General features: G+C 45.5%; 2 protein-coding genes across 3 annotated transcripts in view; one reads left to right on the top strand and one right to left on the bottom strand.

Annotated features, from left to right (window-relative positions):
• Nucleotides 1-35,522, top strand: part of cos (kinesin-like protein costa) — a gene marked incomplete in the record, with an annotated part of 235,189 nt that extends 199,667 nt beyond the window's left edge. The window contains 6 exon segments of the mRNA XM_069302674.1: nucleotides 22,209-22,346; nucleotides 27,546-27,698; nucleotides 31,464-31,595; nucleotides 32,056-32,209; nucleotides 34,079-34,219; nucleotides 34,417-35,522. Of these exon segments, the coding sequence (XP_069158775.1) occupies nucleotides 22,209-22,346; nucleotides 27,546-27,698; nucleotides 31,464-31,595; nucleotides 32,056-32,209; nucleotides 34,079-34,219; nucleotides 34,417-34,670 (972 nt within the window).
• Nucleotides 35,523-43,859: 8,337 nt separating this feature from the next.
• LOC123764820 (uncharacterized protein F13E9.13, mitochondrial) lies at nucleotides 43,860-118,722 on the bottom strand. Of its 2 annotated transcripts, none has more exons than XM_045753005.2 (8): nucleotides 118,625-118,722; nucleotides 99,066-99,153; nucleotides 96,022-96,104; nucleotides 78,577-78,717; nucleotides 73,686-73,885; nucleotides 58,306-58,433; nucleotides 49,727-49,847; nucleotides 43,860-46,056 (listed from the first exon to the last, which is right to left on the bottom strand). In XM_045753005.2, exons 2-8 carry the CDS (start codon nucleotides 99,145-99,147, stop codon nucleotides 45,984-45,986), a joined length of 828 nt encoding a protein of 275 aa, XP_045608961.2. In that variant the 5' UTR covers nucleotides 99,148-99,153; nucleotides 118,625-118,722; the 3' UTR covers nucleotides 43,860-45,983. The 2 variants fall into 2 exon arrangements, with proteins under 2 accessions (XP_045608961.2, XP_045608960.2); XM_045753004.2 differs by lacking the exon at nucleotides 118,625-118,722 and adding an exon at nucleotides 115,604-115,768.
• Nucleotides 118,723-144,179: the final 25,457 nt, after the last annotated feature.

Raw genomic sequence — 144,179 nt, 5'->3', positions numbered from 1 at the left:
GTCGCTGGGAGGACGTTGAACAACCGAGGACCTGTGATGTTTATACATTGCTCTCTGATTGTGCCTATGGCACCTCTGCTCTTCACGGGTTCAATCTTGCATTTTCTTCCATATCGTTCACTCCAGTACGTTGTTATTTTACTGTGTAGATTTTGGACCTGGCCCTCCAGTATTTTCCATATGTATATTATTTGGTATCTTTCTCGTCTCCTTGCTAGAGAGTACATTTGGAGAGCTTTGAGACGATCCCAATAATTTAAGTGTTTTATCTCGTCTATGCATGCCGTATCTGTTCTCTTTATTTCCTCTATTTCGGCAATCTCTCCTGCTCTGAAGGGGGAAGTGAGTACTGAGCAGTACTCGAGACGGGACAACACAAGTGACTTGAAGAGTACAACCATTGTGATGAGATCCCTGGATTTGAAAGTTCTCGTAATCCATCTGATCATTTTTCTGGCTGACGCGATATTTGCTTAGTTATGCTCCCTAAACGTTAGATCATCGGACTTCATTATTCCCAGATCCTTGACATGCTGTTTTTCTACTATGGGAAGATTCGATTGTGTTTTGTACCCTGTATTATGTTTCAGATCCTCATTTTTGCCGTACCAGAGTACCTGAAATTTATCACTGTTAAACATCATGTTATTTTCTGCTGCCCAATCGAAAACTTTGTTGACATCTGCTTGTAGTTTTTCAATGTCTTCAGCAGAGGTAATTTTCATGCTGATTTTTGAGTCATCTGCAAAGGACGACACGGAGCTGTGACGTGTATTTTTGTCTATATCAGATATGAGAATAATAAACAGCAGTGGTGCAAGGACTGTACCTTGAGGTACAGAGCTTTTAACATCGCTTGGACTCGATTTTATCTGATTGACTGTTACTCTTTGTGTTCTCTTCGACAGGAAATTGAGTATCCAGCGTCCTATTTTTCCAGTTATTCCCATTGACCTCATTTTGTGAGCTATCACCCCATGGTCACATTTGTCAAACACCTTTGCAAAGTCTGTGTATACAACATCTGCATTTTGCTTTTCTTCTAGGGCTTCTGTGATTTTGTCATAGTGGTTGAGTAACTGTGACAGACAGGATCTTCCTGCTCTAAATCCATGTTGTCCTGGATTGTGCAATTCATTGTTTTCCACAAAACTAGAAATTTGATTCCTAATCACTCTTTCAAACACTTTTATTATGTGTGATGTTAGTGCAACTGGCCTATAATTTTTTGCCAGTGCTTTACTCCCCCCTTGTGCAACGGAGCTATATCTGCAGATTTAAGTGCTGCTGGTATCTCCCCTGTATCCAGGCTCTTTCTCCATATTACGCTGAGTTCTCTCGCTACTGGTACTTTACATTTCTTTATGAATATTGAATTCCATGAGTCAGGCCCAGGAGCTGAGTGCATAGACATATTGCCAATTTCTCTTTCAAAGTCTTCCGAGTTTGTGGTAATATCCGTTATATTATCTGCAGCTTGAATGTCATTCATAAAAAAAGCTGTCTGGGTCATCAACTTTCATGTTGTTTATTGGTCACAGAATCTCAAAAGTTCTCTGACCTGTGGTTGGTTATTTCCCGGGTCATTCCCTGCTATGATATTTGTGTTTGCCATTCTCCATCTTAGACTCGGTAAATTGAAATCTCCAAGGAAGATAATATCTGGAGCTGGGTTTGCTAGGTTATCAAGTATGTTTTCTATTTTGTGCATCTGCTCTGTGAATTCCTCAACAGTTGTATCAGGCGGTTTATATATTAGAATAATAATTAGGTTTAGTTTCTCTACCTTAATTCCAAGTACCTCTACCACCTCATTAGTTGAGTTTAGTAGTTCTGTGCATACCAGGTCCTCTTTAATATACAGACCTACTCCTCCATTTGACCTAGTTTTTCTATCACATCTACATAAATTATAATTTGGAATTCAGATTTCACCATCCATGTAATCTTTTGTATGAGTTTCCGTGAATGCCCCAAATATTGAGTTTGACTCTAATAGGAGGCCATTTATGAACTTAACTTTATTCCTTGACTTTGGCTTTAAACCTTGAATGTTTGCAAATGTGAATGATTGTCCATATTGTGTGTCACTTCTGGAAGGTTTTGGTAGTTCTCCCTCCTCTCTACCCTGACCAAGGGTGTGTTGTTGTGGCAATGGTTTGTCCAGTTTTGGAAGTGATACTGGGGAGTGTGGTAGTCTCTGTGTAGTTGGGGGGTGTAGTATGTGTGGGCTTGATGACGAACCGTAGTCCAGTCTTGGGCATTTCCCCCTCTCCATCCGTACTCATGCCACGTTTCTGCCTGTCTGTTTCTCCCTCTGTTTCTGCCTGCCTCTAAAAAATTTTCAGGGCTATTATATTGGACTTCCTCTCTTATATAGCGCTGTGTACCTCTGACGTGGAAATTGGGGCAATGAAGATCGTAGCATTTCCTCTCATTAACTGATAGTTTGCATAGCTTAGGGTGAAAATATCTACACTCTGTATCAAAACGGCATCTGCCTTTCCCTAACCATTTTCGGCATTTCTGTGGGTGCATGAATGAGCATTCCGTGCCTCTGGGCCCATATCTGCACTGTCCTTTTGCATAATACCTGCAAATATTTTCATCTGTGATTGTATTATTCTTGTTTGTACCCATGCACAACTTGGCTACCTCTGTGTTTTTTGTTCCAACTTTCTCGTTTCTGCATTCATTCTCGATATTGCCCTTATCTTTATCCTTGTTGCTTTCATCTTTCTCATTTGTGTTCTCATTCGTCTCATTTTTTCTCTCCTTATTCATATCACCAGTTTGCTCTACAATAGTGCCTTCATTTTTGTGTACCTCGACGCTATGTCCTTCTACCTTGCTACTTTGACTCTCTAAATTCTCAGTCCCTGGGCTGTGCTCAGAGTTCGTTGCTGTCTTTATATACTCTGCATATATTTCTGGTAGTTTTTGTGTGAATTGTAGCCTGTGTACTTCAGGAATGTTATTCATTAGTTTGGTAATGTTTTCCCACATCTGTCTGTCGCTTTGACAGATCCAGTAGTTACCTTCCCGGTTTGCATATTGTGTAGGTAATCCTGTACAACTCAGGTGAAATCTTATGTTACAAATGTTACATACAATGCCTAGAACACTCCTCCGAAGTGACTTACGGCAGCCTCCACACACCTCCATGTTGGGTTTGTGATGTTATAATATTATATGAATATATATTTATAATATTATTTGAATGTATATATAATATGTATACAGTAGTATATTTATAATATTACATATGTTTATTTGTTCAAGTTTATGTGGGGTACTTATCGCCTTGTGGAGAAAATATGGTCCTCTTGGGACCGTACAGTTGACCGTTGTTTGTCCCAGGTCGGGGGCAGGATGCCACCGGTTGCCACTTACTTGATTTATACACTGATTATTCGCCTGTAATATCCTAAGGGAATTTCTGCTTTCTTCCGGCTTGCAATGTTATTCACTTACTCTATTACTAGTTCCTAGATCCACTTGCCCATATTACAGTATATATTGCCAGTATATTATCATTGAGGGAGTATACTATCACTGAGGGACGTCCTCTACACTGTGTAGGCCTTGTGGCTGTGGTGTAAACAGCCTAGTGTGATGCCTCCTCCACAGCTTTACATTTATACTTTTTCTATGTACAATTCTCTAACACTATCTACTAATTTATATGTTATGTTACACGTTCCACTTCACTGTTCAACGTGTCACTGCTCGCTATATTTGATATATATCTCTTATGCCTGTACACGAGCCTGGTGGCACTGGCTCACCACGTGGTCCCACGTTTATTCTGTATTTAACTCTAAGTTCCATTGTTAATTTCTGTATTCAACTTTCCTACGGGTCACTATGCACTTGTGACCGGCTTGTGACAGTACATCTGGTGGTACCACAGTACATCTGGTGGTACCACAGTACATCTGGTGGTACCACAGTACATCTGGTGGTACCACAGTACATCTGGTGGTACCACAGTACATCTGGTGGTACCACAGTACATCTGGTGGTACCACAGTACATCTGGTGGTACCACAGTACATCTGGTGGTACCACAGTACATCTGGTGGTACCACAGTACATCTGGTGGTACCACAGTACATCTGGTGGTACCACAGTACATCTGGTGGTACCACAGTACATCTGGTGGTACCACAGTACATCTGGTGGTACCACAGTACATCTGGTGGTACCACAGTACATCTGGTGGTACCACAGTACATCTGGTGGTACCAGAGTACAGCTGGTGGTACCAGAGTACAGCTGATGGTACCACAGTACACCTAGTGGTACCACAGTACACCTGGTGGTACCACAGTACACCTGGTGGTACCACAGTACACCTGGTGGTACCACAGTACATCTGGTGGTACCACAGTACATCTGGTGGTACGACCTTACCTTGAGGTGCTTCCGGGGCTTAGTGTCCCCGCGGCCCGGTCGTCGACCAGGCCTCCTGGTTGCCGGACTGATCAACCAGGCTGTTAGACGCGGCTGCTCGCAGCCTGACGTATGAGTCACAGCCTGGTTGATCAGGTATCCTTTGGAGGTGCTTATCCAGTTCTTTCTTGAACACTGTGAGGGGTCTGCCAGTTATGCCCCTTATGTGCAGCGGAAGTGTGTTGAACATTCTCGGGCCTCTGATGTTGATAGAGTTCTCTCTCAGAGTACCTGTTGCACCTCTGCTTTTCAACGGGGGTATTCTGCACATCCTGCCATGTCTTCTGGTCTCATGTGATGTTATTTCTGTGTGCAGGTTTGGGACCAGCCCCTCAATTATTTTCTACGTATAGATTATTATTATCTGCCCCGCCTGCGTTCAAGGGAATACAGATTTAGGCTCTTTAGTCGGTCCCAGTAGTTTAGATGTTTTGCTGAGTGGATTCTAGCAGTAAAGGATCTCTGCACGCTCTCCAGGTCAGCAATTTCTCCAGCTTTGAAAGGGGCTGTCATTGTGCAGCAGTACTCCACTCTAGAGAGCACAAGCGTTTTGAAAAGTATCATCGTCGGTACAGCATCTCTAGTGTGAAAAGTTCTTGTTATCCACCCTGTCATTTTTCTTGCAGTTCTGACGGTTACTTTATTGTGTTCTTTAACCCTTTAACTGCGCGACCTATAAATATGACATCCCCCCAGTGCGCAGGAAATGAAACCTTGGGAAAAAATCTTTTTTCTTCTGAAAGTGTCAAAAACCCCTGTCTGTATATGGGTATAGCAACGGAAGTTCGAAATTGTACTTACTTTGGCTGCTATGGGGTCTGAAAGGTGGGGCGTGACGTCATCATTCCCCGTGAGCCAGAGCAGTATGCTCTCGGGGCCGGTGAGGCGCCCGGGGCAGGGTGCCCCATTGTTCATTTTTTTTGTTCATTTTTTGCGCACAGTTCCAAATACATTTTATTTGTTTTTATGCACTAATCCTATGTATAATGAACATGTACACTATATTATGGCAGTAAAACATCCATACTGTCCAAGGACACTGTGTTACGTGCATGACACTTGTGTACACATATGTTGCACATATTTACCATGTATCATGCTAATTTATGTATATATACAATCTATTTACAGACTATACACTGTCACACACTATATACATTTACCATCAACACATTCAGAACACTGCGAGTGTGAGCAGCCACACCCAGCCAGCCCTCCCTCACTCCTCCAACATTGCCCCTCCCATTATACAGTTATTCACACCAATGTTTCATGTTCATTTATGTATATTTACAACATATGTACACACTATACACTGTCAAACACTATATACATTCACCATCAACACATTCAGAACACCGCGAGTGTGAGCAGCCACGCCCAGCCAGCCCTCCCTCACTTCGCCAACATTGCCCCTCCCATCATACAGTTATTCACACCAATGTTTCATGTCCATTTATGTATATTTACAACATATGTACACACTATACACTGTCACACACTATATACATTTACCATCAACACATTCAGAACATTGCGAGTGTGAGCAGCCACACCCACACAAGCCTTCTTTCACTCCAACATCTTACTCGCCAACTTAGCTCCTCCCACCATACTGTCATTGTTTTTATTACACTATTTACACATGTTATATATACTTATCTACATGTTTTATTTACTAGAACTATGCAAGTAAGCCGGTATTGTGTCCAAACAGTACAGTGGCCATCATACACTGCATGAGAAATCACACAGCAGACGACGCTACAATTACGACATCACATCCCTCACCAAAATAGCTCGTATGGGCCAATAGCAGGTGCCTCGTATGGGCCAATAGGAGCTGCCTCATATGGACCAATAGGAGCTGCCTCGTATGGGCCAATAGCAGCAGCCTCCTATGGGCCAATAGCAGCTGCCTCCTATGGGCCAATAGGAGCTGCCTCGTATAGGCCAATAGGAGCTGCCTCGTATGGGCCAATAGCAGCTGCCTCGTATGGCCCAATAGCTGCTGCCTCGTATGGGCCAATCCTGGTCACTAATTTATGTAAATGAATAATTGACCACAAGTTTATTTTGAAAAGGAACCTAAGAAGTTGTTTGAAGATTCCTAGATGGACAAAATAATGCTGTGGCTAGCGCTGTGAACATCGTGAACAGCACTGAATCACTGATATTTGAACATTGTACCCAGTCATTATCCCACTCAGTATTTCTATAATACTATCACGGCTAAATAATACAGGTTATATATATATTTTGACATTATTAGGCGATGCTGTGGTCCACGCAGCAATGTGGACCATGATTTTTTTTAAAGATGGCGTATGTTTACATGAGCCCTGAGGAAGCTGATGTGAACCCCATGTATCCGCGGGAGTTTTGAATGGAACGTGAAAAATAAAAACACCTGGAGGCGCGTTGCACACCCGAAGCCTGGGCCTGCAGGTGCGTTGCGCAATTAAAGGGTTAAAGGTAAGGTCTTCTGACATGAGTACACGCAGATCCTTTACATTGTCTTTTCGTTCTATGTTATGATTTGCCTGAGTTTTGTATGTGGTTTTCGTTTTTAGATTTTCATTTTTTCCGTAGCACATGAGCTGGAACTTATCTTCGTTAAACACCATATTATTTTCTGTAGCCCATAGAAAGACCTGATCTACATCTGATTGGAGGTTTGCCGTGTCCTCTATGTTGCCTACTCTCATGAAGATCCTAGTGTCATCTGCAAAGGATGATACAGTGCTATAGATTGTGTTCTTGTCTATGTCCGACATGAGGATGAGAAAAAGTACTGGAGCAAGCACAGTACCTTGGGGGATTGAGCTCTTCACAGTTGATGGGCTGGATTTTATTTTGCTGACTATTACACATTGGGTTCTGTTAGTCAGGAAATTGTAGATCCATCTGCCTATTTTTCCGGTAATTCCTTTTGAACACATTTTATGTGCAATAACACCATGGTGACATTTATCAAAAGCTTTTGCGAAATCTGTGTAAATTACATCAGCGTTTTGTTTGTCTTCCATAGCATCTGATGCCATATCATAGTACCTGCTTGATACCTGCTTGATGGGGTTCTGGGAGTTCTTCTACTCCCCAAGCCCGGCCCAAGGCCAGGCTCGACTTGTGAGAGTTTGGTCCACCAGGCTGTTGCTGGGAGTGGCTCGCAGGCCCACATACCCACCACAGCCCGGCTGATCGGAACTTCTCTTAGAAAACAGTCCAGTTTTCAGAGAACAGTCCAGAAAACAATTTAAATAGTGGTCCATCAACTGCGACAGGCAAGAGCGCCCTCTTCTGAAACCGTGTTGTCCGGGGTTATGGAGATGCTGTGATCCCATGTATTTTGTGATCTTACTCCTTAGCACTCTCTCAAAATTTTTTATGTTGTGCGATGTTAGTGCTATTGCTCTGTAATTTTTTTGCCTCTGCCTTATTACCTCCTTTATGAAGTGGTGCTATCTCTGCTGTTTTTAGTATGTCAGGGATAACAACAGTATCAAGGCTTTGTCTCCACAGAATGTGAAGGGCCTACGATAGTGTTTTTTTACAGTTCTTGATGAATATGGAGTTCCAAGAATCCTGGCCTGGTGCAGAGTGCATAGGCATACTGTTTATGGCTTCTTCAAAATCCAGTGGGGATAGGGTAATGTCTGATATATAATTTGATGTTGGTATCATATCCATGAAAAATTCATTTGGGTTATCAATCTTTAGTGCGTTTAGTGACTCGCTGAAAACAGAGTCGTACTGCTTCCTCAGTAACTCGCTCATTTCTTTGTTGTCATCGGTGAAAGTTCCATCTCCCTTTCGCAGGGGTCCGATACTAGATGTGGTTTTTGATCTTGATTTTGCATAGGAGAAAAAATATTTCGGATTTCTCTCTATTTCACTGATGGCCTTTTGCTCTCTTTGCCTCTCCTGGGTTTTGTATGATTCTTGTAGCTTGAGTTCAATTGTTTCTATTTCTCTACCTAACCTTCTTCGCCGTTCTTGAGATAGGGTGCGACTCTCAAGTTGTTCCGCGATTCGTTTTTTTCGTCTATATAGGGAACGACGTTCCCGTTCCAATCTGCATCTCTTTCTCTTTTTTCTTAGGGGTATGCAGTTTGAACATATTTCTAGTGCTACTGAGCTTATTTTTTTCCAGGCACTGGTTCAGGTTTGCATTTTCTAGCTGTTCTTCCCAGTTTATTTCTGTAAAGTCCTGGTTTATTTGCTCCCAGTTTATCCGTTTATTATTGAAGTTGAATTTGCTGAAATGAAATGAAATCATACTTACATGTTCCATTTGTTCTTCCTGATATCCAATGTTTACAGGTAGCCCATTTGTAATACCAACAGATTTTGGGGCCTTGTTTTGTTTGTTTCCCTTTGCCAGGGACTGCACTCTGCTGCGGCATCCCCGACACTGTGCTCTGCTCCGGGGCCTGTGACACCGCGCTCTGCTCAGGCATCCCCGACTCTGCACTGTGCTCAGGGGTCCCCGACTCCGCGCTCTGCTCAGGCGTCCCCGACTCCGCGCTCTGCTCAGGGGTCCCCGACTCCGCGCTCTGCTCAGGCGTCCCCAACCCCGCGCGCATTGCTCAGGCATCCCCGACTCCACACTCTGCTCAGGCATCCCCGACTCCGCGCTCTACTCAGGGGTCCCCGACTCTGCGCTCTGCTCAGGCGTCCCCAACCCCGCGCATTGCTCAGGCATCCCCAACTCCGTGCTCTGCTCAGGCGTCCCCGACTCCGCGCTCTACTCAGGCGTCCCCGACTCCGCGCTCTGCTCAGGCGTCCCCGACTCCGCGCTCTGCTCAGGCGTCCCCGACTCCGCACTCTGCTCAGGCTCTGCTGCCACCGAGCTCTGTGCTGCATCTGGTTGTACCTTGGTGTCATGTACAGTTTGTTTGAAGACATTAGAAATTGCTATGCAGGCATTTATTAGTGATTCTCTGTTTTCGGTGGGAGTTTTATCCAGGATTTCCATCATCTTCAAAAAACTTACATCATCCTCTCTGTGGGGAGCCCCTACGGATTCCTGGAGCTTATCGGGCTAATGTATGTTATGTTAGACTGGGACATTAGCTATGGAGTTCAGACCTACCAGGGACCAGCGCCAGAACCTGGCCCCTTCAGAGAGGTTTCAGGGAGGAATGGCCCTGGAAAACCCCATATGGTTGGGGTTTTTCCTTATCTGCCATTAACCAGGGTTAGGCACCCAGAAAAGTAGGCGTAACAAAACAAACCCCACATGGTAAGAAACTACAACAAAAACCGAACAGAGAGGTAGAAAACTCCCTACAATCCCAAGGAAAACAATCAAACAATCAATTTACTGCCGCGCCGGTCGTCTGCGCAGCCTGCCCCTCCCCTGGTGGGGGAGGGGGCGCCCCGGACCTCACCACGCCAGCTGCCTTCAGTTCGCAAGCTATTGTCAACCGGGATAGACACTTCTCTGGCCTCAAATTCCTTGGCGGTGTTTGCCTCGTGTAGCGTTCTCTGCTGTTTTTGTGTGGTGTGCGGTGGCCAGGAGTACTTCATCAGTGCTGGGGCTGCATGCGCTTAGGGGCTTCCTTCCCTAGGCGCCCTGTGAGTACTGCCCTTGCGTGACAGGGTTATCTTCCCTGGGGCGTTCGGGAACCGCTCCTGTAGAGGTTCTTGCTGCTCGGCATTTGCCTCGCCCTTGGGGTCAGCTGGGGCTTGGGGCCCTTGTTTGGCCTTGGGTAGGGAGTGGTATTGTGCTGGTTAGGGCGTCAAGGTGTTGCGCGGCCTGCCACCTAAGCGGCGACCGATTCCTGTTGCCTCTGGTGACGGTGTACTTTTGCGGGGTTTTTCTTTTGTTTTGTTTTTGTTTGCCTGGTGGAGGTGCTGCCTCGTGGGCCCATAGTTCCCCTGGTATTGTTTTGGTGGCCCTCTGCTAGGCCCCCGTGCTTGTACACGTCCCAGGGGTTTTCAGTATTATCATTTACCCGTGTTTTGTTTGGGTTTCTTAACCAGTTAACAACACCTTGCCCGGGCTTCCCGTAGTTGCTAACCTACGGGCCCTGGAAACCCCTGTCAGGGTTCGGGGACCCATGGATGCATCTCCCGAGTTCCAGCCTGCCTTGTGCGGGTTTGAAGGTTGCAGTGTGCCCTTGTCTCAGGGTGACAGTCACCTGTTTTGCCTCCGTCATGCTGCCTGTTGGGTCAATGACACCTTTGACCCGGAGTCTTGCGAGTCATCTCCTCTTATTGTGCTCCAGTTTTACTCTGAGGATGTTCCTATTAGGGTACAGGCAGCATCAGTCTTGCATGTTAGGTTTAGGTTATTGCAACGCGCTAGGTTGGTTTCCCACCCGGATGCCCCGAGGCTGCCCCGTTTTGGCTTTAGGGACCCCGACCTGGGGGCGTTGGTCGCTATGGCTTTGGCTCCAGCCGCGCCCCCTGGTCCTTCCCCTGTGGTTCTTCCTGCACCTCCTCCCCTGTGTCCGGCTCCGAAACATATGCGGGTTTCAGCCTCGGCACAGGATTTAGTTGGTAGTGAGACTCGGGCTGCTTCGGGGGCTGCCCCATCCGGGTCGGGGACGGAGGCATTTGAGCCGGTTCCTCCTGCCGAGGCTTCTAGGTCCCGCCAGCAGACCCCCTTCTTGTCTGCCTTTCCCTTGGACTCTACCTTTTCTTCAGGGGTAGAGGGTTTGGAAGACGGCTCTGCCCCGGGTCCCGATGTGGGGGATCCTGGGGCTGGGGAGGAGTCAACCTGGGGGCCTTGGGGCCCCCTGTGACCCTGCTTGGGCGCTTTTCCCTTCCCCGCAGGGATTATTGTTGCAGGGGGAGGGGTTTTCTTACCCCCCTTCCCTGTATGAATATGATTTGGGTTTGGCTCCACCCCGGGTTCGATTCCGGGCGCCTTTGGGTACCTCGGCTCCGTCTTTCCAGGGGCTTGCTACTTCCCGTATCTCCGCGAAGGTGGCTCGGGAGGCTCTTGCTGCATACCTCTTGCGAGACCCGGGTTATTCCTACCCCAATGGATCTGTCCTCGTTTGAGTTCGGTTCTTCTTCCCGTTTTTGGGTGCATTTGGAGGTTCCGGAGTCTTCCTGGCTGGCAGACTGCCCTTTCTTTTCGGACCCGCACGCTTGATTGGCGGGAAACTGCTACTTTTATGCAGGTTTACCTGGGGGGGCGAGTTTGAGCACCTTAATGCTTGCTTATTTGCTCCCGTGCTTTCTCGGGATGTTGGCCTTTTCCAGCTTCACGTGCAGGTTCCTCAGCTTTCGGCTTCGTTGGTTGCGGAGGAATTGCGCTACCGTGTTCATTTGGCTTCGGTCTTGCATTTCTTTTTCCTTCTCTGTTTTTTGCTTCTCGCCTCGCGTGCAGTCAGGCTGTGCTCGCCCTCTCTTTGGAATCCGCTTGGGCCCTGGCTCTTAGGTTTTCATCTCCTTTTTGTCCGTTGCTGTTTGCAGAGTCTGCAGTGTCCCAGTTTCTGCATGCGGCTTCGGCTAGTTGTCGTCCTATGGCGGACTTGTTGATTCTCCGGAGCAGTCGTTCTCGGCAGTTTCGGAGGGGTCGTGCCAGGGTTTCGGGTTCCGCTGGTCGAGGTGAGCCATTGGTGCCAGTTTCTGAGCCGTTGTTCCCTTCGGGGCCAGCGTCGTCTGGGCGGCGCAGTGATCGCCCTGTTCGACGGTTGGGTTCTCGTAAGGGGCGTCGGCCCTTTAGCGGTTTGCCCCGTTGACGGGGCGATGGGGGGGAGGCTCGCTCTGTTTGCCCACGCTTGGTCCCACGATTTGTGGGCCTTTTCAGTCATGTCATCCTGTCTGAGGTGGCGTTGGGCGACTCGTCCTCCTTTAGGGGGTTCGGGGCTAATAGGGCAGGTTTCTTCTCCTGCGCTTCGTCAAGTCGTCTTGGAGTGGGTGCGCTTGGGCGGGGTCGAAACGACTATGTCCCTCAGGTGGGTTTCCCGTCTATTTCCAGTGCCGAAACGGGACTGTGCGGATCTGAGGTTCATTCTGGACTTGTCCCGTCTGAACCCCTGGATTCCTTGCCCCTCCTTTCGGATGACTACTCTGTCTCAGGTCCGGCTTCTGTTGGAGCCGGGTGCCTGGATGGTGTCCCTGGACCTCAAGGACGCGTATTGGCACGTTCCTATTCATCCGGGGTTCAGGGACTGGTTAGGCTTCGTGGTAGGGCGTCACGCTTACCGTTTTCGATGCCTACCTTTTGGCCTGAATCTGGCACCTCGCGTTTTCACGCGTCTGACCCGAGTTGTGGTGACCCGTCTGCGTCTTCTAGGGATTCGGGTTTTGGCCTACCTCGACGACTGGCTGGTGTGGGCTCCCAGTCGGTCAGCTTGTCTGCTCGCCAGGGATTTGGTTCTTTCCCAGCTCGCCAGGTTCGGGTTCCTGGTGAACTGGAGGAAGTCCCATCTGGTTCCGTCCCAGGTTCGGACCTGGCTGGGTCTTGTTTGGGATTCTCGGACCGCTTCCTTGTCTCTCCCTCCCGTGGCGTTGCGGCGGCCGCGGGACCGCCGTTTGCTGTTTCTGAGGGGGTCCCGGGTCACTCGGCGGTTGCTCGAGCGGTTGTGCGGGAGTCTGAACTTCGCCATGCTAGTCTACCCGCCGGGTCGGGTTTGGCTTCGGTGTCTGTTTTGGTTCCTTCGGGGACGTCCTTTCCGCGTCTCTCGCGATCGTTGGGTTTGCCCTCCAGGGGTCTTATGTCGGTTGCTGCGTCACCGTCTTCCTCTTCGGATTTTTCGGGGTTCGGTGCATTGGCGCCTTCCCGAGCTCTCGCTCGATGTGTTCACGGACGCGTCGTCTCTCGGCTGGGGCTTTGTGACCAGTGCTCACCAGGCGCAGGCCAGGGACGGTGGGGTCCGTCCTTCCATCGGGCTCACAGCACGGTTCGGGAGTTCGCGGCTGTCTGGTTCGCGCTTCGGAGGATTCGGGTCGCTCGGGGATCGACCATTCGCCTCCATTCGGACTGTTCTCCGGTGGTTCATTGCCTGAACCGCGGGGGTTCTCTTCGGTCCTTGGCTCTTTGGGGTTGGTCCCTTCGAGTGGTTCGTCTGCTAGATTCTTGGGGTTTGGCTCTCCGTGCGGTTCACGTCCGGGGAGTGTCAAACGTTCTGGCGGACGGTCTGTCTCGCTTCCTTCCCCTGTCCACGGAATGGACGGTCGACGACGACTCGTTTCGTTGGCTCTGCCAGACGTACGGTCTCCCAGATGTGGACCTCTTCACGTCGGCGTGGTCCCGGCGTCTCCCTATATATGTGACGCCCTTCCCCGACTGCGAGGCGTTCGCGGTGGATGCCTTTCGGCAGGATTGGTCGAGGTGGGGTTACCTCTACCTCTTTCCTCCGGTCCAGCTGTTGCTTCGGGTTCTGGTTCGGTTAGAGACATTCCCGGGGAGAGTAGTCCTCGTGGCCCCTTGGTGGCCGGCCCAGCCTTGGTTTCCGGTGCTTTTGGCTCGGTGCCCGAACCCGGGACGTTTCCCGCGGCTCCGCCTCTTTCAGCAGGTCGGCCCGATCCGGTACGGGGCTGGTTCGACCTTCTCCTCTGCTCTTCGCGTCTGGTCTTTTTGACGCGGGTGTATCACCATTTCTATGGTGATCAGGTGGCTTCTTTGATGGTGTCCCACTTGAGAGCTTCGTCTAGGCGACAGTATGAAGTTTCCAGGCGTTCCTTTCGCCATTTTCTGGCTCTTCGTAGGTTGTCTTTTCTTTCGGATCGGGTTGTTTTGTCCTTTCTTACTTGGCTTTTTCAGGACCGTCATTTGATGCCTAATACTGTCGCCTCGTATCGTGCGGCGCTGGCGGAGCCGCTCAAGCTCGCTTTCGGGGTGGACGTCACATCCGCCCCGTTTCGTAAGCTTTCCCGTGCTATGTTTCACCTCCGGCCTGCTCATGCGCCGCCTGAGCCGTCCTGGTCCTTGGACAGGGTGCTTTCCTATCTTTCCTCTCCTCGGTTTGTGGTGGCCCCTTCGGTTCCTGATTGTTTTTCCAAGGCTTTGTTTTTGTTGGCATTGGCCTCTGGGGGCCGGGTAGGGGAGCTTCATGCTCTCCTCCGGCGCAGGGGTTTCTGCTCTTTTGGTCCTGGGGGTAGGTTTGTCCGTTTGCAGCCTTCTCCGTCCTTTCTGGCGAAGAACGAGACGGCTGCTTTCCGGAGGGGTCCGTGGGTCATTGATGCTTGGTTGGTTGGTTCGGCCGGGGGTGCATCATGTGTTGTGTCCTGTTGCTGCACTTCGCCGTTACCTGCGCGCTTCAGCCGGAGTGGCTGGGGATGCGCTTTGGGTTGATCCGGTTTCCCTCGTTCCCTGTTCCAGGGCTCGGGTCTCCCAGGTTGTCCGCAGGGTTATTAAATCTAGCCAGCCTGCGGTCTATCCTCGCGCCCATGACATTAGGAAGTTTGCGGCTTTGGCTGCCGTGTTTGGTAATATGTCTTGGGCTCATATTCGGGCGCGTGGATTTTGGAAGTCGAACAGGGTCCTGGCCGCCCGTTATTTGGTGGACGTCCCTGCTCCTCGTTGTTCTTGTGTTGCTTTGGGTCGCAAGTTGCAGCCAGTTGTCTCGACTTTGAGTTGAGGAGTTTGTGGCCGCCGCCTCCCGGGTAAGTCCCATTTTTCCTTCTCTTTGGGTATGTAGCTCCAGGGAGCCGTAGGGGCTCCCCCCAGAAAACCAGCGTTGAATGTAATGAAACGCCATTTTCTGGGTGAGCCCCGGAGGCTCCCTGGTTACCCTCCCTCCCATCCGGTCGGCGGGATTTTTCGCGTTGGTTGAAGCCTAGTTTCCGAACTGACGGCAGCCGGCGTGGTGAAGTCCGGGGCTCCCCCCCTCCCCCTCCCGGGGAGGGGAGGGCTTCGCGGACGACCGGCGCGGCAGTAAATTGATTGTTTGATTGTTTTCCTTGGGATTGTAGGGAGTTTTCTACCTCTCTGTTCGGTTTTTGTTGTAGTTTCTTACCATGTGGGGTTTGTTTTGTTACGCCTACCTTTCTGGGTGGCTAACCCCGGTCGATGGCAGATAAGGAAAACCCCCAACCATATGGGGTTTTCCAGGGCCATTGCTCCCTGAAACCTCTCTGAAGGGGCCAGGTTCTGGCGCTGGTCCCTGGTAGGTCTGAACTCCATAGCTAATGTCCCGGTCTAACATAACATACATTAGCCCGATAAGCTCCAGGGAGCCTCCGGGGCTCACCCAGAAAATGGCATTTCATTACATTCAACGCTGGTTTTCTGGGGGAGCCCCTACGGCTCCCTGGAGCTTATCGGGCTAATGTGTGTTATGTTAGACCGGGACATTAGCTATGGAGTTCAGACCTACCAGGGACTAGCGCCAGAACCTGGCCCCTTCAGAGAGGTTTCAGGGAGCAATGGCCCTGGAAAACCCCATATGGTTGGGGGTTTTCCTTATCTGCCATCGACCGGGGTTAGCCACCCAGAAAGGTAGGCGTAACAAAACAAACCCCACATGGTAAGAAACTACAACAAAAACCAAACAGAGAGGTAGAAAACTCCCTACAATCCCAAGGAAAACAATCAAACAATCAATTTACTGCCGCGCCGGTCGTCCGCGCAGCCCTCCCTTCCCCGGGAGGGGGAGGGGGGGGGGCCCCGGACCTCACCGCGCCGGCTGCCGTCAGTTCGCAAGCTAGTGTCAACCGGGATAGACGCTTCTCTGGCCTCAAATTCCTTGGCGGTGTTTGCCTCGTGTGGCGTTCTCTGCTGTTGTTGTGGTGTGCGGTGGCCAGGAGTACTTCATCAGTACCGGGGCTGCATGCGTCTAGGGCTTCCTTCCCTAGGCGCCCTGTGAGTACTGCCCTTGCGTGTCAGGGTTATCTTCTCTGGGGCGTTCGGGAACCGCTCCCGTAGAGGTTTTTGCTGCTCGGCATTTGCCTCGCCCTTGGGGTCAGCTGGGGCTTGGGGCCCTTGTTTGGCCTTGGGTAGGGAGTGGTTTTGTGCTGGTTAGGGCGTCAAGGTATTGCGCGGCCTGCCACCTAAGCGGCGACCGGTTCCTGTTGCTCTGGGGACGGTGTACTTTTGCGGGGTTTTTCTTTTGTTTTGTTTTTGGTTGCCTGGTGGAAGTGCTGCCTCGTGGGCCCATAGTTCCCCTGGTATTGTTTTGGTGGCCCTCTGCTAGGCCCCCGTGCTTGTACACGTCCCAGGGGTTTTCAGTATTATCATTTACCCGTGTTTTGTTTGGGTTTCTTAACCGGTTAGCAACACCTTGCCCGTGCTTCCCGTAGTTGCTACCCTACGGGCCCTGGAAACCCCTGTCGGGGCTCGGGGACCCATGGAGGCGTCTCTCGAGTTCCAGCCTGCCTTGTGCGGGTTTGAAGGTTGCAGTGTGCCCTTGTCTCAGGGTGACAGTCACCTGTTTTGCCTCCGTCATGCTGCCTGTTGGGTCAATGACACCTTTGACCCGGAGTCTTGCGAGTCCTGTTCTCTGCTTGTGCTCAGGTTTTACTCTGAGGATGTTCCTATTAGAGTACAGGCAGCATCAGCGTTGCATGTTAGATTTAGGTTATTGCAACGCGCTAGGTCGGTTTCCCGCCTGGATGCCCCGAGGCTGCCCCGTTTTGGCTTTAGGGACCCTGACCTGGGGGCGTTGATTGCTATGGCTTTGACTCCTACGCCCTCTGGTCCTTCCCCTGTGGTTCTTCCTGCACCACCCCCCCTGTGTCCGGCTCCGAAACGTATGCGGCTTTCGGCCTTGGCACAGGATTTAGTTGGTGGAGAGACTCGGGCTGCTTCGGGGGCTGCCCCATCCGGGTCGGGGACGGAGGCATTTGAGCCGGTTCCTCCTGCTGAGGCTTCTGGGTCCCACCAGCAGGCCCCCTTGTCTGCCTTTCCCTTGGACTCTACCTTTTCTTCAGGGGTAGAGGGTTTGGAGGACGGCTCTGCCCCGGGTCCCGACGTAAGGGATCCTGGGGCTGGGGAGGAGTCGGCCTGGGGGCCTTGAGCCCCCTGTGACCCCGCTTGGGTGCTTTTGCCTTCCCCACGGGGTTTATTGTTGCAGGGGGAGGGGTTTTCTTATCCTCCCTCCCTGTATGAGTATGATTTGGGTTCGGCTCCTCCCCGTGTTCGGTTCCGGGCGCCTTTGGGTACCTCGGCTCCGTCTTTACAGGGGTTTGCTACTTCCCGTCTCTCCGCGAAGGTGGCTCGGGAAGCTCTTGCTGCATACCTCTTGCGAGACCCGGGTTATGCCTCCCCAATGGATCCGTCCTCGTTTGAGTTCGGTTCGTCTTCCCGTTTTTGGGTACGTTTGGAGGTTCCGGGGTCTTCCTGGCTAGCAGACTGCCCTTTCTTTTCGTTGGGGGCGTGGCATGGGTTCTGTCGACCCGCACGCTTGATTGGCGCGAGACTGCTACTTTTATGCAGGTTTACCTGGGGGGCGAGTTTGAGCACCTTAATGCGTGCTTATTCGCTCCTGTGCTTTCTCGGGATGTTGGCCTTTTCCAGCTTCACGTGCAGGTTCCTCAGCTTTCGGCTTCATTGGTTGCGGAGGAGTTGCGCTCCCGTGGGCATTTGGCTTCGGTCTTGCGTTTCTTTTCCCTTCTCGAGCTCTCTTCTGCTTGGCTCGAGGAGGATGTGGGAGCGTTGAGTGAAGGGCCTTCGTCCGGGGTGCTTTCTTCGGCAGCTAGGGCGTCGGCTGCACTGTTGAAGCTCTTTGCGCCCATCCTGAAGGAAGCGGTGTCTCTGTTTTTTGCTTCTCGCCTCGCGTTCCGTCAGGCTGTGCTCGCCCTCTCTTTGGATTCCGCTTGGGCCCTGGCTCTTAGGTTTTCGTCTCCTTTTTGTCCGTTGCTGTTTGCAGAGTCTGCAGTGTCCCAGTTTCTGCATGCGGCTTCGGCTAGTTGTCGTCCTATGGCGGACTTGTTGATTCTCCGGAGCAGTCGTTCTCGGCAGTTTCGGAGGGGTCGTGCCAGGGTTTCGGTTTCCGCTGGTCGAGGTGGGCCTTTGGTGCCGGTTTCTGAGCCATTGTTCCCTTTGGGGCCAGCGTCGTCTGGGCGGCGCAGTGTTCGCCCTGTTCGACGGTTGGGTTCTCGTGCGGGGCGTCGGCCCTTTCGCAGTTTGCCCCGTTGACGGGGCGATGGGGGGGAGGCTCGCTCTGTTTGCCCACGCTTGGTCCCACGATTTGTGGGCCTTTTCGGTCGTGTCATCCGGCCTGCGGTGGCGTTGGGCGACTCGTCCTCCTTTGGGGGGTTCGGGGCTAACAGGGCAGGTCTCTTCTCCTGCGCTTCGTCAAGTCATCTTGGAGTGGGTGCGCTTGGGCGTGGTCGAACCGACTACGTCCCTCAGGTGGGTTTCCCGCCTGTTTCCAGTGCCGAAACGGGACTGTGCGGATCTGAGGTTCATTCTGGACTTGTCCCGTCTGAAGCTCTGGATTCCTTGCCCCTCCTTTCGGATGACTACTCTGTCTCAGGTCCGGCTTCTGTTGGAGCCGGGTGCCTGGATGGTGTCCCTGGACCTCAAGGACGCGTATTGGCACATTCCTATTCATCCGGGGTTCAGGGACTGGTTAGGCTTCGTGGTAGGGCGTCACGCTTACCGTTTTCGATGCCTACCTTTTGGCCTGAATCTGGCACCTCGCGTTTTCACGCGTCTGACCCGAGTTGTGGTGACCCGTCTGCGTCTTCTAGGGATTCGGGTTTTGGCCTACCTCGACGACTGGCTGGTGTGGGCTCCCAGTCGGTCAGCTTGTCTGCTCGCCAGGGATTTGGTTCTTTCCCAGCTCGCCAGGTTCGGGTTCCTGGTGAACTGGAGGAAGTCCCATCTGGTTCCGTCCCAGGTTCGGACCTGGCTGGGTCTTGTTTGGGATTCTCGGACCGCTTCCTTGTCTCTACCTCCGGTGGCGTTGCGGCGGCTGCGGGACCGCCGTTTGCTGTTTCTGAGAGAGTCCCGGGTCACTCGGCGGTTGCTCGAGCAGTTGTGCGGGAGTCTGAACTTCGCCATGCTAGTCTACCCGCCGGGTCGGGTTTGGCTTCGGCGTCTGTTTTGGTTCCTTCGGGGACGTCCTTTCCGCCTCTCTCGCGATCGTTGGGTTCGCCCTCCGGGGGTCTTATGTCGGTTGCTGCGTCACCGTCTTCCTCTTCGGATTTTTCGGGGTTCGGTGCCTTGGCGCCTTCCCGAGCCCTCGCTCGATGTGTTCACGGACGCGTCGTCTCTCGGCTGGGGCTTTGTGACCAGTGCTCACCAGGCAGGCCAGGGACGGTGGGGTCCGTCCTTCCATCGGGCTCACAGCACGGTTCGGGAGTTCGCGGCTGTCTGGTTCGCGCTTCGGAGGATTCGGGTCGCTCGGGGATCGACCATTCGCCTCCATTCGGACTGTTCTCCGGTGGTTCATTGCCTGAACCGCGGGGGTTCTCTTCGGTCCTTGGCTCTTTGGGGTTGGTCCCTTCGAGTGGTTCGTCTGCTGGATTCTCGGGGTTTGGCTCTCCATGCGGTTCACGTCCGGGGAGTGTCCAACGTTCTGGCGGACGGTCTGTCTCGCTTCCTTCCCCTGTCCACGGAATGGACGGTCGACGACGACTCGTTTCGTTGGATCTGCCAGACGTACGGTCTCCCAGATGTGGACCTCTTCGCGTCGGCGTGGTCCCGGCGTCTCCCTCTATATGTGACGCCCTTCCCCGACTGCGAGGCGTTCGCGGTGGATGCTTTTCGGCAGGACTGGTCGAGGTGGGGTTACCTGTACCTTTTTCCTCCGGTCCAGCTGTTGCTTCGGGTTCTGGTTCGGTTAGAGACATTCCCGGGGAGAGTAGTCCTCGTGGCCCCTTGGTGGCCGGCCCAGCCTTGGTTTCCGGTGCTTTTGGCTCGGTGCCCGAACCCGGGACGTTTCCCGCGGCTCCGCCTCTTTCAGCAGGTCGGCCCGATCCGGTACGGGGCTGGTTCGACCTTCTCCTCTGCTCTTCGCGTCTGGTCTTTTTGACGCGGGTGTATCACCATTTCTATGGTGATCAGGTGGCTTCTTTGATGGTGTCCCACCTGAGAGCTTCGTCTAGGCGACAGTATGAAGTTTCCTGGCGTTCCTTTCGCCATTTTCTGGCTCTTCGTAGGTTGTCTTTTCTTTCGGATCGGGTTGTTTTGTCCTTCCTTACTTGGCTTTTTCAGGACCGTCATTTGATGCCTAATACTGTCGCCTCGTATCGTGCGGCGCTGGCGGAGCCGCTCCAGCTCGCTTTCGGGGTGGACGTCACATCCGCCCCGTTTCGTAAGCTTTCCCGTGCTATGTTTCACCTCCGGCCTGCTCATGCGCCGCCTGAGCCGTCCTGGTCCTTGGACAGGGTGCTTTCCTATCTTTCCTCTCCTCGGTTTGTGGTGGCCCCTTCGGTTCCTGATTGTTTTTCCAAGGCTTTGTTTTTGTTGGCATTGGCCTCTGGGGGCCGGGTAGGGGAGCTTCATGCTCTCCTCCGGCGCAGGGGTTTCTGCTCTTTTGGTCCTGGGGGTAGGTTTGTCCGTTTGCAGCCTTCTCCGTCCTTTCTGGCGAAGAACGAGACGGCTGCTTTCCGGAGGGGTCCGTGGGTCATTGATGCTTGGTTGGTTCGGCCGGGGGTGCATCATGTGTTGTGTCCTGTTGCTGCACTTCGCCGTTACCTGCGCGCTTCGGCCGGAGTGGCTGGGGATGCGCTTTGGGTTGATCCGGTTTCCCTCGTTCCCTGTTCTAGGGCTCGGGTCTCCCAGGTTGTCCGCAGGGTTATTAAATCTAGCCAGCCTGCGGTCTATCCTCGCGCCCATGACGTTAGGAAGTTTGCGGCTTTGGCTGCCGTGTTTGGTAATATGTCTTGGGCTCATATTCGGGCGCGTGGATTTTGGAAGTCGAACAGGGTCCTGGCCGCCCGTTATTTGGTGAATGTCCCTGCTCCTCGTCGTTCTTGTGTTGCTTTGGGTCGCAGGTTGCAGCCAGTTGTCTCGACTTCGAGTTGAGGAGTTTGTGGCCACCGCCTCCCGGGTAAGTCCCATTTTTCCTTCTCTTTGGGTATGTAGCTCCAGGGAGCCGTAGGGGCTCCCCCCAGAAAACCAGCGTTGAATGTAATGAAACGCCATTTTCTGGGTGAGCCCCGGAGGCTCCCTGGTTACCCTCCCTCCCATCCGGTCGGCGGGATTTTTCGCGTTGGTTGAAGCCTAGTTTCCGAACTGACGGCAGCCGGCGCGGTGAGGTCCGGGGCCCCCCCCTCCCCCTCCCGGGGAGGGGAGGGCTGCGCGGACGACCGGCGCGGCAGTAAATTGATTGTTTGATTGTTTTCCTTGGGATTGTAGGGAGTTTTCTACCTCTCTGTTCGGTTTTTGTTGTAGTTTTTTACCATGTGGGGTTTGTTTTGTTACGCCTACCTTTCTGGGTGCCTAACCCCGGTCGATGGCAGATAAGGAAAACCCCCAACCATATGGGGTTTTCCAGGGCCATTGCTCCCTGAAACCTCTCTGAAGGGGCCAGGTTCTGGCGCTGGTCCCTGGTAGGTCTGAACTCCATAGCTAATGTCCCGGTCTAACATAACACACATTAGCCCGATTAGCTCCAGGGAGCCTCCGGGGCTCACCCAGAAAATGGCGTTTCATTACATTCAACGCTGGTTTTTTGGGTAGTCAGGAACGGATTAATTCATTTCCCATTATTTCTTATGGGGAAATTAGCTTCGGTTTACGAGTTTTTGGGTTACGAGCCGTCTCCAGGAACCGATTAAACTCTTAAACCGAAGTACCCCTGTATAACTAATATATACATTGATTCAGTACTGTACTTGCATTTCTCATTCAGTAATGGTTTGTAACTACTGTATAATTTTTTCTTTTATGTTCATAGTCAGATGTTAGTGTTGACCTAAAGGACAGTGTCATCGAGCGACGTGAGTCGGCCCTCAGAGAGGAGATCTCACATCTGCGGGATGCCCGAGACTCACTCATGATGCGTAGGCAGAAGCTTGATCGTAGGCTCCACAAGGTGAGATTGTTTAATTTGTATTTGGTTTAGGCTTAATGAAATATAAGTATTAGAGTTTATGTAAATTTCATTATGTTCTTTAATCACTTAACTGCACCAGCCAACAAATGTAGTTTTGAGAGTTGTACATTTTTGTTTTAATTAAGCTATATTTTAATGTTTTTTAATGTACAGTATTCATCACTCATTGTGTTTTGAAATGAAAATAGTTTAGTTTGGAAACATTTTGACATTAACTTTACCTGAACATTTATAAAAACAACAAAAATATTTCCTTATCAATTGCACTTTGAAGTTTTTGGCGAAAACAGGTGCGCAGTGTAGGGGTTAACAACCATTCTACGTGGCCTTAAAATATGACATTCCCGCTGTGCACAAATAAATTCTCTGCAATAAATTATTTTCTTTTCTTATATTGTTTAAATGCAGTCTCTGATCACAGGAAACTAAAAACAATATTGTATGTGACATACTTTAGGCACGATAGAACTGGGAAGTTGAGCAAATTATGGGTGCTGAGCGATGGAGCGCTTGGGGGTCACTCGACCCTCCACCCTGTGGGGGCGGCAGTTGCCGCGAATATAATGTTTCACAACTATTTTTTTGTTTCTCATTCGTTTCTTCTCTGTTTTTTTTTTTTGCTGTAATATTATTCAAAAGTGTGGAATTTGTGGAATTTATATACCTGCTTGATGGGGTTCTGGGAGTTCTTCTACTCCCCAAGCCCGGCCCGAGGCCAGGCTTGACTTGTGAGAGTCTGGTCCACCAGGCTGTTGCTTGGAGTGGCCCGCAGGGCCACATACCCACCACAGCCCGGCTGATCCAGAACATCTCTTAGAAAACAGTCCAGTTTTCTCTTGAAGATGTCCACGATTGTTCCGGCAATATTTCTTGTAGTCGCTGGGAGGACATTGAACAACCGCGGACCTCTGATGTTTATACAGTGCTCTCTGATTGTGCCTATGGCACCTCTGCTCTTCACTGGTTCAATCTTGCATTTTCTTCCATATCGTTCACTCCAGTACGTTGTCCAGTATATAGTTCAATGTGTGGAATATCACTCTGCTGAAAATTATGGGCTCATATATGACATGTATATTATAATCTACGATCAATCAAACTGTTTTTGTTGTTATTACACTATATCACACATCGTATATACCTATCTACATGTTTTGTTCACCATAACTGTACAACTAAGCTGGTATGGTGTCCAAACAGCATAGTGGCCACCCTACACTGCATGACAAGTCACACCAGTAGATGAAGCCACCTCCCCTCACCAAAATGGCTACTCCCAACATACTTCTTTTGCTGTTATTACAGTATATACACACATGTTATATACAAGTATCTACATTTGTGTTCACCATAGCGAACCACTCAGCTGATATAGTGAGTCCAGACAATTAACCCTTAAACCGCACAAATCATATATATATGATATCAGTGACAAAACCGAAACCGCGCACATCATATATATATAATTTCGTGTCTAGCGCTATAATTTAAAAGCCCCGCCTGGGATATGGGCAGCTGTAGTACAGCCACGACCGATAGTTGCCAGATGCCACCTAGAAAAAAAATCCAGGCCAACATTCTTGGGTGTTAAGAGCCAGTATTGAGCAAGCCACCAAGGCTGGTGCACGCAGCACGAGCTCACAGCACAGCTGTTCAGCTTGTGACCACAGCATCGCCTACAAATGCCATAATATATATGATACTCCTATTATTTAGCAGTGATAGTATTACTGAAGCCCCCTGACTGTGATAAAACTGACTAGGATTCTGATAATAGCAGGATTGTGGTGATATTTAGCACTGTGTTCCATGGAAGGAGGAGTAAGGCTGTGGAGGGAGGGTTGTGGCGTCGTCTTCTGACTGTGTGTGGCCACCATTTATTGACTGCACTCACCATACCAGCTTAGTGGTTCGCTATGGTGAACACAAATGTAGATACTTATATATAACGTGTGTATAGTGTGAGATAACAGTGAGAGGAGTAGGTTGGGAGCCGCCATTTTGGTGAGGGAGGAGCGTCGTCTGCACGACTTGGCATGTTGTTTACTGATGGCCACTATGGTCTTTGGGCACCATACCAGCTTATTTGTACAGGTATGGTGAATAAAACAGGTAGATACTTATGTATAATGTGTGTATATAGCGTAATAACACCACAAACAATATTGTTGGAGGAGAAATATTAGTGCGTCTGGCCTTGAGGGCAGCCGCCAATCAGCTGACTGTGTGAGTAGCTACGTCTTTGTGCCTTTACTCACCATACAAGCTTAGATGTACAGTTATGGTGAACAAAACATGTAAATACGTATATATAACGTCTGTGTATAGTGAATAAATGCAAAAACAGTATTGTGGGAGAAGAATGAGGGCGAGTGAGGTGGTGTTGAGGGAGGGAGTGGCAATGAGTGGCTCACTGGTGTTTGGCGGTCACTCCTCGTTGCTTTTTGACTCACAAGACTAACTTAGTAGTTCGTTATGGTGAACAAAACATGCAGATACTTATATATAACCTGTATATATAGTGTAACAATAGCAAAACTATTTGTTTATTGTTTTATGAACATACAGGCATACCTCAGTTTAAGAGTTTAATTGGTTCCTGGAGACGCCTCGCATTCCGAAGCTAATTTCCCCATAAGAAATAAAGGGAAATGAATTAATCCGTTCCTGACTACCCCAAAAAACCCACATCAAACTAAATTTTTATACCTAATTCATCTAAATAAACCTACAAAACTATGTTCCAGTTATTACTTACCTTGCTGTTGAGTGCTGTAGGCGTATGGAAGATGGTGAGGAAGGGGGAGGAGGAGAGGAGTTACTGTTTGGAAGGGGAGTCCCCTTCCATTATCACATCAGGCAGTGAAGACCTTTCTGGTGTGCTCTCCCTGGGACGTTTTATCTGAGTACCACTAGGTCCTGGTTGAGGTTCACTGCTCGATTTCCTCACCGCATATCTGTCCAAACCCTGGCTTTCTCACAAATAATGGCCTTCGAAACACTGTCACCCCTTAACTCCTTGTCGTGTATCCAAATTAATAACAACTTTTCCACTTCTTCAAGTATTTGTGGTCTTTGTTTCGTTATTGTTCTGACTCCTTTTGCCACTTTAGCACTCATAATCTCATTTTTCTTCTTAAGTATAGTGCATATTCTTGATGTGGCTTTGTTGTACTGCCTACAAAGTTCAACAACACGTGTACCGTTTTCATGCTTCCGAATGATCTCTTGTTTCTCCTCTATTGTCATCCTCACATGGGCTTTCTGGCCTTTATCCTTACCACTGGCTTTCTTGGGACCCATGGTGAGATATATAATAACAAATTATATAGTCAAATCACCAAAAATCCAACAAAACACTGAAAATCTGCGAGAAGAATTGATGTGGGGTAGTCACTGGGCTTGAGACAATGGTAAACTGAGGGGTGGAGGGGCGACGATCGCCGAACCACCACGCGCTAGGTCAGCCTGTACGCGTATTAACAAACTCGTGTCCCAAGGTAACCCTCGCCTTCCGAGACATATTTTTCGAGGAAATCCTGCTCGTCTTCCGAAAAACTCGCATACAGGGACACTCGCATTCCGAGGTACCCCTGTAATTGAATCAATAATATGCACACCATAATTTTGAGTAGAGCGATGGTTCACACATTTTATTATATAAATATACCACAATTCACTGTATGGAATAATATTACTGTAAAAAAACTAAGAAAAAATCAGAGACATTGAAATAATTAGGTAATAATATATTTGTGGCAACTGACGTCTGACAGCTCGGGCGGAGTAGACCTCGTCTGGTGAACGCTCTGCCAACGCCCCTTTTTTGCCACACTTCCCTACCCTATTGCGGCTAAAATATGCCACCTACAATTTTTTTGTTATTTTTTCCGTGATCAGGGAACAAAAATTAACACTTCTATAAGACGAAAGAATTTTTTTGATTTTTTTTTTGTTGTTGTTGCGCCTGTGGGTGTGAATTCCATTTGGGCCCCTAGCGGTTTGAGGGTTAAGGTCACCACACATTCAGCTGACACTCCTTCCCTCCCTCACCAACATTCTTACTCCCATCCATCCCCATGATCCCCCATTCTCCGATTGTGTGACTGACAATGGATGCCTTATTGCTGGCCTAGAGTCAGTGGGAGTTTGTTTATCTCTTCTTTATTGCCAGAAACTGCTGCTTCTGGTGCTTAATGGTTTGGATATGTTTTCTGGAGGATGTCCAGTTTGCTCCTTGAAGCTATCAGACATTGATCAGTGCCATACTAGTAGGTGCCAACAGTCGCAGAGTTCTATTGTCCTACCGGAGACCACAAGCCAGAACCTGGCCCTCTCAGAGAGGTGCAGGGAGCAATGGCCTATGATCACTTTAGATTTAAAGTTAATCATATTTGCCATCAAGTGGGAAAGGCACCCAGAAAGATAGGTGAACCATAACAGACTACTGCATGGTTAAAAATGAGACTGAAGCCCCCAAATTGCCAAAAGAACACCCCCAACAATGAAAACAAATTCCCAAAATTTTGTAAAATTAGCATGCGCTAGTTTGCCCCACCACCCTCCTTCTTTGGGAGGGGGGAGATATACCGGGTCAGCCAGCCCACCCCACTTTCAGTTCTATACTGATTCGTGCCCTGGTCACCACGTCGCTCTGGCTCCAGTCTCTCATTTTTCGTGTGGTGTTTTGGGCTTGACTTGACCAGACTTGAAGCTGGTTTTTACAAGAGTGTTGTGTGTGAGCCTGGAGTTTAGTGTAGAGCTGCATGAGCACAGGGTTCTTTTACCTGTGCGATCTTTTTGTACTGCTCTTTTGTGGTCAAGGTTGGCTTCCCTGGGGCATTTGGTATTTGCCCCCTTTAGGGGGGGGCCCTCCTTACTTAGGGTGGCCCTCTCCCTAAAGATAAGCTGGTGGTCTATGACTATATGTCTTCCCTGTGGATGGAAGTGTTTAGTGCACTGATACAGACTGCTTACCCTTCCTGTCTAATGATAGACATAGCCTGGGGTGAGGAGGTTGTTTGTCTTCAGGAGCAACCTAGTGTAATAGCTCACAAACCATGGTCACACTTATTATGTAATTGAATACAAAATACATTTATATGGGACAAAAGATAGTTTAGGATTAAAGCTAGATGTATAGAATAGTTCTACAGTTAATGAACTTTTCTATTTCAGAGTCATGGAAGAGGTGTTGGGTCTGGCGAGGAGCGACGACTGCTCGAGTTGGATGAAGCTATTGAAGCTGTTGATGCTGCAATTGAATACAAAAATGAGGTCATATGTGGACGTGCCAGAGAACTAAAATGTCATGCCAGACTTCTTAATCAGGTATGTTAATATCATTTTTCAAATACAGATCCACATACAGGTACTTATAATAATAATTACAGCATACACTCGATTTAACCCTTAAAGTGCGCATCATGTCATATGACGTGCTGGACGTTGTTCCAGTCAACTGCGCATCACGTCATATGATGTGTTGGAGTACTACGCAAGATTTAAACAGCCCGCGGATACACGGGGTTCACCACACCTTCATCAGGGCTCTTGTAAACAGACGCCATTTTAAAAAAAAATCGTGGGCCAAACTCCCGGGTGTTATTGGCCTCAGTATTGAGTGAGCAACCAAGCCTGACGCAGGCAGCATGAGCTAACAGCACTGCTGTTCAGCTTGTTACCACAGCATCGCCTAAAAATGCCAAAATATACTTCTTCATGCTATTATGTAGCGATGATATTACAGAAGACCCCTGACTGTGATAAAACTGACCAGGGTTCTGATAATAGCAGGATTGTGGTGATATTTAGCGCTGTGCGCCATGGAGTGAGGAGTAATGCTGTGGGAGGGAGGGTGGTGGCGATGTCTTCTGACTGTGTGTGGTCACCTTTTATTGACTGCACTCAGCATACCAGCTTAGTGGTTCGCTATGGTGAACACAAATGTAGATACTTATATATAACGTGTATATAGAGGAAATAAACAGCAAGAGAAGGTTGGGAGCCGCCATTTTGGTGAGGGCGGTGGCGTCGTCTGCACGACGCCACCGTGCAGACGACGGTGTTGTTTACTGGTTACCACGATGGTCTTTGGGCACCATACCGGTTTATTTGTACAAGTATGGTGAATAAAACAGGTAGATATTTATATATAATGTGTGTATATAGCGTAAAAACACCACACAGTATTGTTGGAGGAGAAATATTAGTGCGTCTGGCCTTGAGGGCGGCAGGCATCAGCTGACTGTGTGAGGTCCTACGTCTTTGTGCCTTTACTCACCATACAAGCTTAGATGTACAGTTATGGTGAACAAAACATGTAGATACTTATACATAACGTCTGTATATAGTGAATTATAGCAAAAACAGTATTGTGGGAGGAGAATGTGGGTGAGTCAGATGACTGGAGGGAGGGCAGGAGTGGCTGGCTGGTACATGGCAGTCACTCCTCGTTACTTTTTGACTCATAATAGCTACTTAGTGGTTCGTTATAGTGAACAAAACATGCAAATACTTATATATAACCTGTGCTTATAGTGTAATAACCAACAAAGTATTTGTTCACTGATTGATGAACATAATTGAATCAACAATATGCACACCATATTTTTGAGTACAGCAATGATTCACTCATTTTATTATATAAATATATCAAACTACACACTATTGAATAATATTACAGCAAAAAAACTATGAAAAATCAATCAGAGACATTGAAATAATTAGGTAATTATCTCTTTGTGGCAACTCCGGCCTGACAGCTGGCGAGCAACAGACCGCCTGGGACGCACGCTGAGTCAGCGCCTATTTTTTGCCAGATTTCCCCGCCCTATAGCGGGCAATATATGCCACTTATGATTTTTTTATTATTTTTCCCGTGATCAGTGAACACAAATTAACAGGTTAGGAAGAAAAAATAATTTTTTTTTCAAAATTACATGCACCTGTGGGGAAGAAAGGATATTATACCCCTAGCATGTTAAGGGTTAAGGGGGCATTCGATTGGTTTTGGAAAAGTTGTTCAATGTTAACCAATATTGGTGTTGGTGACGTCTCGGGCTCGTTTCGGGCTCGTTTCGGGCGCAGGGATTTGTGGGTCGCACAGGTTTTTGGCCGCCCATCCATATGTGCGTCTGTTCTTGGGCGTTCTTGTTGCCTTGGGTCGCAGGTTTGCGATCGGTTGTCTCGGCTTTGCGTTGCGGAGTTTGTGGCGGCCGCCTCCCGGGTTAGCCCTTTCTTTTCCTTCTCTTTGGGTATGAAGCTCCAGGGAGCCGTAGGGGCTCCCCACAGAAAACCAGCGTTGAATGTAATGAAACGCCATTTTCTGGGTGAGCCCCGGAGGCTCCCTGGAAACCCTCCCTCCCACCGGTCGGCGGTTTTTTTGCGTTGGTTGAAGCTTAGCTTCCGAACTGGAGCTTGGCAGCTGGCGCGGTAGGTCCGGGGCTCCCCCCTCCCCCTCTCGGGGTGGGGAGGGCTGCGCGAACGATCGGCGCGGCAGTAAAGTGTGATGTTTGCTTGTTTCCTTGGGATTGTAGGGAGTTTTCTACCTCTCTGTTCGGTTTTTGTTGTAGTTTCTTACCATGTGGGGTTTGTTTTGTTACGCCTACCTTTCTGGGTGCCTAATCCCGGTCGATGGCAGATAAGGAAAACCCCCAACCATTTGGGGTTTTCCAGGGCCATTGCTCCCTGAAACCTCTCTGAAGGGGCCAGGTTCTGGCGCTGGTCCCTGGTAGGTCTGAACTCCTCAGCTAATGTCCCGGTCTAACATAACATACATTAGCCCGATAAGCTCCAGGGAGCCTCCGGGGCTCACCCAGAAAATGGCGTTTCATTACATTCAACGCTGGTTTTTTGGTCATATTTAATAATATATGTCTACAGGAAAGACTGCTACCAAAATATACTAATATATATATATATATATATATATATATATATATATATATATATATATATATATATATATATATATATATATATAAGCCTATACTTGCATAAACCACAAGTGAAGATTAACAATCTTTGGACAAAGATTGTTAATCTTCACTTGTGGTTTATGCAAGTATAGGCTTATAAGCTGGACACGAGTTCTCTCACATTGACAGTGGCTTGACGAAAAATGCAGACTGACCCCTCACTCATCTGGTGCTTTCGGGAGGTGGAGATGTTTGAGATATATATCTCGAACTATCTACTTCTTTTGTAAGGTCTGATGGCGTAGTGGGTTAAAGCATACTAGTTATGCCAGCTACTGGAAGGTAGTTGTGCTTTCTGGGTTCGAGTCCCACTGGTGGGTGTTGTCCAAAGATATATATATATATATATATATATATATATATATATATATATATATATATATATATATATATATATATATATATATATATATAAATTAAAATTAAAATTAAAAAAAAAAAAAAAAAAAATATATATATATATATATATATATATATATATATATATATATATATATATATATATATATATATATATATATATATATATATATATATTTATATATATATATATATATTTATATATATATATATATATATATTTATATATATATATATATTTATATATATATATATATATATATATATATATATATATATGTCGTACCTAGTAGCCAGAACTCACTTCTCAGCCTACTATTCAAGGCCCGATTTGCCTAATAAGCCAAGTTTTCCTGAACTATTATATTTACTATAATTTTTTTCTTATGAAATGATAAAGCAACCCTTTTCTCTATGTATAAGGTCATTTTTTTTTATTGGAGTTAAAATTAACGTAGATATATGACCGAACCTAACCAACCCTACCTAACCTAACCTAACCTATATTTATAGGTAAGGTTAGGTTAGGTAGCCAAAAAAAGCTAGGTTAGGTTAGGTTAGGTAGGTTAGGTAGACGAAAAAACATTAATTCATGAAAACTTGGCTTATTAGGCAAATCGGGCCTTGAATAGTAGGCTGAGAAGTGCGTTCTGGCTATTAGGTACGACATATATATATATATATATATATATATATATATTGTATTATAAAGAATATTCATATATTCTATATTTTAAATGCAAATTTTCCTTACTAGGATAACCTTATGGAAAGGCTAATGAATTTGTGCCCAGAGGAAACTCGATCCCTTCTAGTCAAGTATTTCAATAAGGTGATAGATCTTCGCATTGAATTTCGGAAGCAAGAAATTTCATTTTCAGATCTGGAGGTAAGGTTAATAGTTTGTTGTATTATCCATAAATCTAGGAACAGTTAATTAAAGTTAACCAAATCAACATTCCCTGTTGTTAAAGTATAACATTAGAGCTTGCACATAACATTCAAACATTCACATGCAAGTTATATAATATTTTATAACCTTTGCTGTGATGTCCAAACATTTATATACCCTATTGTCAATATTTAACTGTTTTAATAGGAGGATGGATGGATTGTGTTCTATGGTAACTGACAGTGGTATCACTTATTATTATTATTATTATTGTGCATTATCTAGCAAATTAGTGCATGATATAACAATCAAATAATTTGTAATCTTCAAACAAATTTGCTGAAAAAACATTAGTTTGGATATAGAAAAAAATTTTGAAATAAGATTTTAATTATCCTTAATAAAGCAAAGCTTAAATTCACCATTTTTAGACTAATTCTCATTGTTTTCCAACTAGAACCAATATGAGGAGAAGTTACGATATATAAGCGACCTGAAGGCAGCCTATCAACAGGCTAGTTTGGAGATGGAGAGACGTATCACTTCACAGCAGCGCGATTACCAACAAAAAATATCCACATTGTTACGGCAATTCAATGACGATTCTTCAGGTATTGATCTTTACTGTACAGTAAAATATGTAAAAATGGGTTTTAGTTTTTTTAAGAAAGAAATTTAATAATATGCTGCAATCTGATTTCATCATTACTCATAGCTTCCATTTAACTAATTCAACAATTATATTTTCCCCGTGACCTTGCCTTAGTATGTGACCCTTCTGTCTAGAATACTTAGCAAGCTTTCAGTTATATCTGTCAAAGCATTAAAGCGAATGACTTTTATATGCAAAGATGGTGTTACCCAGGTGACTTCTGCTGGTCATCAGGAGCTTGCAGATATAATGATCGAAGTGTGTTTGTCTTTTGTTTTATCTTCAGTGAATAACTGTCACTATTCAAATGACTGAATCTCCATTCCTAGCAATTTATTAAAGCACTTCATAAAATATTATGCAATCGCTAGTTGTCAAAACAATACTTCCGGTTTTAACCAAGGCTCCTCATAAATACTGCTTACCTAGCCGTGTCTGCAGGGAGCAAGATCTAGCTTTGAACCTCCGGGGCTCGCCCTGAAAATGGCGTTTCACTACATTCAATGCTGGTTTATTATTGGGTGTCAGAGCTGTGACAGGTTGCCATGTGGTCATTCATCTGTCAGCACATGATGCCAACTTTGCTGACTGAGGTATGCCAAACATGAGTTCTGTCTTCTCCTCGGATGTTTCATTGATTGTTTATCACTTGTTTCTATATTATTTGCAAGTGTATGTGTGTATTGAGGACATGGACCTCTTTGTGTCGACGCGGTTGTGGAGCTTTCCTTTGCATGTAGCACCATTCCCAGATTGTGAGGCCCTTCAGCTGGACTGGTCAAGTTCGGGACCTTTTACCCCCGGTCTGACTGTTGCTCCAGGTCTTCGTGCAGTTGGAGTCCTACTGGGGTATAATGATCCTTCTGGCTTCTTGGTGGCCAGGTCGGCCACCAAGAAGTGCTGCTTGCTCATTATTCAAAGTCGGCCATTTGTCCATGGCTCTGCCTCTGCTAGAGTGTTGGCCCAGTGATGTACTTTGTTGGTTTGACCACCTCCGCTCTACTTAACTGAACTTTTTTAAATGCATTTATCACCATCTCTGTGGTGATCAAGTAGCTTCGTTGATAATGCCCCACATGAGGTCCTCCTTGAAGCAGCAGTATGAGGTTTCATAACAGTGGTTTTGTTACTTCTTTTCTCTTCATCACTGTTCTTCAGTATCTGAAGCTGTCTTGTGCCTTGTTTCACCTCCAGCCTGCTCATGTACAGCCTCAGCCTGCTTGGTCTCTTGACCGTCTTCTTTCTTTTCTTTCTTCCACTCTGTTTAACTGTGTGTCCTTTGGTCCAAGATTGTTTCTTCAAGCGTTGTTTTTGGTTTGATCCTGCCACCTTGGTTCCCTATTTTAAGGCTTGCCTTTCTCAGTTTGTCTGCTTGTCATTAAGTCCAGCTTGCCTGCGGTCTACCCCTCATGCTGTTCAGAAATGTTCAGAAATGTGAACATTGTATGTTCATATTTTTCATATGAAAAATTTCTTTAATTAATACTTACCTAATATCCTTTTGGGAATATTGCATCCTCTGTTACATTAGTCATGTCTCCATAACTACAATGAAATGAGGGGTGCAGTTCTACTCATTTATTTGTAATTATGTACACATTTATGCATAAAATCTTATACTACTCATTTCCACTGGGCTGCTTAATATCTTCCCAAGGAGAAGATTCTTCCTTCGGGCTAGTCCCATTCCTGAGCATGGTATTTGTGGGTGTTGATCTCTATCTAGAAAAACTGAAGTGTGTTAGGCACAGTACATAAGTGATTAAAGAATTAAATTGTGAATAATGTACTTTAATACTGACACATTTTAAAGATATATTCTCCACAGGATCTGGTGCTCACGAGTTCCATTTGCGCGAGATGGAAAAGCAACTCTTTTATTATAAAAAACTGAGCCGAGATTTAAAGGCCAAGCTTCGGCAGTACAGTGAAGATTCTCGGAATGATAGATTCAGGGAAATGCAACCAGGTGAATCACTAACGAAGTTCTGTATAGGTAGTTTTGCATGACCAAAACAGGTTTAAATAATTTTTGCCATTCTTGGACATTTAGTAAATAAAGTCACATGCATACTATTAGACTCTTTATATTACACAATAGTGAAGATGTGATCAATATAAATTTGAAGTGTATCTGAGACAAGACCTCCACAATGTTTGTTACAGGTACGTCATCACAGCCAATTGTTACTGCATCAGGCCATCCCGAAGCGGGTCCTTCGTCTTCTCGCCGCCACCCACTCGTATCACATTACCCTCCACCTCCGATATTACCAAGACGAACCCGGATGCAAGCAGCAGAACAAGCTGCTAAACACCCGGTCCCTCACACTAAAGTTACTCGAGAGAAAAATAAAATCATTATACAGCAAAAGTCGGATAGACAAGTAAAGTCTAAATCTAGTTTAGAATCCAGATAAAGCAAAGTCACTTAGTTATGAACTGACATATTATGACATAACCAAAGGTGTTTGTTATAATTTGATTTATGGAAGCGCTTTTAAATGCAAACCAAAAAATAGCCAAAGATAGTTATTCAGAAGTCAGTTAGCAGCTATATAACCCATAATGGTCTAGCATTTTAATTTTGTATTTACTTGGGCATAGCACATGCAAGGCTGTACAGAACTTTTAAAAATCAATTGATGGATAAAGTGGATATTTATAAAAGTACAATATTAATATTGTATGTTAAAAAAAGAAACCTACAGCTATGTTCTTGCCTTTGGTGTCAATTGAAAATTGTTACACATTTGCTGAAAATTTGAATTACTGAGGCAATACATTTTTATATTTCAATAAATTTCATTGTTACATCACAGTAATGGAAAAATGTTTGTCCATTTCAATAGTTTAGGCATATACGCAGCAAAAAATCAACAGATATGTGTACATATATTTTGCCTTTGCCTAGTAATTGTTTATGCAAAATTGTATCGTGTTTATAGATATATTGCAAATTCCATTATTGTTACATATTGTTCAGATATCATTTTGGCAGCCAATTCCACAGGCACTGACCTATATATTTTCCTTTAAAGACCAATACCCTTCATAGAGTAGTTATTTTTTCTTGCTACGTTACCCTCAAGAAGCGGACGCTCATGATATAAACTTAGTATGTACAGTTACGTAATATGTAAAGTGATAAGGGCTTGTAAATGTGTGTGTAGAATCCAATCATGTTTGGACACCTAATTGATTGTATATGACCTGCTTATCTAGTGATCATAAACAATAATAATTGCCATGCAATTTGAACATTGACCGACTTCTGATAGTTTAAATTGCCCCCACTTTTCTACATAATATCATTCAAGGAATACCTTTGTAATTTTGTCCCGTTAATAATGACCTTTCAATGTAGTAAAAAAAAAAAGCGTTGAATGTAATGAAACACCATTTTCCGAGTGAGCCCCGGAGGCTCCCTGGAGCTATCAGGCTAATGTGTGATATATTAGACCAGGTCTATGGAGTTCAATTTACAAGGGACCACAAGCCAGAACCTGGCCCCTCAGAGAGGTTGCAGGGCAACAGTGGCCCTGGAAAATCCCCCTGTGGTTGGGGGATTTTCTTATCTGCCATCGACCGGGGTTAGGAACCCAGAAAGGTAGGCATAACAAAACAAAACTCCACATGGTAAGAAAATTACAACTAAAAACCAAAAAGAGAGAGAGAGAGGCAGAATTCCCTCCAATCCCAAGCAAACAAGCCAACATCACACTCCACTGCCACGCCGCTCGTCTGCACAGCCCTCCCCTCCCCAAGAGGAGGGGAGCCTTGGACTTCCCCGCTGGCTACCTAGCACTCCAGTTCGGAAACTAAGCATCAAACAAAGTGATAAACCACCAACCGAAGGGGGGGGGGGGGGAGGTTGCCAAGGAGCCTCCAGGGCTCACCCAGAAAATGGCGTTTCATTACATTCAACGCTGGTTTTCTGTGGGGAGCCCCTACAGCTCCCTGGACCTACATACCCAAAGATAAGCAAAAGAGGGACAAACCCGGGAGGCGGCCACCACATACTTCTCAACGCGAAGTTGAGAAGTATGTGGTTGCAACCTGCGACCCACAGCAACACAGGAATGCCCAGGAGCAGAAACATTAACTAAATAATGGGCAGTCAGGACCCTGTTCGACCTCCAAAATCCCCGTGCTCAAACATCAGCTCAAGACATGTTGCCAAACAAGACTGGCCAGACTTAATAACCCTGCGGACAACCTGGGAGATCAGAGCCCTGGAACAGGAATGAAAGAAACCGGATCAACCCAAAGCTCATCCCCAGCCACTGAAGCTGAAGCGCGCAGATTACGGCGAAGAGCCGCAACCGGACTCAAAACACGATGCACCCCCAGCCTGACCAACCAAGCATCAATGACCCAAGGACCCCTCCGGAAAGCAGCCATCTCGTTCTTCACCAGAAAAGGAGGAGAAGGCTGCAACCGACCACCAGGACCAAAAGAGCAGAAACCCCTGCACCGGAGGAGAGCATGACGCTCACCGACCTGACCCCCAGAGGCCAATGCCAACAGAAACAGAGCCTTGGAAAAACAATGATGAACCGAAGGAGCCACCACAAACCGAGGAGAGGAAAGGTAGGAGAGCACCCTGTCCGAGGATCAGGATGTCTCAGGCGGTGCATGAGTAGGCCGGAGGTGAAACAAAGCATGAGAAAGCTTACGGAACAAGGCAGAATTGACATTCACCCCGAATGCAAGCTGGATTGGGTCTGCAAGCACCACACGATAGGAGGCAAGAGTATTAGGCATCAAATGACGGTCCTGAAAAAGCCAAGCCAGAACAAGACAACCCGATCAGAAATAGACAACAACCTATGAAGAGCGAGAAAATGGAGGAAAGAACGCCAAGAAACTTCATACTGTCGCTGAGACGAAGCTCGGTGGTGGTGAGAGACATTGATGGTGGGACACCATCAATCAAGCCACCTGATCACCATAGGTAAATGGTGGTAACTCGGTGGTAAACCCGAGTTGAAAAGACCAGACACGAAGAGCGGAGGAGAAGACCGAACCAGCCGTGTACCAGACGAGTCTGACCTGGAAGAGGCAGAGCCGCGGAAAACATCTGGGGTTCACACATCGAGCAAGCAGCACCTGGAACCAAGACTGGGCTGGCCACCAAGGGGCCACGAGGACTACTCTTCCTTGGTAGGACTCCAACCGAGCCAGAACCCAAAGTAACGGCTGGACAAGGAGGGAAGAGGTACAGGTAACCACACCTCAACCAGTCCTGCCGAAAGGCGTCCACCGCGACAGCCTCGCAGCCGGGGAAGGGCACCACATTAAATGTATAAACATCAGAGGTCCGCGGTTGTCCAACGTCCTACCCGCGAGCATCAGAAATATTGCCGGAACAACCGTGGACATCTTCAAGAGAAAACTAGATTGCTTTCTTCAAGGAGTGCTGGACCAACCGGGCTGTGGTGGGTATGTGGGCCTGCGGGTCGCTCCAAGCAACAACCTGGTGGATCAAACTCTCACAAGTCAAGCCTGGCCTCTGGCCGGGCTTGGGGGAGCAGAAGAACTCCCAGAACCCCATCAAGCAGGTAACATTGATTGGGAGATGCCGAGACCACGCTGACGCGAAGAGGTCTACTTCCAGGAGACCGTACGTCTGGCAGAGCCAAGAGCCAACTGAAGGAGGCGGTGTCGACCGTCCATTCTGTGGATGGGAATGTAATGGGACAAGACATTGGACACTCTCCGGATATGAACTGCACGGAGAGCCAAATCCACTCAAAGCAACCAGCCCCAAAGAGGCAAGGACTGAAGAGAACCTCCACGATTCAGGCAATGAACCACTGGAGAACATTCTGAATAGAGCCAGATGGTCGAACCCCAAGCAATCCGAACCATCCGAAGCGACAGCCAAACCGCCGCGAACTCCCGCATCGTGCTGTGAGCCCGACGGAAGGATGGACCCTACCGCCTCTGGCCGGCCTGGTGAGCACTGGTCACAAAGCCCCAGCCAAGAGACGACGCATCCCTGAACACATCGAGCAAGAGCCAAGGTTGGCGCCAAGGCACTGAACCCCGAAAACCCTAAAGAGGAAGCTGGCAATGCAGCAGCAGACGCAAGGCCCCCGGAGCTCGAACCCAGCAATTGCGAGAGAAGCGGAAGGGGGTGTCCACGAAGGAACCAGAACAGAGGTAAATGTCAAATCCGACCCAGCAGGTAGACCAACATGGCGAAGTTCAAACTCCTGCACAGCTGCTCAAGCAACTGCCCAGTGACCCCCAGAAACAGCCGAAGGGGGAACAGCAGCCGCAGCAATGCTTCCAGAGTGACATGGAAGCGGGCGGAGAGTCCCAAACAAGACCCAGCCAGGTCCGAACTTGGGACGGAACTAAATAGGACCACCTCCAGTTCACCAGGAACCTGAACCCAGCGAACTGGGAAAGAACCACACCTCTGGTGAGCAGGGAAGCAGACCGACTGGAAGCCCACACCAGCCAGTCATCGAGGTAGTACCTCGACGTACCTAGACGTACGACTTGCAGTACCTGGGCCAGGATTCGAACCCCTAGCAGACACAGACAGATCACCATGACCCAGGTAAGATGCGTGAATATGTGAGGTGCCAGATTCAAGCCAAAAGGAAGTCAACAAAAGAGGTAAACCTGATGCCCCACCACAAAACCTAGTCAGTCCCTGAACCCCAGATGAATTGGGATGTGCCAATACACGTCCTTAAGGTTCAGAGACACCACGCTAGCACCCTGTTCCAAAAGAAGCCGGACCTGAGACAGATAGGTCATCTGAAAGGAGGGGTAAGGTACAGAGTGGTCATCCGAAAGGAGGGGCAAGGAATCCAGGGGTTCAGATGGGACAAGTCCAGAATGAACCTCAGATCCACACAGTCCCCTTTTGGCACTGGAAACAGGCAAGAAACCTACCTGAGGAATGTGATCATTACGACCACGCCCAAGCGTACCCACTCCAAAATGACATGATGAAGTGCAGGGGAAGAAGCCTGCCCCGTCAGCTCCGAACCCCCTCGAAGGAGGAGCCACCGCTCAACACCACCACAGGTTAAAGGACACGACCCGAAACTTCCACAAATCGTGGAACTAAGAGCGAGCAAACAGAGTGAGTCTCCCCCCCCCCCCCCCTATTGCCCTGTCAACGGGGCAAACCGCAAAAGGGCCGACGCCCCTTACAAGAAGCCGACAGACGAACAGAGTGATCACCACGCTGACTAGACGATGCCGGCTCAGAAGCTGGCACCAGTGGCCCACCTTGACCAGTGGAACCCCAAGCCCTGGCACGATCCTTTCAAGAAGGCCGAGAATGGCCGCCCCGGATTACCAACAACTCCAACAGGACAACAACTAGACAGAGCCGCCTGCAGAAACTGCATGACAGCAGACTCTGCAAACAGCAACGGAAACCTAAGAGCCAGGGCCCAAGCGGATTCTAAAGAGAGTGAGCACAGCCTGATGGCACACGAGATAAGCAAAGAACAGAGACATCGCCTCCTTAACCCTTAAACCGCGCATATCATATATGATATCAGTGACAAAACCGAAACCGTGCACATCATTTATATATGCTTTCGGGTCTAGCGCTATAATTTAAACGCCCCACCTGGGATAGGGGCAGCTATAGTACAGCCACGACCAATAGTTGCCAGATGGCACCTAGAAAAAGAAATCCAGGTCAACATTCTTGGGTGTTAGAGGTCAGTATTGAGCAAGCCACCAAGGCTGGCGCATGCAGCACGAGCTCACAGCACCGCTGTTCAGCTTGTGACCACAGCGTCGCCTACAAATGCCATAATATACATGATACTGCTATTATTTAGCAATGATACTATTATAGAAGACCCCTGACTGTGATAAAACTGACCAGGATTCTGATAATAGCAGGATTGTGGTGATATTTAGCACCGTGCTCCATTGAGGGAGGAGTAAGGCTGTGGGAGGGAGGGTTGTGGCGTCGTCTTCTGACTGTGTGTGGCCACCTTTTATTGACTGCACTCACCATACCAGCTTAGTGGTTCGCTATGGTGAACACAAATGTAGATATTTATATATAACGTGTGTATAGTGTGAGATAACAGCAAGAGGAGTAGGTTGGGAGCCGCCATTTTGGTGAGGGAGATGCGTCGTCTGCACGACTTGTCATGTTGTTTACTGGTGGCCACTATGGTCTTTGGGCACCATACCAGCTTATTTGTACAGGTATGGTGGATAAAACAGGTAGATACTTATATATAATGTGTGTATATAGCGTAATAACACCACAAACAGTATTGTTGGAGGAGAAATATTAGTGCATTTGGCCTTGAGGGCGGCCGTTACCAGCTGACTTTGTGAGTAGCTATGTCTTTGTGCCTTTATTCACCATACAAGCTTAGATGTACAGTTATGGTGAACAAAACATGTAAATACGTATATATAACGTCTGTGTATAGTGAATAAATGCAAAAGCAGTATTGCGGGAGGAGAATGAGGGCGAGTGAGGTGTTGTTGAGGGAGGGGAGTGGCTGGCTGGTGTGTGGCGGTCACTCCTCGTTGCTTTTTGACTCACAAGGCCAACTTAGTAGTTCGTTATGGTGAACAAAACATGCAGATACTTATATATAACCTGTGTATATAGTGTAACAACAGCAAAACTACTTGTTTATTGTTTTATGAACATAATAATTGAATGCAGGCGATGAGTCACAATAACGTGGCTAAAGTATGATGACCAGACCACACACTAGAATGTGAAGGGACGACGACGTTTTGGTCCGTCCTGGACCATTCTCAAGTCGATTGTGATGAGGAGGTAGAGACAGGCAATAAATAGGCATGAGAGATCAGGAGCAAGGTAAGGTGTAGTAGAGGGGCTAATAGTAGGAACTGCAGAGGGCCTTTTACCAATACCGTTCGTCTTCTTGACATTAAGCTCGCCTTTCGACAAACTAACACTTCGTAGCAATATAGTTCACACTGCTGCTCCTGCTTCTAATGCTGCTGGTGTCTACTCTATTTCCTGTTCGTCTTGTCCTCTCCAATAGTTTGGCGAAACTGGCCGTACACTGAATGACAGACTTATAGAACACAAGAGAAGTGTTAAGTCTGCAGACACTAACAATGCTCTCTTCTGCCATGTGAGGGATTCTAATCATCCCATTGATTGATCTTCCTCCAAAATAATCTTTCCTGCCTCTACTCTACACAGATGCCGTTTTGTTGAATCAGCTCTAATACACAATGTACCCAACATGAACTTGAGTCCTGGCTTTGTTGCTGTGGACTCTTCCCTTTCACAGTATTTACTCAAATGCTCTAATCTTTCTAACAAACGTGACCTTACATAAGCTTACCCTTTCCATTTACCTTTCTTTCTCTCTCTTTTCTCTTTTCTGTTCATTGTCTTCTCCTACGTTCCCTCGCTTTCCTCTTCTCATTATTTTCTCCTTCTCTTTCGGTGGTTATAATAGGAACTGCCTCGTATGGGCCAATAGGCCCTCTGCAGTTCTTACTATTAGCCCCTCTACTACACCTTACCTTGCTCCTCATCTCTCGTGCCTATTTATTGCCTGTCTCTACTTCCTCATCACAATCGACTTGAGAATGGTCCAGGATGGACCGAAACGTCGTCGTCCCTTTACATTCTAGTGTGTGATCTGGTCATCATAATAATTGAATCACTAATATGCACACCATAATTTTGAGTACAGCGATGGTTCACACATTTTATTATATAAATATACCACAATTCACTGTATGGAATAATATTACTGCAAAAAAAAACTAAGAAAAAATCAGAGACATTGAAATAATTAGGTAATAATATATTTGTGGCAACTGCCGTCTGACAGCTCGGGCGGAGTAGACCTCGTCTGGCGAAGGCTCTGCCAACGCCCTTTTTTTGCCAGACTTCCCTACCCTATTGCAGCTAAAATATGCCACCTACGATTTTTTTGTTATTTTTCTGTGATCAGGGAACAAAAATGAACACTTCTATAAGACGAAAGAATTTTTTGGATTTTTTTTTTTGTTGTGCCTGTGGGTGTTAATTCCATTTGGGCCCAAGCGGTTTGAGGGTTAAGGATAGGTGCAAACAGCGTCAACATTAGCCTGATAGCTCCAGGGAGCTGTAGGGCTTCCCACAGAAAACATTGTTGAATGTAATAAATGCCTATTTCTGGTTGAGCCCCGGTGACATTCTCAAGTTACACTGATGATCTACTGTAATGCCAAACTACTAATTAGCGCCTAAAGTCGCAGAGTTTTTTTTAAGCTTACCGGAGACCACGAGCAGGAACCTGGCCCCCCTCTAATGAGGTGCAGAGAGCAGTGGCACTATGATAAAATTGTCAGTGGATTTTAATCATGTTTGCCACAATTGGGAAAGCACCCACAAAGTCAGCAAAACAAAACAGATCACGGCTGGTTATAAAAAATATTATGACCTCTAAATCACTAAAAGAACTCCCCAAAATGAAAACAGAGGATCAAAATTTCATGAAACTTGTGCTAGGTTGTTTGCCTCAGGGGCCAAGAGGTAGGCAGCCAAGGTGAGCCAGCTGTTCCACCCTCAGTTCTATGATGGAAACAGCCACCCCCAACTCCCTGCGTAAGGGAGGGCGTCAGGGCTCGCCCAGAAATTATCATTTCATTGCATTCAACACTAGTTTTCTTGAGGAGAGCCCCTTGTGGCTCCTTGAAGCTACCTACCCATGATGAAAATAAGGGGACCTACCAGGGAGGAGGGAGCACTGCAGTTATCACAATGAAGAAGAAAATATGGGCCGCAAAACAAAGATGGCCACCATCATGGGTAAGGTAAACACACCAACAGATTATTGTTTCAAAGGATTCTTTACTAGGAAAATGAAAACAAACCCTCCCTCCCTCCTTCTGATCGGTGATTCTGTTTCCTCTTTGATTATCAGCCTCCGAACTAGATGGCTTGGGTAGTCGGTACGGGGAGGGGGGGTCCAGGGCTCTCCCATCCCCTCCCACTCTCGATTGGAGCTGCACGGACAGGCAGTATGACATTTGCTTGTTTCCTCAAGTTGTAGGGTTAGTTCTGCCTCCCTGTTCGATTTTGGTTGCATTTTCGTACCAAGTGGGGTTTGTTTTGTTATGCCTACCTTTCTGGGTGCCAACCCCGGTCGATGGCAGACATGGAATGCCCCCAACCTCATGGGGGTTTCTAGAGTAGGCCATTGCTCCCTTTGCCTCTCTTAGGGGGCTAGGTTCTGGCTCGTGGTCTCTGGTAGGCTAAACTCCATTGACTAAAGCCCTGGTCTAATGTATCGCATATTAACCCGATAGCTCCAGGGAGCCTCCAGGGCTCACCCAGAAAATTGCGTTTCATTACATTCATTGCTGATTTTGTACCATGAAATAGTAGCAGGAATTTTTTTCATGGATCAAGGTAAACTCCATTACATCCACATAGACCTATTATATCCATATTCGCATCATACATGTGTGACGGGAAAGTGTTGGAGTGTAGATGTTCGGCAGTCCTCCAATGGCAGGTGTCAATGCCCAGTCACACTTACAAAAATAAAAGATAGACTGCTTGCCTGTTTGTCTGTCTGTCTGTCTGTGGTAAAGTAAGGGAAGACATGCAAAACACAAAGTATGAACAATGAAACTTTAATTAGTCTAGAAAACAATTTATAAACAAAGACAATCCCTTGGCAATGTACAGTGCAAAAGAACAAGTCAAAAACAATATAACATAAATGAATAATAGGGATGAAGTTTACTCTACAGTAATATAACGTTAAAGGTGAAAAATAATCAGGTGCTGAGAATATGGCGCTAGCTGCGAGACATCCAGCTGATACAGCAATATCAGTTAGTTGTTCACTGCTTGAGAGCACAAGGATATTCTGACTTCAATGGCTTGATCAAGCCCAGACATCGACTCAGGTAGAGGGCGCTGAGAAGCAGTGTGCAGGTGTGCAGTCGGCGTGTCACCAATCAGGAGCAGGCAGGCTGGGAAGGGTAGTTGGCTGGTTGATGACGAGCCGGCGTGGAGGGAGTGGAGTAGGGGGTGAGTTTTGGGTACGTTTTGCCTCCTGGTCAAAACGTTTTGTGCTACTGGTAGACGTATCTTGAAGGTAGCATCTTAATCTTGTGTAAAATACGTAACTTCATGTAGAGAAGAGCAGGCTCAATCTCTCTTGAAAGAGATTATCGTCACACATGTAAAACCCAGACAATAATTGTTTAAATCTTCATATGATAACCACATTACCCTGTGAATCAACAATTGACAATAAACGCTGTGTAAGGGTTAAATCTGTACAGTAGTCCCTAGTGCTCAGGTGGGAGAGATGCATAATAAAATTTACATGGAAAATATTAGGAGTACTGGTTGCAAATCTACTCACAGAAATATGACCACATGCAACCAGAAGGCATAGCAAGATGTGCAAAATAGCCCCACTGAAGAGCAGAGGTGTAATATGCAAGATGAGAGAGAACTTGATCAACATCAAAGGCCCAAGACTTTTCAACGTTCCTTCCCTACACATACTGGGGCATGCCTGGCCGATCTCTCGCAGCATTCAAAAGGTAACTTGACGTGCATCTCCAAGGCATACCTGATCAACCAGGTTGTGACTCATTCATCAAGTTGCAAGCACTTGCATCAAACAACCTTGTGGATCAGACCAGCAATTATTAGATCAGACCGCGGGGAGGCTTTGATCCCCAGAATCTTCAACAGTCAGTCTACCCTGCCAAGATCTTGTGGAAGGATGAAAATCTTTATGAGCTTTCGTTAAAAATTACACGGGGTAATAATTCGGAGGCAGTATTCCAGGAATACATCCTTGGGTGTGACTAAAAATATTCCTCTTCTTTTTCTTGAGTTCTCGTTTACTTCTCTGCAGAAGTTTTCTCAGTAGAGTTTTTGCTGGATTCCATAGGGGCCTCGTACGTTGACTCCGTCTTCCAAATGTCTCGGACCTTCACTTCTATAATGCTCTATTTTACACACTATTATTGATGCACCTTTATCTGCTTTTTGGATGATAATGTCCTCTTTTTAGTTTTAGGTTTGCTGGGGTTGTTGTTTTTTTTCCAATGAGAGGTTTGACTTTGTTACTCTCTAGTATTTTCTCCAATTCTGTCAAAAGCGAGGCATGCATTTTCAACTCAAGATGTCTTGAGTTGCTTCTGTTGCTATTCCAGTTTTGGTTGTCTCTGGCCCTGTGTCGCTGGTCATGGGGCTTCTGTCTCACTATTCAGTCAATTCAGGGACTCCGAAATTCCCTCGTTTTGTTCTAGGCGATATTCTGTTTCCTAAGTTGGTTTTTAAGTTGCTGAAGATTTGAATTTGATGATTTTTATACAAAGACAATCACCACACTTAGAATTTGTATTTTTATTACTACAGGGTACAGAAACTTGTAAATATAAATTTATTATTTATCACTGAATAGCTCAACATTAATACTCTAAAAATATTAATTCTCTATCTAGAAATCCAACATTCTGCCTGTAACTCATTTTGTATGCATGTACTTTTCTCTAAATAAAATTGTCATTTTCTATTTCATGACATCAGTGTAGTACAACTTGATAATGGTCCAGGATGGACCGAAACATCGTCGTTTCTTCAGCTTGTGGCATGTGTTTTGGTCATCATCAGTGTATTGTTTGGGTTTGTATTCTAACAAACCTAAATATGATACTCATAGACTTGTATCTAGAAGACGTCTGTTAACAATATGCCACTTGAACAGCAGCCATCAGTTTGCCCGCAGACTTTTGACAAGATCAGTAAATGACTTGACCTTATCATATTCTAACTCGCCTGTCCACCTGCAGATAAACACATTTAATTTTACAATAAGTTTAAGATATTAAACATTACTTAAATGCTCGGCAAGTTGTTAGAATAACATTTAAAGGCAAATTTGTATTAAAAAAATTAATTAGCATATGTGATATATAATAGAACCATCTTTTTAAAATATTAGCTGTATTCTTAGTGTCAGACTAAATACAGTAAATACTTTTTGAGTATTGAAAGATTTTCACACCAGTTTTGAAGTACTATATTACAGATTCAATTTAGAATGCTTAGAAATTAGAGCTTCAGACAATGCCTGATACAGGCATTCTTAACGCACCATTTGTTTCTTTACTGTTGTAACGACTTAGAAACCCGGTGTTGAATATGATGAAATACCTCTTTCTGATGGAGCCCCGGTGGCTCCCTGAAGCTATCTCTCTGAGATTACTCTTAGCTACTTTGTTCTACTGGGGCCCAGAGCCAAAACCTGCCCCCCCCCCCCCCTCATAGAGATGCAGGGAGTGAATGACAATCTGCCACCCCATGGGGAAAGCACCCAATAAGTCAATGAAGTACTGTATTACAGACCACTGCCAGGTTCACAAAAACGGAAGCCTCGAAAACTGCCAAACAACTTCCCCAAAAAACCAGTATTGAATGTAATGAAACGTCAATTTTTGGGTGAGCCTCGGAGGCTCCTTGAAGCGATCGCATTTAATAAGTGCCATACTATTTGGTGCCATCAGTCACAGAGTTCTACTGGCCTACTGGGGACCACGAGCCAGAACCTGGCCTCCACAGAGAGGCAAAAGGAGTGATGGCCTATGAACACCTTACATTTAAAGTGTGTCATCTTTGCCATCATCCAAGGAAAGGCACCCAGAAAGGTAGACAAGTCAAAACAGACTACTGCTTGGTGAAAATGAGACCACAGCTCCAAAAGAACTCTCCTATAATGAAAACAAACAACCAAAATTTTGTGAAACTAGCCCCCTGCTAGTTTGCCCCCACCTTCCTCCTCGCCTGTGAAAGAAGGGAGCTGTCCCAGGTCCAGTCTCCGCAGTTCTATAATGAAGAAACACACTGATGCCCTGGGCAAGGAAGGGTGTCAGGGAGCCTCCGGAACTCGCCCAGAAATTGGCGTTTCTTTACATTCAATGCTGGTTTTCTGGGGGGGGGGGGGAGGCCCATTGGCTCCCTGAAGCTAACTACCCACAGAGAAGGACAAAAAAGGGCACGAACCAAGGAAGCAGCAGCATCACAGCAACAAGTCAAAGAAGCGACAGACAACCATAACATAAAGTCACACAGACTTGCCAAGGACCTGGAACAGGCACAAGACACCAGGTGCCAAGACCTGTTATCTTGAGGTTATCTTGAGATGATTTCGGGGCTTTTAGTGTCCCCACAGCCCGGTCCTCGACCAGGCCTCCACCCCCAGGAAGCAGCCCGTGACAGTACCTATTTACTGCTAGGTAACAGAGGCAGAGGGTGAAAGAAACTCTGCCCATTGTTTCTCCCCGGCGCCCGGGATCGAACCCGGGACCATAGGATCACAAGTCCCGCGTGCTGTCCGCTCGCAAAACTTGTGATCTTCCCTACCGCCGACCTGGTACCATCACCAAAACTCCTTGTGGCTGAAAAATCGCCCAAAAACACACCCAAACAACTGGACATCAGGGTCATAAAGGCAGACCTGATGACACTAAGTAGTATGGCACTTGATCAGTGTGACAGCTTCAAGGAGCTGATGGGGCTTCCCCCAGTATCTACCACATTTAGCTGAAAAGTTGAACACTAGAGCCAGCGTGGAAGAGGCAAACTGGTACACACTAGAGGCATCCTGGTACATACTAGAGGCATCCTGGTACACACTAGAGGTGACCTTGAACACACTCTAGAGGTGACCTGGTACACACTTTATCATCACAAGAACTGTGGGCTGAGATGACAGTAGGCAGTGAACTACCTCCTCTATCACTCCAATGAGTGGGGGAGGCGAGGTGAACGAACTTGTGCTAGGTTCGATTAAATTTGATCTTTTGTTTACATAGTTGGGGAGTTCCTTAGGCAGGTTTGGTGGCTTCGGTCTACACTGAAGCCAGAATTGGTTTAAATGAATAAATCCACAAAGGCCGTGATGAGGGTTCGAACCTACATCTGAGAGGATCCACTGCCAAAACGTTGGTTCAAACCCTCATCACTGCCCTTGTGGATTTGTTCATTTGATGCATCACACTATTGTGATTTCTGTGTGTAACAGAATTGATTTGTTTTGGCTCACTGACTTTCTGGTTGCCTTTCCCAGTGAGGAGGCTTAAATAAATGTCACCACTCCCTGTGTGTCCGAGTGAGCCAGACTTAGGTGCTGGGCCCCTGGTAGATCTACAGAACACCATTAAGACAATTAATGACAATAAAAATCTACCACCAGTCTTGTAGTGTGAACCATCAACAATAATAATAACCAACCTTCCACCAGTCTTGTAGTGTGAACCATCAATAATAACCAACCTTCCACCAGTCTTGTAGTGTGAACCATCAATAATAACCAACCTTCCACCAGTCTTGTAGTGTGAACCAACAATAATAACCAACCTTCCACCAGTCTTGTAGTGTGAACCAACAATAATAACCAACCTTCCACCAGTCTTGTAGTGTGAACCATCAATAATAACCAACCTTCCACCAGTCTTGTAGTGTGAACCATCAATAATAATAATAACCAACCTTCCACCAGTCTTGTAGTGTGAACCATCAATAATAACCAACCTTCCACCAGTCTTGTAGTGTGAACCATCAATAATAACCAACCTTCCACCAGTCTTGTAGTGTGAACCAACAATAATAACCAACCTTCCACCAGTCTTGTAGTGTGAACCAACAATAATAACCAACCTTCCACCAGTCTTGTAGTGTGAACCATCAATAATAACCAACCTTCCACCAGTCTTGTAGTGTGAACCAACAATAATAACCAACCTTCCACCAGTCTTGTAGTGTGAACCAACAATAATAACCAACCTTCCACCAGTCTTGTAGTGTGAACCATCAATAATAACCAACCTTCCACCAGTCTTGTAGTGTGAACCATCAATAATAACCAACCTTCCACCAGTCTTGTAGTGTGAACCAACAATAATAACCAACCTTCCACCAGTCTTGTAGTGTGAACCATCAATAATAACCAACCTTCCACCAGTCTTGTAGTGTGAACCAACAATAATAACCAACCTTCCACCAGTCTTGTAGTGTGAACCATCAATAATAACCAACCTTCCACCAGTCTTGTAGTGTGAACCATCAATAATAACCAACCTTCCACCAGTCTTGTAGTGTGAACCAACAATAATAACCAACCTTCCACCAGTCTTGTAGTGTGAACCAACAATAATAACCAACCTTCCACCAGTCTTGTAGTGTGAACCATCAATAATAACCAACCTTCCACCAGTCTTGTAGTGTGAACCAACAATAATAACCAACCTTCCACCAGTCTTGTAGTGTGAACCATCAATAATAACCAACCTTCCACCAGTCTTGTAGTGTGAACCAACAATAATAACCAACCTTCCACCAGTCTTGTAGTGTGAACCAACAATAATAACCAACCTTCCACCAGTCTTGTAGTGTGAACCATCAATAATAACCAACCTTCCACCAGTCTTGTAGTGTGAACCAACAATAATAACCAACCTTCCACCAGTCTTGAAGTGTGACCCGACAATAAAGCCATTGGCATCCATGAATTTGTGCACATTTGTTTTGGTGACTCCTGAACCGATCAAAACAGGAAGGTCAACATTTTGGAGAACATCTGAAAGGGAGAAGAATAAATATTTAGAATTGACTATGAATGTAACTGGCCGACCTCTCGCAGGGTTCAATGGAGAACTCGACCAACACCTTCAACGGACACCTGATCAATCGGTCTGTGACTCGTGTGTCAGCCTGCGAGCAGTCACACAGAAAAGCCTGCTTGATCAGACCAGCAGCCAGCTCTGGTCAAGAGACCGGGCTGTGGGGATGCTCATCCTCAAAATCATAAACAGGTAATCAATAGTTAGTAAATTATGAAATGTTAGATTTTATGAAAATAATATAAACAAATTAAGTAAATTTCCAAACTTGACCATTTAAAGGCAAAAGTTGCAACATAAAGTCAACAACCACCAGGGAAGGGGGGGGGGGGGAACAACCACCAGGGGGGGGGAGGGGGAACAACCACCAGGGGGGAGGGGGGAACAACCACCAGGGGGAGGGAGGGGGAACAACCACCAGGGGCGGGAGGGGGAACAACCACCAGGGGGGGGGGAACAACCACCAGGGGGGGGGAGGGGGAACAACCACCAGGGGGGGAGGGGGAACAACCACCAGGGGGAGGGGGGAACAACCACCAGGGGGGGAGGGGGAACAACCACCAGGGGGGGGGAGGGGGAACAACCACCAGGGGGGGGGAGGGGGAACAACCACCAGGGGGGAGGGGAAACAACCACCAGGGGAAGGAAGGGGGAACAACCACCAGGGGGGGGAGGGGGGAACAACCACCAGGGGGGGGAGGGGGAACAACCACCTGGGGGGGAGGGGGAACAACCACCAGGGGGGGAGGGGGAACAACCACCAGGGGGGAGGGAGAACAACCACCAGGGGGGGAGGGGGAACAACCACCAGGGGGGAGGGGGGAACAACCACCAGGGGGGAGGGGGAACAACCACCAGGGGGGGAGGGGGAACAACCACCAGGGGGGAGGGAGAACAACCACCAGGGGGGGAGGGGGAACAACCACCAGGGGGGAGGGGGGAACAACCACCAGGGGGGGGAGGGAGAACAACCACCAGGGGGGGGAGGGGGAACAACCACCAGGGGGGAGGGGGAACAACCACCAGGGGGGAGGGAGAACAACCACCAGGGGGGGAGGGGGAACAACCACCAGGGGGGAGGGGGGAACAACCACCAGGGGGGGGGGAGGGGGAACAACCACCAGGGGGGGAGGGGGAACAACCACCAGGGGGGAGGGAGAACAACCACCAGGGGGGAGGGGGAACAACCACCAGGGGGGGAGGGGGAACAACCACCAGGGGGGAGGGGGAACAACCACCAGGGGGGAGGGGGGAACAACCACCAGGGGGGAGGGGGGATCAACCACCAGGGGGGGGGAGGGGGAACAACCACCAGGGGGGGAGGGGGAACAACCACCAGGGGGGAGGGAGAACAACCACCAGGGGGGGGGGGGAGGGGGAACAACCACCAGGGGGGGGGGAGAACAACCACCAGGGGAGGAGGGGGAACAACCACCAGGGGGGAGGGGGAACAACCACCAGGGGGGAGGGGGAACAACCACCAGGGGGGAGGGGGGAACAACCACCAGGGGGAGGGGGAACAACCACCAGGGGGGAGGGGGGAACAACCACCAGGGGGGAGGGGAAACAACCACCAGGGGAAGGAAGGGGGAACAACCACCAGGGGGGGGAGGGGGGAACAACCACCAGGGGGGGGAGGGGGAACAACCACCTGGGGGGGAGGGGGGAACAACCACCAGGGGGGGGAGGGGAAACAACAACCACGGGGGAGGGGGGAACAACCACCAGGGGGGAGGGGGGAACAACCACCAGGGGAGAGGGGGGAAACAACCACCAGGGGGGGAGGGGGAACAACCACCAGGGGGGAGGGGGGAACAACCACCAGGGGGGAGGGGGAACAACCACCAGGGGGGAGGGGGGAACAACCACCAGGGGGGAGGGGGAACAACCACCAGGGGGGAGGGGGAACAACCACCAGGGGGGAGGGGGAACAACCACCAGGGGGAGGGGGAACAACCACCAGGGGGGGAGGGGGAACAACCACCAGGGGGGAGGGGGGAACAACCACCAGGGGGGAGGGGGAACAACCACCAGGGGGGAGGGGGGAACAACCACCAGGGGGAGGGGGAACAACCACCAGGGGGGAGGGGGAACAACCACCAGGGGGAGGAAGGGGGAACAACCACCAGGGGGGAGGGGGAACAACCACCAGGGGGGAGGGGGAACAACCACCAGGGGGGAGGGGGGAACAACCACCAGGGGGGAGGGGAAACAACAACCAGAGGGGAGGGGGGAACAACCACCAGGGGGAGGGGGAACAACCACCAGGGGGAGGGGGAACAACCACCAGGGGGAGGGGGAACAACCACCAGGGGGAGGGGGGAAACAACCACCAGGGGGGAGGGGGAACAACCACCAGGGGGGAGGGAGGAACAACCACCAGGGGGGAGGGGAAACAACCACCAGGGGGGAGGGGGGAACAACCACCAGGGGGAGGGGGAACAACCACCAGGGGGGAGGGGGAACAACCACCAGGGGGGAGGGGGAACAACCACCAGGGGGGAGGGGGAACAACCAACAGGGGGGAGGGGGAACAACCACCAGGGGGAGGGGGAACAACCACCAGGGGGGAGGGGGGAACAACCACCAGGGGGGAGGGGGAACAACCACCAGGGGGGAGGGGAAACAACCACCAGGGGGGAGGGGGGAACAACCTCCAGGGGGGGGAGGGGGGAACAACCACCAGGGGGGAGGGGGAACAACCACCAGGGGGGAGGGGGGAACAACCACCAGGGGGGAGGGGGAACAACCACCAGGGGGGAGGGGGGAACAACCACCAGGGGGGAGGGGGGAACAACCACCAGGGGGGAGGGGGAACAACCACCAGGGGGGAGGGGGAACAACCACCAGGGGGGAGGGGGGAACAACCACCAGGGGGGAGGGGGGAACAACCACCAGGGGGGAGGGGAAACAACCACCAGGGGGGAGGGGGGAACAACCACCAGGGGGGAGGGGGAACAACCACCAGGGGGGAGGGGGAACAACCACCAGGGGGGAGGGGAACAACCACCAGGGGGGAGGGGGAACAACCACCAGGGGAGAGGGGGAACAACCACCAGGGGGGAGGGGGAACAACCACCAGGGGGGAGGGGGAACAACCACCAGGGGGGGGAGGGGGAACAACCACCAGGGGGGAGGGGGAACAACCACCAGGGGGGAGGGGGAACAACCACCAGGGGGGGAGGGGAGAAACAACCACCAGGGGGGAAGGGGGAACCACCACCAGGGGGGAGGGGGAACAACCACCAGGGGAGAGGGGGAACAACCACCAGGGGGGAGGGGGAACAACCACCAGGGGGGGGAGGGGGAACAACCACCAGGGGGGAGTGGGAACAACCACCAGGGGGGAGGGGGAACAACCACCAGGGGGGAGGGGGAACAACCACCAGGGGGGGAGAAGGGAACAACCACCAGGGGGGAGGGGGAACAACCACCAGTGGGGAGGGGGAACAACCACCAGGGGGGAGGGGGAACAACCACCAGGGGGGTGAGGGGGGAACAACCATCAGGGGGGAGGGGGAACAACCACCAGGGGGTAGGGGGAACAACCACCAGGGGGAAGGGGGAACAACCACCAGGGGGGAGGGGGAACAACCACCAGGGGGGAGGGGGAACAACCACCAGGGGGGAGGGGGGAACAACCACCAGGGGGGAGGGGGAACAACCACCAGGGGGGAGGGGGGAACAACCACCAGGGGGGAGGGGGAACAACCACCAGGGGGGAGGGGGGAACAACCACCAGGGGGGAGGGGGGAACAACCACCAGGGGGGAGGGGGAACAACCACCAGGGGGGAGGGGGAACAACCACCAGGGGGGAGGGGGAACAACCACCAGGGGGGAGGGGGGAACAACCACCAGGGGGGAGGGGGAACAACCACCAGGGGGGAGGGGGGAACAACCACCAGGGGGGGAGGGGGAACAACCACCAGGGGGGAGGGGGAACAACCACCAGGGGGGAGGGGGAACAACCACCAGGGGGGAGGGGGAACAACCACCAGGGGGGAGGGGGAACAACCACCAGGGGGGAGGGGGAACAACCACCAGGGGGGGAGGGGGGAACAACCACCAGGGGGGGGAGGGGGAACAACCACCAGGGGGGGAGGGGAAACAACCACCAGGGGGGAGGGGGAACAACCACCAGGGGGGAGGGGGAACAACCACCAGGGGGGAGGGGGAACAACCACCAGCGGGGAGGGGGAACAACCACCAGGGGGGGAAGGGGGAACAACCACCAGGGGGGAGGGGGAACAACCACCAGGGGGGAGGGGGAACAACCACCAGGGGGGGAGGGGGAACAACCACCAGGGGGGAGGGAGAACAACCACCAGGGGGGGAGGGGGAACAACCACCAGGGGGGAGGGGGAACAACCACCAGGGGGGAGGAGGAACAACCACCAGGGGGGAGGGGGAACAACCACCAGGGGGGAGGGGGGAACAACCACCAGGGGGGAGGGGGGAACAACCACCAGGGGGGAGGGGGAACAACCACCAGGGGGGAGGGGGAACAACCACCAGGGGGGAGGGGGGAACAACCACCAGGGGGGAGGGGGAACAACCACCAGGGGGGAGGGGGAACAACCACCAGGGGGGAGGGGGGAACAACCACCAGGGGGGAGGGGGAACAACCACCAGGGGGGAGGGGGAACAACCACCAGGGGGGAGGGGAAACAACAACCAGGGGGGAGGGGGAACAACCACCAGGGGGAGGGGGAACAACCACCAGGGGGAGGAAGGGGGAACAACCACCAGGGGGGAGGGGGAACAACCACCTGGGGGGGAGGGGGGAACAACCACCAGGGGGGAGGGGAAACAACAACCAGGGGGGAGGGGGGAACAACCACCAGGGGGGAGGGGGGAACAACCACCAGGGGAGAGGGGGGAAACAACCACCAGGGGGGGAGGGGGAACAACCACCAGGGGGGAGGGGGAACAACCACCAGGGGGGAGGGGGAAACAACCACCAGGGGGGAGGGGGGAACAACCACCAGGGGGAGGGGGAACAACCACCAGGGGGGAGGGGGAACAACCACCAGGGGGAGGAAGGGGGAACAACCACCAGGGGGAGGGGGAACAACCACCAGGGGGGAGGGGGGAACAACCACCAGGGGGGAGGGGGAACAACCACCAGGGGGGAGGGGGAACAACCACCAGGGGGAGGGGGGAACAACCACCAGGGGGGAGGGGGAACAACCACCAGGGGGGAGGGGGAACAACCACCAGGGGGGAGGGGGAACAACCACCAGGGGGGGAGGGGGGAACAACCACCAGGGGGGAGGGGGAACAACCACCAGGGGGGAGGGGGAACAACCACCAGGGGGGAGGGGGAACAACCACCAGGGGGGAGGGGGAACAACCACCAGGGGGGAGGGGGGAACAACCACCAGGGGGGAGGGGGAAACAACCACCAGGGGGGAGGGGGGAACAACCACCAGGGGGGAGGGGGAACAACCACCAGGGGGGAGGGGGAACAACCACCAGGGGGGAGGGGGAACAACCACCAGGGGGGAGGGGGAACAACCACCAGGGGGGAGGGGGAACAACCACCAGGGGAGAGGGGGAACAACCACCAGGGGGGAGGGGGAACAACCACCAGGGGGGAGGGGGAACAACCACCAGGGGGGAGGGGGAACAACCACCAGGGGGGAGGGGGGAACAACCACCAGGGGGGAAGGGGAACAACCACCAGGGGGGAGGGGGAACAACCACCAGGGGGGAGGGGGAACAACCACCAGGGGGGAGGGGGAACAACCACCAGGGGGGGGGAGGGGGAACAACCACCAGGGGGGAGTGGGAACAACCACCAGGGGGGAGGGGGAACAACCACCAGGGGGGAGGGGGAACAACCACCAGGGGGGGAGAGGGAACAACCACCAGGGGGGAGGGGGAACAACCACCAGTGGGGAGGGGGAACAACCACCAGGGGGGGAGGGGGAACAACCACCAGGGGGGTGAGGGGGGAACAACCATCAGGGGGGAGGGGGAACAACCACCAGGGGGTAGGGGGAACAACCACCAGGGGGAAGGGGGAACAACCACCAGGGGGGAGGGGGAACAACCACCAGGGGGGAGGGGGAACAACCACCAGGGGGGAGGGGGGAACAACCACCAGGGGGGAGGGGGAACAACCACCAGGGGGGAGGGGGGAACAACCACCAGGGGGGAGGGGGAACAACCACCAGGGGGGAGGGGGGAACAACCACCAGGGGGGAGGGGGGAACAACCACCAGGGGGGAGGGGAAACAACCACCAGGGGGGAGGGGGAACAACCACCAGGGGGGAGGGGGAACAACCACCAGGGGGGAGGGGGAACAACCACCAGGGGGGAGGGGGAACAACCACCAGGGGGGAGGGGGAACAACCACCAGGGGGGAGGGGGAACAACCACCAGGGGGGGAGGGGGAACAACCACCAGGGGGGGGGAGGGGGAACAACCACCAGGGGGGGAGGGGGGAAACATCCAACAGGGGGGGGAGGGGGAACAACCACCAAGGGGGGGGAGGGGGAACAACCACCAAGGGGGGGGAGGGGGAACAACCACCAAGGGGGGGGGGGAGGGGGAACAACCACCAGGGGGGGGGAGGGGGAACAACCACCAGGGGGGGGAGGGGGAACAACCACCAGGGGGGGGGAGGGGGAACAACCACCAGGGGGGGAGGGGGAACAACTACCAGGGGGGGAGGGGGAACAACCACCAGGGGGGGAGGGGGAACAACCACCAGGGGGGGAGGGGGAACAACCAACAGGGGGGGGAGGGGGAACAACCACCAAGGGGGGGGGAGGGGGAACAACCACCAGGGGGGAGGGGGGAAACAACCATCAGGGGGGAGGGGGAACAACCACCAGGGGGGAGGGGGAACAACCACCAGGGGGGGAGGGGGAAAACAACCATCAGGGGGGAGGGGGAACAACCACCAGGGGGGAGGGGAGACAACCACCAGGGGGGGAGGGGGAACAACCACCAGGGGGGGAGGGGGGAAACAACCATCAGGGGGGAGGGGGAACAACCACCAGGGGGGAGGGGGAACAACCACCAGGGGGGGAGGGGGGAACAACCACCAGGGGGGAGGGGGAACAACCACCAGGGGGGAGGGGAACAACCACCAGGGGTGGGGAGGGGGAACAACCAGGGGGGGGAGGGGGAACAACCAGGGGGGGAGGGGGAACAACCAGGGGGGGGAGGGGGAACAACCAAGGGGGGGAGGGGGAACAACCAGGGGGGGGAGGGGGAACAACCACCAGGGGGGAGGGGGAACAACCACCAGGGGGGAGGGGGAACAACCACCAGGGGGGAGGGGGAACAACCACCAGGGGGGAGGGGGAACAACCACCAGGGGGGAGGGGGAACAACCACCAGGGGGAGGGGGGAACAACCACCAGGGGGGAGGGGGAACAACCACCAGAGGGGAGGGGGAACAACCACCAGGGGGGAGGGGGAACAACCACCAGGGGGGGGAGGGGGAACAACCACCAGGGGGGAGGGGGAACAACCACCAGGGGGGAGGGGGAACAACCACCAGGGGGGAGGGGGAACAACCACCAGGGGGGAGGGGGAACAACCACCAGGGGGGAGGGGGAACAACCACCAGGGGGGAGGGGGAACAACCATCAGGGGGGAGGGGGGAACAACCACCAGGGGGGGAGGGGGGAACAACCACCAGGGGGGAGGGGGAACAACCACCAGGGGGGAGGGGGGAACAACCACCAGGGGGGAGGGGGGAACAACCACCAGGGGGGAGGGGGAACAACCACCAGGGGGGAGGGGGGAACAACCACCAGGGGGGGGAGGGGGGAACAACCACCAGGGGGGGGAGGGGGGAACAACCACCAGGGGGGGGAGGGGGGAACAACCACCAGGGGGGGAGGGGGAACAACCACCAGGGGGAGTTTTCAGCTTTCAGCCAAGCCGAAAGCAGGCCAAATTGTTTAATTTTTGACGCACAGATGCGTCATTCCCACACATTCGTCTTATAAATTTTTTACCCTATACTGCGTTGTCTCCAAGCGAAAGTGTTAAAAGAAAGTTAAGATTTAATTTATGACTCTGGACAGTTGAGGTTGGTGGCTGCACCGATGCCAAAACAAACCCAACCGACCTACGATTTTATCAACTTGCAGACTGGTACAAGAGGCTCCAGATACTAGTCTCCAAAACCAGTCGATGGAACCAGCGGAATGGTAAATATAAGGCCGTTAAATCGAGTGGATACTGTACACACTATTTGTTATGCAGTCTCACCGACCCCATTTTGATGACCCGTGTTTTCTTCTTCACTGTTAATCAGAATGCAAGTAACTTCAGAAGCTCTTTTTCACATTTCTTTACAACACAAGTATTGACACATATGTTATCTAAAGCCCCTAAGAACCATTGAAATAATAGTGAACATTTTGTTCAAATAATTATGCATTCTCACCATGCAACTGGGTATGATCTGCTTCTTGACCAGTTGCTGAGCCGGTAATGATTACACCATCAGCGAGGAAAAAGTTAGCAGCCTGAGCCGTCTCCACGATGGTTACGTCACTTGTTATAGAATGGGCACTGTAACAAAGAGAAAAATTATTACAAGTGTTTGAAATTCAAAAAATTCCAGTATAACAGTAATGAAGAAAACATTTATTAACATCTAACCAAGAAAAGAGGCCTTGTCAGGGATTGGGCCACAGGGACATTGAACCTCGAAATCATCGCAAGGTAAGGGGTACACAGGTTTATAATAATCACATAAGCTTTTCTTGTGCCAACAACTTACTTTTGTATTTTAACACGATGCTACGCTTACTAAGTTCACTGGTTGATTGACCAATGGTGTCCGAGATTAGCAGCACATGGGTATCTTCATGTATTCAACCAACCATCTAACTCCATTCACTTGCCACACACATACTGTACATGTTAAAGAACAACTAAATGAAAAAGAATTTATACATGACAATCTATGAGATGTTGACATGATAGCACTTGAGTAATTACATACACAAACTGATAACCATTACTGCCTACACTTCACCAGTAATAACACAGGAACAAAGGAAGAACAAGGCAATAAAGGATAGGGTTCTTATAATTATTTAGAGATTAAAGCAAGGACAGATAACATTAAAATAAGATTGTTAGTACTTGGTGACTTGAATTTGAAGTCAATAGACTGGGAGGCCTTTGAGGCAATAATGGAAGACATTTGGACTAAAAAGATTCATAAACCTTATCCTGAAGACATTCATGTATCAGCATATTAACAGACCAAGAGAATGAGGAAAGGGGATAGTCCATCAATGCTGGATCTGGTATATATACCATGAATGAAGAAGAGATTTTTTATCTACAGAACCTGCTTCAATTAAGTAAAAGCGACCATGCTCTTTTAGAAATTAAAATACGCAATATGATACACTATAATCTAGAAAAGACTAGGGGAAAGTGATACAGTCGAGAAACTCAACTTCAAGAGTGGGCACTATTGCGAAGTTAGCAAGTTTTTTTTATAGAGGGTCTCCGGACCAATCCACTGAACAAGACGGAGCCACAAAGATGCCCGGATTTGGACACCAAGTCAAAAGGGCCGGAAACCAAGGCTAAGACGGCCATTAAGGAGTCAGAAGAATCGTCCTGCCAGCATAAATCTCCAATTTGGATAAAACTTGGAGCAACAGTTAAACGAGAGAAGAGAGAAAGGAGCCCCCATTTTGACCAGTCCAGCCGAAAGGTACCCACGCGAGAGTTTCAAGATTGGGGAACGAAGGCACAAGTAACTAAAGTTTCTGGTTCCAAATCAACACTAAGAGATTTACTTCGGGGAGCTTGAATGCTCTGCAGAGATAATGGAAGGACACGATGATCCAATGTGTAGAAATAGGAATTAGAAATTGAAATTAGAAACTGCCAGAGCATTGGATACACCCCACACATGAACTGTGCAGTGAACCAAATCCTGAGAATCCAGAAGACAAGCTACTTGCAGAGTCCAGCAACAGAGAGGAAAGAACCGGAGTGACCTCTGTGATTCAGACAATGATCAACCAGGGAGCAGTCAAAATAGAGCTGGAGAAGAGATCCAGGAGTGAGACTACCCCACTGCCCCACACCACTGCAAACTTGCAAACCATACTGTGCACCCAAAGGAGTTTAGAGACATAACAGTTAAACTAGGAAAGGGGGGAGGAGTGGCTCTACTGGTGAAAGAACACCTGAAGATAAAAAGAGTTAATAATAGACAACCCTTGAGAAGTTGACATAATGGCATTGTAGGTCTGGAATCAGGATGATAAACTGATACTGTAATCATAAATGCCTACAACCCACCAGCAAGCAACACATGGATAAAGGAGGAAGTGGATGATAAATGAGAGGGCCTCATAATGGTCATGATTGAGATTATAGTAAAAGCAGATAGAGATGTCATGATTGTTGGTATTGGGGAATTCAACTTGAAAGCAATAAACTGGGAGGCCTATGAAGCAAGAACAGAAGACTTTTGGACAGGCAGATTTGTAAACCTTATTTCGGAGACATTCATGTATCAACACGTCAAGCAGACCACAAGAATGAGGGAAGGGGAAGTTTCATCAGTACTGGATATAGTATTCACCAGGAAAGAAGAGGAGATATTTGACATTCACTAAATTCCTTCCATGGAACAGAGTCATCATGTAATGTTGGAAATTAATCCTTAAACTGTGCAACAAGTCATATGACGTGTTGAGTAACTTACCCAAAATTGCACATCACGTCATATGGCGTGTTGGAGTACTACGCAAGATTTAAATGACCCGCGGATACACGGAGTTCACCTCACCTTCATCAGGGCTCTTGAAAACAGACGGCATTTTTTTTTTAAATCGTGAGCAACATTCCCGGGTGTTAGGACCTCAGTACTGAGTGAGCCACCAAGGCTGGAGCACGCAGCATGAGCTCATACCACTGATGTTCAGCTTGTGACCACAGCATCGCCTAAAAATGTCAAAATATATAAGTATAAGCTATTATTTAGCGATGATAGTACTACAGAAGACCCCTGACTGTGATAAAAATGTCCAGGATTCTGATAATAGCAGGATTGTTGTGATAATTAGCACTGTAGTGGGAGGAGTAATCTTTGTGAGGAGGGAGGTAGCGTTATCTGCTGACTCTGTGTGACCACCTTTTACTGTCTGGACTCACTATACCAGCTTAGTGGTTTGCTATGGTGAACAAAACATGCAGATACTTATATATATAATGTCTGTATATAGTGAATAAAAGCAAAAAACAGTATGGTGGGAAGAGAAGGTTGGCGAGTCAGGTGAAGTGAGGTATGGAGGGAGTCGCAGCCAGTGGCGGGCTAGCTGGTGTGTAATTACAGGATGAGAGATACGCTTGTGATGTCCCGTCTACCCAGCACTCTGTGTCATATAACGCTTTGAAGCTACTGCACTGATGGTTTTGGCTGCCACCACCTTCTCACCTAATTTGTTCCAACCATCTACCACTCTGTTCACAAAAGAGAATTTTCTTATATTTCTCCGGCAGTTTTGTTTTGTTAGTTTAAATCTATGACCTCTTGTTCTTGAAGTTCCAGGTCTCAGGAATTCTTCCCTATCAATTTTATTGATTCCTGTTACTATTTTGTACGTAGTGATCATATCAACTCTGTTTCTTCTATCTTCAAATTTTTGCATATTTAATGCCTCTAACCTCTCCTCATAGCTCTTGTCCTTCAGTTCTGGGAGCCACTTGGTGGCATGTCTTTGCACCTTTTCTAGTTTGTTTATGTGCTTCTTAAGATATGGGCACCAAACAACCACTGTATATTCCAGCTTTGGTCTAACAAAAGTCGTGAACAATTTTTTTAGTATTTCGCCATCCATGTATTTAAAAGCAATTCTAAAGTCAGAAAGTGTAGCATAGGCTCCTCGCACAATGTTCTTAACCCTTAAATGGCACATAGCTATATACCATTTGACACCCACAGGCGCATACCAAAAAAAAAAAAAAAAAAAATTATTTTTTTCTTCCTAACCGGTTAATTTGTGTTCACTGTTCACGGGAAAAATAAAAAAAAAATCGTAAGTGGCATATATTGCCCACTATAGGGCGGGGAATTCTGGCAAAAATCAGGCGCTGACTGAGCGTGCGTCCCAGGCGGTCTGTTGATCGCCAGCTGTCAGGCCAGAGTTTCCACAAAGAGATAATTACCTAATTATTTAAATGTCTCTGATTGATTTTTCGTAGTTTTTTTGCTGTAATATTATTCAATAGTGTGTAGTGTGATATATTTATATAATAAATATTATATATTTATATATTTATATATATTTATATATATTTTTATTTATATATATTTTTATATATTTCTGCCCGAAACGAAATATATATATTTTTAAATCTATTTTTAAATCCCGAAAATATATATTTTTATTTATATATATTTTTATATATTTCTGCCCGAAACGCTTTGCGTAATAGTGGCTTTAGGCATTGTATGTACTAGCTCTTATCTATAAAACCAACAAACTTTGTAAAATCTCTTTATGTATGTACCTTTGCCTAAATAAAAATTATTATTATTATTATATTATTATAAAAATGAGTGAATCATCGCTGTACTCAAAAATATGGTGTGCATATTGTTGATTCAATTATGTTCATCAAACAGTGAACAAATACTTTGTCGGTTATTACACTATATACACAGGTTATATATAAGTATCTGCATGTTTTGTTCACCATGACGAACCACTAAGTTGGTATGCTGAGTGGCAGTGACAGTGGCAGGCAGTGACTGGCTGCCACTGGCTGCCACTCCCTCCCTCACCTCACCTCACCTGACTTGCCACCATTCTCCACCCACCATACTGTTTTTGCTTTTATATACAGACGTTATATATAAGTATTTACATGTTTTGTTCACCATAACTGTACATCTAAGCTTGTATGGTGAATAAAGGCACAAAGACATAGCTACTCACACAGTCAGCTGGTGGCGGCCGCCCTCAAGGCCAGACGCACTAATATTTCTCCTACAACAATACTGTTTGTGGTGTTATTACGCTATATACACACATTATATATAAATATCTACCTGTTTTATTCACCATACTTGTACAAGTAAACTGGTATGGTGCCCAAAGACCATCGTGGTCATCAGTAAACAACATGATAAGTCCTTCTGACGACGCTCCTCCCTCACCAAAATGGCGGCTCCCAACCTCCTACTCTCGCTGTTATCTCACACTTTACACACGTTATATATAAGTATCTACATTTGTGTTCACCATAGCGAACCACTAAGCTGGTATGGTGAGTGCAATCAATAAAAGGTGGCCACACACACTCAAAAGACAACGCCACCATCCTCCCTCCCACAGCATTACTCCTCCCTCCATGGCGCACAGCGCCAAATATCACCACAATCCTGATATTATCAGAACCCTGGTCAGTTTTATCACAGTCAGGGGTCTTCTGTAATAATATCATCGCTACATAATAGCATGAACAAGTATATTATGGCATTTTTAGGCGATGCTGTGGTCATATACAAGCTGAACAGCAGTGCTGTGAGTTCATGCTGCGTGCGTAAGGCTTGGTAGCTGACTTAATACTGAGGCCCCTAACACCCGGGAGTTTGGCCCACGATTTTTTTTTAAAATGGCGTCTGTTTACAAGAGCCCTGATGAAGGTGTGGTGAACCCCGTGTGTCCGCGGGCCGTTTAAATCTTGCATAGTACTCCAAAGCATCACATGATGCGATGCGCAATTTACCCACGGACCCAGTCCGTGGGTCATTGATGCTTGGTTGGTTCGGCCGGGCGTGCATCATGTGTTGTGTCCAGTTGCAGCACTTCGCCGTTACCTGCACGCTTCAGCCGGGGTGGCTGGGGATGCGCTTTGGGTTGATCCGGTTTCCCTCGTTCCCTGTTCCAGGGCTTGGGTCTCCCAGGTTGTCCGCAGGGTTATTAAGTCTAGCCAACCTGCGGTCTATCCTCGCGCCCATGACGTTCAGAAATTTGCAGCTTTGGCTGCCGTGTTTGGTAATATGTCTTGGGCACATATTCGGGGGTGTGGATTTTGGAAGTCGAACAGGGTCCTGGCCGCCCGTTATTTGGTGAAGGTCCATGCTCATCCGGTGTTCTTGTGTTGCTTTGGGTCGCAGGTTGCAGTCAGTTGTCTCGACTTCGCGTTGAGGAGTTTGTGGCCGCCGCCTCCTGGGTAAGTCCCTATTTTCCTTCTCTTTAGGTATGTAGCTCCAGGGAGCCATAGGGGTTCCCCACAGAAAACCAGTGTTGAATGTAATGAAACGCCATTTTCTGGGTGAGCCCCGGAGGCTCCCTGGCAACCCTCCCTCCCATCCGGCCGGCGGGGTGGTTTTGGGGTTTGCTTTGTCTGTGTGCTCCCTTCCCGTTCCTTTGGGTATCCATGGAGGTCCGGGGGGCCCCCCCCCCCTTCCCCTCCCGGAGAGGGGAGGGCTTCACGGACGACCAGTGCGGCAGTAAATTGATTGTTTGATTGTTTCCTTGGCATTGTAGGGAGTTTCTACCTCTCTGTTCATTTTTTTGTTGTAGTTTCTTACCATGTGGAGCTTGTTTTGTTACGCCTACCTTTCTGGGTGCCTAACCCCGGTCAACAGCAGATAAGGAAAACCCCCAACCATAATGGAGTTTTCCAGGGCCATTGCTCCCTGAAACCTCTCTGAAGGGGCCAGGTTCTGGCGCTGGTCCCTGGTAGGTCTGAACTCCATAGCTAATAGTCCAGTCTAACATAACATACATTAGCCCAATAAGCTCCAGGGAGCCTCCGAGGCTCACCCAGAAAATGACGTTTCATTACATTCAACGCTGGTTATTTTGTCCAGGTCTTCTTTAAGGGCATGACAATCTTCTAGGTTTCTTATCTTCCCTATTATCTTAGCATTATCAACAAACATGTTCATATAATTCTGTATTCCATCTGGTAGATCGTTTATGTAGATAATGTACATTACCGGTGCAAGAACTGAACCCTGTGGTACGCCACTTGTGACATTGCTCCAATCCGATACATTGCCTCTGATTACGGCCCTCATTTTTCTATCAGTTAGGAAATTTTTGGTGGTCACTCCTTGCAGCTGTTTGACTCAGCATACCAACTTAGTGATTCCTTATGGTGAACACAAATGTAGGTACTGTACTTATATATAACACATATAGTGTAATGACAGCAAAAGGAGTGTTGAGAGACGCCATTTTGGTGAGGGAGGTGGCGACATCTGCATGACTTGTCATGCTGGGTAAGAGCCACTATGCTCTTTGAGCACTATACCACCTTAGTTGAACAATTATGGTGAACAAAACATGTAGATACTTACATATAATGTGTGTATATAGGGTAATAAGATACTTATATATAAGTATCTACATGTTTTGTTCACCCTAACTCTACAACTAAGCAGGTATGGCGAGTTCAGACTGACACAGGTCGCTACACACAGCTGATGCTCCCTCCCTCCCTCACTGGTTCAAGGCCAGTGAACATGTTTGCTGATGTTGCTAAGATAATAGGAAAGATAAGTAACTTAGATGATTATCATGCCCTTCAAGAAGTCCTGGACAAAGTAAGTATGGCAAATGGCATAATGGAATTTAATATAAATAAATGCCATGTTGTGGAATGTGGAATAGGAGAACATAGACCCCACACAACCTATAAATTATGTGGAAAATCTTTAAAGACTTATGATAAAGAAAGAGATCTAGGGGTTATTTTGAAATGATTGATGATTTTGGGACTTAGCGTCCCCGCGGCCCGGTCCTCAACCAGGCCTCCTTTTTGTTACACACCCACAGGAAGCAGTCCGTAGCAGCTGTCTAACTCCCAGGTACCTATTTACTGCTAGGTAACAGGAGCATCAGGGTGAAAGAAACATTATGCCCATTTGTTTCCGCTTCCACCGGGGATGGAATCCGGAACCTCAGGACTACGAATCCGAAGCGCTGTCCACCCAGCTGTCAGGCTCCACGAGGAGTGGCTGCAAAGCTGTCAGCACACTAAAAAGTGGCAGTAAAAAAGCGCACAGTAAAAGCGGCATAGTGGCCGCCCTTTACACAGCATGACTAGTCATGCAGATGATGCCACCTCCCTCACCAAAATGGCTTCTCCCTACATACTCCTTTTGCTCTTATTACACTATACTGTATATATATACACAATATATATAAGTATCTGCATTTGTGTTCATCATAGCAAACCACTAAGCTGGTATGGTGAGTGCAGACAGTAACAGGTGGCCACACAGATTTGGAAGACGACGCTACCGCCCACAACATTACTCCTCCCACAATACCACGCACAGCGCAAATTATCACAACAATCCAGCTATTTGCTATTATCAGAATCCTGGTCATTTTTATCACAGTCAGGGGTTTTCTGAAATACTATCATTGCTAAATAATACCAGTTACATATATATTTTGACATTATTAGGCAATGCTGTGGTCACAAGCTGAACAGCAGTGCTGTGAGCTCATGCTGCGTGTGCCAGCCTTGCTTGCTCACTCAGTACTGAGGCTCTCACACCCGGAAATGTTACCCATGATTTTTTTTTAAATGGTGTCTGTTTACAAGAGCCCTGAGTAAGCTGATGTGAACCCTGTGTAGCCGCGGGACTTTCAAATCTTGCACAGTACTCCAAAGCATCATATGATGTCGTGCGCAATTTGTCGACAGTAACTAAAAGCATCATATGACGCTTTGCGCAGTTTAAGTGTTAATAAACGTGATAGTCACAACACTAGGAAAAAAATCTTAAATTCAAATGGGTTGAACATCTAGAGAATAATGACATTAATAACAGACAGACAGTATGGTTTCCGAACAGGAAGATCCTGTGTGACAAATCTTAGTTTTTGTGATAAGAGTCACAGAGATACTATAGGAAAGAGGTGGTTGGGTTGGCAGTGTCTATCTGGAACTAAAAAAAGGTTTTTGATAGAGTCCTACACAAGGATCTGTTCTGGAAATTGGAACATGCTGGAGAGGTGACAGGGAGACTTCTGACATGGATGAACAATTTTCTAACTGACAAACAGATGAGGACCGTAATCAGAGACAATGTATCTGACTGGAGGAGTGTTACTAGCGGAGTACCACAGGGTTCAGTTCTTGCACCAGGAACCCTGCAAACACAAAATGTAACTGGCCCTATTTTCTGCTTGTTACAACTTGTAATAAAGTTATTACATCTTGGTATAACATTTTTATGACATTATTCAAATATTGTTACAACTTGCTATATTGGTTGTTACAACTTGTTAGGTGTTAAAACTTGTTCGAACGTTGTAGCAACTTCGTAGTTTAGTTGTGTGTTTGGTGGGAATGTTCATCGTCAACATAAACGATGTACCAGAAGTAATACAGAATTATATGAACATGTTTACAGAAGATCCTAAGATAATCCAAAGATCCTAAGACGGGGAAGATAGGAGATGCAGATGATTGTAATGCTCTTCAAACTGATCTAGATAAAAATAAGTGCTTGGAGCTTCAAGTGTCAAATAGAATTTAATGTGAATAAATGCCATGTTATGGAATGTGGAATTTTGGAGAAAACAGACCACACACAACTTACAAATTATGTGGAAAGGAATTACAGAGCTCTAGTAAAGAATGAGACCTAGGAGTGGTTTTAAATAGTTGGTTTTAAATCCTCTGTTGCCAGAGGAACACAAGGAATATTGTGAGAGAAGCATATGCATTGCTTTCTAACTTCCAACTTGCTTTTAATTATTTGCACGGTGAAATACTAAAGAAACTGTTCATGACTTTTCTGAGACCAAAATTGGAATATGCAGCAGTTGTATGGTGCCCAAATCTCAAAAAGCACATAAACTAGAAAAGATGGAATGGCATACTACAAAATGACTTCCGGAACTGAAAAAAAATTGTTACGAGGAGACACTAGAAGCGTTAAAAATGTCAAAACTAGAAGATAGAAGAAAAAGAGATGTAATCACCACTTTCAAAATACTAACAGGAATCAATCAAATTGACAAAGAGTAATTCCTGAAACCAGCAACTTCATGAACAAGAGGACACAGATTCAAGCAAAGGAAACGAAGGTGTCAAAAAAAATATTAGAAAGTTTTCTTTTGCAAACAGAGTAATTACCTAAGTGTAATTACCTAAGTGTAGTTACAGGATGAGAGCTACGCTCGTGGTGTCCCGTCTTCCCAGCACTCTTTGTCATATATCGCTTTGAAACTACTGGCAGTCTTGGCCTCCACCACCTTCTCACCTAACTTGTTCCAACCGTCTACTACTCTGTTTGCGAAAGGGAATTTTCTTATATTTCTTCGGCATCTGTGTTTAGCTAGTTTAAATCTATGACCTCTTGTTCTTAAAGTTCTAGGTCTCAGGAAATCTTCTCTATCGATTTTATCAATTCCTGTTACTGTTTTGTATGTAGTGATCATATCACCTCATTTTCTTCTGTCTTCTAGTTTTGGCATATTTAATGCCTCTAACCTCTCCTCGTAGCTCTTGCCCTTCAGTTCTGGGAGCCACTTAGTAGCGTGTCTTTGCACCTGTTCCAGTTTCTTAATGTGCTTCTTAAGATATGGGCACCACACAACCGCTGCATATTCTAGCTTTGGCCTAACAAAAGTCGTGAACAATTTCTTTAGTATATCGCCATCCATATATTTAACCCTTAAATGGCGCATAGCTATATACCATTTGACACCCACAGGCGCATACCAAAAAAAAAAAAAAAATTAAATTTTCTTCCTAACCTGTTAATTTGTGTTCACTGATCACGGGAAAAATAATAAAAAAAAATCATAAGTGGCATATATTGCCCGCTATAGGGCGGGGAATTCTGGCAAAAAATAGGCGCTGACTCAGCATGCGTCCCAGGCGGTCTGTTGATCGCCAGCTGTCAGGCCGGAGTTGCCACAAACAGATAATTACCTAATTATTTCAATGTCTCTGATTGATTTTTCGTAGTTTTTTGCTGTAATATTATTCAATAGTGTGTAGTGTGATATATTTATATAATAAACTGAGTGAATCATCGCTGTACTCAAAAATATGGTGTGCATATTGTTGATTCAATTATGTTCATCAAACAGTGAACAAATACTTTATCGGTTATTACACTATATACACAGGTTATATATAAATATTTGCATGTTTCGTTCACCATAACTGTACATCAAAGCTTGTATGGTGAGTAAAGGCACAAAGACGTAGGACCTCACACAGTCAGCTGATGGCTGCCGCCCTCAAGGCCAGACGCACTAATATTTCTCCTACAACAATAATGTTTGTGGTGCTATTACGCTATATACACACATTATATATATATAAATATCTACCTGTTTTATTCACCATACTTGTACAAGTAAACTGGTATGGTGCCCAAAGACCATCGTGGTCATCAGTAAACAACATGGTAAGTCCTGCAGACGACACTCCACCCTCACCAAAATGGCGGCTCCCAACCTTCTCCTCTTGCTGTTTATACCCTCTATACACACGTTATATATAAGTATCTACATTTGTGTTCACCATAGTGAACCACTAAGCTGGTATGGTGAGTGCAGTCAATAAAAGGTGGCCACACACACTCAAAAGACAACGCCACCACCCTCCCTCCCACAGCATTACTCCTCCCTCCATGGCACACAGCGCTAAATATCACCACAATCCTGCTATTATCAGAACCCTGGTCAGTTTTATCACAGTCAGGGGTCTTCTGTAATAATATCATCGCTACATAATAGCATGAACAAGTATATTATGGCATTTTTAGGAGATGCTGTGGTCACAAGCTGAACAGCAGTGCTGTGAGTGCATGCTGCGTGCGTCAGGCTTGGTTGCTCACTCAATACTGAGGCCCCTAACACCTGGGAGTTTGGCCCATGATTTTTTTTAAAAAATGGCGTCTGTTTACAAGAGCCCTTATGAAGGTGTGGTGAACCCCGTGTATCCGCGGGCCGTTTAAATCTTGCGTAGTACTCCAAAGCATCACATGATGTGATGCACAATTTACTGCAAGTCAGTCAAAGCATCAAATGATGTGATGCGCAATTGAAGGGTTAAAAGCAATTCTGAAGTTAGAAAGCGTGGCATAGGCTCCTCGCACAATATTCTTTATGTGGTCCTCAGGTAATAGTTCTGTATCTAGAACCACCCCTAGATCTCTTTCTTTATCAGAATTCATTAAAGATTTCTCACATATTATATAGGTTGTGTGGGGGTCTATGTTCTCCTATTCCACATTCTATAACATGGCATTTATTAACATTAAATTCCATTTGCCAAGTGGTGCTCCATATACTTATTTTGTCCAGGTCATCTTGAAGGGCATGACAATCATCGAAGTTTCTTATCCTTCCTATTATCTTAGCATCATCAGCAAACATGTTCATATAATTCTGTATACCAACTGGTAGATCATTTATGTAGACAATAAACATCACTGGTGCAAGAACTGAACCCTGTGGTACTCCACTTGTAACATTTCTCCAGTCCGATACATTGCCTCTGATCACTGCCCTCATTTTTCTATCAGTCAGAAAATTTTTCATCCATGTTAGAAGCTTACCTGTCACCCCTCCAATATTTTCTAGTTTCCAGAACAACCTCTTATGTGGAACTCTGGCGAAAGCCTTTTTTAGGTCCAGATAGATGCAGTCAACCCAACCATCTCTTTCCTGTAGTGTGTCTGTTGCTCGATCATAGAAACTGAGTAAATTCGATACACAGGATCTTCCAGATTGAAAATCATACTGTCTGTCTGATATTATATCATTTCTCTCCAGGTGTTCTAACCATTTAGTTTTAATTATTTTTTCCTATATTTTGACTATTACACTTGTCAATGATACAGGTCTATAATTAAGGGGGTCTTCCCTGCTTCCACTTTTGTAGATTGGAACTATGTTAGCCTTTTTCCACACATCAGCTACAACTCCTGTAAACAGGGATGCCTGAAATATCAGTTGAAGTGGAATGCTGAGCTCAGGTTCACATTCCCTCAGAACCCATGGTGAAACTCCATCTGGACCAACTGCTCCAGACGGAGCAGTTGGTCTAAACTAAATAAAAACTACATTTAGGTAATTACATTTTGGTAATTACCTGCACAACCACCCTGGGGGAAGCCTGTTGACCACTGGTCACAGACATCAAACCCAGGGGCGAGGCATCCATATACACATTGAGTGACTGAGGAGGAAAGTGCCCTGAAGCCAAACCCCAAAAACCCAAAGATGAAACTGGCAAATACCAAAGGAGGCAATAGGTAAATCTATCTCACACACCCAATGATCCTGGCAGTGGCAAAAAAAAAAAAAAACGAAACTGGGAGAACCATAAAAGCAACCAGATGTAACCCAGCTCATGAAAAAGACCACCCAGGAAAAGTTCAGGTTCCTGCACACCTATTCAACCAACCATCAAGTAATCTGGGGCCTCTTTTGATGCCTTCAAAACTATTTGAGAATTAATTTTGTTATATGTTACTGTTAATTTTGTTAATTTCTGGACAACAACAATACAGTGGGGCCTCGACTTACGATGGTAATCCGTTCCCAGACGGATCATAAGTCAAAATATCATAAGTCGAAGCGATTTTTCCCATAAGAAATAAAGGGAATTGAATTAATCTGTTCCCCACTCTCCAAAATATTAACTTACAAATACATTTTATGCTTAACACAATGTTTTTTTTCTAACTACAATACAGGACATAAGTTTATCTTACCTTTATGGAGGTCTCTTGCTGGCGTATGGAAGATGGTGATGAGGGGGGAGGAGGAGAGGTGTTACTGTTTGGAAGGGGAGTCCCCTTCCATTATCACATCAGGCAGTGATGACTTTTCTGGGGTACTCTCTCTCTTACGTTTTGCTTGCATACCTCTAGGACCTGGTTGTGATTCACTGCTTGTTTGTCTCACTAAAAACCTTTCCAGAGATTTTTGTTTTTCCATATGTTTTAATTTTTGTCTGTATTGAGGCATCACAGTGTCATTAAAAAGGTTAAGGCAACGGCCTACTGTACCGTGATTTGGGCGAGTCATTTCAGCAAAAGTTTGCAATTCTTCCCCATGCTGCACACATTTTCTTAATTAATGAGGAAGGGACATTCTGTACTGTCTCCTCCTCCCCTGAAGAAATTTCCTAAGCTGTCTCTTGTTGCTGCTCCTTGTGAAGTTCTTCAGTGGTCAGTTCTCCGCTGTGTTCCTCCTCCAGCTCGCAACACACAATACTCGGAACACTATGAATGCCACTTCTTTTTCTAAATTTCTCAAACCATCCCCTGCTTGCCTTACACTCTTTTGCATTTGCATCACTCGTTCCAGGGGTTTTCTTTAAAAGGTCTTCATGCAATTTTCTTGCCTTTTCACAAATGATGGCCTCTGAAACTCTATCACCCGCTAACTCTTTGTTGTGTATCCAAATTAATAATAACTGTTCAACATCCTCAAGTGTTTGTGTTTTATGTTTCGTGATTATTGATACGCCTTTTGCCACTTTAGCACTCATAATGTACTTTTTCTTAGTCAGTATGGTGGATATTGTTGACTGAGATTTGTTGTATTGCCTAACTAGTTCAACAACCCGCACACCATCTTCATATTTACGAATGATCTCTTGTTTCTGCTCTATGGTCATCCTTACATATGTTTTTGTATGTTGAGCCTTACCACTGACTTTCCTGGGACTCATGGCATGATATATAATATGTTCAAAATGTTCAAAATGCAAAAAATTACCACAAAAGTAGAATTTCTTATAGGCGCGATTGTCACTAAGCGGGCAGCTGTAGTAAACTGAGGCAGGTCGGCCGTGTGACCGGGAACCACGTGCTCAGTCGACCCGAACGTGTACCAACAAATATCGTTAGTTGACGACACCATTGTATGTCGAGTCACATTTTTCGATGAAATTTACATCGTAACTCGAAATTAACTTAAGTCGGGGCAATCGTAAGTCGAGGTGCCACTGTATTTGAAATGTAGAATGATTTCAGGGCAGATTTTCTTAATAGTCACTATCCAATGACTTTCATGCCATACTGATATTTTGTTGACAAGTTTTCAATCATTATACTCGGGCAATGTCATGAGTCTAATCCAGAGTGTTTTCTGATAGTGCAATGCCAGAGCTCAATTTAGTCAATACTTAAAACAACAACATTTGTGATCACTTAAATTTAGAAAACCACCATGGTTATATTATTCAATACAAACAGTACAATACACTTATATAAGATAGCGATGACGCCTAACAATCAACATAAAATAAATACAGTACTGTACATTTAAATGCTTTAAGTGCGTCTTTTAGAGCCTTCATCACCTGAAAGCTTCTGTAGTGTTTGGAGGAGGATGTACATGAAACATCTTCAGCAGGGAACTTGTTCCCAGAAATAATTAAAGCATCACAAATACATGTTACTTTGTTCAGCACTACAGTTTTCAATGTTATCATTCCGGATACTGTGATGATAATTCTTAAATAATTAAGTACTGGATGATAGCCATCTTTCTTCTACCATCGCTCAGATTCTGTTTGGCCATACCTGTAGTAGTAGCTGTCATTGTGTAAATAATGGGTAGTGTATCTACAGCCCAGTATCTGATGTTTTCTTATTTAAAACCATCTTCCCTTGATAATTGTACAAGAGAAGACATATCAAAAGCATAACACAATGAAATAGAAGTCAATAACAATGAATTTGGGCAGTTCTAAAAAATATAATATCCTGAAAATGTCTGCATACTTTCATCATCCAAAGAATAAAAAATAAATGAGTGTCAACATCTTAATCACCTGTGCTTTTTTTTTATATCAGCGAACACTAAAACATCCTCTGCTCCAATTGCCCTTCGGTACCGCAGTAGAGGTCCAGCACAACCATCCATCAGTCCCTCATCAGCTACATGAGAAAATATAAAACACTCGGCACGGATGAACTGTAATCCGCATGCTTTACTCACGGCCAATGCTTCCTGGTTTCCTCCTGCAAGTATCTGGCACAGAGAAATTGTTGTGACATGTATAAAGTATTCGTGAGCCTTAAATAAGTACCTGTCACACGGTTAATACAATACCTGTCACAAGGTTAATACAATACATTAAAATAGGCACCAAATAGCACTACAGTGAGTAATTATCTAAGTGTAATTACCTAAGTGTAGCTACAGGATGAGAGCTACGCTCGTGGTGTCCTGTCTTCCCAGTACTCTTTGTCGTTTAACACTGTGAAACTGCTGATGGTTTTGGCCTCCACCACCTTCTCACTTAACTTGTTCTAACCTTCTACCACTCTGTTAGCAAAAGAAAACTTTCTAATATTTTTTTGGCACATTTGTTTCCTTAGCTTGAATCTGTGTCCTCATGTTCGTGAAGTTGCCGGTTTCAGGAATTCCTCTGTCAATTTGGTCGATTCCTATTATTATTTTGTAAGTGGTGATCAAATCACCTTTTTTTTTCTTCTATCTTCTAGTTTTGGCACATTAACACCTCTAGCCTCTCCTCGCTTATCTTGTTTTTCAGTTGCCACAGAGTTGCCAGGGAGCCTCCGGGGCTCACCCAGAAAATGGAGTTTCATTACATTCAACACTGGTTTTCTGTGGGAAGCCCCTATGGCTCCCTGGAGCTACATCACCAAAAAGAAGGAAATAGGGACTTACTCTGGAGGCGGACGGCACTCGCTCCTCAACTCGAAGTCGAGACATCTGGCTGCAACCTGCGACCCAAAATCACACATGGACGACTAGGACCAGAAACGTTGATGAGATAAGGTGTGGCCAGGACCCTGTTCGACCTCCAAAATCCCTGATTCCAATGTCAGCCCAGGACATATTGCCGTAGACGGCAGTCAAAGCAGCAAACTTACGAACGTCATCGGCACGAGGATAAACTGCAGGCTGGCTAGATTTAATGACACTGCAGACAACCTGGGAGACCCGAGCCCTGGAACAGAGTATGAGGGGAAACCACATCAACCCAAAGCACATTCCTGGCCACAGAAACTTAGGCGCGCAAGTAACGGCGAAGAGCCGCAATCGAACACAACACATGATGCACCCTCGGCCTGACCATCCAAGTATCAATGACCCCTTCGGAAAGCAGCCGTCTCATTCTTCACCAGAAAACAAGGCTGCAACCAAACAAATCGATTACCAGGACTGAAAGAGCAGAAACCCCTGCACCAGAGGAGAGCTTTTTGACACACTGTATTCCCCTTCATATAGTCTAGGGTAGCTGCACAAATACAGATGTACCTAATGTATTAATAAAAAAAAAAATGACTAGCTGGGAAAGCACCAAACCCTTCCAGTTTGTTGATGTGCTTCTTAAGATATGGGTACCACACAACCACTGCATATTCTAGCTGTTGCCTAACAAAAGTCGTGAACAATTTCTTTAGTATTTTGCCATCTATGTATTTAAAAGCAATTATGAAGTTAGAAAGTGTGACATAGGCTCCTCGCACAACGTTCTTTATGTGGTCCTCAGGTGGTAGTTTTCTATTTAAAACCACCTCGGTCGGGAAGCCGGTCGGCCGAGTGGACAGCACGCTGGACTTGTGATCCTGTGGTTCCGGGTTCGATCCCGGGCGCCGGTGAGAAACAATGGGCAAAAGTTTCTTTCACCCTATGCCCCTGTTACCTAGCAGTAAAATAGGTACCTGGGTGTTAGTCAGCTGTCACGGGCTGCTTCCTGGGGGTGGAGGCCTGGTCGAGGACCGGGCCGCGGGGACACTAAAGTCCCAAAATCATCTCAAGATAACCCCTGGATCTATTTCTTTATCAGAATTCTTTAAAGATTTCTCACATAATTTATAGGTTGTGTGAAGTCTGTGTTCTCCTATTCCACATTCCATAACATGGTATTTATTCACATTAAATTCCATTTGCCAGGTGGTGCTCCATATACTTATTTTGTCCAGGTCTTCTTGAAAGGCATGACAATCATCTAAGTTTCTTATCCTTCTTATTACCTTAGCATCATCAGCAAACATGTTCATATAATTCTGTATACCAACTGGTAGATCATTTATGTAGACAATGAACATCACCGGTGCAAGAACTGAACCCTGTGGTACTCCACTTGTGACATTTCTCCAGTCCAATACATTGCCTCTGATTACTGCCCTCATTTTTCTATCAGTCAGAAAATTTTTCATCCATGTTAGAAGCTTACCTGTCACCCCTCCAATATTTTCCAGTTTCCAGAACAACCTCTTATGTGGAACTCTATCAAAAGCCTTTTTTAGGTCCAGATAGATGCAGTCAATCCAACCATCTCTTTCCTGTAAAATCTCTGTGGCTCGATCGTGGAAACTGAGTAAATTCGATACACAGGATCTTCCAGATCGAAAACCATACTGTCTGTCTGATCTTATATCATTTCTCTCTAGGTGTTCTACCCATTTAGTTTTTATTATTTTTTCCAATATTTTCACTATTACACTTGTCAATGATACAGGTCTATAATTGAGGGAGTCTTCCCTGCTTCCACTTTTGTAGATTGGAACTATGTTAGCCTTTTTCCACACATCTGCTACGACTCCTGTACACAGGGATGCCTGAAAGATCAGGTGAAGTGGAATGCTGAGCTCAGATGCACATTCTCTCAGAACCCATGGTGAAACTTTATCTGGGCCAACTGCTTTGTTCTTACTTAGTGTAGTAAAAGTGTTATTATATTATTGTACCCGGATGGATGCTCGCTTGACTGTTTTGTTGTCAGGTCAGCTGTGTCGTGCCTGTGTACAGGTTAGTTTAATGTTGACTCCTAGCTTAATTTCTATTTGTTCTAGCATTAGTCATGTGCAGTTTGCTTATAATTATATACTGTATAGCTTAAGCACTGTTTTTTCTTTATAAGTATTGTATATTATATGGCTTGTGTTATTGCAGGATATAACTGTACTGTAATTATTTGCTCAATAAAGCCACATGTCTGGCAATGCTTCTCCTTTACTTCACTTAGCTCCTTTAGCATATTTTCCACTTCATCTCTAGACACCCCTACATGCTCTATGTTGTTCTCTGGAATTCTTATTGTGTCTGGTTCTCTGAAGATTTCATTTTGTACAAACACATTTTGGAACTTTTTGTTTAATGAACTTTACAGTAATTTTATAATTTTAAGTGTTAATTTTAGTGTTGTGTTAGTATAGGTTATGTAAATTGTCAAGAATTCTTAACTTCAAGATGTGTGGCATTAATCAAGAAGACAAACAACAACAAGGTAAGTTGAGTTTTATAGTTGAATATTTTATAATTATATGTGGCAAGGCAATTCAAATTATGTTATTTGTGGTAGAAAAATAGTTGGAAATGGTCACTTTTGGACTCAGAGGTGAAAAAGTACGTTAATCTGAAAAACGTGATAATCCGGCTGGTGTTCCTTCCCATATAGTCCGGATTAACGAGTGGATACAGTATATATAAAAGAACCAAGAGGTGACCAAAGGCAGATTCCGCACCTTGCAGGAAAACAAAAAACAAAAGGAAAACCCCACAAGAGGACAATGTATCCAGGTGAAACAGAGCTGGACGCTATAATAGGTGATAACTAGCTATGCAGTACCCTGCGCTCCTACCAGTGACAAAAACTACCTCCTACCCAGAGGTAAACAAGGGCAACAGGGCCCCGAGCTGACTCCAAAGGCAGTCAAGTACCGATCAAGTAAAAAGCACAGTGGAGGTAGACCCCAAGGTGGCCCCAAACCTTAGGGCAGTACTTACTGGGTACCTAGGGAAGGTAACCCTAGGCGCATGCAGCCCAAGTACTGTAGAATATTACTCCTGGCTCACACACCCACTATAGAGACAGACTTCGCCACAAGGCACAGTAACTGAGAAAAAACCCAGCATTGAATGTAATGAAATGCCATTTTCTGGGTGAGACCCGGAGGCTCCCGGGTCCAGTCTGGGTCCCGGACCTGGAGGAGCAATTGTCACCAGAATAGGGGTTTGTTTTGGGACGCTTACCTTTCTGGGTGCTTGACTCGGTTGATGGCAGACATAGAATGCTTCCAACCACACAGGGGTTTCTATAGGCGATTGTTCCCCTTGCCTCTCTGAGGGGGCCAGGTTCTGGCACGTGGAATAACGCTAGGCCCATAGTACTCCATACACATGACTGATGCCAAAGTCTGACATTAGCATATCAGCCTGGATAAGTTCCGGGGAGCCAAAGGGGCTCCCCCCAGAAAAACTGAAGTCAGAGGTACCCGATTGGCCAGGAATCGCATCAACCAAGAACTGTAGGTTGGATCGCCGGTGCAAGGGTCTAGAGCTCCCCCTTCCCCCTCCCGGGAAGGGGGGGGTGTTCACAGACAGCGGCATGGCGACGTGATGAAGGCATGCTAGTTGCTAGTTTTCTTTTGGAGAGTTCTGTCCACTCGATCGGCTTTCGGTAGCAATTTTTTCACCAGATTAGGGGTTTGTTTTGGGATGCCTACCTTTCTGGATGACAGACCTGGTCGATGGCAGACATAGCTTCCAACCACACGGGGGTTTCTATAGGCCATTGCTCCTTGCGCCTCTCTGAGGGGGCCAGGTTCTTGCTTGTGGTCCCCGGTAGGCAAGAACTCCTAGCACTTTGTCTGATGCCAGAAAGCTAATAAGTTTGTATCAGCCTGGATAGCTCCAGGGAGCCAACGGGGCTCCTCCCAGAAAATAATAATTTATATTCACAATACCTGAACACCGCAGGGCACCTTCTTTGGGATGATGTTGCGCACCTCACCACAAACTCTGGTCATGCATGCTATGACTTCAGGTCCCAAGAATGACTGTTTAACATAAGGGAGATCAAACATATTTTCAACCAAAACGCCATCCTGAAACAAATAAAAATATATTTCTTTAAATACAACATACTCTGGATTTCTGGAAAGCTCCTTTCTAAGCAAATTCATTCTGCCACACATTCTGCGGTCGTTAACCCTTCCACTGCTCAGGGGTCCTGAGGACATTTACACCCCTATGCACAAGAAAAAAAAAATTCAAAATTTTTTTTCGTCTTCTAAACATGTTAATTTGTGTCCCCTGAGCATGGAAAAAATAAAAAAAAAATCGTAGGTGACATATTTTGGGCGCAATTGACTGAGGAAGTCTGGCAAAAAGTGGGCTTTGACAGAGTGGTCGTCAGAGCCGGTCAGCATCACCCACGCTGACAGGTGGGAGTTGCCACAGATATAAATAAATAAATAAGTAAATAAATGTTTATTTAGGTATGGTACATACATACAAGAGATTTTACAAAGATCGATGGATTTATAGATAGAGCTAGTACATACAATGCCTAAAGCCACTATTACGCAAAGCGTTTCGGGCAGGAAAAACTTAAATGACTAAAGCTTAATACTAATTGAGTATAAAGAATAAAATGTGTTGAGAACAAATAAAAATAGAGATAAAAAAGGGGGGAACATGGCTGAAAAAGCAGCACAAATACAATTAGGTCGACAAACAGCGTTGTTTAAAAAAAAAAAAAAACAGACATTGATTGACAATAGAGGGGTAAGGTAGGTTACAGGGAATTTATTAGGTAGTGCTTCATTTTTATCTTAAACTGGTTGAGAGAGGTACACTCTTTAACATGGTTGGGAAGGTCATTCCACATTCTGGGTCCCTTGATTTGTAGAGCATTTCTAGTTTGATTAGGTCGTACACTTGGAATATCAAAACTGCATTTATTTCTGGTGTGGTGCTCATGGGTTCTGTTACAACCTTCAATGAAGCTTTTGAGGTCAGGATTGGCATTACAGTTCAGCGTTTTATATATGTATAATACACATGAGAGAATGTGCACTGACTTAATGTCTAACATATTCAGAGATTTGAGTAGAGGTACCGAGTGATGTCTGGGGCCAGAGTTGGATGTTGTCCTAATAGCAGCATTGTCTTGAGTAATTAGAGGACGTAAATGATTTTGGGTAGTAGAACCCCAAGCACAAATACCATAGTTGAGATATGGATAGATGAGGGAGTAATAGAGTCACCAGGGCAGGGCGGGGTACATAATACCTGATCTTAGAAAGAATGCCAACAGTTTTTGAAACTTTTTTTTATATATTTAGAATGTGTCCCTGGAAATTCAGCTTTTGGTCAATGAGAACGCTAAGGAATTTGCCATCTAATTTGTTACAAATTTGGGTATTGTTTATTTTGAGATTTATTTGATTAGAGGATTTATTGCCAAACAGAATATAGAAAGTTTTGTCAATGTGTTAAGGGTGAGTTTGTTGGCAGTTAGCCAAAGATGGACTTTATTTAGCTCAGTATTTACTGTGGCATTTAGAGCAAGGGGTCAGGACTGGAGTAAATGAAGGTTGCGTCGTCAGCAAATAGAATTGGTTTGAGGTGTTGGGAGGCATTTGGAAGGTCATTAATGTAGATGAGAAAGAGGAGAAAGTTTTTTTGCAGTAATATTATTCAATAGTGTGTATTGTAGTATATTTATATAATAAAAGTGGTGAATAATTGCTATACTCAAAAGTAAGGTGTGCATATTAGTGATTCAATTATTATGTTCATAAAACAATAAACAAATAGTTTTGCTGCTATTACACTCCATACACAGGTTATATATAATTATGTACATGTTTTGTTCACCATAACGAACCACTAAGTTGGTATTGAGAGTCGAAAAGCAACGAGGAGTTACCGCCACACACCAGCCAGCCACTCGCTGCCACTCCCTCAACACACGCACTAAACTTTCTCCCCCAACAATACCATTTATGGTGTTATTACACTATATACAATCGTTATATATAAGTATGTATATATTTTGTTCACCACAACTGTACAGCTAAGCTGATATAGTTAGTTCAGGCACTAAGAGTCGTCGCTATACACACATTCAGTTGGCAGCTTCCTCACTCATTCAAGGTCACATGCACTAAACTTTCTCCCCCAACAATACTGTTTGCAGTGTTATTACACTATATACACATATTATATATAAGTATCTACATGTTGTATGCACCGTAACTGTACACCTAAGCTTGTAGTGCACCCAAAGAGCATAGTGGCCACCCTCTAAACAGCTAGACAAATCATGCAGACGACATCACCTCCGTCACCCAAATGGCTCTTCCCAGCATAATCCTTTTGCTGTGATTACACTAATACACACATTATATGTATCTACATTTGTGTTCACCATAGAGAACCACTCAGCTGGTATGGTGAATGCAAACAATAACAGGTGGCCACACAGTCAGTAAATGATGCTATCTCCCTCCGTCTCTCAGCATCACTCCTCCCACAGCGCTAATTATTACAACAATCCTGCTATTATCACAACCCTGGTTATTTATATCACAGTCAAGGGTCATCTGTAATATTGTCATCGCTAAATAATAACAATTATATATTTATTTTGACATTTTTCAGCGATGCTGTGGTCACATGCTGAACAGCAATGCTGTTCGCTCATGCTGCGTGCGCCAGCCTTGGTTGCTCCAACAGTACTGTGCCTCTCACACCTGAGAATATTGCCCATGATTTTTTTTTTTTAAATGGGGTCTGTTTACAAGAGCCCTGAGGAAGCTAATGTGAACCCTGTGTAGCCGTGGCCATTTGAATCGGGCCTGGCACCCTTGGGTGTATATATACGCCATGCGCACAGTGGGACATGTTACTCAGAGCATATATATACGCCATGCGCAGTTTAAGGGTTAATAGTCACGAATTCATATGTACTTAGCTTTTAGATAGTACAGTGGCACCTCGACTTACGATTGCCCCGACTGAAGATAATTTTGAGTTACGATGTAAATTTCATAGAAAAATGCAACTCGACGTCTGATGGTGTCGTTGACTTATGGTATTTGTTGGTACACGTTTGGGTCGACCGAGCGCGTGGTTCCCGGTCACGCGGTCCGAACTGCCTCAGTTTACTACAGCTGCCCGCTTAGTGACGATCGCGCCTATAAGAAATTCCGCGTTTGTGGTGATTTTTTGCATTTTGAACACATTAAAGTAATTATTATATATCACACCATGAGTCCCAGGAAAGTCAGTGGTAAGGCTCAACATATGAGATCCCATGTAAGAATGACCATAGAGCAGAAACAAGAGATCATTCGTAAATATGAAGATGGTGTGCGGGTTGTTGAACTGGCTAGGCAGTATAAGAAAACTCAGTCAACGATATCCACCATACTGGCTAAGAAAAAGGATATTATGAGTGCTAAAGTGGCAAAAGGCATATCAATAATCACGAAACATAGAACACAAACACTTGAAGATGTTGAACAGTTACTGTATTATTAATTTGGATACACAACAAGGAGTTAGCGGGTGATAGCATTTCAGAGGCCATCATTTGTGAAAAGGTAAGAAATTTGCATGAAGACCTTTTAAAGAAAACCCCTAAAACGAGTGATGCAGAAGTGAAAGAGTTTAACCCTTTAACTACGTGGCCTATATATATGACACCCCCCCAGTGCGCAGGAAATAAATTCTCTTGAAAAAATTCTTTTTTTTTTTTTTTAAAGTGTCAAAAACCCTTTCCCCAGTATGGGTATGTCAAAAAAATGTCAAACTTGTACTTACTTTGGCTGCTATGGGGTCCGTAAGTTGGCGCGTGACGTCATCATTCCCCGTTTGCCCGTGCAGTAAGCTCCCGGGGCCGGTGGGGCGCCGGGACGGGGCATGCGAGTTGCCACGAATATATTTTTGTTCAATTTTTGCGCCCAGTTCCAAATACATTTTATTTGTTTTTACATGCTAATCCTATGTATAATGAACACGTACACTATATTATGGCAGTAAAACATCCGTACTGTCTGAGGACACTGTGTTACGTGCATGACACTTGTGTACACATATGTTGCACATATTTACCATGTATCATGCTAATTTATGTATATATACAATCTATTTACAGACTATACACTGTCACACACTATATACATTCACCATCAACACACTCAGAACACCGTGAGTGTGAGCAGCCACACCCAGCCAGCCCTCCCTCACTCCAACATCTTACTCGCCAACATTGCTCCTCCCACCATACTGTTATTGTATTTATTACACGATTTACACATGTTATATATACCTATCTACATGTTTTATTTACCAGAACTATGCAAGTAAGCCGATATTGTGTCCAAACAGTACAATGGCCACCATGCCCTGCATGACAAATCACACAGCAGACAGCAGACGACGCCACGATTACGACGTCACCTCCCTCACCAAAATAGCTCCTCACAACATACTCCTGGTGCTGTTATTACACTATTCACACACACTGTATATACCCATGTACATGTGTGTTCCCCATAGCACACACGAAGCTAGTACGGTGAGCAAAACAAGAGTTACTGCCACACAGTGAGGCTACCTCAATTCTCTCCCTTCCTCCCTCCCTCACCAAAATTCCTCCTTCCTACGCACAACGCTCATTATAACCACAATCCTGGTCACTAATACCTGTAAATGAATAACTGATCACAAGTTTATTTTGAAAAGGAACCTAAAAAGTTGCTTGAAGATTCCTAGATGGACAAAATAATGCTGTGGTGCTGTGGCTAACGCTGTGAACATTGTGAACAGCATTGAATCACTGATATTTGAACATTGTACCCAGTCATTATCACACTCGGGCTCTTCTATAATGCTATTAGGGCTAAATAAAACAGATTATATATATATTTTGACAATATTAGGCGATGCTGCGGTCACACGCTGAACAGCAGTGCTGTGCGCTCATGCTGCGAGCGCCAGCCTTGGTTGCTCACTCACTACTGAGGCTCTGACACCCGGCAATGTGGACCATGATTTTTTTTTAAGATGGCGTCTGTTTACAAGAGCCCTGAGGAAGCTGATGTGAACCCCATGTAGCTAGGTTATCTTGAGATGATTTCGGGGCTTCTTTAGTGTCCCCGCGGCCCAGTCCTCGACCAGGCCTCCACCCCCAGGAAGCAGCCCATGATAGCTGACTAACACCCAGGTACCTATTTTACTGCTAGGTAACAGGGGCATAGGGTGAAAGAAACTCTGCCCATTGTTTCTCGCTGGCGCCCGGAATCGACCCCGGGACCACAGGATCACAAGTCCAGCGTGCTGTCCGCTCGGCCGACCGGCTCCCTGCGGGAGTTTTGAATGGAACGTGAAAAATAAAAACACCCGGAGGCGCGTTGCGCACCCGAAGCCTGGGCCTGCAGGCACGTTGCGCAGTTAAAGGGTTAAGGCGAGCAGGGGATGGTTTGAGAAATTTAGAAAAAAAAGTGGAATTCATAGTGTTGTGAGGCATGGGGAGGCTGCTAGCTCAGACAAACCAGCGGCTGAAAGATTCATTGGCAAATTTAAGGATTTTGTGCAGAGTGAGGCATACCTACCACAACAAGTGTTTAATTGTGATGAGACAGGGCTATTCTTGAAAAGATTGCCAAAGAAAACATACATTACCAAGGAGGAGAAGTCATTGCCTGGACACAAGCCTATGAAAGATTGGTTTACTCTTGTGTTGTGTGGTAATGCGAGTGGCGATTTGAAAATTAAACCCTGGCTTGTGTATCATTCCGAAAATCCAAGGGTTTTCAAAAAATATAATGTGCAGAAACACAAAATGTGTGTGATGTGGAAGTCTAATGCTAAGGCATGGGTGACTAGGCAATTTTTTACGGAGTGGGTGAATTTGGTGGTGTGCCCTGCCATCAAAAAATATTTGCAGAACAGTTTGCCACTCAAGGCCCTGCTTCTCCTCGATAATGCTCCTGCCCATCCTCCAGGCTTGAAGGATTCATTAGAGGAGGAATTTAGTTTTGTTACAATAAAGTTCCTTCCTCCCAACACCACTTCTCTACTTCAGCCTATGAACCAGAAAATCATTTCCAGTTTTAACTCTTAAACTGCACATGGCATATATATATATATGCTCTGAGTAACATGTCCCTCCGTGTGCATGGCGTATATATATGCCCAAGGGTGCCAGGCATGATTCCAATGGCCCGCGGCTACACGGGGTTCACATTAGCTTCCTCAGGGCTCTTGTAAACAGACGCCATTTAAAAAAAAAATCGTGGGCAATATTCTCAGGTATGAGAGGCACAGTACCGTTCGAGCAACCAAGGTTAGCACACGCAGCATGAGCATACAGCATTGCTGTTCAGCTTGTGACCACAGCATCGCCGAAAAATGTCAAAATAAATATATAATTGCTATTATTTAGCGATGACAATATTACAGATGACCCCCTGACTGTGATATAAATAACCAGGGTTGTGATAATAGCAGGATTGTTGTAATAATTAGCGCTGTAAGAGGAGTGATGCTGAGGGACGGGGGGAGATTGCATCATTTACTGACTGTGTGGTCACCTGTTATTGTCTGCATTCACCATACCAGCTCAGTGGTTCTCTGTGGTGAACACAAATGTAGATACTTATATATAATGTGTGTATTAGTGTAATAACAGCAAAAGGATTATGCTGGGAAGAGCCATTTGGGTGACGGAGGTAATGTCGTCTGCATGATTTGTCTGGCTGTGCAGAGCGTGGCCATTATGCTCTTTGGGCACTCTACAAGCTTCGGTGTACAGTTACGGTGTATACAACATGTAGATACTTATATATAATATGTGTGTATATAGTGTAATAACACTGCAAACAGTATTGTTGGGGGAAAAAGTTTAGTGTGTGAGACCTCGAATGAGTGAGGGAGCCGCCAGCTGACTGTGTGCATAGCGATGACTCTTAGTGCCTGAACTAACTATAACAGCTTAGCTGTACAGTTGTGGTGAATAAAACATATACGTATTAATATATAACGTCTGTATATAGTGTCATAACACCACAAATGGTATTGTTGGGGGAGAAAGTTTAGTGCGTGTGACCTTGAATGAGTGAGGGAGCCGCCAGCTGACTGTGTGTATAGCGACGACTCTTAGTGCCTGAACTATAACAGCTTAGCTGTACAGTTGTGGTGAATAAAACATGTAGATTCTTATATATAACGTCTGTATATTGTGAATAAAATATAAAACAGGATGGTGGGAGGAAAAAGTGGGTGAGTGAGGCGTTGTTGAGGGAGTGGCTGGCTGGAGTGTAGTGGTAACTCCTCGTTGCTTTTCGACTCTCAATACCAACTTAGTGGTTCATTATGGTGAACAAAACATGCAGTTACTTATATATAACCTGTGTATAGAGTGTAATAGCAGCAAAACTATTTGTTTATTGTTTTATGAACATAATAATTGAATCACTAATATGCACACTATACTTTTGAGTATAGCGATTATTCACCACTTTTATTATATAAATATATTACAATACACACTATTGAGTAATATTACTGCAAAAAAAAACTAAGAGAAATCAGAGACATAGAAATAATTAAGTGATAATATCTTTATGGCAACTCCCACCTGTCAGTGCGGGTGATGCTGACCGGCTCTGACGACCACTCTGTCAAAGCCCACTTTTTGCCAGACTTCCTCGGTCAATTGCTCCCAAAATATGTCACCTATGATTTTTTTTTTAATTTTTCCCGTGCTCAGGGAACACAAATTAACATTTTAATAAGACAAAATCATTTTTTTTATTTTTTTTTTTATTGCACACAGGGGTGTAAATGTCCTCAGGACCCCTGAGCAGTGGAAGGGATAAGAAACTTTATGAAAGGGCACTTTTCTGGAGATGTGTCGAAGTGACGGATGCCACAAACCTCACCCTCAAAGAGTTCTGGAAAAACCATTTTAACATTTATAGTGCTTTAAAACTTATTGACAAAGCCTGGCAAGAAGTGACTGTAAGAACCATGATCTCTGGCTGGAGAAAACTGTGGCCTGAATGTGTTGCAGAACAAGACTGAGGGGTTTGAGCCTGAACCTGAAGTGCCTCTCGTTGAGGAAATTGTTTCTCTGGGTCGGCAATTGGGTTTGGAGTTGGATGGTGCTGATGTGGAGGAGTTGGTGGAAGAACACAACAAAGAACTGATCACCGAAGAACTACAAGCCCTTCAAAAGGAGCAGCAAGAAGAGGCAGCTGAGGAAATTTCTTCAGGGGAGGATGTGCCAGTACAGAATGTCTCTTCCTCAGCACTTAAGAAAATGTGTGCAGCATGGGAAGAATTGCAAACCTTTGCTGAAACGACTCACCCAAATCAAGCTGCAGTAGGTCATTGCCTTAACCTATTCAATGACACTGTGATGCATCATTACAGACAAATGTTAAAACGAAGGGAAAAACAAATGTCTCTTGACAAATTTGTAGTGAGACAAACAAGCACTGAACCACAACCAGGTCCTAGTGGTATTCAGGCAAAATGTAGGAGAGAGAGAGTACCCCCAGAGAAAACATCACTGCCTGATGTGATAATGGAAGGGGACTCCCCTTCCAAACAGTAACAACTCTCCTCCTCCCCCCTCATCACCATCTTCCATACACCATTAAGAGCCCTCCATAAAAGTAAGATAAACTTAGGTACTGTATTGTAGTTAGAAAAAAAACATTGTATCAGTATAAAATGTATTTTTATGTTAATATTTTGGAGGGTGGGGGACGGATTAATTCAATTCCCTTTATTTCTTATAGGAAAAATCGCTTTGACTTACGATATTTCGACTTACGATCTGTCTCTGGGAACAGATTAGCATCATACGTCGAGGTCCCATTGTAGTATACTGACTAGTAAGGAATTCTTTTAAAATAAATGAAGTTAAAAAACTAACAAATATTTCTAGGCCTAGTATAGCACACATATGTACTATATTAAGCCTCAGATATTGTGTATTAGGACTAGGAAGGTTAGGTTAGTTTAGTTTTATCAAAGCAACACAAGTTTAAATAATTTTCCAATTTGTCCAACTCAATAGTTCAAATTTCTATGCTGACCAAACCACACACTAGAAGGTGTGTAGTTTGGTCAACATATTTTAGCCACGTTATTGGGACGTCTGAGTTCAGATTTCTACTATCTAATTTTGTTGTATACTATTTTGCATATACAGTAGCACCTCGACATACGATTGCCCTTACTTACGATAATTTCGAGTTACGATATAAATTTCATCGAAAAATGCGACTCGACATCCGATGGTGTCGTCGACATCCGATATTTGTTGGTACACGTTCGGGTCGGCCGAGCGCGTGGTTCCCGGTCACGCGGTCCGACCTGTCTCAGTTTACTACAGCTACCCGCTTAGTGACGATCGCGCCTATAAGAAATTCCGCTTTTGTGGTGATTTTTTGCATTTTGAACATTAAAGTAATTATTATATAATACACCATGAGTCCCAGAGAAGTCAGTGGTAAGGCTCAACATATGAGATCCCATGTAAGAATGACCATAGAGCAGAAACAAGAGATCATTCGTAAATATGAAGATGGTGTGCAGGTAGGTGAACTGGCTAGGCAGTACAACACATCTCAGTCAACGATATCCACCATACTAGCTAAGAAAAAGGACATTATGGGTGCTAAAGTGATGCATCATTACAGACAAATGTTAAAACGAATGGAAAAACAAATGTCTCTTGACAAATTTGTAGTGAGACAAACAAGCACTGAACCACAACCAGGTCCTAGTGGTATTCAGGCAAAACGTAGGAGAGAGAGAGTACCCCCAGAGAAAACATCACTGCCTGATGTGATAATGGAAGGGGACTCCCCTTCCAAACAGTAACAACTCTCCTCCTCCCCCCTCATCACCATCTTCCATACGCCATCAAGAGCACTCCATAAAGGTAAGAGTAACTTTGGTACTGTATTGTAGTTAGAAAAAAACATTGTATTCAGTATAAAATGTATTTTTATGTTAATATTTTGGAGGGTGGGGAACGGATTAATTCAAATCCCTTTATTTCTTATGGGAAAATTCGCTTCGACTTCCGATCCGTCTCTGGGAACGGATTAGCATCGGAAGTCGAGGCCCCATTGTACACCTGTACTATGGTCCACATTATTATTACAAGTATTGTACTACCAAAACAGGAGGAGGAGCTGTATAATCACAATTGATAGAGGCTCCATCTTTCCAAAAGGTTGTGCATATCAGATTGAATTTAATATTACTTGCATGACCATGACTGCCAATGGTAACCCTTAACCAGGCAATGAGAGGGCGGATTTCATTGAAACTTTTAAAATACTGAACAAGTTAAGCGAATGTTGATCCAGATATTTTCTTTAGGTCAGATGTAACACAAACAAGGAGCAACAGTTTCAAGCTCAACAAGCTACAATGTAGGACTGAGAACAGAAGATGCATTTTCACCCACAGGGTTATAAACCCATGGAACCACTTACCCACCCAAGCCATAACTGTCAAAACTGTGATGAATTTCAAAATATACATGGAAAAGATCATCTAGGCAAATGGGGGGGGGGGGGAACCTTCAATAAGCCGCCAGCTTTCTGTCCTCACCGAGGCCATAAAGGTTAGTGGCCCCTCAGGTAAACTAACACCTACCAATGAATCCATCCCCCCATCCCCCCACACGCCGGGCCGCACCTTGCCAGCACCACTTACAAACACTTCACCTAACCTCAGCTATATCTACTAATTACTTCCTATGTACATCCTGGCACAGCAAACACCCTCAAACCAATAGGAAAGTGGAGAAGGGTGGGAGGGAGTGGGAACATCAGAATGAACATATGAAAAGAGCTATTCACAAACTGAAAGTATATTTTCTAAGTTAGTCATTCTGGTCCCCAAAGGAACAGAATTTACTGGAATGCTGTATCTGATTTACCCGAGGGCCACTAACACTAGTAGCCTCGACAAAGACAGGAAGCCAGCGGCTTGTTGAAGGTCCTCCCATTTGCCTTGCTGATCTTTTCCAGGTAGATAAACATCAGACAGATTGATTTTCCAGTTAGATAAACAAAGAATGTATGATATATCTAGACAAAAATAAAAATGGAAGGGAAACTAATACTGAAGAGAGAGAGAGAGAGGAATCATCTAGAAGACTGAGCTCCTGGCCACTTGGCACAAATAGGGTCTATAACCTGAGAAAAGTATGAATCCCAATACATCACCGTTACACTGTAAACACACACCTTATCAAGCCCAACCCAACCCATCATAACTAAACCTAAAAAAAAAAATGGATAAGATGTTTGTTTTTTATATATGGTGTGCACAAGGCATATGACATTACTGACATCATAATTTTCATGCCGGTACAGATTTTAGACCCTAGTGCTTGGCAATGCTTCAGGCAAATACCTTGAGTAATTACTGCTCAGTCACATGCAGCCTCTGCTCCAGTAAACTGCACTGTCATGATGCTCCTGTACTGTAATACTAATTTCTATTTATTTATTTATTTATTCATTTATTTATTTACTTTATATACAAGAAGGTACACTGGAGATTAACAGCGACCATAGAAATTAAGTTGATTTTACATTCTTGTAAAGCCACTAGCATGCATAGCGTTTCGGGAAAAATCCTTAAACTAACAGATAATTTTAGACAATTCACAACAAAATTGACAAAAAATATTTACAGGTAATTTACAGCTTTACTATACAGGTACAGATAATTTTAAGTAAAATAATTACAGCAAATCATCAAAAATGTTTACAGGAACATTGCAAGAACTTTTGACACAAAAGCAGATTAGAATAATACACAATAATAACAATATACAACAATGAAAGAATTATTAGGTACATTAGGACAACATTCCAGGGTTATACATTGGTTCACTGAAGCAAAATAGGATCATTTCAAGGAATAATGCAGCATGATATGTACTCAATACAACAACCATGATATCAGATGATATCCAAGATTTCAAGATCCAAGGTAAAGCAAAATGGCTTAGGTACAAGTATTGGGGGATTAGGTAGCGCTAGGTACAGTGCAAGATAAAGCACCAGACAGAAAACTATGAAGATGAAATAAGGTACCTTTTGGTTTTATTTTGGAATAAGGCAAAGTTGGACAGCTTTTCAATTCATTAGGGAGTGAGTTCCATAGACTGGGTCCCTTTATTTGCATAGTGTGTTTACACAGATTAAGTTTGACTCTGGGGATATCAAAGAGATATTTATGTCTGGTGTGGTGGGCATGTGTTCTATTACATCTGTAATATAATAATATTTATTTATAAAACTCCAGCGTTGAATGTATTGAAACACCAATTTCTTGTTGAGCGCCGGTGGGTCCCTGAAAATAATATCTCTGATAGTGCGTCATACTACAAGGTCCCATCAGTTTGAGTTCTATAGCCCTATTGGGGACTAGCACCAGAACCTGGCCTGCTCACAGAGGTGCAGAGATCAGAGGCATTTATGTATTATTTATTATTTATTTATACAAGAAGGAACATTAGGTTTGAAAAAGTACATGACAATGATGTTCTTACATTCTTGCAAAGCCACTAACATGCATAGCATTTTGGGCAGGTCCTTAATCTAACAGAAAGGTTATAAGAGGTACCTTGCAACAAAATTTGAGTTCAACATAATAACTACAATATAAATTGATGGAAATGATTACACTGGTGAAATTGCAGGTCTTAAGTACTAATATTGGGGAAGTGGGTAGCACAAGATACAGTGTGTTTGAAGTACAAGGTAGCTAACTATGAGGATGAGGTAGGAAACTATGAGGGAACTATTGAGCTGTTCATGTATGCCACCCACTGGGAAAGACACCCAGGAAGTCAGAAAAACAAAGCAAATCACTGCTGGCTTCAAACGAGACCACAGCCTCGAGAATTGACGAAAGAACTCTTTAACCCCTGGGAGGTACAGCTATTAATAGCTGACAACAGCACAGTGCACAAGAAAAAACATTAAAAAAAAAATTTCCTTCTTTTGTTAAAAATGCATTTCCTGATCATGGGGGAAAAAAATTGTATGTGACATATTATGGCCATGAAAGGGCAAAGAAGTCTTGCATGATACTTGCCCTGGGGCGGTCTGCGCCAGCAAAGCTGTTTGGCTGGAGTTGCCACACATCTTACGCAATACTCTAAAACATGTATATACAGTACAGTGGTACCTCGGTTTAAGAGTTTAATCCGTTCCTGGAGACGGCTCGTATTCCGAAAACTCGTATTCCGAAGCTAATTTCCCCATAAGAAATAATGGGAAATGAATTAATCCGTTCCTGACTACCACAAAAACCCCACATCAAACTAAATTTTTATACCTAATTCATCTAAATAAACCTACAAAACTATGTTCAAGCTATTACTTACCTTGCTGTTGAATGCTGTAGGCATATGGAAGATGGTGAGGAGGGGGGAGGAGGAGAGGAGTTACTGTTTGGAAGGGGAGTCCCCTTCCATTATCACATCAGGCAGTGAGGACTTCACTGGTGAGCACACACTGGCACATTTTGCCTGCATACCACTAGGACTTGTTTGTCTTACTAAGAATCTGTCTAAAGACACTTGTTTTTCCCTACATTTTAACACTTGTCTGTAGTAAGACATCACATTATCATTTAAAAGGTCAATGCAACGGCCTGCTACAGCTTTATCTGGGTGAGTTTTTTCAACAAAACTTTGCAGTTCTTCCCATACTTCACACATTTTCTTAATCAAGAAGGGACATCCTCTACTGCCTCTACTCACAGCTATTTTCTTAGGTTGAACCTTATCAATGGCTTTCTTGAGACCCATGGCGAGATATATAATAACTTTTATGCTCAAATGGCCAAAAAAACGACATAAAACTGTAAATACTTGTGAAGAATTCAGGAGGGATAGTCACTGGGCGGGAGACAATGGTAAACTGAGGGGCGACGATCGCCGTATCACCACGCGCTAGGTCAGCCTGAACGTGTATCAACAAACTCGCGTTCCGAGGTAACCCTCACCTTCCGAGACACATTTTCCGAGGAAATCCGGCTCGTATTCTGAAAAACTCGCATACAGGGACACTCGTGTTCCGAGGTACCACTGTACTGTATATGATATGTGCCATCCAGTCAGTTATGCCAAATATGAACGATTTGCACTCTGCATGGGTTAAAAAATATAAACAAATGATAGAAAGTTAATGAAACTATCCACAAAGAAGGAAAACTGGGAACTTACCAGGGAGGGAGGAGCACCACAGGAAAGACTACGAAACAGAGACTCCGAGCCATAACACATGACCTAAAGCCACATAAAGGGGTCCTGGGAGCCCAGGCACACTGACATCATATTTGTCTCTCAAATTTTTCCTTCATCATACTGTCAGTGTCTCAAATGTTTCCTTCATCATACTATCACAGTCACAAATGTTTCCTTCATCATACTATCAGTCACAAATGTTTCCTTCATCATACTATCACAGTCACAAATGTTTCCTTCATCATACTATCACAGTCACAAATGTTTCCTTCATCATACTATCACAGTCACAAATGTTTCCTTCATCATACTATCACAGTCACAAATGTTTCCTTCATCATACTATCACAGTCACAAATGTTTCCTTCATCATACTATCACAGTCACAAATGTTTCCTTCATCATACTATCACAGTCACAAATGTTTCCTTCATCATACTATCACAGTCACAAATGTTTCCTTCATCATACTATCACAGTCATAAATGTTTCCTTCGTCATGCTATCACAGTCACAAATATTTTCTTCATCTTTTCCTTTCTTTTCATGTTTCTTTCATATCACCTCTTTTTCTTTTACCTTCTATCTTTGGGCATATTTAACACCTCAAGCCTCTCCTCGTAATTCTTGTCTTTCAGTTCCAGAAGCCATTTCATAGCATGCCATTGCACCTTTTCCAGTTTATTGATGTGCTTCTTGATATGGATACCATGTAACTGCTGTATATTTCAATTTTGGTCTCAGAAAAGTCATAAACAGTTTCTATAGTACTGTACTGTATTTCACTATCCATATAATGAAAAGCAATTCTGAAGTTGGAAAGGGACATATATGCTCCTCTCACAATGCTCTTTGTGTTCCTCTGGTGAAAGCTCATGATCCAAAACCATCCCTTGATGTCATTCTTTATTAGAGTTCGTTAATTCCTTTCCACATAATTTATAAGTTGTGTCGTCTATTTTCTCCTATTCCACACTCCATCACATGGCATTTATTCACATTATAATCATCTGCATCTTCTATCTTCCCCAGTATCTTAGCATCACCCACAAACATGTTCATATAATTCTGTATTCCCTTTGGTAGATCGTTTATGTAGACGATGAACATTACTGGTGCAAGAACTGAACCCAGTGGTATTCCACTAGTAACACTTCTACAAAGTTGCTGCCTTTGTTTTCTTCTCCGTTGTGATACCTGTGGTGCTCCCTCTTTCATGGTTTATCCCTTACTTTTTATGTGGTTAGGTAGCTTCAGGGAGCCACAAGGGGCTTCCCCCAGAAAACATTGTCATTTGCTTTCATTCCCTGTCTGGGATTGTATTCAAAAATTCAAATTCAAATGTTTATGTTCACTTACGTCCTCTAATTACTCAACACAAAGCTGCTATTAGGACAATATCCAATTCTGGCCCCAGACATCACTCGGTACCCCTACTCAAATCTCTGAATATGTTAGACATTAAGTCACTGCACATTCTCTCATGTGTATTATACATATATAAAACGCTAAACTATAATGCCAATCCTGATCTCAAAAGCTTCATAGAAGGTTGTAACAGAACCCATGAGCACCACACCAGAAATAAATACAGTTTTGATATTCCTAGAGTACGACTTAATCAAACCAGAAATGCTCTACAAATCAAGGGGCCCAGAATGTGGAATGACCTTCCCAACCATGTTAAAGACTGTACCTCTCTCAACCAGTTTAAGTTAAAAACGAAGCTATACCTAATAAATTCCCTGTAACCTACCTTACCCCTCTGTTGTCAACCCATGTATGTTTTTTGTTTTTTTTTTGTTTTTCAAATCAATGCTGTTTGAATGTAATTTTCTGTAATAATTTGTAATTGTATTTGTGCTGCTTTTTCAACAATGTTCCCCCCTCTTTTACCTCTATTTTTATTTGTTCTCAACACATTTTATTCTTTTTACCCATTAGTTTTAAGCTTTAGTCATTAATGTTTTTCCTGCCCGAAACGCTTTGCGTAATAGTGGCTTTAGGCATTGTATGTACTAGCTCTATCTATAAAGCCAACAAACTTTGTAAAATCTCTTTATGTATGTACCTTACCTAAATAAAAATTATTATTATTATTATTATTATTATGTTTATTCTGGTAAATTACATACATACAAGAGGTGATATAAAAATTGATAGATTTATAGATAGAGCTAGTACATACAATGCCTAAAGCCACTATTACGCAAAGCGTTTCGGGCAGGAAAAACACTAAAGACTAAAACTTAATACTAATTGAGATTAAAGTATAAAATGTGTTGAGAAAAAATAAAAATAAAAAAGGAGGGAACATGGCAGAAAAACAGCAAAAATACAATTAGGTCAACAAACAGCATTGTTTATAAATAACAGACATGGGTTGACAATAGAGGGGTAAGGTAGGTTACAGGGAATTTATTAGGTAGTGCTTAGTTTTTATCTTAAACTGGTTGAGAGAGGTACAGTCTTCAACATGGTTGGGAAGGTCATTCCACATTCTGGGTCCCTTGATTTGTAGAGCATTTCTAGTTTGATTAAGTCGTACTCTTGGAATATCAAAACCGTATTTATTTCTGGTGTGGTGCTCATGGGTTCTGTTACAACCTTCAATGAAGCTTTTAAGGTCAGGATTGGCATTACAGTTCAGCGTTTTATATATATATAATACAAATGAGTGGATGCGCAGTGACTTAATATCTAACATATTCAGAGATTTGAGTAGGGGTACCGAGTGATGTCTGGGGCCAGAGTTGGATATTGTCCTAATAGCAGCTTTGTGTTGAGTAATTAGAGGACGTAAATGATTTTGGGTAGTAGAACCCCAAGCACAAATACCATAGTTGAGATATACATATTAGTATACTTGAGATGTACATATTAGTATACTTAATGTGACTGGTGACATGCATTTGCTTAACTCGTGTTTGGTGGTTGTGTGAAAGCACTAAAAGATAATGGTAGATAATATGAACTTTGTCTACAATATACAGATAATGTAAAATGTATGTACAGTTTAACATTATAATGTTTAACATTATAATGTGAAACAATCAGAGACAATAAAATCTTCTTAAAAATGTAAATTAAAACTTACAATTTCAGCCTCCTTATAAATCTGGGCTTGTGAACATGCCATCTCCACCAACTCCTCTACCCCATGATGGTTCATTGGAGTTCCTGCCAGTGTTTCAAAATAAACGCATTTAAATAATGTTGTAGCTTATGCATGGGTAGTGAAATAAATGTGCATAAATTAGTATTTACTTGAGAGCAAGCAAAGTAACAATATATATTTATTTTATATACAGCCTGTATATAAATAAATATATATTCAATATATATTGGCAAGCAGTTGGTATGGGACTACACGTGGCAAGCAGTTGGTATGGGACTACACGTGGCAAGCAGTTGGTATGGGACTACACGTGGCAAGCAGTTGGTATGGGACTACACGTGGCAAGCAGTTGGTATGGGACTACACGTGGCAAGCAGTTGGTATGGGACTACACGTGGCAAGCAGTTGGTATGGGACTACACGTGCGTATCAACCCTGGCTAACACCTACATTGACCTCAGTGTTGCACAACCAGGTGGCGCTGCCACCCACAGGGAAGCAGCCAAATCCCGTAAGTACAGAGAACTGGATCACCACTACAATTTTGTCCCCATTGCTTCTGAGACACTCGGCGCCTGGGGTAAAAGTGCTACCAGTTTTTTGAAGGAACTGGGTTCTAGGCTCATTGAAACAACAAGGGACCCCTAGAGCTGCCAGCTTTCTTTTTCAGCGCCTCAGCATGGCGATACAGAGGGGAAATGCGCACTGCATTCAGGGTACCTGCCCGCCATCTGAGGAGCTGGAGGAACTCGACAACCTATGATAACCATCTTTGTACCCTATATGTAACTCCTTTTTTGTAACAAAGTTCAAATAAAACAAATATATATGTGTGCATACAAAAGAATGGGGGTGGTAGGAGAAGATAATATTGGTGTTCAGTGAGAAACCACAAGGTCTCCTCTGAATATTTTTTATTTTCTTCTCCGAGGCTATGGGTCCCCACATTGGCACCAGAGGTGGTACCCTCACAAACTTCAATAGATATGTATATATTATACTATATATACGGGACTATACTTGTGTATCCACCCTGGCAACCCCATACATCAACCTCTCTGCTGGCCAAGCAGGAGCCGCGGCGACACAAAGAGAAAGATACAAGTCAACCAAGTACAGGGAATTAGATCACCGGTACAACTTCGTTTCAATAGGATCTGAGACCCTAGGTCCATGGGAAGAGAGTGCAAGAAGATTTCTTAAGGAACTTGGTTCCAGGCTCATTGACACCACAAGAGACTCTAGAGCAGCAAGTTTTCTCTTCCAGCGCCTCAGTGTCGTGATCCAGAGGGGAAATGCCCGTTACGTCCTCGGTTCCTGCCCAACATCGGAGGAGTTCGAGGAAATCTACAGCCTTTAGAAAACAAACTTCTCCTTATGTCCTCTTAATGTTCATTTTTTGTAAACAATCATATATGTAACTGTATAATCGTGTATAATATAGTGTACAACATAAAAAAGGGGGGAGTGGTAGTAGAAGTGAACACTCATACGTATTCAGAGTTAAATGGCAAGTTTTTATCTGAATACTCTGTGTTCCCTCTTTTGAGGCTGTGGGTCCCTACAATTGCACCAGAGGTTATAACACACACACACTCAGTGGAACCTCGGTTCTCATATGCCCCTGTTCTCGTGTTTTTCGGTACTCATACTCAATTTCTCTGAAAAATTTGATTCGGTACTCGTTGTTTGCCTCGGTGCTCGGAGTTTGTTCATACAAGTACAGGTCCACCATGAGAGCGTGGCGCTTCAGTTCTTAGGATGGATCGCCATCGTGGGGGTCTGGGGCTTCCCCTTCCCCCTCCCATGGAACAGGGGAAGGGAGGGGTGCGCAGACAGCGGCATGGCGACATGATGATGTCATGTTCATTTGCTAATTTGCTTGGAGAGTTCTGTCCACTCGTTCGGCTTTTGGTAGCAATAGTTTCACCAGTATAGGGGTTTGTTTTGGGGGTGCCTACCTTTCTGGGTGCCAGACCAGGTTGATGGCAGACATAGAATGCTTCCAACCACATGGGGATTTCTGTAGGCCATTGCTCCTCGTGCCTCTTTGAGGGGGGCCAGGTTCTGGCTCGTGATCCCCATTAGGCAAGAAGTCCATGCATTTTGACTGATGCCAGAGAGCTAATAGTTACATATCAGCCTGGATATCTCCGGGGAGCTGACGGGGCTCCCACCAGAAAGTATGTTGTGAGAGCCAAAACTAGTCTGAATAACCGGAACTTTAAGAGCGCTTAGCAGGAATGAGTGTAATCATGATGTATTGGTGCATCACATTCACGCAAAGTGACTGATGGTCAAGTCTGTCGATATATTTAGTTAAAATTACTATTTACTGTTATGTTTCAATTTCTGCTGTTTCATTCAACATGTAATTATTGTCATTCTTTTTTCTCTCACATCTTGCCCGAAACGCTGTACGTATTTGTGGTTTTAGGAATAGCATATATATTAGCTCTATCTAGAAATCCAACTTTCTGCTTGCATCTCATTTTGTATGTATGTATGTATGTATGTACTTTTACCTATATAAAGTATTACTGTATTATTATTATTATTATTGAGAAAAAATTTGAAAAAATTATAGAATATTGAGATTTTCTCATTTATGCAATCAAAATAGTGTGATTACTGTGTATTATTATTATTATTATTATTATTATTATTATTATTATTATTATTATTATTATTATTATAAGAACTAGGGGATCAAGGAGCTGGGTGTGCAGTCATCAGGTGGTGTGCAGGTAGAACTAACGAGTGAACTGCTAAATGACCAAATGGTTAATTCACTTTTGGGTCTCATTTTCTGCCAGATTAAATTCAGTGAAGCTTTCCAGGTAACTAACAACAAGGAGGCACCTTAAGAGCCCTCCAAGAAAAGCCAATATTTTTTTAAAATGACCAACAACAGATGCAACAGAATTCGAGGTGAAACAGAACGCGCTCACTCCCAATTAGTGTGCTGGAGTGAGATTACACTGTACAGTAAATACAAAAATATTGCACACAATAAAACTTACCTGGCAAAGCCTTAACATGAATCATCCCAATCACTGCACCTCTGGAGCAACGGAAAACTTCCCCAAATCTTGAGAGGGCCATTTTCTCCTGTAAGAGGGATCAACCAATAATGTAATTACTCAAAATTACAATCAAAATAATAATTTATAATTCATTGTGTTGGAGGACAGGCAGCCAGTTTATACATATAGTACATGTTAGGCTTATATCGCGGTCCCTCCCCAGGGTCAAATTACCGAACCCCCCCCCCCCTCAGGAAGCAATCCTACAACAAGCCAACTAACTTCTCCGTACCTATTTACTGCTAGATGAATATGTGCATTAGATGATAGGAAACACACCAAACCATTTCTGTCCTGCCCGCGATTCGAACCTGGAATTCTCGACTGTGAGTCCAGAAAGAATCCAACTGTACCACTGTGACCCTTAAACTATGGATCTGCTAGTTCCTGTTTGCCCTTTTTACTTTCTTCAAATTCATGTCTAATAGCACATTTTAAAATTCTCCTTCATAGCCCAAGATTATGTTCAACATTGTCTTTCTGGGGGAGCCCCGTCGGCTCCCTGGAGCTTTACCAGGCTGATATGCTAATGTCAGACTTTGGCATCAGTCATGTGTATGGAGTTCTAGGGCCTACCGGGGGACCACGGCCAGAACCTGGCCCCCTCAGAGAGGCAAGGGGAGCAATGGCCTATAGAAACCCCCGTATGGTTGGAAGCATTCTATGTCTGCCATCGACTGGGTCAAGCATCCAGAAAGGTAAGCATTCAAAAACAAACCCCTATTCTGGTTAAAATTGCTACCTAAGCCGAACTAGTGGATAGAACTCCCCAACAGAAAACAAGCAAACTAGTATGACGTCACACGTCACCGCGCCGCTGTCTGTGCAGCTCCCCCCTCCCCGGGAGGGGGAAGGGGGAGCCCCAGACCTCCCACACTGGCTATCCACCCATCAGTTCTTTGGCTGATGCTATAGGCATGTTGTGTGCTCCGGCTCCAGTAGTTGTTTCAGCACTGTACCTAGAGTGTGTTGTCTGTCTTCTAGGTGATGTGTGAGCCGGGAGTGAGTCTCCAGTACTCAGGACTGCTTACGTTCTGCCTCGCGGTCTCGCCTCAGGTTGGTGGTCGGGTGACTTCGTGGTAGGTGTCCCACCTGCGTACTTCTTCTTGGCAGCAGTATGGGGTATTTTGGCGGTCCTTCCTTTTCCTCCTGTCCCTTCTTAAGTGGCTGCAGTTGTTAGCGTCGGCTTGGTTTTCTGGTGGGGGTTGGGGGCCATCGTCTTGCCACATACTGTTGCCTCTTTTCGTGAGGCGCTGGCGAAGCTGCTTCGGCTTGCTTTCGGTCTTGGTGTTGCTTCTGCACCGTTAGTAAGCTGTCTCGTGCATTGTTTCACTTCCGGCCTGTTTGTGCGCCGCTTGCACCGTCCTGGTCTCTGGTCAGCGTGCTCTGTCTTCTCCTCGGTTGGTAGTGCCCCTTCAGTTCCGGTTTGTTTTTTCATCGGCTCTTTTTCCTTTTGGCATTTGCCTCTGGGGGTCAGGTCGCGGAGTTTCTTGCTCCTTCGGTTTTAGCGTTTAGGTTGTTCCGTGGCAGCAGTCTCCATTTTTTCTGGCACGAGGTGGGGCCGCTGCGTTCTGGAGGGGTCCTTGGTTTGTTGGTGTTTGGTTGGTCGGGCCGGGGGCGTGTCGTGTTTTGTGTTCAGTGGCGGCCCTTCGCTGTTATTTGCGTGCCACGGCATCTGTGTCCGGGGCGCATTTTGCGTTGATCCGGTTCTGTTCTTCCCGGTTCGCGGGTGACGGTGTCCCAGGTTGTCAGCCGTGTGCTTGTGGCTAACCTGCCTGTGTTCTTCCCCCATGCCCATGGCATTCGTGGCCTTGCTGCTCTTGCTGCCGTCTGAGCGACGTGTCCTTGCTGTCATTCGGGCATGGTTTTTTGGTGTTCGTACTGGGGCCTTGCTGCTCATTGTTCTAGTGTTGTTCCCAGGCCCTTTCAGGGCTGTGGCGCCTTGAGTTGGCGTTTGCTGCCGGTTGTCTCGCTTCTGTGTTGGGGTGTGTGGTGTCCGCCTCCCGGTTTCGTCCCTTTGACCTTCCTCTGTGGGTAGTTAGCTCCGGGGAGCCGACGGGGCTCCCCCCAGAAAACCAGCGTTGAATGTAATGAAATGCCATTTTCTGGGTGAGACCCGGAGGCTCCCCGGCAACCCTCCCTCCCTCCGGTTGGCGGTTTTTCGCGTGTTTTGACATCCAGCCTCAGAACTGATGGGTGGATAGCCGGCGTGGGAGGTCTGGGGCTCCCCCCTTCCCCCTCCCGGGGAGGGGGGAGCTACGCAGACAACAGTGCGGTGACGTGTAACGTCATACTAGTTTGCTTGTTTTCTGTTGGGGAGTTCTATCCACTAGTTTGGCTTTAGGTAGCAATTTTAACCAGAATAGGGTTTTTTTTGGGGAATTCTTACCTTTCTGGATGCTTGACTCACTCGATAGCAGACATAGAATGCTTCCAACCACACGGGGGTTTCTATAGGCCATTGCTCCCCTTGCCTCTCTGAGGGGGGCCAGGTTCATGTCTGGTAAAGCTCCGGGGAGCCTCCGAGTCTCACCCAGAAAATGGCGTTTCATTACATTCAACGCTGGTTTTATTTACTTCATTTGACCAGGGCATGAACATGATCATATTCTTGAAACCCAATGTGTATGGTGAAAAACAACAGTAGTTTGTAGCGATCCCCTTGTTAAGTGTAATTTCCGAAGTGTAGTTATAGGATAAGAGCTACACTTGTGGTGTCCCTTCTTCCCAGTACTCTGTCATATAACGCTTTGAAACTACTGAAGGCTTTGGCCTCTACCACCTTCTCACTTGACTTGTTTCAACCGTCTACCACTCTGCTTGCAAAATAAAATTTTCTAATTTTTTTTGGCACCTTTGTTTCCTTAGCTTGAGTCTATGACCTCTTGTTCTTGAGGTTGCTAGTTTCAGGAATTCCTCTTTGTCACTTTGGTAGATTCCCATTATTATTTTTAAGGGGGGATCATATCTCCTCTTTTTCTTCTAGCTTTGACATATTTATTGCCTTTAACTTCTCGTCATAACTTTGATTTTCAGGTTTGGAAGCCATTTTGTTGCATGCCTTTGCACCTTTTCCAGTTTATTTATGTGCTTCTTGAGATTTAAGCACCATACAACTGCTGTATATTCCAATTTTGGTCTCACAAAAGTCATGAATAATTTCTTTGGTATTTCATCACCCAAATAATTAAAAGCAATTTTGAAGCTGAAAAGTACAGCACAAGCTCCTTGCACAATGTCCTCTATGTGTTCCTCTGGTGACAGTTTACTATCCAGAACCCCCCTCCTCCCTAGATCTCTATTATATTTCTTGAATTCCTTTCCACATAATTTGTATGTTGTGTAGGATCTATTTTCTCCTATTCCACATTCCATAACATAGCATTTATTCACATTGAATTCCATTTGCCACATGGTGCTCCAAGCACTTATTTTATCTAGGTAAATTTCAGAGGCATGACAATTGTCTACAACTCTTCTCTTCCCTAGTTGTTTATCATCATCAGCAAACATGTTCATTTAATTCTGTATTCCTTCTGGTAGATCATTTATGTAGACGATAAACATTACTGGTGCAAGTACCCTATGGTACTCTGCTAGCAACACTCCTCCAGTCAAATACAATGTCTCTGATTACCACCCTCAGCTCATCAGAAAAATTTTCATTCATGTCCGTAGTCTTCCTGTCACCCCTCCAGCATGATCCAGTTTCCGAAAGAACCTCTCGTGTGGGACTTTTTTCTTTTTAGAAGTCTTTTTTTTTTTAAGGTCCAGATATGCAGTCAACCCAACTATCTCTTTACTGTAGAATCTCTGTGAGTTTATCATAAAAATTAAGTTGATTTGTTTCACAGGATCTTCCTGTTCATAAACCATACTGCCTGTCTATGTTATGTCATTACTCTCAAGCTGTTCTACCCATTTGGTTTTAATTTTTATTCTAGTGTTTTGGCTACCACTCTTGTTAATGATATGAGTCTGTAATTTAGAGGATCTTCTCAGCTATCATTTTTGAAGATTGGAACTACAGTATGTTTGTCTTTTTTAAATACACTATCTGCTAAGATTCCTGTGGACAAAGATATCTGGAATATCAGTTGAAGTGGAATGCTTAACTCGGTTGCACATTCTCTCAGCACCCAAGATGAAACTCTCAGCACCCACAGTGAAACTCCATCTGGTCTAACAGTTTTATTTCTTCCTAGCCCCTTAACACTTTCGCGCACCGGGCGCGGGACCTCCCCACTACCCCAGGTGGGCTTGGGCGTTCCGCAGGAGCACGAGGGAGAGCGCGATAAATTCTGAAACGTGTATAAACTTTTCAACATTGTCAGCTCAATTCTCGTCCTAAGATATTCAATTTGGTATCAATATGTTCGCAATAGAATTTTCTACAGGACTAAATGCATATAAACTCCAAAAGCCCGGCTTACCATCCGCAACTAACAGAGAAAGTGAGAGAAAGTTACCCGGGAGCGCACAAGAATGATAAAATGTTTACACTCTTTTTCAGTTTTGTCAACTCAATTCTCGTCCTAGGTCTTTCATTTTGGTATCAACGTGTTCGGAATAGAATCCCCAACAGGCCTATATGCATATAATATAAAAAACAGCAGCGATCTCTACCCACCGACATGATGAAAACAGGCCGCTGTTACAAGAAAGAGAGCGCTGCGCCGCCCCAAGGCGCTTCTCACTATGAAAAGTGAATAATCTTTTCAACTTTGTCATCTCAATTCTCGTCCTAGGTTTTTCAATTTGGTATCAATGTGTTCGCAATAGAATTCTCTACAGGACTAAATGCATATAAAGCCCAAAAACCCGGCAAGAAAGTGAGAAAGTGAGAGCGTGTTACCCGGGAGCGAGCCAGAGCAATAAAATGTGTACACTCTTCACTGTGGACATCTCAATTCTCGTCTTAAGTCTTTCATTTTGGTATCATTGTCTTCGCAATAGAATTCCCTACAGGAGTATGCAAATATAAAGTCCAAAAGCCCGGCGTAGCACCCACAGCAAACAGATAAAGTGACGGAGTATAATCCCAGTAAGCGCCAATAAAATGGGTATTCTGTTTTCAACTTTGTTACCTCAATTCTGGTCCTAGGACTTTAATTTTGGTATCAATGTATTCACAATGAAATTCCCTACAAGAATATATGCATATAATGTGCAAAACCGCTGCAAGACCTTCCCGAAAAAAACGCTACTGTTGCCGCGCTTTGGACTCAATGCTGAGTTCTCGCCGGACTTGCCCCCGTTTTGCGGAGGACTCAATGCTGAGTCGTCGCTGGGCAAAAGTGTTAAGTAAATTTTTCACTTCATCTCAAGACATATATGTACTCTATGGTGTTTTCTGGAATTGGCATTGTGTTTGGCTCTCTGAAAACTTCATTTTGCACAATCCCTTCGGAATTGTTCATTTTGTGTTTCACACATTTATTTTTCATTCTTAGTGAACCTGTTCCCCCATTCTCAATCTCTGGATTTTATCCTTTACAAGCAGCTTGCTTTTAATGAATTTATAAAAAAATGCCTAGTTCCGTTTTACATTTGTCCACTACCCCTTTCTCAAAGTTCCCTTCTGCCTCTCTCCTCACTGTTGTATACTATTTTTTCTTGCTTATTTTTAGTGCTGGTATGTTTGAGGGTTAGGCCTCTTCCTATAATGTACCCATTTTTTTATTGTCTTTTCCTCTCTGGTAATCTCACAATTTCTGTTGAACTAATCCAGATTTTTTGTTCTGCATCTCTGTTTTGGTATATATTTTTTGTGCCTTCATCATATATTTCACAGAATTTGGCATATATCTCATTTACTTCCTTGCCTAGCAACAAGTTTTTCCAATTAAATTCATTAAAGAATTTACCAAGTTCTTAAAAGTGTCCTCTCCCGAAATCAAGTTTATCAACTGTTTCAATTTCCCCATTCTCTTTTAGATTATATCACATTGATTTCATTTTCAAAATGACATAGTCACTTTTTCACAAGGGAGGAAGGTACTAAATGTCAGATACCTTCTCTTCCTTCCTGGTGAATATTAAATCTAGCACTGATGGAACATCCCCTTCCCTAGTTCTCATGTCCTGCTCAATGTAATTACCCAAGTGTAATTACCTAAGTGTAGTTACAGGATGAGAGCTACGCTCATGGTGTCCCGTCTTCCCAGCACTCTTTGTCATATAACGCTTTGAAACTACTAAGGATTTTGGTCTCCATCACCTTCTCACCTAATTTGTTCCAACTGTCTACCACTCTGTTTGCAAAACTGAATTTTCTTATATTTCTTCAGCATCTTTGTTTAGTTAGTTTAAATTTATGACCTCTTGTTCTTGAAGTTCCAGATCTCAGGAAATCTTCCCTATCAATTTTATCAATTCCTGTTACTATTTTGTACATAGCGATCATATCTCCTCTTTTTCTTCTATCTTCTAGTTTTGGCATATTTAATGCCTCTAACCTCTCCTTGTAGCTCTTACCCTTCAGTTCTGGGAGCCACTTAGTAGCATGTCTTTGCACCTTTTCCAGTTTGTTGATGTGCTTCTTAAGATATGGGCACCATACAACCGCTGCATATTCTAGCTAAGCCTAACAAAAGTCATAAACAATTTCTTTAGTATTTCGCCATCCATGTACAATATTTAAAAGCAATTCTGAAGTTAGAAAGCGTGGCACAGGCTCCTCACACAACGTTCTTTATGTGGACCTCAGGTGATAGTTTTCTATCTAGAACCACCCCTACATCCCTTTCTTTATCAGAACTCTTTAAAGATTTTCCACATAATTTATAGGTTGTGTGGGGTCTATGTTCTATTCCATATTCAATAACATGGCATTTATTTACATTAAATTCCATTTGCCAAGTGGTTCTCCATATATTTATTTTGTCCAGGTCTTCTTGAAGGGCATTACAATCATCTAAGTCACTTATCCTTACTATTATCCAAGCCCACCCGAGTCACTCAAACATCTGCCACTACCTTGGATCACTTATGGACTAAAAAACAGCTCCCCTTACATCTGGTATAATCTATGACAGAATAACTGACCACTATCCTACCTTCCTCATAGCAAACATGGACATAACACCACCAGAAAGCAAACTTTCATTCAGGCTACACAGTGAATCAGCTTTAGGCAATCTCTCAAATGCACTTCACAATATTAACTGGGAATCTGAATTCAATAATACACAGAATATAAACTCATTAACTAACCACTTTCTCTCCAAAACTCTAAGCCTCTACAACACTCACTGTCCCCTCCTTACCAAACAAGTAACTGACAAAAGAATAAACAATCCGTGGCTCACAAGTGGCATACTCAAATCAATCAACAAAAAACATGAATATGAAAAGAAATTTAGGACTGGCCTAGTTACAAAGGAAGTAGTTAAAAAGTACTCATCAGTGCTACCGGTATCATAAGAAAAGCTAAACTTTCATATTATGAGACTAGATTCAAAGAAGCAAAAGGCAACATGAAAAGCACATGGAATACTATCTCTAATATCCTAGGAACTAAACAACACTCCCACAACCTGATAGCACTCTCTAAGGATAGCGTTACACCGTCAACTGCTTTAGAAATGGCAAATGAATTTAATAGCTTCTTTTCATCGATTGATGCTAACCTTGCCAGTAAAATCCCACAGACTCAGACACATATCAACACATATCTCTCAGGCAGCTATCCAAACTCTCTTCTCCTATCATCAGTCAGCCCGACAGATGTTGTGTCCATCATACACTCACTAAAAACCAAAGCTGGGAACATCAGTGAAATCCCAAACCATTGTATACAAGAGCGGGTCCCATGCCCATGCGCCACCCATAACTCTGCTGTTTAACAATTCCCTAGAGTGTCATACCTTCCCTGATATCCTTAAAAAAACAAAAGTAACGCCAGTTCATAAAGGAGGCATTCCGGCAGACATAAACAATCATAGACCAATATCAAACCTATCCATACTATCAAAAATATTTGAAAAAATTATCTACAAACAGCTCTACTCCTACCTCGTAAAATTTGACATACTCAGCCCCTGTCAGTTTGGCTTCCGCTTCCAAAAGAGTACCAACGATGCAATTATTAAATAAATAAATAAAATAAAATAAAAAGTTTATTCAGGTAAGGTACATACATACTGTACAAGAGATTTTACATAAATTGATCGATTTATAGAAGGAGCTTGTACATACAATGCCTAAAGCCACTATTACGCAAAGCGTTTCGGGCAGAAAAAACATTAATGACTAAAACTTAATACTAATTGAGTATAAAGAATAAAATGTGTTGAGAACAAATAAAAATAAAGATAAAAAAGGGGGAAACATGGCTGAAAAAGCAGCACAAATACAATTAGGTCGACAAACAGCGTTGTTTAAGAAAACAGACATGGGTTGACAATAGAGGGGTAAGGTAGGTTACAGGGAATTTATTAGGTAGTGCTTCGTTTTTATCTTAAACTGGTTGAGAGAGTTACAGTCTTTAACATGGTTGGGAAGGTCATTCCACATTCTGGGTGCCTTGATTTGTAGAGCATTTCTAGATTGATTAAGTCGTACTCTTGGAATATCAAAACTGAATTTATTTCTGGTGTGGTGCTCATGGTATCTGATACAACCTTCAACAAAGCTTTTGAGGTCAGGATTGGCATTACAGTTCAGCATTTTATATACAGTATGTATAATACACATGAGAGAATGTGCACTGACTTAATATCTAACATATTCAGAGATTTGAGTAGGGGTACCGAGTGATGTCTGGGGCCAGAGTTGGATGTTGTCCTAATAGCAGCTTTGTGTTGAGTAATTAGAGGACGTAAATGATTTTGGGTAGTAGAACCCCAAGCACAAATACCATAGTTGAGATATGGATAGATGAGGGAGTAATAGAGCGTTACCAGGGCATGGTGGGGTACATAATATCTGATCTTAGAAAGAATGCCAACAGTTTTTGAAACTTTTTTTGATATATTTAGAATGTGTCCCTGGAAATTCAGCTTGTGGTCAATGAGAACGCCAAGGAATTTGCCATCTAATTTGTTACAAATTTGGGTATTGTTTATTCTGAGATTTATTTGATTAGAGGATTTATTGCCAAACAGAATATAGAAAGTTTTGTCAATGTTAAGGGTGAGTTTGTTGGCCGTTAGCCAAAGATGGACTTTATTTAGCTCAGTATTTACTGTGGCATTTAGAGCAAGGGGGTCAGGACTGGAGTAAATGAAGTTTGTGTCGTCAGCAAATAGAATTGGTTTGAGGTGTTGGGAGGCATTTGGAAGGTCATTAATGTAGATGAGAAAGAGGAGAGGGCGAAGTATGCTGCCCTGAGGAACACCGATGTTGATGGGGTACGGTGGGAGAAATTGAATTATTCACAGAAACATACTGGAGCCTGTCAGTAAGGTAAGATTTGAGGTATTGCAGGGAGTGTCCTCTGACTCCATAATGATGTAATTTAAGAAGAGGGTTTGGTGGTTGACAGTGTCAAAAGCCTTATGCAGGTCCACAAATAACCCAACAGGGAACTCATTTTTATCAAGAGCTGCATGAATCAAGTTAATCATACTAATAAGTGCATCGTTAGTGCTTTTTATGGATCTGAAGCCATATTGACAAGAGCTAAGTATATTGTGTTTGGCTAGATAAGAGTAAAGCTGCTTGTAGATTAGTTTTTCAAATATTTTTGACAAGTTAGGCAGGATTGATATAGGTCTGTAGTTGTTAACATCTGTGAGATCACCACATTTGTGGACAGGGGTTACTCTCGCTTTTTTTAGAATATCTGGAAAGGTTTGGAGTTCAAGTGACTTGTTGAAGAGCAAAGCAATAGCAGGGGCTAAAGATCTGGAGGCTTTTTTGTAGATTAAAGTTGGTATCTCCTCAAGGGCACTAGACTTGGTTTTAAGGGAAAGGATTATCTCATTAACGTCAGTGGAATTAGTAGGCTTTAGGTACAGAGACTGTGGATGGTTACCTGTAAGATAGTCCTTAACATCAGTACAGGAAGATGGAATATCATTTGCAAGGGATGACCCAATGGAAAAGAAGAACCTATTGAACTCAATAGCAGAATCAGAGGCTGAAAGCTGACCATCGTTATTGGACAGGAGTGTTGGTTTGTTATTTAAAATCTTGTTAGATCCCAATATTTGTGAAATTGTGCTCCAAGTTTTTTTAATGTTGCTCTTTATTTGGGTAAATTTATCCTCGTAGCATTTAGTTTTGGCTCGTCTAATTATTTTAGATAGCAATAATGAGTAATTCTTTGAGAATTCTTTGGAGACGGTTCCTAACCTATACTTCTTCTCAAGGTCATGTTTTTTATTAATGAATTTAAGTATTCCCTTTGTAAGCCAAGGATTGTTAAGCCTTTCAGTTGTGACTTGTTTCGTAAGCATAGGACAGTGGGTGTTATAAAGGCTGAGAGTTTTTTGAAGAAAAGATTACACTGCTAGGTTGATGTCCCCTATGTTACCTAACTCGGACTCCCAGTTGACATTATCAGCAGCAGTTATAAAATTGTCTATAGCACTTTTATTGTGCAGCCTAAAGCTTAACTCCTTTGTCTCTAGTGGTGGTTTGTTAATGTTTGTTAAGAGAAATGTGGGGTAATGGTCTGTAGTGCTATCGGTGATTATACCTGAAGTAAGCGGAGAGGTTATGTTGGCCCAGATGTGATCTAGAGTCGTGGCAGTACTATCAGTGATTCTAGTAGGTCTAGTGATTAAGGGTATGAGGAAGCAGGAATTCATACAGTTGAGGAAGCTACCAGCAGTAGGGTGTTCAAGCTCGCAGAGGTTAATATTAAAGTCCCCTGCGATAATTAGATGGTTATTAGATTTATCTTAATAATCAAGAAATTATTAAATCTCTAAAAAAATCTCTGATAAATCAAGGAAATTAAATATCAAGGAAATAAATCAAATATTAAATCTCTAATAATCAAGGAGATTAGATTAATCTCCTTGATATAATTTACTCATCCCTTGACAAAAATGCGCTTCCTATTGGACTCTTCATTGACCTGAGAAAGGGCTTTGATACTGTTAATCACAACTACCTCTTACGTAAACTCCATCATTATGGAATCCGAGGCCATGCCCTGGACTATATCCAATCCTATCTTAGTGATAGACACCAATGTGTAGCCATCAATGATATAACCTCTCCCACTCTACCAATAACTGTTGGAGTGCCACAGGGCAGCATCTTGGAACCTCTCCTATTTCTTATATACATCAATGATCTGCCTAATCTCTCTAACATTCTGAAACCTATATATTTTTTTTTTTTTTTTTTTTAGATATACAGTATACAAGAGTTGTTACATTCTTGTACAGCCACTAGTACGCGTAGCGTTTCGGGCAGGTCCCTGGAATACGATCCCCTGCCGCGAAGAATCGTTTTTTCATCCAAGTACACATTTTACTGTTGCGTTAAACAGAGGCTACAGTTAAGGAATTGCGCCCAGTAAATCCTCCCCGGCCAGGATACGAACCCATGACATAGCGCTCGCGGAACGCCAGGCGAGTGTCTTACCACTACACCACGGAGACTGTAATTGTTTGTTTGTTGATGATACTACTCATCTACTCTAACCCCAACCCACATACACTAAATATTGTTGTTAATAATGAACTAAAAAACCAGCGTTGAATGTAATGAAACGCCATTTTCTGGGTGAGTCCCGGAGGCTCCCCGGAGCTATCCCAGGCTGATATGCTAATGTCAGACTTTGGCATCAGTCATGTGTATGGAGTTCTTAGGCCTACCGGGGACCACGGCCAGAACCGGGCCCCCTCAGAGAGGCAAGGGGAGCAATGGCCTATAGAAGCCCCTGTGTAGTTGGAAGCATTCTATGTCTGCCATCGACCGGAACAGGCACCCAGAAAGGTAAGCGCCCCAAAACAAACCCCTATTCTGGTTAAAATTGCTACCTAAAACCGAACTAGTGGATAGAACTCCCCAACCGAAAACAAGCAAACTAGTGTGACGTCACACACTGCCGCGCCGCTGTCTGCGCAGCTCCCCCCTCCCCGGGAGGGGGAAGGGGGAGCCCCAGACCCCCCGCGCCGGCTACCCACACCTCAGTTCTTGAGGCTGGATATCAAAAACGCGAAAAACCGCCGACCGGAGGGAGGGAGGGATGCTGGGGAGCCTCCGGGACTCACCCAGAAAATGGCGTTTCATTACATTCAACGCTGGTTTTCTGGGGGGAGCCCCGTCGCCTCCCCGGAGCTAACTACCCACAGACAGAAAAAGAGGGACTTACCCGGGAGGCGGTCGTCGCTCACCCCTCAACTCGAAGCCGAGACAACTGGCTGCAACCGCCGACCCAAAGCAACACAGGCCCGACGAGGCCCAGGGACATTCACAAGGTAACGAGCAGCCAGGACCCTGTTCGACCGCCAAAATCCCCGCGCCCGAATATCAGACCAAGACATATTCCCAAAGACGGCAGCAAGAGCCGCGAACTTACGAACGTCATGGGCACGGGGATAGACCGCAGGCTGGCTGGACTTAATAACCCTGCGGACGACCTGAGAGACCCGAACCCGCGAACAGGGAAGAAGGGAAACCGGATCAACCCACAGCGCGTCCCCGGACACAGAAGCTGTGGCGCGCAAATAACGGCGAAGCGCCACAACCGGACACAAAACATGATGCACCCCCGGCATGACCAACCAAGCATCAACCACCCATGGACCCCTCCGGAACGCAGCAGTCTCATTCTTCGCCAGAAAAGAAGGAGACGGCTGCAAACGAACAAAACTATCACCACGACCAAAAGAGCAGAAACCCCTGCGCCGGAGGAGAGCATGAAGCTCCCCCACCCGACCCCCAGAGGCCAAAGCCAACAAGAAAAGTGCCTTGGAAAAACAATCCTGGACCGAAGGGGCCACAACGAAACGAGGAGATGAAAGGAAAGCGAGCACTCTGTCCAAAGACCAGGACGGCTCAGGCGACGCATGAGCAGGCCGGAGGTGAAACAATGCACGAGACAGCTTGCGAAACTTCTAAAGCTGAACCCCAGGGACGTGTACACTCACGGGGACCTAGCAGGGGGCGCCACCAAGGAGAACAGTGGAAGGGCAAACAAACTGAATAAAACGACAGAACCCCCCACCAGGCAAAAACAAAAAGAAAAACAAAACCCCGCAAGAGGACAGCGAACCCCAAGGAACAGAGCCGGCCGCGATGTCGGAAATACAAGCTGAGCAGCACCCTGCGCCCCTACCAGTGCAAACTGCCTCTTACCTGCCGGTAACAAGGGAGAACAGAACACCCAAGAGCCCAACAGGCGGCCGAAAAACCGAAAGGTAAAACGGACCAGCAGAGGCAGACCCCGAGGAGCCTGTGGAAGGTGGCCCCAAGCCCCAAGGGCAGTACTTACAGGGCACCTAGGGAAGGCAGCCCTAGGCACATGCAGCCCGAGTACTGAAGATAACTCCTGGCTCTCGCACCCACAAAACTAACACCACACGCAAAGCACAGTGCAGTAGCGACACCGGAGCCAGAGCACACGACCATCGCCTATAGCATCAGCCTCAAGAACTGAGGTGTGGGTAGCCGGCGCGGGGGGTCTGGGGCTCCCCCTTCCCCCTCCCGGGGAGGGGGGAGCTGCGCAGACAGCAGCGCGGCAGTGTGTGACGTCACACTAGTTTGCTTGTTTTCGGTTGGGGAGTTCTATCCACTAGTTCGGTTTTAGGTAGCAATTTTAACCAGAATAGGGGTTTGTTTTGGGGCGCTTACCTTTCTGGGTGCCTGTTCCGGTCGATGGCAGACATAGAATGCTTCCAACTACACAGGGGCTTCTATAGGCCATTGCTCCCCTTGCCTCTCTGAGGGGGCCCGGTTCTGGCCGTGGTCCCCGGTAGGCCTAAGAACTCCATACACATGACTGATGCCAAAGTCTGACATTAGCATATCAGCCTGGGATAGCTCCGGGGAGCCGACGGGGCTCCCCCCAGAAAAAGTCCACTTATGGATGTCAACCAACAAACTAACACTTAACATAGAAAAGACCTACTACATCTTATTTGGAAGCAAACCAACAAATGCAATTCAGCTTCAGATAGATAATGTTAACATTAGTAATAAAAATGATGGAAAGTTTCTTGGCCTAAACTTAGACAAGAGACTCAACTTCAGCACCCACATGCAACACATAACTAAGAAAGTCTCTAAAACAGTTGGTATACTCTCCAAAATCAGATATTATGTACCTAACTCTGCTCTCATCTCACTATATTATGCACTAATCTATCCCTATCTTAATTATGGTATCTGTGCATGGGGTTCAACCACTGCAAACCACCTCAAGTCCATCATCACCCAGCAAAAATCTGCTATCAGAATCATAACAAATTCTGCTTTCAGACAACACTCAGCCCCCTTGTTTAACTCCCTAAACATGCTAAATATAATCTCACTCCACACATTCTCTTGTGTCAACTTCATTTACAAAACCCTGTTCTTAAATGCAAATCCTGCTCTGAAACTCTCCTTGGACAGATGTAATAGGACCCATTATCACCACACCAGAAATAAATATATCTTTGATATCTCCAAAGTCAAACTTAATCTGTGTAAACACTATGCAAATAAAGGGACCCAGTCTATGGAACTCACTCCTTAATGAATTGAAAAGCTGTCCAACTTTTGTGTCATTCAAAAACGAAACTAAAAAGTACCTAATTTCATCTTCATAGATACCTTATGCATACATAAAGCATACCTTGTTGCTTTAAAATTGCACTGGATCTAGTGCTACCCAATCTCCCCATCTTTATGTACCCAATCCAAACAACTTTACTATTGTGATCATTGCTGCCTTCTTATATGTGCTATCAATTTGCTGAATGGTGCCTATTAATCTTTGTTTAAATTACCAATCAAGCTGTCAATTCAATCTATCAGAGCTTTAATATACCAATGTACTTAATATACTTGCTAATCTCTCATTTCATTTTTTTTCTTGTAATGAATCTGTTATCATTTTATTAATTCTGCTAGAATTTACCTACTTAAAATTATCTGTTAGATTAAGGACCTGCCCGAAATGCTGCGCGTACTAGTGGCTTTACAAGATTGTAAATACTATGCTATGTATTCTCACAAACCCAATATACCTTCTTGTATATGAGTAAATAAATAAATTATCTTAGCATCATCAGCAAACCTGTTCATATAATTCTGTATTCCATCTGATAGATCATTTATGTAGACAATGAACATTACCAGTGCAAGAACTGCACCGGTAGTTCTCACATGTTAACCCACTTATTCTAAATGCAATAGTGAATACTGAACTTAATCAAGTCCATTTGTGGTTGAGTGCTAACAAACTTACCCTTAACATTAACAAGACTTTTTACATTTTGTTTGGTAACATGTCCAACAATTAAAATGATTTAACAATAAACAATACCCAAATTGCTAGCAGAATAGATGGGAAGTTCCTTGGAGTTACAGTGACAAGCTAAATTTCCATTGCCATATACAAGACTACCAAAAAGGCTTCTAAAACAGTAGATATTCTCTCCAAAGTTAGATACTGTACTATGTTCCTCACCCTGCCCTAGTTACTCTGTATTGTTCATTTATCCATATCTACAAATACAACAAAATACAAATACAAATGTTTATTCAAAAGAATGTGTGTACAAGGAACATAGGAGTAATGTACAATTGAAGGGACAGGAGTTTTGCCCGTTTTGCCCGAAACGCATTGCGTAATAGTGGCTTTAGGCATTGTATGTACTAGCTCTATCTATATATCAATCCATTAATGTAACATCACTTGTATGTATATACCTTACCTGAATAAACATCTGAATCTGAATCTGAATCTGAGTTACATAATCTATGAAGCCACTATTATGCAAGGTGTTTTGGGTAAAACAAAATAAAATGGACAAAAATTTAACCAAGGTGTGAGGAGGTAAAACACTTAATACTAAAGAAGAAAAGCTAACAGAAGTGAATGTTCATGGAAAATAACAAATGAATGCAAAAAGATGACACTTAAGGATGACAGACATAGACTATTACAATGTAGAGTCAGTAGTTGTAGCAATAGTATAGTAGTTTATTTACATTAATAATACAACAGAAATAGAGGATGCAGTTTAAAACAGCAATTGGACTCGCTCATAACATTTTGTTTTAAACATAAAAGAACAGAGTAATAAAGTCATTGAAGGTCAATGGGGCCAACAATAAAAATGAACCAGTAAACACTTTAACAAAGAAGTGCAAGAAATTAGATGGCAATAATACAGAAAGTACATAATACTCAGTAAATAAAAATTAGAGAAAAAAGTAACACAAAAAAAATTATTACAAGGAAAAATGTGAGTGAAACTAGTTATAGGGAATAGATTATAGGATAATCATTACATGATATTAAGTAAGTATTTCTTAGTCTCTCTTTTAAACTGGTTGAAAGACATACAGGTTTTACTTACATTTGGGAGGTCATTCCACGATTTGAGACCCTTGATATGCATTGCATTTCTGCTTTGGTCGAGACTCACTCTAGGAATATCAGAGATATTTGATTCTTGTGTGGTGATCGTGAGTTCTATTACAGTCTTCTAGGAAGCGCTTAGGGTCAGGATTAGCATTGCAATTCTGAGTTTTATAGATATAGAGAACACTTGAGAGCATGTGCAGAGACATGATATTTAACATGTTCAAGGATTTCAGTAAAGGAGCAGAGTGATGTCTGGGACTGAAATTTGTGATTGTGAAACTACATCTATCGAAAGTCTGAATAGCCGGTTATCATTTCCAAAAATGTGAGCAGGTTTGTAAGGCAAGATCTACTTTTAATAAACCAATGTTGCGTTGATTTTACAAGATTGTTCTCCATGAGATGGTGAATGATTCCCTCCCTGAGCTTGTAGATGTGTGAAGTAAAGTTGATCGGACAGTAGTTTTCTGCTGAACTTTTCCTGCCTTTTTTTAAAATAGGGGTAACATTTGCTTATTTCCAATCTAGGGGATCTAGCCCTTGGTCCAGTGATTTTCTGAAAAGGAGTTTCAGTGGTTGATCAGCCCAATGATAGGGCTGATCTATAACTAAGTAATAATAAATATATAAATGTTTATTCAGGTAAAAGTACATACATACAAGATGAGTTACAAACAGAATGTTGGATTTCTAGGCTGAGCTAACACATACTATGCCTAAAGCCACTAATTGCATAGCATTTCGGGCAAGATGTGGGAAAAACACTTAGACTAAAACTTAAAACTAATTGAGATCAAAGCAAATTGAATTGCAAAACGGGGGGAAAAAAAAGATTCATCTCATCACCAATTTGTTTCATCTTATCGAGACATTCAAAATACAGTACTGATCAATTTGGAGGATGTTGATCCAGACAACTTCCTCAATAGGTTAGATGTTGCAGTTCCCATGGTGTAGTGGTTAAGACACTTGCCTGGTGTTTCACGAGCACTTTGTCCTGGGTTCGTATCCTGGCCAGGGAGGTTTTACTGGCCATCAATCCTTAACTGTATCCTCTGTTTAACTCAACAGTAAAATGGGTACCTGGTTGCTAAACGATTTGGAACATAGGATTTGGAATGTATTCCGAGGGACATAGGATTTGGAACGTATTCCGAGAACATGAGATTAAGGACTTGCCCGAAACGCTATTAGTGCCAGTGGCTGTACAAGAATGTAAGAATTTTTGTATATGTAAATAAATAAAAATTAAAAAAATAAAAATGTAACACAAACAAGGAACAACAGTTTGAAGCTGTACCTGTATTTTTTTTTAATTTTGCTAGTAATTACCTTCTTAAAATTATGTTAAAGAAAGAAAGAAAGGAAGGAAGGAAGGAAGGAAGGAAGGAAGGAAAGAAAGAAAGAAAGAAAGAAAGAAAGAAAGAAAGAAAGAAAGAAAGAAAGAAAGAAAGAAAGAAAGAAAGAAAGAAAGAAAGAAAGAAAGAAAGAAGAAAGAAAGAAAGAAAGAAAGAAAGAAAGAAAGAAAGAAAGAAAGAAAGAAAGAAAGAAAGAAAGAAAGAAAGAAAGAAAGAAAGAAAGAAAGAAAGAAAGAAAGAAAGAAAGAAAGAAAGAAAGAAAGAAAGAAAGAAAGAAAGAAAGAAAGAAAGAAAGAAAGAAAGAAAGAAAGAAAGAAAGAAAGAAAGAAAGAAAGAAAGAAAGAAAGAAAGAAAGAAAGAAAGAAAGAAAGAAGAAAGAAAGAAAGAAAGAAAGAAAGAAAGAAAGAAAGAAAGAAAGAAAGAAAGAAAGAAAGAAAGAAAGAAAGAAAGAAAGAAAGAAAGAAAGAAAGAAAGAAAGAAAGAAAGAAAGAAAGAAAGAAAGAAAGAAAGAAAGAAAGAAAGAAAGAAAGAAAGAAAGAAAGAAAGAAAGAAAGAAAGAAAGAAAGAAAGAAAGAAAGAAAGAAAGAAAGAAAGAAAGAAAGAAAGAAAGAAAGAAAGAAAGAAAGAAAGAAAGAAAGAAAGAAAGAAGAAAGAAAGAAAGAAAGAAAGAAAGAAAGAAAGAAAGAAAGAAAGAAAGAAAGAAAGAAAGAAGGAAAGGAAAGGAAAGGAAAGGAAAGGAAAGGAAAGGAAAGGAAAGGAAAGGAAAGGAAAGGAAAGGAAAGGAAAGGAAAGGAAAGGAAAGGAAAGGAAAGGAAAGGAAAGGGAAGGAAGGAAGCAAGCAAGCAAGCAAGCAAGCAAGCCACAATGTAGGACTGAGAACAGATGCTTTTTCGCCCACAGGGTTATTAACCCATGGAACCGCCTACCCGTCGAAGCCGATTATGCCAAGTCGTTGAACTTTAAAATCCAACTTGAAAAAATCATGAAAAATTGGGGGGGGGGGGAACTTTGACAAGCCACATGGCTTCCTGACCTCATCGAGGCCACTAGAGTTCTAGTTACCCTCAGGTAAATTCGGGTAAATTATACTGCTCGTGACTTGCAACATAAAAAATGTAAGCGTTGCACCGGCAGCGAAGCGACTATCTGACGCTGTCAACACAACAGTCATCACCGCCACGCCCCTCACAACTCTCCTCTCTTAACCACAAGACTTCGGCCAAGCCTCCTGCAGGACGCTGTGTAGACTCTGTTGTTGACACAACAGAGTCTACACAGCCCCGCTCTTGTGCCAGGTAAGTCCACTACGGGCTCACCATAGCCCGTGCTGCTTGCCCCGCTCCTGTGCCAGGTAAGTTACGGGCTCACCATAGTCCGTGCTACTTGGAACTTATTAAGAGTAGCTGAATCTATAACAACACATCCTGCAGGAACCACAGTAGGTCGGAAGCCCTTAGCCATCAGGGTCCCGTCACCACCACTCTGGTGCCGCCGTCAGTAACAACCCTTCAAGTTGGCTTCACCTGTCTATCTCTTCCGCTCCTCGTCTAACTTCGTATTGGCCTAAATGAAAATATCCGATACCAAAATTGACAGTTTGGTTATATATGTATCTATGAGTGTCTCAGCGCAAGTAGACGGCCTGTACCACGTACCAGTGACGGGTGATGACAGGTGGAGGGAGACGGGCGCCACTGTCTCTCAGGGCTCCTTACACCCTTCCCCTCCCCCCCCCCGGGCTCTTATCTCGCTTAACAGTAAAGTAAAATAAAATATTTTTTGTCTTTACAGCATAAATTAAAACTTTTATTGCGTTGTAAATTTAATAATGAATAATAATGTGTTTTGCCGGGGATATGAAGCATGGGTATTATAATAATAATAATTTAACAATAATAATATATGTATGCAGGGGATGAGTCACAATAACGTGGCTGAAGTATGTTGACCAGACCACACACTAGAAATTGAAGGGACGACGACGTTTCGGTCCGTCCTGGACCATTCTCAAGTCGATTGTCAATCAATCGACTTGAGAATGGTCCAGGACGGACCGAAACGTCGTCGTCCCTTCAATTTCTAGTGTGTGGTCTGGTCAATAATATATGTAATTTGTATTAAAAGATTAGATATACACAGCAATGTGCTGGCACCCTATTATATATGAAAGATTACACAGTTTAGATAAAAAAAAAACTAGCTATAAGTTCATCTAATATTCCCATCTCACAGGATGGTTAGTCATACTTGGAATCAGGGGAGAAAATACCAGCTTCAATAATTCAATTTCTTAATTTATTATGCACCCCATACCCATCCCGTGGGCGGTGGTGTAAAGGATTACAGAGGCACATAATCGGTTCAGGAACTGAACCCTCTAGTTCGTTTAGCTAAGCAAATAACATAGCAAATATGCTTAACTCGATTCATACAGCTCTTGATGAAAATGAGTTCCCTGTTGGGTTATTTGTGGACCTGCGTAAAGCTTTTGACACTGTCAACCACCAAAACCTTCTTAAATTACATCATTATGGAGTCAGAGGACACTCCCTGCAATACCTCAAATCCTACCTTACTGACAGGCTCCAGTATGTTTCTGTGAATAATTCAATTTCTCCCACCCTACCCATCAACATTGGTGTTCCTCAGGGGAGCATACTTGGCCCTCTCCTCTTTCTCATCTACATTAATGACCTTCCAAATGCCTCCCAACACCTCAAACCAATTGTATTTGCTGACGACACAACCTTCATTTACTCCAGTCCTGACCCCCTTACTCTAAATGCCACAGTAAATACTGAGCTAAATAAAGTCCATCTTTGGCTAACTGCCAACAAACTCACCCTTAACATTGACAAAACTTTCTATATTTTGTTTGGCAATAAATCCTCTAATCAAATAAATCTCAAAATAAACAATACCCAAATTTGTAACAAATTAGATGGCAAATTCCTTGGCATTCTCATTGACCACAAGCTGAATTTCCAGGGACACATTCTAAATATATCAAAAAAAGTTTCGAAAACTGTTGGCATTCTTTCAAAGATCAGATATTATGTACCCCGCCCTGCCTTGGTGACTCTCTAGCTATTACTCCCTTATCTATCCATATCTCAACTATGGTATTTGTGCTTGGGGCTCTACTACCCAAAATCATTTACGTCCTCTAATTACTCAACACAAAGCTGCTATTAGGACAATATCCAACTGGCCCCAGACATCACTCGGTACCCCTACTTAAATCTCTGAATATGTTAGACATTAAGTCACTGCACATTCTCTCATGTGTATTATACATATATAAAACGCTAAACTTTAATGCCAATCCTGACCTCAAAAGCTTCATAGAAAATTGTAACAGAACCCATGAGCACCACACCAGAAATAAATACAGTTTTGATATTCCTAGAGTACGACTTAATCAAACTAGAAATGCTCTACAAATCAAGGGACCCAGATTGTGGAATGACCTTCCCAACCATGTTAAAGACTGTACCTCTCTCAACCAGTTTAAGATAAAAACGAAGCTATACCTAATAAATTCCCTGTAACCTACCTTACCCCTCTATTGTCAACCAATGTCTGTTTTTTTTTAAAGAGCGCTGTTTGTCGACAGAATTGTATTTGTGCTGCTTTTTCAGCTATATTTTCATTTCATGTTTTCATTTTACTCTTTATGCTCAATTAGTATTAAGCTTTAGTCATTTAAGTTTTTCATGCCCGAAACGCTTTGCGTAATAGTGGCTTTAGGCATTGTATGTACTAGCTCTATCTATAAGTCCACCAATCTTTGTAAAAATTTCTTGTATGTATGTACCTTACCTAAATAAACGTTTATTATTATTATTATTATTATTATTAACAATGTTTGACGCTATTTACAAAATTATCAATGTTGTATACACATGTACACACCCTCATACATACATGTACATATATATATATATATATATATATATATATATATATATATATATATATATATATATATATATATATATATATATATATATATATATATATATATATATATATGTCGTACCTAATAGCCAGAACGCACTTGTCAGCCTACTATGCAAGGCCCGATTTGCCTAATAAGCCAAGTTTTCCTGAATTAATTTATTTTCTCTATTTTTTTTTCTTATGAAGTGATAAATCTACCCATTTCATTATGTATGAGGTCAATTTTTTTTTATTGGAGTTTAAATTAACGTAGATATATGACCAAACCTAACCAACCCTACCTAACCTAACCTAACCTATCTTTATAGGTTAGGTTAGGTTAGGTAGCCGAAAAAGTTAGGTTAGGTTAGGTTAGGTAGGTTAGGTAGTCGAAAAACGATTAATTCATGAAAACTTGGCTTATTAGTCAAATTGGGCCTTGCATAGTAGGCTGATAAGTGAGTTCTGGCTACTAGGTACGACATATATATATATATATATATATATATATATATATATATATATATATATATATATATATATATATATATATATATATATATATATATATATATCGTACCTAGTAGCCAGAACGCACTTCTCAGCCTACTATGCAAGGCCCGATTTGCCTAATAAGCCAAGTTTTTATGAATTAATTGTTTTTCGACTACCTAACCTACCTAACCTAACCTAACTTTTTCGGCTACCTAACCTAATCTAACCAATAAAGATAGGTTAGGTTAGGTTAGGTAGGGTTGGTTAGGTTCGGTCATATATCTACGTTAATTTTAACTACAATTAAAAAAAAAAATGTCCTCAAACATAATGAAATGGGTAGCTTTATCATTTCATAAGAAAAAAAAATAGAGAAAATATATTAATTCAGGAAAACTTGGCTTATTAGGCAAATCGGGCCTTGCATAGTAGGCTGAGAAGTGAGTTCTGGCTACTAGGTACGACATATATATATATATATATATATATATATATATATATATATATATATATATATATATATATATATATATATATATATACATACATACATACATACACGTACATATCTGCATATATGTATATACACATACATATGTAAGTATATACACATACATCCACACAAATACACACGTCAATAATCTTTGTGTCACAAGTGACACAAAGAGGTGTCACAAGTGACATTACAAGAGACTCACAACAGTCACTATACGAGGCACTTAACATCTATAAAGAGTCACACAGTTACTAGTCTTGCTGCACACCCACCCAACTGGGCGGCAGCTTTACAGTCATGTGCATGCATTACCTACAGTAAGCAAATTTTGGATACTTCGCTAAGATTTCGGGCAGCACATCATTATGAATGAAGTACTTACACATTTCTTGGACACTATTGATGGTGTTATCTCTAAATTCCGCAATTTTTTCACATTCCATTATATAATGACGCAAAGTATGCGAATAGTTCTGCTGACAGAGTTTACATTTAGTCAAATCTACATCAGCAGATGTTACAAACTCCCGGAGGTACTTGTAGCCGAGCCTAAGCCTAGCAGTGATAACATCTAGAAGTCTGCTAACATTATTGGATGACCCATAGACGTGCGGTTCTTCATGCATAATTGAATGATGACAGATGGAGTAACTGGTGTGAATTTCACTTTGCCTCAAGTCTCCGAAATTTAGTTGATGTTCCTGGGATATTGCTGCCCTCAGGCTGCTCAAAGGCAGTCCAAGTTGGTAATCAATTCCCTCTTTACGAGCAAAAGTCTTGGCTAGCTCATCAGCTTCAATACAAAGAGCAAATCAACTCTGACTAAACAACTTCACGATATTCACAAGAGATAAGCGCTGAAACACGGAAGAGGTTGTAGAGCTCCTCCAGCTCCTCAGATGGCGGGCAGGAACCATGAATGCAGTAAACATTTCATCTCTGGATCGCCACACTAAGGCGCTGAAAGAGAAAACTGGCGGCTCCAGGGTCTCTAGTAGTTTCAATTAGCTTGGACCCCAGCTCCTTCAAAAAAACTAGCAGCACTTTTACCCCAGGCACCAAGTGTCTCTGAGGCAAAGAGGACAAAACTGAGGACTGTCAACAGGTACATTATAGCATAATTTGAGGGTTATTTCTGGGTACACTGTAGTAAAATTTGGTTCAACATAACAACCATGATATAAGATGATAGCAGTGATTACAAAAGTGAAAATGTATGGCTTAGGCATATATATATATTGGGGGAGTGGGTAGCACAAGATACAATACAAGTTTAATAATAAATATAATAAATAAATAAATAAATGTTTATTCAGGTAAGGTACATACATACAAGAAATTTTACAAAAATTGATCGATTTATAGATAGAGCTAGTACATACAATGCCTAAAGCCACTATTACGCAAAGCGTTTCGGGCAGGAACAACATTAATGACTAAAACTTAATACTAATTGAGTATAAAGAATAAAATGTGTTGAGAACAAATAAAAATAAAAAAGGGGGGAACATGGCTGAAAAAGCAGCACAAATACAATTAGGTCGACAAACAGCGTTGTTTAAAAAAAAACAGACATTGGTTGACAATATAGGGGTAAGGTAGGTTACAGGGAATTTATTATTTATTTATTTATTTATTTATGCATATACAAGAATGTACATAAGGAATGTGAGGATACAATTATGGTAATTACAGTCTTGTAAAGCCACTAGCACGCGCAGCGTTTCGGGCAGGTCCTTAATCTAAGAAAATTTTAAGGAGGTAAATACTTGCAAAATTTATAGACAAAAAAATGATAACAGATTACATGGAATGAAAAAAAAAAAAAGATGAGAGAAAATTATAGGTACAGTATATTAAAGCACATAGGTAGCTATGATTGATTGCAATGACAGCTTAAAATGGTAGTTGACAACAAATTGGTAGGCACAATACAGCAGAAACAATATAAGATTGATTGCAATGACAGCTTGAATGGTAGTTGACAAAAATTGGTAGTCACAATACAGCATATGGCTAGCACATAAAAGAAGACAGCAATGAACACAATGATAAGGTTGTTTGATATTACATAAAAATTAGGAGATTGGGTACCACTAGGTACAGAGCAAATTAAAGCTCAGTGTAGGAAACTAAATAGATGAAGTTAGGTACTTTTTGGTTTTGCTTTTAAATAAGGCAAAAGTTTTACAGTTTTTCAATTCACTAGGGAGTGAGTTCCATAGACTAGGTCCCTTAATTTGCATAGAGTGTTTACACAGATTAAGTTTGACCCTGGGGATATCAAAGAGATATTTATTTCTGGTGTGGTGATAATGGGTCCTATTACATCTGTCCAGGGAGAGTTTCAGAGCATGGTTTGCATTTAAGAACAGGGTTTTGTAAATGTAGTTGACACAAGAGAATGTGTGGAGGGAGTTAATATTTAGCAAGTTTAGAGATTTAAACAAGGGAGCTGAGTGTTGTCTGAAAGCAGAGTTAGTTATTATTCTGATAGCAGATAGCAGATTAGGTAGTGCTTCGTTTTTATCTTAAACTGGTTGAGAGAGGTACAGTCTTTAACATGGTTGGGAAGGTCATTCCACATTCTGGGTGCCTTGATTTGTAGAGCATTTCTAGTTTGATTAAGTCGTACTCTAGGAATATCAAAACTGTATTTATTTCTGGTGTGGTGCTCATGGGTTCTGTTACAACCTTCTATGAAGCTTTTGAGGTCAGGATTGACATTACAGTTCAACGTTTTATATATGTATAATACACATGACAGAATGTGCATTGACTTAATATCTAACATATTCAGAGATTTGAGTAGGGGTACCGAGTGATGTCTGGGGCCAGAGTTGGATATTGTCCTAATAGCAGCTTTGTGTTGAGTAAATAGAGGACGTAAATGATTTTGGGTAGTAGAACCCCAAGCACAAATACCATAGTTGAGATAAGGATAGATGAGGGAGTAATAGAGAGTCACCAGGGCAGGGTACATAATTTTCTGATCAAGGGAAGGAAGACACCAAGAGTATGGGGGCGTAATTTATTACGTAGAAGTACAGGATAAATATAGCCGTTATAATAATTCAATCAAATACAATGAATAGAGATCTCTAAATGAAAGTTGCAAGATTGAAATTACGGTAATTCCAGTTCTTGGTATTCTTGGCTTATCACTTTGGGGGTTCCGTCGGAGCACCCCCAAGGTAACACATATTCGTTGCAAGATGGTACAAGTGTCCCCAGCAAACTGCTTTAGCGTCTTCCCTTGGAAAGTAAAACCGGGAGAGCAGGGTTTTCCGGGAGGAGGGTGGGCTTTTGTAGTGTAACTGGCGAGGCGGAGGCGAGCAAGAGGTCGCTGGGTCCACGGCGCGCATTTATGTACCCTGCTCGGTGCGCGCGCGCGCTACTTAATAATAATAATAATAATTTTATTTAGGTAAGGTACATAAAGAGATTTTACAAAGTTTGTTGGCTTTATAGATAGAGCTAGTACATACAATGCCTAAAGCCACTATTACGCAGAGCGTTTCGGGCAGGAAAAACATTAATGACTAAAGCTTAAAACTAATGGGTAAAAAGAATAAGATGTGTTGAGTACAAATAAAAATAGAGGTAAAAGAGGGGGAAACATTGTTGAAAAAGCAGCACAAATACAATTACAAATTATTACAGAAAATTACATTCAAACAGCGTTGATTTGAAAAAAAAAAAAAAAAAAACATACATGGGTTGACAACAGAGGGGTAAGGTGAGTTACAGGGAATTTATTAGGTATAGCTTCGTTTTTAACTTAAACTGGTTGAGAGAGGTACAGTCTTTAACATGGTTGGGAAGGTCATTCCACATTCTGGGCCCCTTGATTTGTAGAGCATTTCTGGTTTGATTAAGTCGTACTCTAGGAATATCAAAACTGTATTTATTTCTGGTGTGGTGCTCATGGGTTCTGTTACAACCTACTATGAAGCTTTTGAGATCAGGATTGGCATTATAGTTTAGCGTTTTATATATGTATAATACACATGAGAGAATGTGCAGTGACTTAATGTCTAACATATTCAGAGATTTGAGTAGGGGTACCGAGTGATGTCTGGGGCCAGAATTGGATATTGTCCTAATAGCAGCTTTGTGTTGAGTAATTAGAGGACGTAAGTGATTTTGGGTAGTAGAGCCCCAAGCACAAATACCATAGTTGAGATATGGATAGATAAGGGAGAGTCACCAGAGCAGGGCGTGGTACATAATATCTGATCTTAGAAAGAATGCCCACAGTTTTTGAAACTTTTTTTGATATGTTTAGAATGTGTCCCTGGAAATTCAGCTTGTGGTCAATGAGAATGCCAAGGAATTTGCCATCTAATTTGTTACAAATTTGGGTATTGTTTATTTTGAGATTTATTTGATTAGAGGATTTATTGCCAAACAGAATATAGAAAGTTTTGTCAATGTTAAGGGTGAGTTTGTTGGCAGTTAGCCACAGATGGACTTTATTAAGCTCAGTATTTACTGTGGCATTTAGAGCAAGGGGATCAGGACTGGAGTAAATGAAGGTTGTGTCGTCAGCAAGTAGAATTGGTTTGAGGTGTTGGGAGGCATTTGGAAGGTCATTAATGTAGATGAGAAAGAGGAGAGGGCCAAGTATGCTGCCCTGGGGAACACCAATGTTGATGGGTAGGGTGGGAGAAATTGTATTATTCACAGAAACACATTGGAGCCTGTCAGTAAGGTAGGATTTGAGGTATTGTAGGGAGTGTCCTCTGACACCATAATGATGTAATTTAAGAAGAAGGTTTTGGTGGTTGACAGTATCGAAAGCTTTACGCAGGTCCACAAATAACCCAACAGGGAACTCATTTTTATCAAGAGCTGTATGAATCGAGTTAAGCATACTAATAAGTGTATCGTTAGTGCTTTTTTTGGGTCTGAAGCCATATTGGCAAGGGCTAAGTATATTGAGTTTGGCTAGATATGAGTAAAGCTGCTTATATATTAGTTTTTCAAAAAATTTTGACAAGTTTGGCAGGATTGATATAGGTCTGTAGTTGTTAACATCTGTGAGATCACCACATTTGTGGACAGGCGTTACTCTCGCTTTTTTTAGAATATCTGGAAAGGTTTGGAGTTCAAGTGACTTGTTGAAGAGCAAAGCAATAGCAGGGGCTAAAGATCTGGAGGCTTTTTTGTAGATTAAAGTTGGTATCTCCTCAAGGGCACCAGACTTGGTTTTAAGGGAAAGGATTATCTCATTGACGTCAGTGGAATTAATAGGCTTTAGGTACAGAGACTGTGGATAGTTACCTGTAAGATAGTCCTTAATGTCAGTACTGGAAGATGGAATATCATTTGCAAGAAATGACCCAATGGAAGAGAAGAACCTATTGAACTCAATAGCAGAATCAGAGGCTGAAAGCTGACCATCGTTATTAGACAGGAGAGTCGGTTTGTTATTTATAGACTTCTTTGATCCCAATATTTGTGAAATTGTTCTCCAAGTTTGTTTAATGTTGCTCTTTATTTGGGTAAATTTATCTTCGTAGTATTTAGTTTTGGCTCGTCTAATTATCTTAGATAGCAATAATGAGTAATTCTTTGAGAATTCTTTGGAGACAATTCCTAACCTATATTTCTTCTCAAGGTCATGTTTTTTATTAATAGATTTAAGTATTCCCTTTGTAAGCCAGGGTTTGTTAAGCCTTTTGGTTGTGACTTGTTTTGTAAGCATAGGACAGTGGGTATTATAAAGGCTAAGACTTTTTTGAAGAAAAGATTGAACTGCTAGGTTGATGTCCTCTATGTAATAATAATAATAATATTAATAATATTTATTTAGGTAAAGGTACATACATAAAGAGATTTTACAAAGTTTGTTGGCTTTATAGATAGAGCTAGTACATACAATGCCTAAAGCCACTATTACGCAAAGCGTTTCGGACAGGAAAAAACATTAATGACTAAAGCTTAAAACTAATGGGTAAAAAGAATAAGATGTGTTGAGTACAAATAAAAATAGAGGTAAAAGAGGGGGGAACATTGTTGAAAAAGCAGCACAAATACAATTACAAATTATTACAGAAAATTACATTCAAACAGCGTTGATTTGAAAAACAAGAAAAAACAAAAAACATACATGGGTTGACAACAGAGGGGTAAGGTGAGTTACAGGGAATTTATTAGGTATAGCTTCGTTTTTAACTTAAACTGGTTGAGAGAGGTACAGTCTTTAACATGGTTGGGAAGGTCATTCCACATTCTGGGCCCCTTGATTTGTAGAGCATTTCTAGTTTGATTAAGTCGTACTCTAGGAATATCAAAACTGTATTTATTTCTGGTGTGGTGCTCATGGGTTCTGTTACAACCTTCTATGAAGCTTTTGAGATCAGGATTGGCATTATAGTTTAGCGTCTTATATATGTATAATACACATGAGAGAATGTGCAGTGACTTAATGTCTAACATATTCAGAGATTTGAGTAGGGGTACCGAGTGATGTCTGGGGCCAGAATTGGATATTGTCCTAATAGCAGCTTTGTGTTGAGTAATTAGAGGACGTAAGTGATTTTGGGTAGTAGAGCCCCAAGCACAAATACCATAGTTGAGATATGGATAGATAAGGGAGTAATAGAGAGTCACCAGGGCAGGGCGTGGTACATAATATCTGATCTTAGAAAGAATGCCCACAGTTTTTGAAACTTTTTTTGATATGTTTAGAATGTGTCCCTGGAAATTCAGCTTGTGGTCAATGAGAATGCCAAGGAATTTGCCATCTAATTTGTTACAAATTTGGGTATTGTTTATTTTGAGGTTTATTTGATTAGAGGATTTATTGCCAAACAGAATATAGAAAGTTTTGTCAATGTTAAGGGTGAGTTTGTTGGCAGTTAGCAACAGATGGACTTTATTTAGCTCAGTATTTACTGTGGCATTTAGAGCAAGGGGATCAGGACTGGAGTAAATGAAGGTTGTGTCGTCAGCAAATAGAATTGGTTTGAGGTGTTGGGAGGCATTTGGAAGGTCATTAATGTAGATGAGAAAGAGGAGAGGGCCAAGTATGCTGCCCTGGGGAACACCAATGTTGATGGGTAGGGTGGGAGAAATTGTATTATTCACAGAAACACATTGGAGCCTGTCAGTAAGGTAGGATTTGAGGTATTGTAGGGAGTGTCCTCTGACACCATAATGATGTAATTTAAGAAGAAGGTTTTGGTGGTTGACAGTATCGAAAGCTTTACGCAGGTCCACAAATAACCCAACAGGGAACTCATTTTTATCAAGAGCTGTATGAATCGAGTTAAGCATACTAATAAGTGCATCGTTAGTGCTTTTTTTGGGCCTGAAGCCATATTGGCAAGGGCTAAGTATATTGAGTTTGGCTAGATATGAGTAAAGCTGCTTATAGATTAGTTTTCAAAATTTTTTGACAAGTTTGGCAGGATTGATATAGGTCTGTAGTTGTTAACATCTGTGAGATCACCACATTTGTGGACAGGCGTTACTCTCGCTTTTTTAGAATATCTGGAAAGGTTTGGAGTTCAAGTGACTTGTTGAAGAGCAAAGCAATAGCAGGGGCTAAAGATCTGGAGGCTTTTTTGTAGATTAAAGTTGGTATCTCCTCAAGGGCACCAGACTTGGTTTTAAGGGAAAGGATTATCTCATTGACGTCAGTGGAATTAATAGGCTTTAGGTACAGAGACTGGGGATAGTTCCCTGTAAGATAGTCCTTAATGTCAGTACTGGAAGATGGAATATCATTAGCAAGGGATGAACCAATGGAAGAGAAGAACCTATTGAACTCAATAGCAGAATCAGAGGCTGAAAGCTGACCATCGTTATTAGACAGGAGAGTCGGTTTGTTATTTAAAGACTTCTTTGATCCCAATATTTGTGAAATTGTTCTCCAAGTTTGTTTAATGTTGCTCTTTATTTGGGTAAATTTATCTTCGTAGTATTTAGTTTTGGCTCGTCTAATTATCTTAGATAGGAATAATGAGTAATTCTTTGAGAATTCTTTGGAGACAATTCCTAACCTATACTTCTTCTCAAGGTCATGTTTTTTATTAATAGATTTAAGTATTCCCTTTGTAAGCCAGGGATTGTTAAGCCTTTTGGTTGTGACTTGTTTTGTAAGCATAGGACAGTGGGTATTATAAAGGCTAAGAGTTTTTTGAAGAAAAGATTGAACTGCTAGGTTGACGTCCTCTATATTACCTAATTCGGACTCCCAGTTGACATTATCAGTAGCAGTTATAAAATTGTCTATAGCAGTTTCATTGTGTAGTCTAAAACGTATCTCTCTTGACTCAAGAGGTGGTTTGCTAATGTTAGTTAAGAGAAATGTGGGGTAATGGTCTGTAGTGCTATCGGTGATTATACCTGAAGTAAGCGGAGAGGTTATGTTTGTCCAGATGTGATCTAGAGTCGTGGCAGTGCTATCAGTGATTCTAGTAGGTCTAGTGATTAAGGGTATGAGGAAGCAGGAATTCATACAGTTGAGGAAGCTAACAGCAGTAGGGTGTTCTGGCTCGCAGAGGTCAATATTAAAGTCCCCTGCGATAATTAGGTGGTTTTTGTTCAGTCTGTTATCAAGTATTAGATTTCTAAGGTTTGAGTTGAATTCGGACACATCAGTGTTAGGAATTCTATAAACTGCACCCACAGACAGGATAGACTCGGCACCCTTGACTCTGAAACTGGCGAAGATATACTCCCCATAGCAGTCTCTAGTTCTAATTTCTTTTAAGCATGATAGTTCTTGGTGGTAGTAAAGAGCAGTGCCACCACCTCTCTGAAGTTGACGACAGTTGTGGATAGCTGAGTAGTTAGGCATGTTAAAGAGTTGAGTAGTATCCTCTTTCAACCATGTTTCAGTAAGTATAATAAAAGAGAATTTGTTGTCAATAGCTTCAATCAAGGCACTATCATCATCGAAGTGTTTACCTAGGGATCTAACGTTCAAATTGATTACAGAGATATTGTGATTATGAGTTAATACATTGTTTACATCATGTGCTGCAAAATATCTGCAATTTAGACCATTAAAGTGATTATTGTCATAGATAGTGGATAATAGGTTAAGTTCTGGGTCTATACTTGACTGCATAAAAAAAGCTGATTGCAGGAAAAAAAAAAAATGTACACAATACTGTACCAAACAAACACAAAAGGGGCTTACAGGGGTACAATGGAGTAAGGGAGTATGGCTAGGCTAGGCAACCTAGGTAATGAATGAGATTAAAGAAAAAAACATATAAACATGGACTATACAAAACACAAGATATATACAAAACAAAAATATAAACAAGACTAAGCAATACAAAAAAAATTGAGCAAAAATGAAAAATGAGGTAGATTGCTTACAGGTACTCTCAGGTACACTGTAAGTAACAATAGATAGATAATATATATCAATATAGATAAGAATGTCACGATACAATAAGATAAGCAATTACAGGAACAGATGAAAGACAAATCTGCTGTAAAAAAGAAAGTAATTATAGCAAAACACAACAATATAATAATATAACAATACAATAAGAGCTTACAAAGTATTGAGTCTGCTAAATTAGAGAATAATTATGGCAAGACACAACAATAAATGCAAGTAAACAAGGAATTGAAACAATTAGAGGTAGAATAAAGGTCACAAGATAGCCATGGAGGATACACAAGTTTGGTGGAGAGAACAAAAAATCAGTAGAGACTGTCAAGATGAATATATAAAAAAATTTGACAAATGATAATTGTAAAGTAAAATAATCTTAAAGATAATAAATTTTATTAAGCTTAGTTTTAACTTATAATTAGTATGAACTTAATTAAAAGAACAAAAATGAGATCAATAATTGATTTCAATAAATGACATAGATCAATACAAATAAATTTAAAATATAAATGGAATAGGGTAAGATTAGATTTAAGAGTAAAATTTTACAATGAAACTGAGGTAGATGCTTGCATAAGTGCATGGAGACTTGACGGATTATTTAGGAAATTATATGAATAAGAGAACATTAGGTAAATGGTAAGGCAGAGACAGCACTTTAGACAAAGTTAGATTAAGTTAGGTTAGGCTCAGGCACTGAAAGAGTTATTTTAAGTACTGGCATTGGTCGGGTTCAGGTTTTCAGATATGCCACAATCACTTAAGAAGGCCAGGAGTTGTTGGTCACATTTTATTTCATATCTTTTTCCTGTACCTTCTTTCTTGGCAAAAATCGTACCATTCCTAGTGTAGCACTGCTTGATAAGACCAGGGTTTTGTTTGCGAATTTGACGCAGCCTGTAGAGGAGGGATCCACGCTGCTTTGTAAGACACTCATGTTACCTAACTCGGACTCCCAGTTGACATTATCAGCAGCAGTTATAAAATTGTCTATAGCAGCTTCATTGTGTAGTCTAAAACGTATCTCTCTTGACTCAAGAGGTGGTTTGCTAATGTTAGTTAAGAGAAATGTGGGGTAATGGTCTGTAGTGCTATCGGTGATTATACCTGAAGTAAGCGGAGAGGTTATGTTTGTCCAGATGTGATCTAGAGTCGTGGCAGTGCTATCAGTGATTCTAGTAGGTCTAGTGATTAAGGGTATGAGGAAGCAGGAATTCATACAGTTGAGGAAGCTAACAGCAGTAGGGTGTTCTGGCTCGCAGAGGTCAATATTAAAGTCCCCTGCAATACTTAGTCGGTTAGTCTCCAACTCATGGTAATACATTTTCTTCTTCGCAGAATTTCACCGTTTTTGCTGAGAAAAACAGTGATTATTTCTGCAGAAGTAAAACAGGCTTCAAAGTAAGTCTTAACAAATGTATAACATAGCCGTGGCTAACTCAAAGTACACGAAACAACTTAAATTGTACACCCGTAGTAAAATAAAAGTAATCTTATAGCCTAGTAACAAACTCTGCAGAAACCTAATGGCCTATTGTCTAGAATTAGCAGTGAGGCGAATGTAACAAATCTAACTCTAAGTATAACAGTCAGGACACCATAAGTGAACACCATAACATAATGGTAAACCCTGGCTGGAAAATAGAAAATAATCAGGTGGCAGATAATTACAGAGACTGGGAAAGCCTGATATGAATTTGGAGAAGAAAATAACCCCAGGCCAGAGCCCGTGCCGCCAAGGAATAAGGAGAAAGAATTTCCTGACTTAAGGCAGGGCTTACTAGTAGAATGGCTGTAAAGTCAAAGTAGTAGCTGCGGACAGCGGAACACTTGGGAACACTTGGACTCGCTTCGTGAGTCGCGGACCGTGTCGGGAATGAAGTGAGGGCGAGACCTCACATCCCGCGCTATTTATGCCACCCAGACTAGCCGCACCGCGCCTTGCGGAACGCGGTGCGCAATTGTCTCTTCCTTCCCCATCAGAAACTCCACCGCCTTTCGTGCCTAAAGGCAGTGTCCATATCTGATCTTAGAAAGAATGCCAACAACAGAGTTGTAATTGTTCTGATAGCAGATTTTTGCTGGGTGATGATGGACTTGAGGTAGTTTGCAGTGGTTGAGCCCCCAAGCACTGATACCATATGTTAGATAGGGACAGATTAGCGCGTATTATAATGAGAGGAGAGCAGAGTTTGGAACATAATATCTGATTTTATAAAGTATATAGACCGTTTTTGAGACTTTTTTGGTTATGTGTTGTATGTGGGTGCTGAAGTTGAGTCTCTTGTCTAAGTATAGGCCAAGAAACTTTCCATAATTTTTATTACTAATGTTAACATTGTCTATCTGAAGCTGAATTGCATTTGTTGATTTGCTTCCAAATAAGATATTGTCAGTCTTTTTTATGTTTAGTGTGAGTTTGTTGGTTGACATCCACAAGTGGATGTCAACCAACAAGTGGACTGGTAGACCCTGGCTCTACCAGTCTCCAACACACTACAGTCAGCCCTGGTAGCCCCCCCCCCTGGCTCTACCAGTCTCCAGCACACCACAGTCAGCCCTGGTAGCCCCCACCCTGGCTCTACTAGTCTCCAACACACCACAGTCATCCCTGGTAGCCCCCCCTGGCTCTACCAGTCTCCAACACACCACAGTCAGCCCTGGTAGCCCCCCCCCCTGGCTCTACCAGTCTCCAGCACACCACAGTCAGCCCTGGTAGCCCCCCTGGCTCTACCAGTCTCCAACACACCACAGTCAGCCCTGGTAGCCCCCCCTTGGCTCTACCAGTCACCAACACACCACAGTCAGCCCTGGTAGCCCCCCCTGGCTCTACCAGTCACCAACACACCACAGGCAGCCCTGGTAGCCCCCCCCCTGGCTCTACCAGTCACCAACACACCACAGTCAGCCCTGGTAGCCCCCCCTGGCTCTACCAGTCACCAACACACCACAGTCAGCCCTGGTAGCCCCCCCCCTGGCTCTACCAGTCTCCAACACACCACAGTCAGCCCTGGTAGCCCCCCCTGGCTCTACCAGTCACCAACACACCACAGTCAGCCCTGGTAGCCCCCCCTGGCTCTACCAGTCACCAACACACCACAGTCAACCCTGGTAGCCCCCCCTGGCTCTACCAGTCACCAACACACCACAGTCAGCCCTGGTAGCCCCCCCTGGCTCTACCAGTCACCAACACACCACAGTCAGCCCTGGTAGCCCCCCCTGGCTCTACCAGTCACCAACACACCACAGTCAGCCCTGGTAGCCCCCCCTGGCTCTACCAGTCACCAACACACCACAGTCAGCCCTGGTAGCCCCCCCCCCTGGCTCTACCTGTCTCCAACACACCACAGTCAGCCCTGGTAGCCCCCCCTGGCTCTACCAGTCTCCAACACACCACAGTCAGCCCTGGTAGCCCCCCCTGGCTCTACCAGTCTCCAACACACCACAGTCAGCCCTGGTAGCCCCCCCTGGCTCTACCAGTCTCCAACACACCACAGTCAGCCCTGGTAGCCCCGCATGGCTCTACCAGTCTCCAACACACCACAGTCAGCCCTGGTAGCCCCCCCCCCTGGCTCTACCAGTCTCCAACACACCACAGTCAGCCCTGGTAGCCCCCCCTGGCTCTACCAGTCTCCAACACACCACAGTCAGCCCTGGTAGCCCCCCCTGGCTCTACCAGTCTCCAACACACCACAGTCAGCCCTGGTAGCCCCCCCCCTGTCTCTACCAGTCTCCAACACACCACAGTCAGCCCTGGTAGCCCCCCTGGCTCTACCAGTCTCCAACACACCACAGTCAGCCCTGGTAGCCCCCCCTGGCTCTACCAGTCTCCAACACACCACAGTCAGCCCTGGTAGCCCCCCCCTGGCTCTACCAGTCTCCAACACACCACAGTCAGCCCTGGTAGCCCCCCCTGGCTCTACCAGTCTCCAACACACCACAGTCAGCCCTGGTAGCCCCCCCCCTGTCTCTACCAGTCTCCAACACACCATAGTCAGCCCTGGTAGCCCCCCCCTGGCTCTACCAGTCACCAACACACCACAGTCAGCCCTGGTAGCCCCCCCCTGGCTCTACCAGTCTCCAACACACCACAGTCAGCCCTGGTAGCCCCCCCTGGCTCTACCAGTCTCCAACACACCACAGTCAGCCCTGGTAGCCCCCCCTGGCTCTACCAGTCTCCAGCACACCACAGTCAGCCCTGGTAGCCCCCCCCTGGCTCTACCAGTCTCCAACACACCACAGTCAGCCCTGGTAGCCCCCCCTGGCTCTACCAGTCTCCAACACACCACAGTCAGCCCTGGTAGCCCCCCCTGGCTCTACCAGTCTCCAGCACACCACAGTCAGCCCTGGTAGCCCCCCCCCTGGCTCTACCAGTCTCCAACACACCACAGTCAGCCCTGGTAGCCCCCCCCTGTCTCTACCAGTCTCCAACACACCACAGTCAGCCCTGGTAGCCCCCCCCCTGGCTCTACCAGTCTCCAACACACCACAGTCAGCCCTGGTAGCCCCCCCTGGCTCTACCAGTCTCCAACACACCACAGTCAGCCCTGGTAGCCCCCCCTGGCTCTACCAGTCTCCAACACACCACAGTCAGCCCTGGTAGCCCCCCCCCCTGGCTCTACCAGTCTCCAACACACCACAGTCAGCCCTGGTAGCCCCCCCCTGGCTCTACCAGTCTCCAGCACACCACAGTCAGCCCTGGTAGCCCCCCCCTGGCTCTACCAGTCTCCAACACACCACAGTCAGCCCTGGTAGCCCCCCCTGGCTCTACCAGTCTCCAACACACCACAGTCAGCCCTGGTAGCCCCCCCCCTGGCTCTACCAGTCTCCAACACACCACAGTCAGCCCTGGTAGCCCCCCCTGGCTCTACCAGTCTCCAATACACCACAGTCAGCCCTGGTAGCCCCCCCTGGCTCTACCAGTCTCCAACACACCACAGTCAGCCCTGGTAGCCCCGCATGTCTCTACCAGTCTCCAACACACCACAGTCAGCCCTGGTAGCCCCCCCTGGCTCTACCAGTCTCCAACACACCACAGTCAGTCACACTGTGTGAACATGTCCACGACATAAAAATTTATACAATCATTTATACTCTCATTCAACACTCCTCAGTACACCTGCTTCAGAAGCCAGGATGTACAAGAACAATTCCCACCGTTCATGATGTGCACAGGAGCGTCCATAACAGTCCTATTGAACTATAGTCCTGGTTATGATATATAGGCAGGAATGACACGCACTAAGCCTCTTTTACTATCTTGCATTATATTTTAATTATATAATTATTGTTTTATAATAATAAATTACATTCTATATTATTAGTGACTACAAGAAGCATGCTGAAGATCACGAAGCAGTTACGCAAGCACTTACGAACCTGTCCATCTTTTCTCAATCTTTGGCGGCTTTGTTTACAATTATTAAACAGTTAATGAGCCCCGAAGCACCAGGAGGCTGTTTATAACAATAACAACAGTTCATTGGCAAGTTTTCACAGTTGTAAACTGTTTAATAAATGTAACCCAAGCCGTGAAATATTGAGTAAAGATGTACACGTTCGTAAGTACTTGCGTAACTACTTGGTGAATGTGGCCAGTGTTGGGAGCTTGGGATTACAGACCCACACGCAGGTGATGGCTACATCTCCTCACTACCTCCACCCGGGGAATAAAAATGGCCAGATTTTTTCTACGCCAAACGAACTAAACGAGAAAATACGTAACAAATACCTGTCAATATGCAAAAACGCAATTTGGTTGGTTGTGTCAAGGCAGTTGACGTGCCGAGCGGCGCCGGGGTCACACCAGGTCACCGGCTGACCCGCCACACTGTTGACGCAAGCACTTGCCGCTCAAACACCTCAGGAATGCTCCTATTACACTCAGAAATCACAATTGCGTGATGCATCAAATGAACAAATCCACAAGCGCCGTGACGAGGATTCGAACCTGTAAGTTCAGTAGAACTTCGGTTTCAACTCCTTTTGACCATGTCGTAGCTCAGTCGATTAAGGCAGCGTCTGGGATGCTCTCGGACGCAGGTTCGAATCCTCGTCACGGCCCTTGTGGATTTATTCAATGCTCTTATTGTTTTCTCTTATCTAACCTAACCTTTCCTGCTCATTCCTGCCAGCCTTCTCTTCCCAGCCGTGTAAATAACAGGAAGAGCTTATCTTCTGATGATTTCGGGGCTTAGTGTCCCCGCGGCCCGGTCCTCGACCAGGCCTCCACCCCCAGGAAGTAGCCAGTGACAGCTGACTAACTCCCAGGTACCTATTTACTGCTAGGTAACAAGGGCATCAGGGTGAAACAAACTCTGCCCAATATTTCTCGCCGGCGCCCGGGATCGAACCCGGGACCACAGGATCACGCGTCCAGTGTTCTGTCCGCTCAGCCACCGGCTCCCCAGTATGTGGTACAAGAGAGAGTTCCACATGCATGACTCTCAATACGAGAGCCATGCATGTTGACCAACTTCTTCTACAAAGAACGTCGCATTTTGAACGTATGCGCTATATAAGGGCAAAAATTGTCGTACTAGAAAACGGAAGCGGTTGGCGGAAGTGACGTACTGTCCCGTTTTCTGTTTTGGGTCCTCTGGCATGTTAGGATAAGAGGGCACTTTAGTACGACGCTTTGTTGACGTTGGGGACCCTAAGGAGGACGAGGTGGGTTGACATGGGTCATTAAGGCGGCCCCTTCTCCGTCCTCACAGCCTCGGTCAACTCTTGACCTCTACCTCCGAGGCCAACCTTCCTTGAGGTCACGTTTGACCTCTAGACCTGTCAAGGTGCTGCCTCCAGCCCCAGCCCCACGCTGCCTTCCCTCAGACCTCCAGCCCCAGCCTCACGCTGCCTTCCCTCAGACCTCCAGCCCCAGCCTCACGCTGCCTTCCCTCAGACCTCCAGCCCCAGCCCCACGCTGCCTTCCCCCAGACCTCCAGCCCCAGCCCCACGCTGCCTTCCACCAGACCTCCAGCCCCAGCCCCACGCTGCCTTCCACCAGACCTCCAGCCCCAGCCCCACGCTGCCTTCCACCAGACCTCCAGCCCCAGCCCCACGCTGCCTTCCACCAGACCTCCAGCCCCAGCCCCACGCTGCCTTGCCCCAGACCTCCAGCCTCACGCTGCCTTCCCTCAGACCTCCAGCCCCAGCCCCACGCTGCCTTCCCTCAGACCTCCAGCCTCACGCTGCCTTCCCCAGACCTCCAGCCCCAGCCCCACGCTGCCTTCCCCCAGACCTCCAGCCTCACGCTGCCTTCCCTCAGACCTCCAGCCCCAGCCTCACGCTGCCTTCCACCAGACCTCCAGCCTCACGCTGCCTTCCACCAGACCTCCAGCCCCAGCCTCACGCTGCCTTCCACCAGACCTCCAGCCCCAGCCTCACGCTGCCTTCCACCAGACCTCCAGCCTCACGCTGCCTTCCCTCAGACCTCCAGCCCCAGCCTCACGCTGCCTTCCACCAGACCTCCAGCCTCACGCTGCCTTCCACCAGACCTCCAGCCCCAGCCTCACGCTGCCTTCCCCCAGACCTCCAGCCTCACGCTGCCTTCCCTCAGACCTCCAGCCCCAGCCTCACGCTGCCTTCCACCAGACCTCCAGCCCCAGCCTCACGCTGCCTTCCCCCAGACCTCCAGCCTCACGCTGCCTTCCCTCAGACCTCCAGCCCCAGCCCCACGCTGCCTTCCCCCAGACCTCCAGCCCCAGCCCCACGCTGCCTTCCCCCAGACCTCCAGCCCCAGCCCCACGCTGCCTTCCCCCAGACCTCCAGCCCCAGCCCCACGCTGCCTTCCCCCAGACCTCCAGCCTCACGCTGCCTTCCCTCAGACCTCCAGCCCCAGCCTCACGCTGCCTTCCACCAGACCTCCAGCCCCAGCCTCACGCTGCCTTCCACCAGACCTCCAGCCCCAGCCTCACGCTGCCTTCCACCAGACCTCCAGCCTCACGCTGCCTTCCCTCAGACCTCCAGCCCCAGCCTCACGCTGCCTTCCACCAGACCTCCAGCCTCACGCTGCCTTCCACCAGACCTCCAGCCCCAGCCTCACGCTGCCTTCCCCCAGACCTCCAGCCTCACGCTGCCTTCCCTCAGACCTCCAGCCCCAGCCTCACGCTGCCTTCCACCAGACCTCCAGCCCCAGCGTCACGCTGCCTTCCCCCAGACCTCCAGCCTCACGCTGCCTTCCCTCAGACCTCCAGCCCCAGCCTCACGCTGCCTTCCACCAGACCTCCAGCCCCAGCCTCACGCTGCCTTCCCCCAGACCTCCAGCCTCACGCTGCCTTCCCTCAGACCTCCAGCCCCAGCCTCACGCTGCCTTCCACCAGACCTCCAGCCCCAGCCTCACGCTGCCTTCCACCAGACCTCCAGCCTCACGCTGCCTTCCCTCAGACCTCCAGCCCCAGCCCCACGCTGCCTTCCCCCAGACCTCCAGCCTCACGCTGCCTTCCCTCAGACCTCCAGCCCCAGCCCCACGCTGCCTTCCACCAGACCTCCAGCCTCACGCTGCCTTCCCTCAGACCTCCAGCCCCAGCCCCACGCTGCCTTCCCTCAGACCTCCAGCCTCACGCTGCCTTCCCCCAGACCTCCAGCCTCAGCCCCACGCTGCCGTCTCCCAGACCTCCAGCCCCAGCCCCACGCTGCCTTCCCCCAGACCTCCAGCCCCAGCCCCACGCTGCCGTCTCTCAGACCTCCAGCCCCAGCCCCACGCTGCCTTCCCTCAGACCTCCAGCCCCAGCCCCACGCTGCCGTCTCTCAGACCTCCAGCCCCAGCCCCACGCTGCCTTCCCCCAGACCTCCAGCCCCAGCCTCACGCTGCCTTCCCTCAGACCTCCAGCCCCAGCCCCACGCTGCCTTCCCTCAGACCTCCAGCCCCAGCCCCACGCTGCCGTCTCTCAGACCTCCAGCCCCAGCCCCACGCTGCCTTCCCCCAGACCTCCAGCCCCAGCCCCACGCTGCCTTCCCTCAGACCTCCAGCCCCAGCCCCACGCTGCCTTCCCTCAGACCTCCAGCCCCAGCCCCACGCTGCCGTCTCTCAGACCTCCAGCCCCAGCCCCACGCTGCCGTCTCTCAGACCTCCAGCCCCAGCCCCACGCTGCCTTCCCCCAGACCTCCAGCCCCAGCCCCACGCTGCCTTCCCTCAGACCTCCAGCCCCAGCCCCACGCTGCCTTCCCTCAGACCTCCAGCCCCAGCCCCACGCTGCCTTCCCTCAGACCTCCAGCCCCAGCCCCACGCTGCCTTCCCTCAGACCTCCAGCCCCAGCCCCACGCTGCCGTCCCCCCAGACCTCCAGCCCCAGCCCCACGCTGCCGTCTCCCAGACCTCCAGCCCCAGCCTCACGCTGCCTTCCCTCAGACCTCCAGCCCCAGCCCCACGCTGCCGTCTCCCAGACCTCCAGCCCCAGCCTCACGCTGCCGTCTCTCAGACCTCCAGCCCCAGCCCCACGCTGCCGTCTCCCAGACCTCCAGCCCCAGCCTCACGCTGCCGTCTCTCAGACCTCCAGCCACAGCCTCACGCTGCCGTCTCTCAGACCTCCAGCCCCAGCCCCACGCTGCCGTCCCTCAGACCTCCAGCCCCAGCCTCACGCTGCCGTCCCTCAGACCTCCAGCCCCAGCCCCACGCGGCCGTCTCCCAGACCTCCAGCCCCACGCTGCCGTCTCCCAGACCTCCAGCCCCAGCCCCATGCTGCCGTCTCCCAGACCTCCAGCCCCACGCTGCCGTCTCTCAGACCTCCAGCCCCAGCCTCACGCTGCCGTCTCCCAGACCTCCAGCCCCAGCCCCATGCTGCCGTCTCCCAGACCTCCAGCCCCACGCTGCCGTCTCTCAGACCTCCAGCCCCAGCCTCACGCTGCCGTCTCCCAGACCTCCAGCCCCAGCCTCACGCTGCCGTCTCTCAGACCTCCAGCCCCAGCCTTACGCTGCCTTCCCCCAGACCTCCAGCCCCAGCCTCACGCTGCCGTCTCCCAGACCTCCAGCCCCAGCCCCACGCTGCCTTCCCTCAGACCTCCAGCCCCAGCCTCACGCTGCCGTCTCCCAGACCTCCAGCCCCAGCCCCACGCTGCCTTCCCCCAGACCTCCAGCCCCAGCCCCACGCTGCCTTCCCTCAGACCTCCAGCCCCAGCCTCACGCTGCCGTCTCCCAGACCTCCAGCCCCAGCCTCACGCTGCCGTCTCTCAGACCTCCAGCCCCAGCCTCACGCTGCCGTCTCCCAGACCTCCAGCCCCACGCTGCCGTCTCCCAGACCTCCAGCCCCAGCCTCACGCTGCCGTCTCTCAGACCTCCAGCCCCAGCCTCACGCTGCCGTCTCTCAGACCTCCAGCCCCAGCCCCACGCTGCCTTCCCTCAGACCTCCAGCCCCAGCCCCACGCTGCCTTCCCTCAGACCTCCAGCCCCAGCCTCACGGTGCCGTCTCCCAGACCTCCAGCCCCAGCCTCACGCTGCCGTCTCTCAGACCTCCAGCCCCAGCCTCACGCTGCCGTCTCTCAGACCTCCAGCCCCAGCCCCACGCTGCCTTCCCTCAGACCTCCAGCCCCAGCCTCACGGTGCCGTCTCCCAGACCTCCAGCCCCAGCCCCACGCTGCCGTCCCTCAGACCTCCAGGCCCAGCCTCACAGGCAAGAGAGAGAGAGGGCTGGGCAGACTGCATATTTCTGGATTGCCAGAAAGCTTTTGCCACAGTACCACACAAGAGGCTAGTGCACAAACTGGAGATGCAGGCACGAGTGAAAGGGAAGGTACTCCATTGGATAAGAGAGTACCTAAGCAACAGGACACAGCGAGTCACTGTGAGGGGTGAGGTCTCGGAGTGGCGGGGAGTCACCAGTGGAGTCCCAATGGGACCAGTCCTTGGACCTATATTGTTTCTGATATACGTAAATGAAGGAATTGACTCTTACCTCTCGATGTTTGCTGATGATGCAAAAATTATGAGGAGGATCAAGACAGAGGAGGATAGTATGAGGCTACAAGATGACCTAGACAAACTGAGGTCCAACAAATGGCTACTAAAGTTCAACCCAAGTAAATGTAAGGTAATGAAACTACCCAGAGTGACTTTACAATTTATTGATATATTTTAGTTTTGTTTTATTAGTTTTATAAAACTGTAATATCAATATAGCGAAAGGTTAAATACAAATTGTAATTAAAAACCTATAAAATTATTATCTTCAAAAACTAAGACGGTTAGGTGAGGTCGTGGTTTTCTATTCAGTTTTTCAGGTAAACTCAAATATTCACAATATATTTGACAGTACGATTTAATACTAAGTGAAAATAAGTACAATTCCTAACTGCAATGAATAGTACATAATTGTACTTATTTGTCTTCTTACATTTACCACCCCATTTTTGGGGGCCGGGCTGAGCTATGATAGAGCCCAATAGGCTCATAAATCTGCACATCAGTTGATTGACGGTTGAGAGGCGGGACCAAGAGCCAAAGCTCAACGCCCGCAAGCACACTTAGGTGAGTATGAAGGCTAGCACTTAGCCGCAGTGAATGTTGACCTGAGAGCGTCGAGTCCTCACTCGTGTCGTTGTAGCGGAAACGTTTTCTATGGTGTGTTGTGAGGGAGGTCTCAGTTAGACGCCTGAGCGCCGCCATCTCTTAAGTGGTCTTGCCGGAATATTTACCGCTTCGGCGGGTAAGCGGTTCCATGGGCTTATAACCCGACTTAGATGGGGTTATATCCGGCCGGATATAACAATCTTAATAAAGCCCTGACCAGGGCAGGATTAAGATTGTGTAGACCCCTGGGCTACTGGTACTGAGAGGCTCCTGGGCTACTGGTACTGGTAGACCCCTGGGCTACTGGTACTGAGAGGCTCCTGGGCTACTGGTACTAGTAGACCCCTGGGCTACAGGTACTGAGAGGCTCCTGAGCTACTGGTACTGTGAGGCTCCTGGGCTACTTGTACTGTGAGGCTCCTGGGCTACTGGTACTGAGAGGCTCCTGGCCTACTGGTACTGGTAGACCCCTGGGCTACTGGTACTGAGAGGCTCCTGGGCTACTGGTACTAGTAGACCCCTGGGCTACAGGTACTGAGAGGCTCCTGAGCTTCTGGTACTGTGAGGCTCCTGGGCTACAGGTACTGTGAGGCTCCTGGGCTACAGGTACTGTGAGGGCTCTGGGCTACAGGTACTGTGAGGCTCCTGGGCTACTGGTACTCTCAGGCCCCTGGGCTACAGGTACTGTGAGGGCTACTGGTACTGTGAGGCCCCTGGGCTACAGGTACTGTGAGGCTCCTGGACTACAGGTACTGTGAGGCTCCTTGGCTACAGGTACTGTGAGGGCCCCTGAGCTACAGGTACTATGAGGGCTACTGGTACTGTGAGGCTTCTGGGCTACTGGTACTGTGAGGGCCCTGCGCTACAGGTACTGTGAGGCCCCCTGGGCTACAGGTACTGTGAGGATCCTGGGCTACAGGTACTGTGAGGATCCTGGGCTATTAGTACTGTGAGGCTCCTGGGCTACTGGTACTGTGAGGCTCCTGGGCTACTGGTACTATGAGGCCCCCCTGGGCTACTGGTACTGTGAGGGGCCCTGCGCTACTAGTACTTGAGGTCCCTGGGCTACTGGTACTGAGAAGCCCCTGAGCTACTGGTACTGTGAGGCCCCTTGGCTACTGGTACTGAGAGGCTCCTGGGCTACAGGTATTGTGAAGCCCCTGGGCTACTGGTACTATGAAGCCCCTGGGATACTGGTACAATGAGGCCCCTGGGCTACAGGTACTGTGAGGCCCCTGGGCAACATGTGCTGTGAGTCCCCTGGGTTACTGGTACAGTGAGGTCCCTGAGCTACTGGTACTGTGAAGCCCCTGGGGTTACTGGTACTGTGAGGCCCCTGAGCTACTGGTATTGTGAGGCCTGTGGGCTACAGGTACTGTGAGGCCCCTGGGCTCCTGGTATTGTGAGG

The sequence above is a fragment of the Procambarus clarkii genome, chromosome 48 (assembly GCF_040958095.1).
Source record: "Procambarus clarkii isolate CNS0578487 chromosome 48, FALCON_Pclarkii_2.0, whole genome shotgun sequence".
Lineage (NCBI taxonomy): Eukaryota > Metazoa > Arthropoda > Malacostraca > Decapoda > Cambaridae > Procambarus > Procambarus clarkii.
The sequence above is the reverse complement of the archived record's forward strand: the minus strand, read 5'-3'. Positions and strand labels throughout refer to the sequence as shown.

Bases quoted from the DNA above. Each gene is read 5' to 3' on its own strand.
- LOC123764820 (XM_045753004.2), bottom strand. From the start codon at position 115,645: ATGCATATCAAGGGTCTCAAATCGTGGAATGACCTCCCAAAT. The intron at 78,718-96,021 runs GTAAGTTTTAAT...TATTTGTTTCAG, and splicing joins TTTATAAGGAGGCTGAAATT to GATGGCGTTTTGGTTGAAAA. The intron at 58,434-73,685 runs GTGATTAAGATG...TCTTTGTTACAG, and splicing joins GATATAAAAAAAAAGCACAG to TGCCCATTCTATAACAAGTG.